This window comes from Oncorhynchus keta, chromosome 37, assembly GCF_023373465.1.
Source record: "Oncorhynchus keta strain PuntledgeMale-10-30-2019 chromosome 37, Oket_V2, whole genome shotgun sequence".
Lineage (NCBI taxonomy): Eukaryota > Metazoa > Chordata > Actinopteri > Salmoniformes > Salmonidae > Oncorhynchus > Oncorhynchus keta.
Window position 1 is genome coordinate 17,142,250 of NC_068457.1, and position 110,910 is coordinate 17,253,159.

Consider the following 110,910-nt stretch of genomic DNA (forward strand, 5'->3'; position numbering starts at 1 on the left):
TGTGGAAATGCTCTGCTGTATTCCGTGGCTGTATTCTGTGGAAATGCTCTGCTGTATTCCGTGGCTGTTTTCTGTGGAAATGCTCTGCTGTATTCCGTGGCTGTTTTCTGTGGAAATGCTCTGCTGTATTCCGTGGCTGTTTTCTGTGGAAATGCTCTGCTGTATTCCGTGGCTGTATTCTGTGGAAATGCTCTGCTGTATTCCGTGGCTGTATTCTGTGGACATGCTCTGCTGTATTCCGTGGCTGTATTCTATGGAAATGCTCTGCTGTATTCCGTGGCTGTATTCTGTGGAAATGCTCTGCTGTATTCCGTGGCTGTATTCTATGGAAATGCTCTGCTGTATTCCGTGGCTGTATTCTGTGGAAATGCTCTGCTGTATTCCGTGGCTGTTTTCTGTGGAAATGCTCTGCTGTATTCCGTGGCTGTTTTCTGTGGAATTGCTCTGCTGTATTCCGTGGCTGTTTTCTGTGGAATTGCTCTGCTGTATTCCGTGGCTGTTTTCTGTGGAATTGATCTGCTGTATTCCGTGGCTGTTTTCTGTGGAATTGCTCTGCTGTATTCCGTGGCTGTTTTCTGTGGAAATGCTCTGCTGTATTCCGTGGCTGTTTTCTGTGGAAATGCTCTGCTGTATTCCGTGGCTGTATTCTGTGGAAATGCTCTGCTGTATTCTGTGGCTGTATTCTATGGAAATGCTCTGCTGTATTCTGTGGAAATGCTCTGCTGTATTCCGTGGCTGTATTCTGTGGAAATGCTCTGCTGTATTCCGTGGCTGTATTCTGTGGACATGCTCTGCTGTATTCCGTGGCTGTATTTTATGGAAATGCTCTGCTGTATTCTGTGGAAATGCTCTGCTGTATTCCGTGGCTGTTTTCTGTGGACATGCTCTGCTGTATTCCGTGGCTGTATTCTGTGGACATGCTCTGCTGTATTCCGTGGCTGTTTTCTGTGGATCCTGTCCCAGTACGGCTGCTTGTTTCCTTTTCATGACCACCTCTCCCGTTCACCCTTGGATTCAGTGTCTCTAAATGAAGGCTTTGTATTCAGTCCACGTGAGTCTTCCACAGAGTGAAGAGGAGAATAAGTCTCTGTTTACTGTAAGCCTCTGCAGCACCTACAGATGAGAGGAATATACAGGCATTATGCTACAGTAAGTGACTGGTTTGACAGCCATATTTCACACAACAGAAAACTGTACCAGCAACAACTGTATGGCTGTGTCCCAAATGGCACCCCTATATAGTGAATAGGGTGAAGGGCTCAACTTACAGGGCCGCCCACTGGTCTCGGGAGGTTTTGGAAACCCTCCGAGCCAGTCAATCATCCATGTCAGTGGCCTGCTTGGGCCATTGAAAAGAAAATATGTAATGTCATTTTCAATCTAGGCTAATTGATGAAAAAAAATCCCTGAAGCGGTTAGCTCGTTATGTAGATTATTTAGCACACTGTGCCACACACTGCCTACGTTGAGCGGAATATCACCGGGCAGCGAGAGCATGCATCCTTCAAACAACTGATTGTGGAGCAGCTCACAGAAGAGCGGTAGGCACAGGAAAGCAATACAAAATACATTTCAAGTTATGATATCTAGCCTACCTGTCACGCCCTGACCCGAGTATTCTTTGTTTTTTTAATGTTTTGGTTAGGTCAGGGTGTGACATGGGTGATGTATGTGTTTTTGTACTGTCTACGGGTTTTGTAGGTTTATGGGGTTGTTTATCATCTAGGTGTCTATATACAGTGGGGCAAAAAAGTATTTAGTCAGCCACCAATTGTGCAAGTTCTCCCACTTAAAAAGATGAGAGGCCTGTAATTTTCATCATAGGTACACTTATAATAATAATAATATAATAATAATATATGCCATTTAGCAGACGCTTTTATCCAAAGCGACTTACAGTCATGTGTGCATACATTCTACGTATGGGTGGTCCCGGGGATCGAACCCACTACCCTGGCGTTACAAGCGCCATGCTCTACCAACTGAGCTACAGAAGGACCACCCAACTATGACCACCCAACTATGACAGACAAAATGAGAAAACAAAATCCATAAAATCACATTGTAGGATTTTTAATTAATTTATTTGCAAATTATGGTGGAAAATAAGTATAGTTCACCATAGTTTGCAAATAAATTCATTAAAAATCCGACAATGTGATTTTCTGGATTTTTTTTTCTTCTCATTTTGTCTGTCATAGTTGAAATGTACCTATGATGAAAATTACAGGCCTCTCATCTTTTTAAGTGGGAGAACTTGCACAATTGGTGGCTGACTAAATACTTTTTTGCCCCACTGTATGTCTATGGTTGCCTAGATTGGTTCTCAATTAGAGGCAGGTGTTTTATCGTTGAACCATATTTAGGAAGCCATCTTCTTTGGGTATTTCGTGGGTTATTGTCTATGTCTAGTTGCCTGTGTCTGCACGTGTGTAGTGTAGCTTCACGTTCGTTTTGTTGTTTTTGCAGTTTGTTTAGTGTCCGTCTTCATTAATAAACAGAAGATGTATTCATATCATGCTGCGCCTTAGTCTCATCCATTCGATGAACGTGACAGAATAACCCACCATAAAAGGACCAAGCAGCATGATTGGGAGGAACAGCGCTTAATGGAGAAATGGACCCGGGAGAAGGACGAATGGGTAACAACATGGGAGAAGATTGAGAGTTGGTCGATCGATCCAGGGAGAGTGCCAGAGCCTGCATGGGATTCTTTGGAACAGTGCGAGGAGGGATACAGGAGAATGGAGGAACAGCGAAGATATAAGGGTACACGGCTAGCACAGAAGCCCGAGAGGCAGCCCCAATCATTTTTTTGGGGAGGGCACACGAGGAGATTGGCTAAGTCAGGTAGGAGACCTGAGCCAACTCCTCGTGCTTACGGTGGGGAGCGTGTAACTGGTCAGGCACCGTGTTATGCAGAGATGCGCACGGTGTCTCCAGTGCGCATTTCTAGCCCGGTGCGCTATATTCCAGCTCCTCGCATTGGCCGGGCTAGAATAAGCATCCAGCCAGAACGGGTTGTGTCAGCTTTACACTCCAGACCTCCAGTACGCCTCCACATCCCAGTACGTCCTGTGCCTGCTCCCCGCACTCGCCCTGAGGTGCGTGTCCCCAGCCCGGTACCACCAGTGCCAGCACCACGCACCAGGCCTATAGTGCGCCTCGGCAGTCCAGTACGCCCTGTTCCTCCTCCCCGCACTCGCCCTGAGGTGCGTGTCCCCAGCCCGGTACCACCAGTGCCAGCACCACGCACCAGGCCTATAGTGCGCCTCGGCAGTCCAGTACGCCCTGTTCCTCCTCCCCGCAATCGCCCTGAGGTGCGTGTCCTTGGCCCAGTACCACCAGTGCCGGCACCACGCACCAGGCCTACAGTGTGCCTCGCCAGTCCAGAGCGTCCGGCAACAGTACCCAGCCCAGAGCGTCCGGCAACAGTACCCAGTCCAGAGCGTCCAGCTACAATACCCAGTCCAGAGCGTCCGGCAACAGTCTACAGAACGGAACTCCTACGACGGGCCGCAGACCGGAACCTCCTACGAAGGGTCGCAGACCAAAACCTCCTACGACGGGCCGCAGACCAAAACCTCCTACGACGGGCCGCAGACCGGAACCTCCTACGACGGGCCGCAGACCGGAACCTCCTACGACGGGCCGCAGACCGGAACCTCCTACGACGGGCCGCCAGAGCCGTCAGCCAGCCAGGAGCTGCCGATGCCGCCTGTCACGCCGGCGACGCTGGAATCTCCCTTCTGTCCGGAGCTGCCTGACGATTTGTATCAACCAGGTGGGCATTTGTTTAGCAAACTTTGCAATCACATGTACACCACAGGAGGCTGGTGAGCAGAGGACGGCTCATAATCATGGCCAGAATGGAGTGAATGAAATGGCATCAAACACATGAAAACCACGTATTTGAAATCATTCCACTCCAGCCATTACCACAAGCCCATCCTCCCCAATTAAGGTGGCACCAACCTCCAGTGATGCACACTATACATTGTACGGTAGGCTACAGAAACACCGCTAGCCAAACACAAAGGTCTCTTGCCAGGGTGCACAACTGAATTAAAGGGTAACTACACACTCCCCCAATAAAAGATCAAATAAAATAATTAATCCCAGACCTCAAAAGTGGTCTATTATTGTGGTTTAAGCATGGTTGTGTACTTGGAACATCCAATTTGGTTGTTTTTCTCCAAAGAAAAGTATGATTTTGAGAGTCAAAACAAAGGAAAAAACCTCCGAAACCCCAAAACCAAACCTGGAAAACTGAATGACAAATGAAGGATTTTACAACATCCTGATGACTGTTAAAAAAAATAATATTTTGCCAAGGTTTTATTTTTTCCCTCTAAACGATCAATGTAAATATGACATTGTCAAGTTAAAATGTAATTGGTTTGGTATAATAAGGTTATAATAAGCTCCGCCCGCATATGAAAAATAAAATCACCTGCTATTGAAATGATGCGTGCATCATCCGCTTTCCCTAAGATCTTGCCATTAACTTTCAGTTGGCTCTGACAAATGCCTGAATGTCAAGCCCTGGGGTGCCATTTAGGACTGAACCCATGTTTCTTTGGGATATTACCTTCAATGACTGACGTTTTAGTTCCTGATTTCACCTCACTCCTCTCCTTCACAGGGTCGGTGCTAGAGCCTGTATTTCTCGCAGTAGTCTGGAATGGAGGAGTCATTATTTTAATATAGACAGACATTTGACAGATTTGTTAAAATCATACACAGAAAATGAACATAAGTTACAAGGACATACCTCTTCCCATACGATGACAGTGTTTACTTGACTGACATCTCCCATGCTGAGCAATGCTGAGACCACGGTGTTTGTCTTCACATTGTTAACAGGCATCATTGAGAAATCTTAAATAACAAGCAGATAAAACTTCACAACATTTCCCTTTAAAAACAGGTGGAAGACAAACTATCAGTACAAGTAAACCATAGACAGTGATGAGTTGCTGGGCCCTCACTCACCAACTGGCTTAATTTGAAAGATCTTTCCATTGTGCAGAATGTGGGTTGGTCTTTTCGGTTCTTCTCGCCCCTCAACCTTCTCAACCATCACCTTCAGATCTTTATCCATCTGCTCCACCTTGATCTTCAGTTTCTCATTTTCATTTTGTAAAGCTGCAGAGACCTCTAGGAATAGTCTGCAGATTTTACGAACAGCCTCCTTTGTCAACTGGTGCATAATTGTGCCAAGCTGTTTCTGGAGAGAGATTGAAGTATATTAGAATGAGGCTAACAAAGTTACTCCCAACTTAAATTTTATTTTATTTTTTAAAACTTTTTTAACTTTGCGAGTTTCGTTAACCAGTTATACTTAACTGGCCCAGATACTAGACTTTAAATATGCCTGTATTGCAGGGCTGATTAACTACGACAAACATGTGTATGCACAAAGCGAGAACATAACATGTAATACATTTTTGATTTTGGGAGGGGGTAGCAGCTAACAACTGGATTTAATACTTTCTTGTGCACTGTTCGTCACTACAGACCCTGATTCGATCCTGGGCTGTATCACAACCGACAGTGGGGCGGCGTACAATTGGCCCAGCGTTGTCCGGGTTAGGGTTTGGCCGCGGTACGCGTCATTGTAAATAAGAATTTTTTTTCTTAACTGACTGGCGGAGTTAAATAAAAGGTTCATTTAAACATGTGTTATTTCATAGTTTTGATTTATTCACTATTATTCTACAATGTAGAAAATAGTCCAAATAAAACAAAAAACCCTGGAATGAGTAGGTGTGTCCAAACTTTTGACTGGTACTGTATGTTCATTACAACTAGGAGAGAATTCCTTCTAAAACGTAACGTTATGGCTCGGTTGATGGCTGACCCATTGGTCTGACCAGGTAATGCCAAGGGGTGTATTCATTAGTCGCAGACCGTAGCAACAAACGGTTTGCAATGGAAATGGCTTACTACCAATAGTCTTACGATGAAAACAGTTTCAATTGATCAACTTTGGGTAGGTAACTCCCCGTTTGGTTATATTTGCTTCGGTGTGGCTCCTAGAGTAAACGGTTTCCGTTCGCAACAGGCCAAATGTTTTGCTATGGTCTGCGGCCAATGAATACCTCCCTAGTGAGTATTTACTAGAGACCAAACAAACCAAATGGGAGCCAACAGAAGAAAATAGTACGAAATGGGACAAATTACATATTTAATCCCTGGATAGCTGACGATATGTCTTGGCCAATAAGAGTGTTTGAAGTGAATCAGGCAAAAAAGTTAAACAGCCACTTTGTCAACAGTGCCACGATGTGTGGAGATGGACATAGCCATCACCAATTCAAGGGATGTGGGAAGACATTTCATATGTAGTATCTAAATTATTGGTGTAGAAAATTGTATTTTTGGTCTATTTGACAGCTTGTGGTACTGTGCTACCACAGCAAGCACGTATGCAAATGTCTGGTTATGCTAGCTGGTTTACAAAACGATAAACCATTGTTGTTGATGTTATTAAGCATGAAGTCGTGATACATGTGTACAATTTAACTGCTGTTCTTATGGATTTTCTAATAGTCCTTTCACAACTGTTGAACAAATATTGTGCATTGACAATGACTGTAGTTTACATTAGCAGCCACCTAGTACTACATGACATATACAAAAAGGCCACCAGTAATGAGTGAACCAGCTCATAGGTTCATTGTAGTAAGGGACATTTATTAATCTTGACTATTGCAATTTCTTTGTACTGACCTAATGGGGGAGTAAATATACATCAGATTGAACTTAAATTAGCAAAAGTGAAAACATTATGGGATCATGCATTAAACTTCTCCAGCTTTACACTATAGTCATCAACACTGTTGCTTTGTCCTGTAGAGAGGTGAGCTACATGTTTTCATTTCAACAGCATGTTTTGGAAGATAAATACGTTTTCCCCCATTACAGACACTGTAATACATATATAATATTGAAAATATAAAAACAAGTATTTTTAAAAATAGAGTTCTTATGTTGCACTCCCCACTAAATAAATAGTTCAGTTCAATGAATGTATATTTGTCCTTGAAACATTACATTGAAATACAGTATCATAATGGCGGACGGTGACTTTAGAACAGCACCCACTATAGTATATTATTGGGCGGGACCAACCTGAATTTGTCCAATAAAAACTCGTTATGTTTCACTATATTGGATCACTCCAATATATTGGCATTGCTCCGCGGCGGAGGGATACATCCGAGGTGAGGATTTACAGATTTACTCCGGTGAACACCTGTATCACGGCTGGGGTCCGCCCCTATATATAGATCCCATGGCCGTGACACGTTCTCTTTAATTTTGTCGGCGGACGTCCGTATGTTTGAGGTACACACTTACAGAAGTTCGCTTGATAAGTGTAATATCTTGCGTGGAAGTATACTCACTGGCTGTTTGCAGCCTGGAGCAACCCCTCCTCTTAAGTGCTCCCCTCACTGCGAGCGGTTGATCTGTATCTTCCTCCGGTGGTATGTCGTGCTTGTGTTTCGTTAGCGTTACACTACGACTCACTGTGCATTAATATATTGGTGGTTCTTGCTGCCACAAACTGTAATTTACCTTACACAACTTGCTGACTGGCTTGTTCTATGCGTGTTGTGAATTGCTTTAACATGCTGCTCCCCGGGTTCTGTTAATTATCTTGCAGGGATTTTTCATGTTCATTCCCCTGCAGAGTGTGAGTATCATGGAAAACTACGTCGAGACATTAACTTTGGGGTTCCTTAATGGGCGTTTCTCCTTATGGTGCTGTTTTTACTCCTTGGATATTAAACCGGTAGGTAATATTGCAGTTACCTGGTCGCTGTTTTTTTTTGTCTGCCTGTTTTTCCCACAAGGGTCTTCTGTATTAGCAGAGGTACTGGGTAATTTATCCCTCATCGGGTTCTTATTCCTCCAAGCGGGTCATGACATAGCTCTCCCAGGGCTTCTGATCCCTGCTGTGGCCCTGTTGGCTTCGCTGAGCTTTTGGCTCCCCTTTGTGACGGGTGTGATCGTGGTTTCCTGGGGATCCGCATACCTTGTGTATGTACTGTACTGCCTGGGTTTGAGCCATGCAAAAAGGGTGGATGCCTGTTTTGTGTGGTGTTCTCAGAACGCCTGCACCTGGCGCGATTGGAGGCCATGCGTGAGTGGGTCGGCCAGGCTTGGGACCAGGCTCCCTCAGGAGTGGTGCGGCAGCGAGCTGTTAGTCCCTCTACTGGGCCCAGTACCCCCCCAGGAAGCGTGGCCAGAGCCACTGCAGAGGCAGAGCTGGGACCACGTTGAAAGGAGGGCGCATGCCCTGGGTCAGGAGGTTGATAGCTTCGATGGCGACAACAGCTGTTCTCTGTTGGCCAGTGATAGGATGTTCCTGGGGGACGAAACTGGCACTTTTCACTGGACAACAGCTGTTCCCTGTTGGCCAGTGATAGGCTGTTCCTGAGGGACGAAACTGGCACTGTTCACCACCGTGAGCGGTGCTACCAGGCTGACAGGCCATCAGAAGCCTCCAGCGGGGCTTCATCGCCCCCAGTGGCTCTAGAGGCTATGAGGAGCCTACTCACTTGGATAGCCACTGCACTGGACATCAACTGGCGGACAGTGATTTCTCTCCATCTGTCCCCATCTCTGCTGAGTTCCGCGAGGCCTTGCAGGAGAGCTGGGCCTCTGCCAGGGCGGAACCCACGACTGAAGGTGGGACCCCCCGCCGGGTCTGATGCGGACTTGAAAGCCACAAATGGGTCCCTCTGCTCTCTTGGCCGCCTTACCAACGTGGCCATGCTGCTGCAACCATACCTGCAGACTCTGTTATCCTGGCTGCAGGAGGGCACATAGGAGCTCCTCCGGGAAGTGATGGGAGGTGTCTCGCCTGCTTTCCCTGCTCCAGAGGGATGTGGCTGGCTGAAAGGGACGGGCCATGGTGCAGGTGGTTACCTCCCGGCGCCATCTCTGGCTGGCGGACATTTGCCACTCACCCCGTCACCCCAGGGCTGATGTTTGGCTGAGGGGTTGATGACATTCTAGAGCAGACCGATAAGGTTCGTAGGGACCGGGAGACCCTGAGACGGTTCATGCCGCCTCAGGCCCCGGGTCCAAGGCAGATGGACCATCGCCTGCACCCGAACGACAGTGGGGTCCTTCACCTGCCCCAACGCATCCTGCTAAGGGACGATAGCGGCACCGCATATGCAGTGAAGGAACAGCCTGTTTTCCCACACGGGTCTTCCCTGTTTTTTTCAGAGGTACTGGGTAAGAGGTACTGGGTAATTTATCCTTCACGGGTTCCTATTCCTTCAAGGGGGTCACGACATAAGTTCTCCTAGGGCGTCGGACCCCTGCTCCGCGGCCTCGTTGGCTTGGTTGAGCTTATGGCTTACCTTTTTTATTTTATTTTACCTTTATTTAACCAGACAAGTCAGTTAAGAACACATTCTTATTTTCAACGACGGCCTAGGAACAGTGGGTTAACTGCCTGTTCAGGGGCAGAACGACAGATTTGTACCTTGTCAGCTCAGGGGTTTGAACTCGCAACCTTCCGGTTACTAGTCCAACGCTCTAACCACTAGGCTACCCTGTGACAGGTATGGCGGTGACTGTTGACACCATCACAGGGACATGCCTGGGAGACCCAGGTGTTCGGGACGCCAGAGGAGAGGCGGGCCCCGGCAGGACCCCTGACACACCCTTCCCCGGCCTCGGCGCTTCTCCAGGTCTCAAAGGGCAAAGTGGGAGGAGGGTGTGGAGTCCCCCTGGGTGTTATCCACAATGCTAGAGGGGTACCAACTCCAATTCCACTTATTTTGTGGTTCCAAAAAGAGACAAAGGGTTTAGACTGATTTTGGACCTCCGTAACCTCAATGGGTACTTGAAGGTACTGAGGTTCCACATGCTGGACCCAGCCTCGTGTTGCAGGCCGTGTCCAGGGACTAGTGGTTTGTGGCGCTGGACTTGAGAGATGCGTACTTCCATGTTCCTGTTCACCCAGATCATTGGCAGTACCTGATAGAGGAATTCTAAATTCCTTTATGTTTTAATTGCCAAAACCAATTTCGCACTCGTTTCTAATTCATTAATGAGGTGTAAGTTCATTAATTATGCATGAAGTAGATCGAGACCAGTCTTAAAAGCCAGGCAAGAGCGTTTAATTCCAGAGAGTACTAAATGCTTACACACATTTCCACAGGTTATAAACTGAACATGACATCATCAGTTTCCCACCCTCTCTCCGATTCTCACAAGAGCCTATTGTTAGTGTTAGGTCTGGAAACTCTCCCAGACATTTCTTATCTGTCTGACAAGCCATATAGCATCACTCCCCTTTTGACTTCCCAAGACACAGACAATTAATTCGTTCTGCTTACATTTTCAGTAACAGCTTAACCAATAACTTTTACTTTTCATACCATAACATAATAGTATTAGAATAAAGGCTTCTAATCAATAATGTATACATAATTAATCATCTTAACTACAATTTCCTCTAACAGTACCTCCGATTCACTTTCGAAGGGATGGCTTACGAATTCATGGTTCTTCCCTTCGGCTTCTCCTTGGCACCCCGCACTTTCACAAAGTGCATGGACGCTGTCCTGGCACCTCTCACGTCCCGAGGATTGTTGATCCTCAATTACCAGGACGATTGGCTGATTTATGCCCCGACCAGGACCCAGGTCCTGTCAGACAGAGACATGCTCCTGACCAACGTCGGCAGGCTGAGCATTACTGTAAATGACAAGAAGAGTCATCTGACGCCTACCCAGAGGATGGCCTTCATTGGCATGGAACTGGACTCAGGCCTCATGAGCGCACGCCTGCCCACCAGAGGGGCTCAGGCGATCCATCTAGCCTTGACCACTTTTGGCAGAGGCGGGTGGTATCTGCCCTGACAACGCCTGTTGGGCTTGCTGACGGTGGCCTCGTTGCCGATTCCCCCTGGGACTGCTCCATCTCCAACCTCTTCAACGGTGGTTCAACTCCCACCGGCTGCACCCGAAGCGCCACCATCACCTGCTGGTGACCGCTCAGGTGGGGTGGAGATGCTGAGGATGTGCTGCCGGGAGCTGGTCAGCACAGACGCCTCCCAGATCGTCTGGGGGGTGTGAACAAAAGCAGGTCGGCCTAGCTGCTTTTGGCTACCCCCTTGGCGCGGAAGGCACATCAATACACTAGAGCTCTGAGCTGTACTGCTGGCCCTGCGGTCTTTCCTTCCACATCTGAAAGGAAGACATGTCCTGGTGAGAACGGACAACACCACAGTGGTGGCTTACATCAACCATCAGGGTGGACTGAGGTCCCACCGCTGCACGTACCTGACATACTGAGTGTGGCAGCGGATATGCTCTCGGGGGAGGGTCTGCCACCTTGGGACTGAAACCTACATCCCCAGGTGGTGCAGCACCTGTGGGACAAGTTCGGAAGGGTGCAGGTGGACCCGTTTTCCTCCCTGGACAATGGACACGGCCCCCTGTGGCACTCCATGTCTGTGCCACCAGGGCCTCTGTGCTTGGATGCTCTGGCTCACAATTGGCCAGGGCTGGAGCTTTATGCATTCCCCCTTTTCCCCTGATCCAGGCTGTGCTGGACAGGACCAGGATGGCAGAGCATCGTCTGCTTCTGGTGGCCCCATACTGGACCAGACAACCCTGGTTTAGCCTTCTTCTGTCCCAGTTGTTGGGACATCTTGGCAACTTCCCCTGAGACCGGACATGCTGTCTCAGGCCGGGGGAACTCTGTGGCATCCGAGGCTGCACCGCCTCAGTCTGTGTGCTTGGCCACTGAACGGCACCAATGATCCATGTTAGGACTACAGGAGGGTGTAATGAACACCATGCAGAGTGCAAGGGCGCCGGCTACAACTGTGGCATATGAATTGCGCTGGCGGTTGTTCTGCTCTTGGTGGACAGGTATTGTGGTTGTGCCCGAGTCATGTCCTCCAATACCTGTAGTCTTGCTTGGATGAGGGCCTGGCAGCCTGAACACTGAGCGGGTATTTGGCTGCTATATCTGCCTGCCATGTGGGGTGGATGGACAGGCCAGTGGGTCCAGCTCTTTGTCTGCTATGGTGAGAGCGTCCTGGGGGCCTGGCTATCAAAGCAGAGGCTCTCTCACTGGATCGTGGACACGACTACGACGGCATACTGCCTGGCCGGCATGCCAATGCTGGATTCTGTGGTCTTTAAACTGTCAGTGTCAGTCTCGGTCCCGCGCTGGGACTTCGCCACTGGCTGGCCAGGTCCCTCTAGCACGGACTAATCTGGTACCTGTTTTCCAATATAGTGAAACATAACGAAGGTCACCTATGTAACCACAGTTATGTGAGCTGTATGGATCACTCCAATCCTCTAAATGTTGTAAAGAACTTGTCACTGCCATGGGTCTATATATAGGGGCAGACCCCAGCCGTGACACAGGTGTACACCTCGGATCAATATGGGAGTGATCCATATAGCTTACATAACCGTGGTTACATAGGTAATCTTCGTTTTAGTCGCAAACCGTTCTCTGTTTGGAGAAATTGTAACCCCGGTTATAAGAATGATAGTAAATATTTAGCTATCTTAGTACACAATCGTCGCACGTCCTTTTTTGTTCAGCCTTAAAATAAACAAATAACCGTCTTCTACGGATAAACACGATACCATTTGTCCTCTGTAAAGTTGTTTATGCTTTAGCGTTTTGTAGGACAATGAATGCTCTCTGACGTGACCACGATAACAACACGTATGTCGTGAACAACATTATTAGCGTGAGCAACAATAGTGGAATCGGCGGTTCGCCTTAAATAAAAGTACTCCATTGAAACTGATGCAAACTGATAAAAATAGTGAAAAAATGCCACAATTGGACTAGATAATGCTTAACAAGGTTGGAATGTTGTCATATAAATTAATTGAAAGACTATTATTGATTCATTTTAATCAATTGAATTCGCACTGTGTATGTATTTGAATTCAGAATTGTGTACAGCCTAGCTAATGGATTGTATACCCATGAAATGGTATCAGCCTACTCTCAGTGACACCTACAGAAAATAACTATGTAAAGTTTACACAAATGTTAGCGTCGTGCAGGACTTTGACTGTGTGAAATCCCCTTCCCTGTCAGTCGATTGTGTGTATTGGACATTCATATTGTACTGCCTAGCTACCTATGGATTGTGCACCCATGACATGGTGTATCAACCTACGCAATGACACCTACAAGAGGACAACTATGTGGAGTTTACACATGATCATGATTGGCACTTGTGGTTTCTAGCTAACATTACACAAGTCAAAGCAGTGGAGCATGTAGTGAAGCAAAACTTTTGTGGTCTAAACCATTTACCTTGGTTCGACAGGGGAGTGGGTTTGCAAAATGCTCCCATAATATATATCTTTTTATACAGACTAGCTCAAACAATTAGTGAACATTTACAAATTATCCAATGGGTTATGATATGTTTTTGCACCTCCACTTTGTTTACCAGAAAATGAAGCCGGCACAAAATGTTTATTTGCTTCATGGCTCAGGCGGACAAATGGACACAAGGCTGTTTGGCTAATCTCAGTCATGAAGAATAAAAATTTTGCACCTGTTTCTAATCCAATGAGCTGCTCTAGCATTAGCCAGCCTAGCATGAGGATGAAAAAGGCAGTTTGAAATACCGCAAGTTCTTATTTAATCTTCTCGATTTGCCGTAATTTGTTGTGGGATTATTAGGAGTACAGCGACACCTTCCATGCCTGGATTGAGGAACGTTTTCAAACCATTTCACTCTAAGTTCACCGAGGTGCACTTTTCTTCTATCACAGCCATTAAAATCTTAACTGTTTCAAAGTCACCATTGGCCTCATCCCTGAGCAGTTTCGTTCCTCTCCTGCAACTGAGTTAGGAAGGACGCCTGTATCTTTGTAGTGACTGGGTGTATTGATACACCATCCATAGCATAATTCATAACTTCACCATGCTCGAAGGGAAGCAATGTCCATGCTTGGAAAGAAGCAATGTCTGCTTTCTTTTTTTTTTTTTTACCCATCCACCAATATGTGCCCTTCTTTGCGAGGAATTGGAAAACCTTAAAACCTTCCTGGTCTTTGTGGTTGAATCTGTGTTTGAAATTAACTACTTGACTGAAGGGCCTTACAATTGTCTGTATGTGTGGGGTACAGACATTATGTAGTCATTCAAAAATCATGTTAAACACTGTTATTCCACACAGAGTGAGTCCATGCAACTTATTACGCACATTTTTACTCTTGAACTTTTTTAGGTTTGCCATAACACAGGTTTAATAATTATTGACTCAAGACATTTCAGCTTTTCAGTTTTAATTAAATTGTAAACATTTCGAAAAGTATAATTCCACTTTGACATTATGGGGTATTCTGTGTAGACCAGTGACAACAAAATCTCAATGTAATCCATTTTAAATTCTGTCTGTAACACAACAAAATGTGGACAAAGTCAAGGGGAGTGAATACTTTCTGAAGGCTCCCAGTAGTTTATTGGGTAAACCACCAACGTCTCAGCATCCCTGTGCCTTCTTCAGGGTGATGTCATGAATGCATGAACCAGGTTATGTAGACAAACTGTGTAATTAGTGCAACCAATGACAATAGTGAGGGACGTGTCATAGTAATTACAGTGATGAGGATGAAAAAGTGAAACTGTTAAAGCAAAAAGTTTACAGCATGTTGAATATATTACGGTATTGTTTTCATTATCATGTTGCAACATGATTAGATATTTTACATAGTATTAACATCAACATTCATTATTTCATTTCATATACTTATTTCATTGTTTCCATTTGATCTTTGTTACATGTAATTCTTTGGTTCAAACGTAACATCTTGGGTGCACGCTGATAATCTCTGGAAAGAATATGTTCATTTGACAGACTTGTTTATAAAAAAGGACTTGTTCATAAGAAGGGCCTGAGAACAAAGTCAATATTCAGACGAGCTTCAATGCCATACAGCACTCCTTCCGTGGCCTCCAACTGCTCTTAAACGCGAGTAAAACCAAATGCATGCTTTTCAACCGATCGCTGCCTGCAACCGCATGCCCGACTAGCATCACCACCCTGGATGGTTCCGACCTTGAATATGTGGACATCTATAAGTACCTAGGTGTCTGGCTAGACTGCAAACTCTCCTTCCAGACTCACATCAAACATCTCCAATCGAAAATCAAATCAAGAGTCGGCTTTCTATTCCGCAACAAAGCCTCCTTCACTCACGCTGCCAAGCTTACCCTAGTAAAACAGACTATCCTACCGATCCTCGACTTCGGCGATGTCATCTACAAAATAGCTTCCAACACTCTACTCAGCAAACTGGATGCAGTCTATCACAGTGCCATCCGTTTTGTCACTAAAGCACCTTATACCACCCACCACTGCGACTTGTATGCTCTAGTCGGCTGGCCCTCACTACATATTCGTCGCCAGACCCACTGGCTCCAGGTCATCTACAAGTCCATGCTAGGTAAAGCTCCGCCTTATCTCAGTTCACTGGTCACGATGGCAACTCCCATCCGTAGCACGCGCTCCAGCAGGTGTATCTCACTGATCATCCCTAAAGCCAACACCTCATTTGGCCTCCTTTCGTTCCAGTACTCTGCTGCCTGTGACTGGAACGAATTGCAAAAATCGCTGAAGTTGGAGACTTTTATCTCCCTCACCAACTTCAAACATCAGCTATCCGAGCAGCTAACCGATCGCTGCAGCTGTACATAGTCTATAGGTAAATAGCCCACCCATTTTCATCTACCTCATTCCCATATTGTTTTTATACTGTTTTTTTTATTTATTTACTTTTCTGCTCTTTTGCACACCAATATCTCTACCTGTACATGATCATCTGATCATTTATCACTCCAGTGTTAATCTGCAAAATTGTATTATTCGCCTACCTCCTCATGCCTTTTGCACACATTGTATATAGACTGCCCATTTTTTCTACTGTGTTATTGACTTGTTAATTGTTTACTCCATGTGTAACTCTGTGTTGTCTGTTCACACTGCTATGCTTTATCTTGGCCAGGTCGCAGTTGTAAATGAGAACTTGTTCTCAACTAGCCTACCTGGTTAAATAAAGGTGAAAAAAATAAAATAAAACACCACTAGGGGTCAGTGTTTCTTTCCAATTCGGAAACTGGAGCTCATCTTTCTATGAGTTTCCATGTCGAAAATGTCTGTGTTTCCGAGTTGTCTTGAACACGACACAACTTCCGAGTTGTCTTGAACACATTATATAAACTCAGCAAAAAAAGAAACGTCCCTTTTTCAGGACCCTGTCTTTCAAAGAAAATTCGTAAAAACGTTCATCTCTAGAAGACAGAACGCGTCTCCTTCCTGAGCGGTGTGACGCTGCGGGGTCCCATGGTGTTTATACTTGCGTAGTATTGTTTGTACAGATTAACGTGGTATCTTCAGGTGTTTGGAAATTGCTCCCAATGACGAAACAGACTTGTGGAGGTCTACAATTGTTTTCTAAAGTCTTAGCTGATTTTTCTTGTGATTTTCCAACGATGTCAAGCAAAGAGGCATTGGGTTTGAAGGTAGGCCTTGAAATACATCCACAGGTACACCTCCAATTGACTCAAAGGATGTCAATTAGCCTATCAGAAGCTTCTAAAGCCATGACATAATTTTCTGGAATTTTCCAAGCTGTTTAAAGGCACAGTCAACGTAGTGTATGTGAACTTCTGATGTACTGGAATTGTGATACAGTGAATTATAAGTAAAATAATCTGTCTGAAACATTTGTTGGAAAAATTACTTGTGTAATGCACAAAGTAGATGTCCTAACCGACTTGCCAAAACTATAGTTTGTTAACAAGAAATGTGTGGAGTGGTTGAAAAATAAGTTTTAATGACTCAAACCTAAGTGCATGTAAACTTCTGACTTCAACTGTATTGAAAGGGAATTTGAGTCCATGAAAGAAGCTCTCTCCGCCAAACTCCAGAGTGTAACGTCAGTCTGCACCACAGCAGACATCTGGTCTGCCCATAACAGAAGCTTCTTCGGCATGACATGCCACTGGCTCGAGGAGGACACCTTGGAGAGGGAGTCGGCTGCTTTGGCTTGTGTGAGACTGAGAGGACGTCATACCTATGATGTGATTGCTGCCACGTTAAGTGAACTACATGCAGACTTCAACATTCGGATGATGGGGGGAGGTTTGATGATGTGGGTGCGATTCTTGAGGATGAACAAGAACTTAATTTTTTTTATCCCTTCACATCAACTTTGTGTGGCACACAGCCTCAACCTCCTCGCCACCAATGAGGTGGACAAAACTTCCACCACGGAAGTTGTACACAAGTGCAAAGTCAAAATGTTCCAGCATTTTGACAAGATGGAGCTCAGAGTCCCGTGCCATCTCCAAACTTGTAGCCCTAACAGATGACCAGCTGGGGCAAATCTGTGAAGACCTGGGTGTGAGCAGCAAACTACATCCGTGTGAGATTGCTTTTCTCAAGGAGTACAGTACAGTCCTACAGCTACTCAAATGAACTAGTAAGGAAGAATGTTTCACTTCTCTCATCAGTGGTGATGCTTCATTCAGGGCAGGTTTTGAGGCTGAATTAACTGTTTCGCTGCCAGACAAGGCTCTGCAGATAGACAGGTGTAGCGGGTGGTAAGGATTCACTCCATGGTGCTGAAAAGAAAGCTCTGCTGTTGGGACAGATTTATGTAGGCCTTAACAGTGTGGGCACCGTTTGTCACTTTTATAATGCAATTAATGTATTGTGTAGTGGCTTTGCTGGCATGCATCAAAAATATTTGCCCCACCAAGATTTACAAGCTTAAATCAACACTGTCTTTCATTTCCTTCTCTAAACCCTACAAACCCCGGCGTTGTCAGGTCAGTTTGCTTCGCAAGATTTCCCGGAAGTCTCGCGATTTTTCGCGCTGGTTTTAGAAAATGAATAGTCTGCATTCAAACGTAAAGTGAAACGTCTGCAAGCATTTTACGACACTTCGTTCTCAGTCAGTAGTTTAGCTTGCTGCGTTTTTCTTGTTCATTTTAAACTGCATCACGTTCTGGTGTGGAGAGAGGAATTACCAGCAGTGAATAGACGTGCAGCTGCACAACAACGGTCATGTGAGATTGTTTTATTTTAATTTTAATTTTCACTTAGAATCAAACCTAACCGAAAGCTTCCATTTGCAACCTGCAAAATCAGTCAAAAAATATTGTGTATAGAATAGAACAGCAGACTTTGCTGTAAAACTTGGTTGGTTTGCAGCCTCTGGTTTTACCCGCAACACTTCTGTTGGGATAAAAAACACCATTGAAAATGGCGGAACTTGAGGACGCAGGACTGCCCCAAACAATGCAGGAGACCCGAGATGAAGAGGAGCCGGGCAATTCAAAGGTAACATAATGACGCTGAGACACCGATTTGTCACTTCAAAAGTATGCCAAACAAAAGCCATCGATTGCGAAGTTAAACAAACCATACAACTCTTTGCACAATAACTACTTTTAACAATTTCCACTGACGATTTTACAAAAACACATGTACTCGAACAGTACTGATAAAGTTTGTTAACAGAATGACAGTATAATCTACATCAGTTTGAGTACGTTTTCTAAAATCTACTCTGAATTAAGATTCAAATATGTCAGATATGGCAGAAAGAATGCGGCGTCAGCTATGATATGAAGACTCAAGTTAATAAGCGAAATATATGTTTTTGTTTTGAGCCACAGTAAATGAATTGGATTACCACCCAGTAACATAATGATGGTAATATAATTACGGGTCCCTGATCTGTACTATACAGAAATCCATAATTATGAATGTTATTCTCTGAATGGTGATTTATTCTGAGTACACAAAGGTAGAAAAATGTAATATCCTCCTTTGCATGTTCGTGTATTCTACACACTGGCTATTATTCTGAGTTCAGTCCCCAAACAAGACCCAAGTTTGGTTTGTCTGGACCAGACCAAATCTGTACCGATCATAAACATCTATGTTAAACAAGTTTGGACATTAAAGTACAGCATGGTAGAGTATAGTTCAGGAGAGTACACAGTAAATTATACTGCACTTTACTGTACTAAATTCTACTGTACAGTACTCTATTGTACCGGACTATACTCTAACCTACTTTTATTTTGCTGTACTGTCCAAACTTATGAAACAGACATCTGATTAGTTTAGATTTGGACTGCCCAAATTTCAACTACTTTTCAAAATGCAGGGTCGGTTGGCGCTCAGAGGGCGAGGTTGCTGATTACAGTAAATGGAAAGAGAGGGGGCTCATGGGTAGGTGTCAGTCAGCGCAGGGGTAGTTAACATTAACTGGAGGGAGTGGGAGGGGTTGTCCAAATTTCACAATCCTGCTTTGACCACCACCTGACAAAGAGAAAGTAGGTCTACCTTTACTTGTTACTTCTGTGAACTAAGAAAATAGATTCAAGATATGTGGGTTTTTGGTAACAGAATTACTTCCATTTCCAGAAGGCAAATCATTTCTGCAAAACTACATTTAAATGTTGATATTAGTTGGCAGGTGTCTTTACACATGATTGTGTTTCTAATATATTTTAAGACTATTTCTGCTAGATGTTTTCTAAGACCCCATTTCCATCTGTTTGACCAGTGTTAGGTTCTGTAGAAACTTAAACAAACGACTAGAAAAAGCTCAAACCAAGTTTATTCAACCCACTTGGGTGCTTTAGCTGCACAAACAACATACAAGTCACACAAGCATATACTTATACCTTCCGACTAGGCAAGTAATCTCCTTACATGTCTAAGATAAACAACCCTTCTCTGTTAGCCAGAAACACAGTAGGTTCCTCTTACTGGTATTGTCATGGCTTGCCTCAGTCTATCATCCTCATGGGCGTGACAGTGTGTGTATGTGAGATAGGACTGTAATCAAATGGTATTTGTGGTGGGCCCCTATGGCCCCCCTCCCAGCAGTGTCTTCTCTCTTCAACTGTTGACCTTATCTCAAGTTGAGTTCCACATCCCTCATGGTCCTAGTTCCAAAGCATCTGGCCTGCCTTATCAGGAAATGAAACTAGACCGTTGCTCTTTGCCTCCTTGCTCAAGAAAATGAATATTCAGCAACAACATGTTTGAACAGAATATGAACTTTCTGCACTTCCCCTTGTCACCTCTTGTAACTTTCTATACACAGCGTTCCTATTCACCATTCATTGACTCTCAACATATACATTTCTAATACATGCAAAGTAATAACTTCTAGTATGGTAACATAAGTATATTTCAAGCTCGAATCCAACAGTCTCCTTTTTGAATAGAATATCAATACTGTTTAACATTTTATATAAACATTGACATTACTCATAAATTTACAGAAAATAAAACATTCTTATTCCCAAATGTAAAAAATAAATACAAATATTTTATTTTTACAGAGAGTGCACATTAATAAACGTTTCAGTAAAAGTGCCGCTTTTAGCCAGCCGGCTAATTTTCAACCGCAGTCCCTGGTAGAGGTCTACCGATTAATCGGAATGGCCTATTAATTAGGGCCGATTTAAAGTTTTCATAACATTCGGAAATCTGTATTTCTGGGCCTCGATTTCCGATTTAAAAAAATAATATATATATATTTTATTTAACATTTACATTTACATTTAAGTCATTTAGCAGACGCTCTTATCCAGAGCGACTTACAAATTAACTAGGCAAGTAAGTTAAAACATTCTTATTTTCAATGACGGCCTAGGAACGGTGGGTTAACTGCCTTCTTCAGGGGCAGAACGACAGATTTTCACCTTGTCAGCTCAGGGGATACAATCTTGCAACATTACAGTTAACTAAGTCCAACGCTCTACGGAAGCTATACTGTTACACTGGCAATACTAAAGTGCCTATAAGAACATCCAATAGTCAAAAGTATATGAAATACAAATGGTATAGAAAGAAATAGTCCTATAATTCCTATAATAACTACAACCTAAAAACGTCTTACCTGGGAATATTGTAGACTCGTTAAAAGGAACCACCAGCTTTCATATGTTCTCATGTTCTGAGCAAGGATCTTAAACGATAGCTTAGTTACATGGCACATATTGCACTTTTACTTTCTTCTCCAACACTTTGTTTTTGCAATATTTAAACCAAATTGAACGTGTTTCATTATTTATTTGAGGCTAAATTGATTTTGATGTATTATATTAAGTTAAAATAAGTGTTAATTCAGTATTGTTGTAATTGGCATTATTACAAATACATTTAAAAAATCGTCCGATTAATCGGTAGCGGCTTTTTTTTTTTTTGCCCTCCAATAATCGGTATCGGCGTTGAAAAATCATAATCGGTCGACCTCTATGCAGTACGCTGCAACTTTTTAAAGGATGAACCACTGTACCACCATGTGAAGAGAGACAAACACAGGTGCATACACACACACACACGATAACATGCGCGCTATACACGCACGTGCACATGGATTTCGTGTTTTAGAGTAGTGGCCTGAGGGGGCACACTTAATGTGTTGTGAAATCTGTTGTGAATGTAATGTTTTAAAAATGGTGTAACACTTATTTTCGCTGGACCCCATAATAAATACAAATGATCCTGGTGTGCGTGACGTTCAACTTATGCTCATAGTAGTCTCAATATTGTGCTGCAGTTAGCTGTCTTTCCTCTACTGTGAGCTCTCCCCTGTACCACTACACAAAGTGGAGTGGTATCGCTCCCCAGACACTTTATTACCTACAAACTTAATCTGAGCCATGCAGATCTCTGCCATTGTCACATTCAATTATTCTTTCCAAATAACATTAATGCCTTGGTTTTAGGGACTCCATAGAATGCACGGATATCGGTCCTGAGAGAATCTGCCACTATCACCCCGTAGGACTGACCCTTGACTCCGTCATCATATCTTTTACACTGATTTAATTTCTGTCTCTGTCACTAATTCAGCCCCTAAACAAATGTATAAGTATGCCTTCATCTGCTCATAGACCTCTTCCCCCTGACGCTTGACCGAGAGAATAGTTTGGTTCCCATATTCAGTCCTCGTGGTCTGCTGTTGTCTAAAACCTTCCCTGACCACTTCACTCCTTTAGTTGCAATACTGTAGGGGTTATACTGGTGAATATAACCTCCTCTTCGGTGATACCACTTTCCAAAATAAAATGTTATTGGTCATGCAATAACATCTGCTAACCATGTGAGTCTAGCGAAATGCTTGTGCTTCTAGTTCCTACAGTGGAGCAATATCAACAAGTAATCTAACAATTCCACAACAACTACCTAATACACACAAATGTAAGTGAAGGGATGGCATAAGAATATGTACATATACATTTATGGATGAGCATTGACTGAGCGGCATGGGCAAGATGCAATAGATGGTATAAAATACAGTATATACATATGAGATGAGTAATACAGATATGTCAACATCATTATTAAAGTGTCATTAATAAAGTGACTAGTGATCCATTTGTTAGAGTGGCCAATGATTTCAAATCTGTATGTAGGCAGCAACCTCTGTTAGTGATGGCTGTTTAACAGTCTGATGGCCTAGAGAGAAAAGCTGTTTTTCAGTCTCTCGGTCCCAGCTTTGATGCACCTGTACTGACCTCGCCTTCTGGATGGTAGCGGGGTGAAAAGCCAATAGCTCGGTTGGTTGTTGTCCGTGAATATCTTTTTGGCCTTCCTGTGACATCGGTTGCTGTAGGTGTCCTGGAGGGCAGGCAATGTGCCCCCCGGTGATGCTTTGTGCAGACCGCACCACCTACTGGAGAACCGTGTGGTTGTGGGCTGTGCAGTTGCCGTACCGGGCCGTGATACAGCCTAACTGGATGCTCTCATTTGTGCATCTGTAAATGTTTTAGGGGCCAAGTCAAATTTCTTCAGCCTCCTGAGGTTGAAGAGGTGCTGCTGCGCCGCCTTCACCACACTGTCTGTGTGGGTGGACCATTTCAGTTTGTCCGTAATGTGTATGCAGAGGAACTTAACTTTCCACCTTCTACCCTGCTGTCCCATCTGTGGATGGTGGGTGCTCCCTCTACTGTTTCCTGGAGTCCAAGGTCGCCTCCTTTGTTTTGTTGATGTTGAGTGAGAGGTTGTTTTCCTGACCCCATATTCCCGAGTGCCCTCACCACCTCCCTATAGGCTGTCTTGTCGTTGTTGGTGATCAAGCCTACTGCTGTTGTGTCATCTGCAAACTTGATGATTGATTTGGAGGCGTGCATGGCCACGCAGTCATGGGTGAACAGGGAGTATGGAAGGGGGCTGAGCACGCACCCGTGTGGGGCCCCAGTGTTGAGGTTCAGCGAAGTGGAGGTGATATGATCCTTGACTAGCCTCTCAAAGCACTTCGTGATGACAGAAGTGAGTGCTACGGGGCAATAGTAATTTAGTTCAGTTACCTTTGCCTTCTTGGGTACAGGAACAATGGTGGCCATTGTGAAGCATGTGGGGACAGCAGACTGGGATAGGGAGAAATGTAATATGTCTGTAAACACACCAGCCAGCTGGTCTCCGCGTGCTCTGAGGATGACGTCTGGGCCGGCAGCCTTGCGATGGTTAACACATTTTAATGTCTTACGTCGGCCATGGAGGAGAGCCCACAGTCCTTGGTAGCAGGCCGTGTTGGTGGCACTGTGTTATCCTCAAAGCGGGCAACATGCCGCGCCGCCATCGTCACGAAATTTCATCAGCCGGTGATTATCAAGCAAATAAATGTCACTTTCACGGTAATTGACCGTTTAATTAACGTAAACACATTTAGCATCTCCTGGCTTCCACATACAGACCGCTGGAACATCTACTTTTTAAAAAGTCTAATAAACCATGTAATGTAGCCTACACCTTCACAATAAATCCAGTATTTATTGTCTAAAGAAGCATGACATGAAGAAAATGTAGTGTGCTTCAGAAGAACAGAATAGCATACTCTGAGTTGTCCTTGTGTTAATTCCTGATGTAGCTATGCCAAATGGCTGTGGGCTACACTAGTGGGCTACACTAGTTCATTTAGTAGACAATATTTGATTAGAATTCCATGGCATTATTTTCTAGTTTGAAGAATGCTATTGAACAAAGCTGAAAACAACCTAAATATTTTCTCCAAACGATTTGAGGTAGTGCGCACATGTGGCTATTCTGTGTTGAGCAGTTAACAAAGAAATAGGTACTCCTATATGGTTAATTTAGAATTATTAATGTAACTTTAGTTGTTCTACAAATGTTGGGCTATATGTTTTGGTTTTTAATACATTATAAGGCTGCATGATGCGACTCTAATGATGATTTGAAAAAAGTTGAAAGACTCTGCTTTGTTTTTTTGCGCAGGCTGTTCACACTTTATAACCTATTCTGTGCGACAAATAAATATTCCAAACATAGTCTGGGACAGTTGTTGGATGCAATAGATCCCAAATTAATATAACCACCAGCATCAAACTTGTTTACGCAATGTGGCTGATGCAACAGATCAGAACGTTTAGCTTAAAATGTTGCTAAACTATTAGGCTAATTCTTCACATTATAAGTGCAACAATGTGCACACGGCAGTAGGCTATAAGCACAAATGTTCCATAAGCGGAAAACACCATTATAAAAAGTGACCGCAAATGCGATTATACATGTAATGCTTTAATTATAAAGGTGCATTTTTATGGCGCAAATGTTCTTCCCCAAACTTAAAACTCATGCGCTGCTTATGTATACCAGTTAGGCTCTATACCCATTGTAAAGCGGATTAATGTGCTTAAATTTAAGAAGTTATTTGGCCCCTTTAGTTGTGATACAAACCATATCAAAACATATAGTCCTATGGGCTACATGAGATATGACTATGATTTGAAAAGTCACCAAAAAAGGCTTCGTTTCTTATGCTAGGCATCATTCACAAGTGATTATATATCATTCACAAGTAATAGGCTAATATTGTCACCCATCAGACTATACTTGATTTAATCTTGTTTTTAATGTGGGTGAAATGAGTTTTGATTTAGAATGGACCATTATCTTACACCAGTCTGGAAACGGGCAGTGGGAAACAATACATGTCATCTGTGCACTTGAATGGAGGAAGCTTTTCCTGTGGTTCATTTTCATGCTAGCCACAAATCAAATCAAAATGTATTTGTCACATGCGCCGAATACAACAGGTGTCGACCATAGCGTGAAATGCTTACTTACTACAAGCCCTTAACCAACGATGCAGTTAAGAAAATACATAAAAAATAAAAGTTTTAAAAAGTAAGAGATAAGAAAAACAAATAATTAAAGAGCAGCATTATGTACAAAACAAGTTAGGAACAACGTGAAAAAAAACTAACAAAATAGCATGATTGGTTGAGGGCCGGTAAGACGGCAGCCCTACCCACCGGCGCCATCATCAATGCATCAAGGCTATACTCCTGTTGTAATATATATAGTAGGCCAAGTCTATATAAAGCTGATGGTCTCTACTAAAAAGAGGATCCCATCACTGTTTTCTCGCGCAATTGCATAGCCTATGAAGTGTTTGATTCGATTTTCGATTACATTTGCGTTGATATCAGAGTGAGTAGAAGGACAATAGAGTGCTGGGTACCAGGCAGTTAGCAAGTTTGGTCGACTACTAATGACCAGCAGCAGCATCAGAGCATGGAGAAGCCTAATTACCATGACTAAACGTTCCTGTGGAATTTGTCTGCCTTCATGACTCGTGACCACTCATGTCTGTAATACGGTCACCTCAACAGCCCTGGGTGGCACTACTAGTCTGAAAGTTATTAACTGACCCTCAGCTGATCGAGAACCCTGGCACATTATGTCCATTTAAGGCAAGAGAGAGAATGTAGTTTAATTCCTTAGACTCAGTGCTATTACTTTCCTTCCATACTCCTTTCTGTTCCAAGATTACATCTTGTTCTGAACAGACTATGTCCAATGTACTAGTCCTGCTATCAAGTTGTTCCACCCAGATTACTGTGCCATTTGTGACCTCTCTGGTCTCTGTGGCGTTAGTCCTGACTCTACCCCAATGTACTCTTGTGTCTTCATATTTGGCCACCCATTCTATGCGTCTTACATGTGGCATTGACCATTCCAGTCACTGACACAGACTAGGGTGGTGAAAGTAGCTCCATCACCCCACCCAACTGCTTGTTTACAGTGGGATCTACTCTTACTAAGGCTGCCGCCTTGGCGATTCTCTGGCTATTTTATCTGTATGACTCGTATGTGCTTCACCTGTCGCTACTGCTAATTTACTGGGTAATTGACACACGCTTCAAATAATTGTTCTATTTGCCCATTTTTGATCGGTGTTCCTGTCACCCCCCTTGTCACACACAGCATACCCTGTCGCCCTCTTCCCTTGTAACTAGAGCCTTCTGTGTAATTTGATCTGGGTTACATACATGCGTTTCTCCCTCCCAGGCAACGGCGTTAACGACGCAGGATTCAAAGCACTGATTTATGGCATTGTAGATTTTCCCCACTTAACATTAACTCTCATTTTGTCCATCTTGCACTAGTAATGTGCTGTTAACTGTGGTTGCTACAGCATGTGGAACATACAGATCTACTTGTTGACACATTGTGATCGATGCAGTGTTATGCAAAACCATTTCTGTCGCCTGTACTGACCCCAGACATGGCGGCATTCCTCTCGCTACAGAGTAACGGTTTACTCCAGTACATGGTCTCTCTTCTTTCCCTCTTGATTTTGCGTAACCACCGCACTACAATTCCCTTCCCGCTCATGTACCAAAATGGTAAAAGGTAATTTTAGGTTTGGTAACCCCAATGCTGGCGCTTGACACAGTTGCTGCTTTAACTCAAACTGTGAGAGAGAAATGACATATTTACCTGATTTGTTTGATATTAACAGTGAGATATTTCTGTCCTGTCAATGCTACACCTGTTGTATTCGACCAGAGTGAAGGCCGTTAGGCCGATACGTAAAGCTTATTAAAGAACAATGATGCTATCAAGAGCAGTGTGCGGGTTTCTTCTTTTTTTCTCATTTTATTCTACTGTTACCATGCACCTGCAAAAAGGAGAGCTCAGATGTGCGAGTGCCTTTTGTATTTAGAATATGACGGAATAAAATGTCTAACAAAATTGAAAAGGCCTAGGGTTTTCCTGAGTGTGCGATGAGTGTTTGGTCGTGCCAGAGAACTCATTTTCTCTACTGGATTGCGTGTAATGTGCTTTGTGCCCCCAGATATGTTAACTCCTGTTTTGCCAATTGGGCTTTCTGATGTGATGCTTTGTGACCCTGCTCTGCCAAATAGTTTACTATTGTTGTAAGGTCTTGCATATGAGTTTCTTTGTCTTTTGACAGCAACAACAAATCATCTATGTACTGTACCAGATGGAACCCTCAAATGTAATGTCCATTTTTATAGTTTACTCTGCTACTTGAGTCATCGCTCTCCGCTCTCACTCTCCACGCCACTTTCCACACAGACTTTATTTATTTATTTTATTTCACCTTTATTTAACCAGGTAGGCAAGTTGAGAACAAGTTCTCATTTACAATTGCGACCTGGCCAAGATAAAGCAAAGCAGTTCGACAGATGCAACGATACAGAGTTACACATGGAGTAAAACAAACATACAGTATAAACAAGTCTATATACAATGTGAGCAAATTAGGTGAGAAGGGAGGTAAAGGCAAAAAAGGCCATGGTGGCAAAGTAAATACAATATAGCAAGTAAAACACTGGAATGGTAGTTTTGCAATGGAAGAATGTGCAAAGTAGAAATAAAAATAATGGGGTGCAAAGGAGCAAAATAAATAAATAAATTAAATACAGTTGGGAAGGAGGTAGTTGTTTGGGCTAAATTATAGGTGGGCTATGTACAGGTGCAGTAATCTGTAAGATGCTCTGACAGTTGGTGCTTTAAAGCTAGTGAGGGAGATAAGTATTTCCAGTTTCAGAGATTTTTGTATTGTAGTTCGTTCCAGTCATTGGCAGCAGAGAACTGGAAGGAGAGGCGGCCAAAGAAAGAATTGGTTTTGGGGGTGACCAGAGAGATATACCTGCTGGAGCGTGTGCTACAGGTGGGAGATGCTATGGTGACCAGCGAGCTGAGATAAGGGGGGACTTTACCTAGCAGGGTCTTGTAGATGACATGGAGCCAGTGGGTTTGGCGACGAGTATGAAGCGAGGGCCAGCCAACGAGAGCGTACAGGTCGCAATGGTGGGTAGTATATGGGGCTTTGGTGACAAAACGGATTGCACTGTGATAGACTGCATCCAATTTGTTGAGTAGGGTATTGGAGGCTATTTTGTAAATGACATCGCCAAAGTCGAGGATTGGTAGGATGGTCATTTTTACAAGGGTATGTTTGGCAGCATGAGTGGATGCTTTGTTGCGAAATAGGAAGCCAATTCTAGATTTAACTTTGGATTGGAGATGTTTGATATGGGTCTGGAAGGAGAGTTTACAGTCTAACCAGACACCTAAGTATTTGTAGTTGTCCACGTATTCTAAGTCAGAGCCGTCCAGAGTAGTGATGTTGGACAGGCGGGTAGGTGCAGGTAGCGATCGGTTGAAGAGCATGCATTTAGTTTTACTTGTATTTAAGAGCAATTGGAGGCCACGGAAGGAGAGTTGTATGGCATTGAAGCTTGCCTGGAGGGTTGTTAACAGTGTCCAAAGAAGGGCCGGAAGTATACAGAAGACTTAGTCCCACCCACTGTCACTCAAGGAGTACATTTGTCGTTGCTAGACCACGAGCCATTTCCTTCAGTCTGCATGGCCAATGCAGCACATGCAACAATGTTGATGACAACAATGTTTCAAATTTTATTAGTCACATGCACCGAATACAACAGCGAAATGCTTACTTACGAGCCCCTAACCGACAGTGCAGTTTCAAAGAATAAGAGAAGTAATTTAAAGAGGAGCAGTAAAAAATAACTATATATACAGGGGGGAGCTGGTACAGAGTTAATGTACAGGGGCACCGGTTAGTTGAGGTAGTATGTACATGTAGGTAGAGTTAAAGTGACTATGCATAGATGACAACATAGAGTGCCACTGGTGTGGAGAGGGAAGGGGGCAATGTGAATAGTCTGGGTAGCCATTTGATTAGATGTTCAGTAGTCTTATGGCTTTGGGGTAGAAGCTGTTTAGAAGCCTCTTAGACCTAGACTTGGTGCTCCGGTACCGCTTACCGTATGGTAGCAGAGAGAACAGTCTATGACTAGGGTAGCTGGAGTCTTTGACAATTTTTAGGGTCTTCCTCTGACACCGCCTTGTATAGAGGTCCTGGATGGCAGGATGCTTGGCCCCAGTGATGTACTGGGCCGTTCGCATTGCCTTCTGTAGTGCCTTGCGGTCGGAGGCCGAGCAGTTGCCATATTAGGCGGTGATGCAACCAGTCAGGATGCTCTCGATGGTGCAGCTGTAGAATCTTTTGAGGATCTGAGAACCCATGCCAAATCTTTTCAGTCTCCTGAGGGGGAATAGGTTTTGTCGAGCCCACTTCACGACTGTCGTGTGTTTGGACCATGATAGCTTGTTGGTGATGTGGACACCAAGGAACTTAAAGCTCTCAACCTGCTCCACTGCAGCCCTGTCAATGAGAATGGGGGTGTGCTCGGTTCTCTTTTTCTTGTAGTCCACAATTATCTCCTTTGTCTTGATCACGTTGAGCGAGAGGTTGTTGTCCTGGCACCACACAGCCAGGTCTCTGACCACCTCCCTATAGGCTGTCTCGTTGTTGTCGATGACCACTGTTGTGTCATCGGCTAATTTAATGTTGGAGTCGTGCCTAGCCGTGCAGTCATGAGTGAACAGGGACTACAGGAGGAGGCAGCGTGGCAATGTTGCTACCTAGCCTTATCACCTGGGGGCGGCCCGTCAGGAAGTCCAGGATCCAGTTGCAGAGGGAGGTGTTTACTCCCAGGGTCCATAGCTTATTGATGAGGTTTGAGGGCACTATGGTGTTGCACCATTTGACACAATTTGATCTTAATATAAATCCACAATTGTTCTATAATTACAATATTAGTTTGTGTTTCTTACATCTGCAAACAGCTAGTTAGTATTTTCTTAGCAAGTTAAGCTAAATCGTGTTAGCCAATAATGCTAATCTCTAGTTGGCTAACTAACTGCTAGTCAGAGCAAATGTAGCTAGCTAATACAGCCTGATACCAGTGCTAGTGGAGGCCTAAATCAGCATGTTTGTGCAACCGTATCTTATAAATCAAAGGGGAATAGGGGAAGCATGAATATGTTGGCTATATGAATAAAGATTTAATGTAGCCAAATATAATAGGCTCCCCTAGGAAACACGGAACCTCACTTTTGTTCCTACACTGTCACAGTAACTCGTCCATGACATTTTCATTCGTTGTCATGTCAAACAACACTCTATTCAAAATGCCCACTATTATATTCTAACTATAGAATTATAATAAACATTCTATTTCCATGACTCCAAAAGTTCACCCAAGTGTTTTAATCTAATCGAAATTGCAACATTTGGTTAAAAATGAGGCCTAGTATTTTTACCCATATCGTGGCAGTGTGGAAATGATCTCAAAGGAGTGCAGGAAATGCAGAAATTGATGGAAATGCGGGAAATGATTTTAGGTTGAAGTTGAATTGAACGGTATAAGCCAATCAGAATGGAGAAAGACCCCTTAAAATAATTTAGAATATATGTGTTGCCAAACTAGGATCAGTCACTAATCATAAAGCAAATGTGGAACTTTTATTCATCAAAAACATAAAATACCATCATACCGTCCAAAATGTGAAAAATACCATGATATGATATTTTGGCCATATCGCCTAGCACTACGCTGTACCAGTCTGAGGGAATAGATGCCAATAGGTCTGCCAAATCCACTACTACTGCTATGATTTTCACTGCATGTTTGTTTATGCCGTGAACATTCACTTTAAAACGCCATTTTAGTCCTTTCTTTACTGGAAATTAAGTGCTGTTGCATCGGACTGGTCCTCGTACCGCAATTGTTTTTATCTAACTAGGCAAGTCAGTTAAGAACAAATTCTTATTTACTATGACGGCCTACCTATTTACAATGACTGCTATGCCTCCCTCTAGTAATATTGCCACTGATTTCTCAGCCTCCGGTTTAATAGGATATTGCTTTATCGTTTACAGTGGATGTACCTCCACCACAACAGGGTTGCAGCCTTCAATCAGACTGCAATCTAATGAGTCTTTTGCCTACAGGGTATGACCCTGAAACAACTATTGCTCTGCTTTCACCGTCTGTATTGCCCATGTTAATTTGTTACCTTTTGAGAATCCACTCCCCTGGCGTTTCGCAGAGATTATCCAACCCCAACATTGGTTCCACAACCATCGCCATGTAAAATTAGAATGGTATTATTACTGGTCCTATGATATAGGACAGGGATAATGGTTGTATAGCTTTCGATTCTGCCCGTTACTCCGCTGAATGTGATACTTTTTCCTGTCGCAAATGTAGCTAATTTCTCATCATAAGCCATTAGTGATATTTGAGCGCCGGGATCTACTCGGAAGCTGTGTTTGACGTAGCCTCTTCCTTCCACATAAAAACCGTTAACTTGCTGAACCACAATTGACTGCACAGAGGCTAGATATACAGTACCAGTGAAAGGTTTGGACCCACCTACTCATCCCAGGTTTTTTCTTACATTTTTACTATTTTCTACATTCTAGAATAATAGTGGTGTGAACTTTTGACTGGTACTTTATACAACAAAATATTCCCAACTGTTGTCAAGAATCCCTCAGTTTTGTCATTCGTTTGCTGGATCACTCATTCTACCCTGTTTCCTCCAGAAACGGATAGATTTGTGTCCCTCTTTTACTGGGTCTGGTGGTGCTTTCATAAAAATATGCATTTCGCTCACACTCAGTGGCTGGTGGTGATGCTGAATTTGGGGCTGCGCGGCAGCTGGGATAGGCTTATCCTCCACTGGGACTATTTGTCTCGTATAATACATAACTGGTGTCTCATGCGTTTGTACTGGACGCACATCTCTATGATTACCTGGATCATGCTGATCCACTATCCAGGACTACTATGTGCGGGCTCGTAATGTTCCCATCCGCCGCGTCTCGCAACCCATGTTGCTATTTTTCCTCTTCAGAGAGGGGTATAACGGTGATACACTAGATGTACCTGTTTCACTTTGTAGCCTGGGGGGCGGAGGAGTGGCAATGGCATATATACAACTATTCTGATACTATTGAAGCCAAACCGTTTTATTTGCTTTTGTCTATCCTCAAGGGCTCCCTCTAATTCCTGGTTTCCTTTTGACTCTTTTCTAACACATTAGCCAATTCCTGCTTCTGTTCATCTCATCTGTGCGCACGCCCTTCGGATACGCCTAGTTCTTTTTGTTTTTCTAAGTCATTTTATTGCTCCATTTTACCTGGCAGATTTGTATTTTTTAAACCTTTTTTCCATTTAGATCCTTTGCTGATAAAGTTCCGTGGTTAGGAAGCCGGTGTATTGTGGTCTGGGACGTTCTTTGATTTCAGTGTTCCACAATACGATGGCATCCATACACTCTTGGCTGGATTTAAACTGTCCATCGGCGGGATGTGTACCAATTTTCACCACTTGTTTGATTCTTGGTGCTGTTCTTATGCCTTTTTTTTCAGCGCTTAGAATGCTTTGGTAACATTCTACCTTTCCACCCCTCCCGGACGCCATATCAGGTATTATTGGCTCCGCACCACCCCCAACGGTTATGTTTCTGTACCCACGGTTATAAAACTCACCTTCTATTATTGACTTTCCCAAGGTACTGATACCCACTCCCCCGGAGAGTAGTAACAGTTTAGGCGCTTAATTATTTTGTCACTCGTCCTAACAGTTTTGGTGCTTGACAACACTGTTGTATGCACAGACTATTGTGGATGACTCACCATGGAGGGGGCCGCCCTCCAGAACTTACAGGCAACCTTTCACCATCCACATTCCCACTCACTGACAATGTTTCATGTTTAAGCACAGATATCTACTATTCTCCACCGAGTGCCTTTCTCCTTCTACATGGACTACTCTACAACTTACTGTACTAGTATACAAGAATGACAATTCATCCACACACACACCACGGTTTATGGCCACCACGCTTGGGGCTTTCACCCCCCTGGGACCTTCGTCCCACTTACGGATCTCTCAGGGAACCAACCCCACCTGGGACCTATCCTACACGGAATCTACACTTCACAGTGGGGCCACCCACGGATCTCGCAGGCACCCAACTCCACTCTGGACCTATCCTTGCAGAACCTACCCTACACTATATCTACTGTTCGTAACACAAGGGGACTACTGAAGAAACTCAGATTTCCTAGGTCCATATCCTATCATTTGTGTTCAACCTATGACTCTTCTCCCAGAGATATCAGAATGAGTGGTAACACTCATAGGAACTGTAGGAACTGTGCCTACCTTGTTTTTGGTGCCGGCTCCAGCTCAAATGATTCGGACTCTCCAGATCGACTGTAAATCGTGGTGAATCACTAACAACACCAACTGTTAGGTTCTGAACAAACAGAGTAGAAACTCAAACGGACACACTAGAAAAAGCTCAAACCAAGTTTATTCAACCCACTTGGGTGCTTTAGCTGCACAAACAACATACAAGTCACACAAGCATATACTTATACCTTCCGACTAGGCAAGTAATCTCCTTACATGTCTAAGATAAACAACCCTTCTCTGTTAGCCAGAAACACAGTAGGTTCCTCTTACTGGTATTGTCATGGCTTGCCTCAGTCTATCATCCCCATGGGCGTGACAGTGTGTGTATGTGAGATAGGACTGTAATCAAATGGTATTTGTGGTGGGCCCCTATGGCCCCCCTCCCAGCAGTGTCTTCTCTCTTCAACTGTTGACCTTATCTCAAGTTGAGTTCCACATCCCTCATGGTCCTAGTTCCAAAGCATCTGGCCTGCCTTATCAGGAAATGAAACTAGACCGTTGCTCTTTGCCTCCTTGCTCAAGAAAATGAATATTCAGCAACAACATGTTTGAACAGAATATGAACTTTCTGCACTTCCCCTTGTCACCTCTTGTAACTTTCTATACACAGCGTTCCTATTCACCATTCATTGACTCTCAACATATACATTTCTAATACATGCAAAGTAATAAATACATTTGAGTATGGTAATAAGGATATTTCAAGCTAGAATCCAACACCAAAAATGAAACCCTTTCCTTATTCCTATTTTTTTTAGGATGGAAAATGGTTGAACATTTGATATGCCTTAATTTCTCAAATATATAGGCTCTTAACTTTCATTTGACACTTCACATGCTAGTGCTCATGGGGCTTTTTACATGGAAATGCCCACGACTAATACTGTCAATTAACCTTTTCTAGCCTAGATCACAAGCCAATGCAATCAATATGCTATATCATGGTGATCTCTAAGCCTAATGACAAACAACAAATCATCATTATCATGTTGATACTGCTAGGTATTTCAAACGATTAGACCGAGCTACTACTGTAAAGATGTGAAGACCCTGAGTTATTTGTTTAGCTATTTATTGTATATGCTATCTAATTTGCATTTGAACCATAATGAAAGTAGACTATATTTTATGTATTACAAAATGTTGTTTGAGAGAACAGAGACGATAGGCCTATTAGTAATTATGCCATTTTAAATGTATTTCCAGGCAGAGGAGATGGACACCTCAGAAGACCTGCAAGATGACAACCTGATCAAGCGGGACCACTTCCACAGTTCTAATAATGAGCAGCAAGATGGACATTTGGCAGTTAGGAGGAATGTAATATTAGAACGAACTAAATTCAACCAAAGACAACAGGAAGTAGGAGAGACAGCTGATGATTTTATCTCTGCACTTCATTGTTTGTCAGAACATTGTGGTTATGGAGCTCTGCTCAGTGAGATGATAAGAGACAGACTAGTCATGGGATTACGTGACAGAAGACTGTCTGAGCAATTACAAATGGACCCAGAAATAACACTGGATAAAGCTGTCACACGCATTCGTCAAAATGAACTTGTGAAAAAGCAACAGGACCTGCCAGAGAATAACTTCAAAGCTGCCAGCAGTGCAGCAAATGTAGAGAGTGAGCTTTCACATAGCACACTGCAATGCTCAGCCAACACCCAGTGCCAATCTGAGAAAATAATGAATAACTCAGACAGACCACAACAATCCCAAACAACACAGGAGAATGGAGAGGAGCCCCAACATACAGGTGGCACTGATGATTGGATTGAGGGTTTCAGTCCTGGAGGAGAGAAGCCACACTACTGCTTTGACTGCGGTAAGAACTTTAGAAAAGTGAGGGATCTTATAAGACACCAGCGAACACATACTGGAGAGAAGCCTCACAACTGCCCTGATTGTGAACAAAGTTTTGCTCGGTTAGATCGTCTTAAGTCACACCAACTAACACATACAGGAATGAAGGCTCACCAATGCCCTGATTGTGACAAAAGTTATTCTCAATCGTATCATTTGAAAAGACATCACCTGCGAAAGCATATGAAAGAGAAATACTTCCACTGCAATCATTGTGAGGAACTTTTCTCCAAACCAGAAGATCTAAAAACACACATACATGTACATACTGGAGAAATGGCATACCTTCAGCAAGAAACTCATACAGGTAAGAAGCCTTACCACTGCTCCGAAATGAATCAGTGCTCCGACTGTGGGAAGAGCTTTCGACAAGTGGGGGATCTTAAAAGACACCAACGAACACATACTGGAGAGAAGCCTTACCACTGCCCTGATTGCGACAGAGGTTTCAGTCGATTAGATCGCCTTAAGTCACACCAGCTAACACATACAGGAGTGAAGGCTCACCAATGCCCTGATTGTGACAAAAGTTATTCTCAATCGTATCATTTGAAAAGACACCACCAGCGAAAGCATATGAAAGGGAAATACTTCCGCTGCAATCATTGTGAGGAACTTTTCTCCAAACCAGAAGATCTAAAAACACACATACATGTACATACTGGAGAAAATGCATACCTTCCACAAGACACCCATACAGGAAAGAAACCTTACCACTGTTCAAGGTGTGATAAAAGATTTCCTGACATGGCAAAACTAAGATCACACCTTCCAGTACACACTGGAGACCTGGCACTCCACTGTTCTGACTGTGGAAAGTGTTTCTTAAACAAGTCAAAGTTTGAAAGACATCAAAGAACACACACTGAAAGTGTACTATACCTTTGCACTGACTGTGGGGAGGGTTTTTCAAATATGCAACGGTTGGAAAGGCACCAGCGAATGCACACTGGAGAGAAACCATACCACTGCACCGATTGTGGGAAGAGTTTTGCACTTGAAAAAACATTTAAGTGTCACAAGCAAGCACACAAGTTCAAACTCTCTGGAGAAAGAGCAGCCTATCCTTGCTCAGAATGTGGAAATACTTTTTCTCGTTCATGTGACGTGATGACTCATGTGAGAAGGGTGCATAATAAAGAGAGACCTTTCCAGTGCTCCTGCTGTGGAAAAAGATTTTTCCAAAAGAACTCACTCACAATACACATGAGAATTCACACTGGAGAGAAACCATACCACTGCTCAGAATGTGGACAAAGCTTCTCCCAAATTAACGACAGAAAACGGCACCAGAAGAGGCAACACACTGGAGAGAAGACGACCTCTATTCTGCAGTCTGAAAGGCAAAGTCACAGAGGCACTCAATAAGAAAGGACTAACAACAGACACAAAAATGCAATATAGTAAAAGTATCACTGTCTTACTGCATAATTTTTTACATTTTTACTAATAGTAAACTTTATTTTATAAACCACATTTTTTTAAATATCTTATCACTATTTTAGTTTCCACCCTGCATAAATGAATATCAATTCTCGCCTGCACCTAAATCATTCCGCAAGGCCAAACAACCAAATGGGTAATTATTTGCCCAGTTAAACTACCCAAAATACTATTTCAAAGATTACAGCAACTGTAGTAAACATGGGCTATTAGAACCAAGGTGTAAATATCAGTGATGTGATCATCAGAGTATAAATCATGTATGGATGTATGGAATAATTTGGGAAATCCAATTAAAAATAAAAATGTCTCAGTATTCAAACTGGTGAACAGTTATTAATGTCCATGTTATTTAGGTTGGCATGTACTCTCCTCACCTCTGAAAGAGCGGTCAGAAGATAACCCTAGCTACTGACAGTGTATTTTTTTTTTTAAATTTGAAGCGTCTTGAATTCTAAAAGCCCGTTTCCACATTTCTTGCATGAGTATGGTCGGACTCCTGTGTGCACTTGCATGTTGGCTGCGACATGAATGGCTTGGCTGAATCTTCTCCCGCAGACATCACAGCTGAAAGGCTTTTCTCATGGACTTGCCTTTTGAGATAACTGATTAGTAGAACGTCTCACAATCACTGCACTTGTGTGGTTTTTCTCACCTGTTTTGATCAGCACATGTATTTTAAGAGTATGTTTTGTAATAAATCTCTTTCCACAACAGCTTTAAGCTTTGGTCTTCGTTCCAGTGTGAAATTTCTGGTTATATTCAAAAGTAGCTTTATGGAGAAGTTTTTACGCATGTGAAACAAATGTATACGTTTTCTCCTGTGAAGTTTTCCATCTATTTACAGAGAACTGATGGAGCTGAAGCCCTTCAAACACATCTCACTGCTGAGAGGGGTTTGGTTGGTCAGTTTTGGTTGTCTTGCTCCTTGAGTGGTTTAACCATTACCCGTGTGTGATAGCTTGTGTATTCTCAGTTGGTTATTGTAATAAATTCTTTACACATACAGTGGAGTCTAATAACTATATAAAATAAATAACTCAAATACTGCGCTATATTTCAGGGGTGGCAGGTAGCCTAATGGGTGAAATTATTTTATACTAATATAATTGCTCAGAGATTTTGTTTAACAAGTAATATTTTTTCTCAAAGGTAGCTGTCAATTTTTTACATCCCTAAACATACTTATAAATAAAGTATTAAAGTTTTGTATTTGGCCCCATATTCCTAGCACGCAATGACTACATCCAAGCTTGTGACTACAAACTTGTAGGATAGATTTGCAGTTCGTTTTATTTTTATTTAACTAGGCAAGTCTGTTAACAAATTATTATTTACAATGATGACCAACCAAAAGGCCTCCTGCGGGAACTGGGGCTGGGATAAAATTAAAATAAATATAGGACAAAACACACATCACGAGGCAACACTACATAAAGAGACCTAAGACAACAACATAGCAAGGCAACAGCAATGTTTTAATTGTTTCAGATTTTGTGTCCACTAGAATTGAATTGTCATTACATTATTTACTATCATGGATGACAAAGGTAAAACCGGCCATGTTGCGGACACGATCTTGCTTCCGGACTAGCTAAACACCACCTTCGACCGCTTTGAGGATAACACAGTGCCACTGATACAGCCCACTACCAAGGACTATGGGCTCTCCTTCTCCATGGCAAACACGAGTAAGACATTTAAGTGTGTTAAACCTCGCAAGGCTGCCGGCCCAGACGGCATCCCTAGCCGCATCCTCGGAGCATGTGCAAACCAGCTGGCTGGAGTGTTTGCGAACGTATTCAATCTTCCTATCCCAGTCTGCTGTTCCCCATTGTTCCTGTACCCAAGAAAGCAAAGGTAACTGAACTAAATGACTCTCATTTCTGTCATCATGAAGTGCTTTTTCATTGACACTGACCCAACTCCAGCCATTTTAATAATGGGAATTGATGGGAATTATGTAAATATATCACTAGCCACTTTAAACAATGCTACCTTATATAATGTTACTTACCCTACATTATTCATCTCATATGCATATGTATATACTGTACTCTACATCATCGACTGCATCCTTATGTAACACATGTATCACTAGCCACTTTAACTATGCCACTTTGTTTACTTTGTCTACACACTCATCTCATATGTATATACTGTACTCGATACCATCTACTGTATGCTGCTCTGTACCATCACTCATTCATATATCCTTATGTACATATTCCTTATCCCCTTACACTGTGTATAAGACAGTAGTTTTGGAATTGTTAGTTAGATTACTTGTTGGTTATCACTGCATTGTCGGAACTAGAAGCACAAGCATTTCGCTACACTCGCATTTAACATCTGCTAACCATGTGTATGTGACAAATAAAATTTGATTTTTGATTTGAGGCTAGTTAAGGATCATATCACCGGTGCAACTGGGTCCTGGACTTCCTGATGGGCCGCCCCCAGGTGGTGAAGGTAGGAAACACCAACTTTGCTGATCCTCAACACATGGGCCACACAAGGGTGTGTGCTCAGCCCCCCCTGTACTCCCTGTTCACCCATAACTGCGTGACCACGCACGCTTCCAACTCAACTTGATGATTTTCAGACAACACAACAATAGTAGGCCTGATTACCAACATTGACGAGACGGCCTACAGGGAGGAGGTGAGGGCCCTGGCGGAGTGGTGCCTCTCACTCAACGTCAACAAAACAAAGGAGCTGATCGTGGACTTCAGGAAACAACAGATGGAGCACGCCCCTATCCACATCGATGGGACCGCAGTGGAGAAGGTGGAAAGCTTGAAGTTCCTCGGTGTACACATCACTGACGATCTAAAATTATCCACACAGACAGTGTGGTGAAGGCGCAGCAGCACCTCTTCAACCTCAGGAGGCTGAAGAAAGTTGGCTTGGCCCCTAAAACTCTCAAACATTTACAGATCCACAATCGAGAGCATCCATCGAGAGCATCCTAGACTTGGAATCAATGGCCACTTTAATAATGGAACACTAGTCACTTTAATGTTTAAAATACTGCTTTACTCATATGTACACTACCATTCAAAAGCTTGGGGTCACTTAGAAATGTCCTTGTTTTTTAAAGAAAAGCACATTTTTGTCCATTTAAAATAACATAAAATTGATCAGAAATACAGTGTAGACACAGTTAATGTTGTAAATGACTATTGTAGCTGGAAATTGCTTTTTTTTTTTTTTTTAATTAATGGAATATCTACATAGGCATAGAGGCCCATTATCAGCAACAATCACTCCTGTGTTCCAATGGCATGTTGTGTTAGCTAAGGATCATATCACCGGTGCAACTGGGTCCTGGACTTCCTGATGGGCCGCCCCCAGGTGGTGAAGGTAGGAAACAAGTTGATCATTTTAAAGGGCTAATTGATCATTATAAAACCCTTTTGCAATTATGTTAGCACAGCTGAAAACTGTTGTGCTGATTTTAAAGATCTCGTACAACACTGTGTACTGTACTACTCCCTTCATAGAACAGCGCAAACTGTCTCTAACCAGAATAGAAAGAGGAGTGGGAGGCCCCGGTGCACAACTGAGCAAGAGGACAAGTACATTAGAGTGTCTAGTTTGAGAAACAGACGCCTCACAAGTCAACGGGCAGCTTCATTAAATAGTACCCGCAAAACACCAGTCTCAACGTCAACAGTGAAGAGGCGACTCCAGGATGCTGGCCTTCTAGGCAGAGTTGCAAATAAAAAGCTGTATCTCAGACTGGCCAATAAAATATTTAAGATGGGCAAAAGAACACAGAAACTAGACAGGAATTCTGCCTAGAAGGCCAGCATCCCGGAGTCGCCTCTTCACTGTCGCAACCTCATTATGGGTACAGGGAATTTTTCGCGTATCATGTAGTAGCCTAAACCTATCGATGTTACGTTGAACTGGGTGAATGGAATATGAATGACTGTCATCCAATATGCTGTAATAGAAATGAGGCCATGCTCCTCATTTTATCATCATCTTAAACGGCACTGACAGCCACTGGCACAGACGTCAGTTCAATGTCTAGTTTTGATTTACATTTGATTGAGTTGTCAACGAATGTGAATTCAATGTGAAATCAACAAAACATTTCACCATGTCATTGATTTAGGTTAAAAGTTGGGTGAAAAATGACAATGCCCTTACGTTGATTTACTTTTTTCAAATGTAGCTTCACTCACCGTGGAAATCTGTCATCACATTTTTGGGGTTGAAATGATGTGGAAACAAAGTTGATTCAACCAGTTTGTGCCCAGTGGGAAGTATAGCAGGTAGCAGGTACCTTGATAAGAAACCCTGTCCACAAGTGAGGCAGTTTCAGGGTTGATGGCTGACCCATTCTATTTTTATGGGTGGCTGACCCAGGTAAAAACCAGGGAGTAGCCTGATGTAGGTTCCTTGGGAAAGTCAGACCCACACAGGCGTTAAACAGGTGTCCCATGGCGCTTTTCATAACAGTAGGTGTGTTAACCCCGGTGTCCTGGCTAAATTCATAATCTGGCCCTCATACCATCATGGCCACCTAAGCATCCCCAGCTTCTAATTCCCCCCTTCTCTCCCCTGTAACTATTCCCTGTTTTTTTTTTATTTAACTTTTATTTAGACAGGTGGGTTCATCATTGAGACCAGGATCTCATTCTCAAGGGAGCCATGTGAACCTGAACACACAACTCAGTACAACATAAAGCAAAATAACAACAACATCAACTCAATAAGATTAATCAAAACAAACACAATGTGCACATTACCTCACTCAAAATGGATCTAAACTCTCCAATGGTGACAAGCGAGTCCAGCTTCAAGGTGGCCTGGAGGCTATTCCACGAGCTGGGAGCATAAAACCTAAAAGTATTTAGCCCAGCTCAGTGGAGACCCACGGGACCTCCAGAACCAGCCAGTCCAGACACCTGGTCTGAGCATTTCTGGACCTACAATTAATATGTGAGCTGAGGTGGTGGGGGAGTCTCTGAAGAACAGCTTCATGTACAAAAATGTAACCAATGCTGGGCCCTTCTGGTAGTCAGAGACTTCCAGCCAACAGAACTATACAAAATGCAGTGATGTGTATGAAAATCGTCCTCCAGTGATAAAACCCAGTGTTGAGTCATAGACTAAAGGTTTTAAAACAGAGGCTGCCACATTCATGTAGAATATATCACCATCAAGTACTGGGAGAAGTGTTGCTTGAACAATCTTCCTTCTTTCCAAAGAGAGGTAGGATGTATTACTATAAAAATAATTAATATTGGTTTATCTACTTTTTTTCAATGTGTGTTTTTGAAAGAGAGCTTATCGTCAATCAAAATTCCATGTACTTATAATGGGGAACTTGCTCAATGTGGACTCCCTTTTTAAATGAACCAGATTTGACCTTTCAGACACGTCACATGATTTGTATCTGATTTCAAACCACCTACAAAGGTGGCTTGAAATAGCCGATTCGAATTGGATATGCGAACAAGGCTTGAGTGGTTTGCGGAATGCTAGCTGCATCCACATACATTAATTTGTAAAAGTCTAACGAATGATCAAATAAGCCTCAGGTAATTCAACACTCTTAGTCCTCCATACAAAAAAAGGTTTATTTCGCGGACATATTTTGGAAGGAGTAAATCCTCTCGCTTTGCCTCTTCCTCTCTGTCCATGCTCCGCATTCAGACGTAAAGTGAAAAGTATGTATGATAGATACTTCGATGTGCATGTGATTTGCATCCGGTCATGTAAAATTGTAATTATAGTGGCAATGACTGCAGAAAATAGTCCGCTAGATTCGTTATCGGTGAGTAGTTTAGCTAGCTAACCAGTTAAATGTGTTTTATAAATCTCAAAACACTGCGTCTGGTTTCGAATAGCGATTCATACAGTGTTATAGATGTGCAGTAGCAACAAGGATCGTGTGAGATGAACTTTAAAGAACATTATTTCACTTTGAATCAAATCTAAGTGAAAGACAAGCAGACTAAACGGATGTGTATACAATAGCACAGCAGACTTCGTTGGTTTTCAGCTTCTGGTTTCACCCGCATCCCTTTCGTTTGGTATACAAAACACAGAGAAAATGGCGGAATTTGAGGACTAAGCACTGCCAAAACAATGCAGGAGAATCGAGATGAAGAGGAGCCCCAAGATACTGATGACTAAGCCAATCAAGATGCAAGACAACGCAAGTTTTGAGGAAAAGCTCATTGAAGAGGTAAGAAGGTACAAAAATAAGACGACTACTAGGAACGTCGAATGTTCAGGCTGCTGCACACCGGTAGAAGTGGGGAGCCGACTCAAATGATCGATTATTCGGCTCCAATGTCTGCGTGTAAAACATCAAACTCTCGCATCTTTCACAGCAAATACATAAAGAGCGGGGCATAGGTCGGAATGTTGGCCAGTCAACTGTGTGTCAGCAATCAACAGATGTAGGCTATAGGCTATCGCAATACTGTATTTCACAATTTCTTCGCTTGCAATGTCTCGCGCAAGTTCACCAACGTAGAGGCTATTAATGAGTATGCTGAGCTATTCTACACGCTACAGACCGAAGACAAACGCACACTAGAGAGAGGATCCGTGCAGGCAGTTACAGTCAGAACCGTGCATATAGGCTATATCTTGGTAATATGTATCTAGCAATGCCTCGTAAATTCACCGAAAGTATATTAAAGTATACATAATGAGTTACGGCTAAGCTATTCTTCATAGTGCGAGTTAATTGAAGTTGAACATTGCCAAATGCATCAGTTTAATTTGGTCTAAATGTGCAATAAAAAGTATTGTATAAAGCTTATGTAATGAAACCCTGGCTGGTGGTTGATGCCCTAGGTCAACCCTGGAGAATCTAGAAGTCTTTGCTAGGTAAAGCTCAGCCTTATCTCAGCTCACTGGTCACTATAGCATCACCCACCCTTAGCATGTGTTCCAGCAGGTGTATCTCACTGTTCACCCCCAAAGCCAATTCTTCCTTTGGCCGCCTTTCCTTCCAGTTCTCTGCTGCCATTGACTGGAACGAACTGCAAAAATTGCAGACTTATATTTCCCTCACAAACTTTAAGCATCAGCTATCTGAGCAGCTTATTGATCGCTGCAGCTGTACACAGCCCATCTGTAAATGGCCCATCCAATCTACCTACCTCATCCCCATGTTGTTTTTATTTACTTTTTTGCACACCGGTATTTCTACTTGCACATCTATCACCCCAGTGTTAATTTGCTCAATTGTAATTACTTTGCTACTATGGCCTATTTACTGCCTTACGCCATTTGCACACGCTGTATATTGACTTTCCATTGTGTTATTGACTGTACGTTTGTTTATTCCATGTGTAACTGTTGTTGTTTGTGTCGCACTGCTTTGCTTTATCTTTGCACGGTCGCAGTTGTAAATGAGAACCTGTTCTCAACTGGCCTACCTGGTTAAATAAAGGTCAAATAAAATAAAAGGTGAAGAAGCCAGATGTGGAGGTCCTAGGCTGGCGTGGTTCCACATGGTCTGCGGTTGTTAGATATTACTGCACTGTCGGAACTAGAAGCACGAGCATTTTGCGACACTCGCAATAACATCTGCTAACCATGTGTATGTGACCATTAACATCTGCTAACCATGTGTATGTGACCATTAACATCTGCTAACCATGTGTATGTGACCAATAACATCTGGTAACCATGTGTATGTGACCAATAACATCTGGTAACCATGTGTATGTGACCATTAACATCTGGTAACCATGTGTATGTGACCATTAACATCTGGTAACCATGTGTATGTGACCATTAACATCTGGTAACCATGTGTATGTGACCAATAACATTTGATTTGATGCCGGTTGGACGGACTGCTACATTTTCTAAAATGACGGAGGTGGCTTATTGTCGAAAAATGAACATTGAATTCTCTAAACAGCTCTGGTGGACATTCCTGCAGTCATTTTCTCTCTCTGTGGATCTAACCTTAAGAAGTTCTGGAAACTGGTTAAAGACCTGAAGAATAAACCCTCCTCCTCACATCTGCCCATGTCCCTTAATGTTGATGATGTGGTTGTTACTGACAAGAAGCACATGGCTGAGCTCTTTAATCACCACTTCATTAAGTCAGGATTCCTGTTTGACTCAGTTTCTCCCTGCAGGCAGTCACTGAGTCAGGTGCTAAAAGAGCTCCTTAAACTTGACCACAGAAAAACATCTGGGTCAGATGCTTTAAGGTTGCTGCCCCTATCATCGCCAAGCCTAACTCCGACCTTTTTAACCTGTCTCTCCTTTCTAGGGAGGTTCCCATTGCTTGGAATACAGCCACGGTTTGTCCTTTATTTAAAGGGGAGATCAAGCTGATCCTAACTGTTATAAGCCTATTTATATTTTGCCCTGTTTATCAAAAGTGTTGGAAAAACTTGTCAATAATCAACTGACTGGCTTTCTTGATGTCTATAGTATTCTCTCTGGTCTGCAATCTGGTTTCCACTCAGGTTATGAATGTGTCACTGCAACCTTAAAGGTTCTCAATGATGTCACCATTGCCCTTGATTCTAAGCAATGTTGTGCTGCTATTTTTATTGACTTGGCCATAGCTTTTGACACGGTAAACCATTCCATTCTTGTGGGCCGGCTAAGGAGTATTGGTGTCTCTGAGTGGTCTTTGGCCCTTTTTGCTAACTACTTATCTCAGAGTACAGTGTATAAAGTCAGAACATCTGTCTCAACCACTGCTAGTCACCAAGGGAGTACCCCAAATATTCTCAATTTACATCAACAACATCGTTCAGGCAGTAGGAAGCTCTCCCATCAATTTATATGCAGATGATAGTCTTATACTCAGCTGGCCCGTCCCCAGATTTTGTGTTAAATGCTCTACAACAAAGCTTTTTTAGTGTCCAACAAGCTTTCTCTACCCTTAACCTTGTTCTGAACACCTCCAAAACAAAGGTAATGTGGTTTGGTAAGAAGAATGCCCCTCTCCCCACAGGTGAGGGTTTAGAGCTTGAGATAGTCACTGGAATGAGCTGCAACAAACACTCAAACCGGACAATTTTATCTCTTCATTCAAAGACTCAAACATGGACACTCTTACTGACAGTTGTGGCTGCTTTGCGTGATATATTGCTCTCTCTACCTTCTTGCCCTTTGCTGTTGTCTGTGCCCAATAATGTTTGTACCATGTTTTGTGCTGCTACCATGTTGTTGCTACCATGCTGTTGCTACCATGCTGTTGTCATGTGTTGCTGCCTTGCTATGTTTTCTTATGTGTCTCTTTATGTAATGTTGTGTTGTCTCTTTTTTTCATGATGTGAGTTTTGTCCTAATATATATATATTTAAAAAATATTTTTACTTTTAATCCCAGCCCATGTCCCTGCAGGAGGCCTTTTGTTAGGTCATCATTGTAAATAATAATTTGTTCTTAGCTGACTTGCCAAGTTAAATAAAACATGTAAATAATGACAATTGCACGCTCCCTCAATTTGAGACATCTGTGGAATTGTGTTGTGCTACAAAACTGCACATTTTAGTGGCCTTTTATTGTCCCCAGCACAAGGTAGACATGTGTAATAATCATGCTGTTTAATCAGCTTCTTGATATGCCACACCTGTCAGGTGGAGAGATTATCTAGGCAAAGGATAAAATTCTCACTAACAGGGATGTAAACATTTGATTTCAGCTCATGAAACCAACACTACATGTTGCGTTTATATTTGTGTTCAGTGTAATTATTAAATTAGATGTGCTAGATTAGGGTTGGAGTGAACCTACAGGATGGTAGCTCTCTACAAACTGGGTTGGAGAGCCCCGTCCTAGGCAACAGATCGCAAAGCAGCATCCCCGCTCAACTTTCTGGAAATGGCAAGTTCACTTTCTCATCCATAAACACGGTCAAGTGTGAATACGGTTCAGCAGCTCAAATCAGCAGAATGTATGGCATTGTTATTAGGAAGGACGACATCTACCATGGATGGATCACTAAAAATGTATTTATGATCACACTTCATCAATAAAAATTGTATAGGGAGACCTATAGATTTGGCAGCCAAGCACGAGTTATCAGTGAGACATGACATTGAAATATTTTCACGCCTACGATGAAAACCTCCAGGCTTCTGTCATAAGTCAATTAAATTTGAAAAAAAAAAGAATTAGAAGGGGCAGTTTGGAAAAACGAATCCTTTGTGAATCATCCTCTGAAATAATACACATGCTTGGATAATTACAAAACCAACATCTCTAATAACTGTCCAAATAGGGCTATAACACGGCGCGCTGGTTTGAGTGTGTCAAGAACTGCAACACTGCTGGGTTTTTCACACTCAACAGTTTCCTGTGTTTATCAAGAATTACTCCCCATCCAAAGGGACATCCAGCCAATGACAGGCCAGTGGTCGAAAACGAGTAATTGATGAGAGGACAAAGGAGGCTGACACGGATTATGCAGAGCAACCGACAGGCTACAGTTAGTCAACTGGCAATCCAGTACAACATTGCCCAAAGACCCATCAAAGAATGCACAACTCGTTGTACGTTGACACGAATGGGGTATGGTAGCCGACAACCTTAGTTCCACTTCTTTCAGTAAAAAACATTGGGACCCTTGATAAAAAAAATAGGGCTGAGTTTGAATGCCACAGGATATCTGAACATCATTGCCAATCAGGTGCCATGGCAGCATTGTATCCATCTGCGACTAGATTTTTTTTACTGCGGAATAATGCCACAAGGCTAGGATTGTCCAGGAATGGTTCCACCAACATGAGTGAATTCAGCTTACTGCAGTGGCCTGCCCAGTCATCAGATCTCAATCCAATTGAGCATCTGTGGGATGAGATGGAACGAGCTATTCAGAGTAGAGATCCACTACCAGCCAACTTGACACAACTGTCGGGAAAGCATTGGAGTCAACACAGGCCAGTATCGCTGTAGAAAGCTTTCGACAACTTGTAGAGTCCATGCCCCAATGAATTGAGGCTGTTCTGAGGGCAAAAGGCCGTGCAACTCAATATTAGGAAGGTGTTCCTAATGTTTTGTACCCTCAGTGTGTCTGTATACGATGGTGTAAAGACAATGGAAAGTATATAAATAGATAAGGTGTTTACAGCAGTAGTTATAGAAGATGAGCCTTGGCTTGAATACGCATGCTATTGATTACAGTAGAACAAGCTAATCAGTACCAGTTTAGAGTGGCCACTTGGTAAATGTTGTGTGCCGTTTTATAACGTATTAATTTATCAAAATATTAGCAACCAAGAGGGTGCCCAATGTCAAAACTCTTGGTTGCATCGAAGCTAGCAAAATATAAGTAATCTGAACACAAGTTCAAGAGGAATACCTATGTGAGAATGCTGTTCATCGACTACAGCTCGGCATTCAACACCATAGTACCCTCCAAGCTCGAGACCCTGGGTCTCGACCCCGCCCTGTGCAACTGGGTACTGGACTTCCTGACGGGCCGCCCCCAGGTGGTGAGGGTAGGCAACAACATCTCCTCCCCGCTGATCCTATAATAATAATAATAATAATATATGCCATTTAGCAGACGCTTTTATCCAAAGCGACTTACAGTCATGTGTGCATACATTCTACGTATGGGTGGTCCCGGGGATCGAACCCACTACCCTGGCGTTACAAGCGCCATGCTCTACCAACTGAGCTACAGAAGGATCCTCAACACGGGGGCCCCACAAGGGTGCGTTCTGAGCCCTCTCCTGTACTCCCTGTTCACCCACGACTGCGTGGCCACGCACGCCTCCAACTCAATCATCAAGTTTGCGGACGACACAACAGTGGTAGGCTTGATTACCAACAACGACGAGACTGCCTACAGGGAGGAGGTGAGGGCCCTCGGAGTGTGGTGTCAGGAAAATAATCTCACACTCAACGTCAACAACTGAAAGGAGATGATTGTGGACTTCAGGAAACAGCAGAGGGAACACCCCCCTATCCACATCGATGGAACAGTAGTGGAGAGGGTAGCAAGTTAAGTTCCTCGGCATACACATCACAGACAAACTGAATTGGTCCACTCACACTGACAGCGTCGTGAAGAAGGCGCAGCAGCGCCTCTTCAACCTCAGGAGGCTGAAGAAATTCGGCTTGTCACCAAAAGCACTCACAAACTTCTACAGATGCACAATCGAGAGCATCCTGGCGGGCTGTATCACCGCCTGGTACGGCAACTGCTCCGCCCTCAACCGTAAGGCTCTCCAGAGGGTAGTGAGGTCTGCACAACGCATCACCGGGGGCAAACTACCTGCCCTCCAGGACACCTACACCACCTGATGTTACAGGAAGGCCATAAAGATCATCAAGGACATCAACCACCCGAACCACTGCCTGTTCACCCCGCTATCATCCAGAAGGCGAGGTCAGTACAGGTGCATCAAAGCTGGGACCGAGAGACTGAAAAACAGCTTCTATCTCAAGGCCGTCAGACTGTTAAACAGCCAACACTAACATTGAGTTCTTTGTCTCTGTACTGACGCTTAGCTTGTTTGATAGCCTTGCGGAGGGAATAGCTGCACTGTTTGTATTCGGTCATGTTACCAGACACCTTGCCCTGATTAAAAGCAGTGGTTCGCGCTTTCAGTTTCACGCGAATGCTGCCATCAATCCACGGTTTCTGGTTAGGGAATGTTTTAATCGTTGCTATGGGAACGACATCTTCAACGCACGTTCTAATGAACTCGCACACCGAATCAGCGTATTCGTCAATGTTGTTATCTGACGCAATACGAAACATATCCCAGTCCACGTGATGGAAGCAGTCTTGGAGTGTGGAGTCAGCTTGGTCGGACCAGCGTTGGACAGACCTCAGCGTGGGAGCCTCTAGTTTTAGTTTCTGTCTGTAGGCAGGGATCAGCAAAATGGAGTCGTGGTCAGCTTTTCCGAAAGGGGGGCGGGGCAGGGCCTTATATGCGTCGCGGAAGTTAGAGTAACAATGATCCAAGGTTTTTCCACCCCTGGTTGCGCAATCGATATGCTGATAAAATTTAGGGAGTCTTGTTTTCAGATTAGCCTTGTTAAAATCCCCAGCTACAATGAATGCAGCCTCCGGATAAATTGTTTCCAGTTTGCAAAGAGTTAAATAAAGTTTGTTCAGAGCCATCGATGTGTCTGCTTGGGGGGGATATATACGGCTGTGATTATAATCGAAGAGAATTCTCTTGGTAGATAATGCGGTCTACATTTGATTGTGAGGAATTCTAAATCAGGTGAACAGAAGGATTTGAGTTCCTGTATGTTTCTTTCATCACACCATGTCTCGTTAGCCATAAGGCATACGCCCCCGCCCCTCTTCTTACCAGAAAGGTGTTTGTTTCTGTCGGCGCGATGCGTGGAGAAACCCGTTGGCTGCACCGCTTTGGATAGCGTCTCTCCAGTGAGCCATGTTTCCGTGAAGCACAGAACGTTACAGTCTCTGATGTCCCTCTGGAATGCTACCCTTGCTCGGATTTCATCAACCTTGTTGTCTAGAGACTGGACTAATTGGCAAGAAGAATGCTAGGGAGTGGTTCACGGTGTGCCCGTCTCCGGAGTCTGACCAGAAGACCGCCGCGTTTCCCTCTTTTTCTGAGTCGTTTTTTTGGGTCGCTGCATGGGATCCATTCCGTTGTCCTGTTTGTAAGGCAGAACACAGGATCCGCGTCGCGAAAAACATATTCTTGGTCGTACTGATGGTGAGTTGACACTGATCTTATATTCAGTAGTTCTTCTCGACTGTATGTAATGAAACCTAAGATGACCTGGGGTACTAATGTAAGAAATAACACGTAAAAAAAACAAAAAACTGCATAGTTTCCTAGGAACGCGAAGCGAGGCAGCCATCTCTGTCAGCGCCGGACTTATACTGTCAATGAACTTTCTCTAACCTAGATCACGAGCCTATGGTGATCTCTAGGCCTAATGACAAACAAATCATCATTATCATGTTGACACTGTTAGGTATTTCAAACGATTAGACCGAGCTACTAATGTAAAATAGCATAAGTTATTTGTTTAGCTATTTATTGTATATGCTATCTATTCTAATTTGGACTTTAACTGTATCAAAGTAGGCTATATTATAACAAAATGAATGTTGTTTTAGAGAACAGAGACGATAGGCCTATTAGTAATTATGCCATTTTAAATGTATTTCCAGGCAGAGGAGATGGACACCTCAGAAGACCTGCAAGATGACAACCTGATCAAGCGGGACCACTTCCACAGTTCTAATAATGAGCAGCAAGATGGACATTTGGTAGTTAGGAGGAATGTAATATTAGAACGAACAAAATTCAACCAAAGACAACAGGAAGTAGGAGAGACAGCTGATGATTTTATCTCTGCACTTCATTGTTTGTCAGAACATTGTGGTTATGGAGCTCTGCTCAGTGAGATGATAAGAGACAGACTTGTCATGGGATTACATGACAGAAGATTGTCCGAGCAATTACAATTTGACCCAGAACTAACACTGGATAAAGCTGTCACACGCATTCGTCAAACTGAACTTGTGAAAAAGCCACAGGACCTGCCAGAGTATACCTTCAAAGCTACCAGCAATGCAGCAAATGTAGAGAGTGTGCTTTCACATAGCAAACAGCAATTCCCAGCCAATGTCCAGTGCCAATCAGAGAAGAATCAAAACTCAGAAAGAACACAACAACCTCAAACAACGCAGGAGAAAGAAGAGGAGCCCGTAGATACTGATGACTCTGATGATTGGATCGATGGTTTTAGTCCTGGAGGAGAGAAGCCACACTACTGCTTTGACTGCGGTAAGAGCTTTAGAAAAGTGAGGGATCTTATAAGACACCAGAGATCACATACTGGAGAGAAGCATCACCACTGCCCGGTTTGCGACAGACGTTTTGCTCAATTAGATAAGCTTAAATTACACAAAAAAATGCATATGAAAGAGAAACATGTCACACAGACGGAAGAAACTAAACTGAAGGTAGACCGTGTGCACACACAGCAAAGAACCACCAGCAGAGGCAGGCAGAAGACTAAAATGCGTGCAGAAACACCAAGAAAAATAGTCCAGTCACAGCCAGGAAAAGAATTGTCTTGCAAAAGTTCAATTAGAAAGAATCAATACTCAGAAAAACTGCAACAAACCCAAACAATGCAGGAGAATGAAGAGGATCCTGAAGATACTTCTGATGACTGGACCGAGAGTTTCAGTACTGTAGAGAAGCCATACATCTGCTCCGACTGTGGTAAGAGCTTCAAACAAGCGAATCGTCTTATAAGACATCAGCGAACACATACAGGAGAGAAGCCTTACAACTGCCCTGACTGTGACAAAAGTTTTGCTCGATTAGATAATCTTAAATTACACCAAAAAACACACATGAAGGAGGAACGTAATTTCCACTGCTCTGACTGTGTGAAAAGCTTTGTCCGACTGAAGCAGCTTGAAAAACATCAGCTAACACACAAGAAAAGTTTTGAAAGACACAGGATACATTTAAGCAAAAGAAAACAATTTCTCTGCACAATTTGCGGGAAGGAGTGTCGCAACATGAAAATACACATGCGAATACACACTGGCGAGACACCGTATCACTGCACTGAGTGTGGGAAGAGTTTTCCATATACAAAATCATACCAAAGACATATACTAACACATAATACCTCTGGAGAAAGAGCAACCTATCCTTGTTTGGAATGTGGAAAGTGTTTTACTCGCAGAGATGGCATGTTGAGACACGTGAGGAGGATTCATACTGGAGAGAGAAATCATCAGTGCAAAGACTGTGGAAAGCGATTCTTTCGAAAAGAGACACTGAAGAGACACATGCTAGTTCACACTGGAGAGAAACCATACCAATGCTCTGTCTGTGGGCAACGCTTCTCCCAAGATGGAGACAGAAAACGCCATGAGAAGAGGCACTACTCTGGTGTCTCAAATTTCCTCGATTTATAATGCAGAAGTGGTGGAGGTACAGTAGCCTAGTGGTTAAGAGCATTGGGCCAGTAACCGAAAAGGTTGCTGGTTCAAATCCCCAAACTTACTAGGTGAAGAATCTGTCGGTGCCCTTGAGTAAGGCACTTAATCCTAATGGTTCCTGTAAGTCGCCTTGAATAAGATGTCATGTAAATTGTGTTTGGCATTGCAGGAAGTGGGAACCTACCTAATCACTGTGATTTGATAATCTAATAATCTGTTAACTACAATGTTGGTGGCCTGGAATTGGCACCACAGACTGTTGAAGACACTCAGACGGACTGTGTATTACTGTCTTCATAGCAGTATTTATTTTTTCAAAATCAAGGGTTGTAACCAGTTCAGGGAACCGGACTTAAAACATGGAAAATAACTACATTATTTGAGTAACACTAACTGAAAACGAAAGAGATCTATACTGTTCCGGAACAGAACCATTATTTTAAAAGCATGGGAACCAGTTAATAACATTATTTAAAGTTTTCCAGTCCCACAAAAATCGCAAACAAAGCCCATATGCAAAGCCCTCTGTCACTCAAACTTATTCCAGCGCCTGCCTGCCAGTTGGAAGTCTTTGCCAGTGAGTGCGTGTGTGTTTTGGAGACCTGCCCCTCCCCTCTGAAGCATAGGTTACTGTAGACTACTGATGACGTAACAAGTGTAATTAAAAAAAAAATAGGCAGAGCTATTTAATACAATTATGGATTGATTTATACAATTGGTCAGAACAGTGGAGAAAAAAAGTAATGTTCAGAACGAAATGATTGGACCCATGTTTTTAAATATATATGTGTATGTGTGTATGTGTGTGTTCAAATAGCAATTAAAACAATCTGTTCAAGGACATAACGTTAAGTCTGATATAATATTAGCAATTTTGGTGCCACGATTACCATTTTCCCATTCACTATAATGATGGATCTTGTTTTCTGGAAACAGCCTGCAGTAATGCCGTCGGCCTTGAACTTCGTGAGCAGGGTGCAATTGCGGCCTGCAATTCGGGGCGTTCGAACCCCTCTTTATACTTCTATTTGTAAGTTTTTAAGTTACGAGAGGCAGGGGCGCTCCAGTACATTAGATGGCATTAATGCACAAAAGCGTTGGATGCCAGCCGCGGATAAACCCCACAGAAGAAGGGAGGGGGCGACAAAGATAGTCAGGGGACGACCGGTGGACAGTGTCCTTCGCCTCCACCTGTACTGTTAACGATGGTCCCAATCACATTTCTGTTGAGTTCTGTTAACGACGGCGAGGGCAGGCGGGAGCGAAGGACACTGTCTACCGGTGTCGCTAGCTAGTAAGCAGGACTCCGGTATACAGCAGGCCGCTCGCAAGCTAGCTGAGATGCGAGGCGACCGGGGCACTGTACTTCACCCCAGCCTGTTGGGCACAGTTTTCCTGCAATTCTGTTAACGGCAGTGAAGGCAGGCGGGACCCAAGGACACTTTTGGGCTTTCTATACTCTGCATTCAGACAGTGAAAACGTCTGTAAGCACTTTACAACGGTTAAACATGCATGTGATTTGCATATCCAATGTTTATTTGACCTTGGTCACCACCATACAGTTGCGCACACACACCATATAAGTATTTTTGTGCACAAAGGATGGACTTGTGGTTCTGAAAGGTAAGAACAAATAATGTGGTAACCTATGCAATAGGAATATCTACACAGGAAAGAATGGCATAGCATCTATATATTCACATAACAGCATACATACATAAACATCTCGCAGAGAGCGAGATAGCTAATTACTTTACAGGCGAGATTGATGGCGAGCTCTGATCTGTGACTGGTGCCACAGAGTAATCAATTTTACTGCGCATGCGGGAGCGCTGACGACAGTCTGAAAGTTCTAGAATCTCTGGCCATGACTTAACACGAGCGTGACATTTGAAAACGCAGCGCTAAAGTGCGCATACAGACTAGAAATTAACCGACTCTAAACAATAACATCTAATGCAAAACACATGAAATACAAGCACTTATAAACGACATGGAGTATCTGAAATGTACATAAACTGCAGCAGTACTATACAGCTACAAATGTAACAATGTAAATTACACAGGAGGTTGGTGGCACCTTAATTGGGGAGGACAGACTTTTTGTAATGGCTGGAGTGTAATCAGTGGAATGGTATAAAATAAATCAAACACACGAGCTGTGTTCGAATACCCATACTAACATACTTAATGAATATATACTACATACTATATACTATTAGTTCATTTTAGTATACTGTAAACGAACGGTATGGTTTCAGTTGAGCGTACTAGAACTTCGTCTGTCTACCGGACGTTGATGCAGTTGCTATGCAACCTCTTGCTAGCTTGTTAGCATAACAAATGACTAGCTAACATTTTAAGAATCAGAGTAGATAGCTAGAATGAACAATGTCCATCGACACGCACAACGACTATAGTACTTAGCAAAGAATAATGTCAATAATCAAGTCAATAAACGTTGGGTAGTTGGTTAATATACTGCCAGGCAAGTTCGATGTATTAGTAGCCAACTAACGTTAGGTAGCTAGCTAACATACCGGTACATACTGCTGTAATGCTATGGCGTTCGTAAGGATAGCGTAGCAAACAAATTGTCAGGCAACATAATGTGTAATCATTACTTTATTACATTGCTCAACATTTTCTTAAAATTGTTCATAATTAGATAAAGCAATGAATTTGTATTTTGGTGTATTTAGTACGACATCCGGGAACTTTTGGCATACTAACTATGACCAATAAGCATACTATATCCTCAATTCACATCACAAAGAGTATGGTTAGTGCAGTTAGTATGAGTATTCGAACACAGCTACGGTTTCCATGTGTGTGATGCCATTCCATTATCTCCTTTGCAGACATTATTAAGAGCCGTCCTCCCCTCAGCAGCCTCCACCGAATTAGGCCTCAGGTAATTGCTTTCAGTCAATCACCATAACATAGCATTAACCCTCTCTAGACAATAAACCCCACAACTCACTTATTGGATGCACAAACAATCTTCCTCAAACACACTGATAACCCTACCGGCATCCAAACGTGCGTCTTCGTCTGCCGACAACAATTCGGATGACCATCCTACCCATGCTAGATTATGGAGACGTAATTTATAGATCGGCAGGTAAGGGTGCTCTCGAGCGGCTAGATGTTCTTTACCATTCGGCCATCAGATTTGCCACCAATAGGACACATCACTGCACTCTATACTCTTCTGTAAACTGCTCATCTCTATATACCTGTTGCAAGACCCACTGGTTGATGCTTATTTATAAAACACTCTTAGGCCTCACTCCCCCCTATCTGATATACCTACTGCAGCTCCTCCACATACAACACATGTTCTGCCAGTCACATTCTGTTAAAGGTCCCCAAAGCACACACATCCCTGGGTCGCTCCTCTTTTCAGTTCTCTGCAGCTAGCGACTGGAACGAACTGCAACAAACACTCAAACTGGACACTTTCATCTCAATCTCTTCATTCAAAGACTCAATCATGGACAGTTACTGATAATTGTGGCTGCTTTGAGTGATGTATTGTTGTCTCTACCTTGCCCTTTGTTGGGCACAGACAACAGCACAATGTTTGTACCCTGTTTTGTGCTGCTACCATGTTGTGTTGTTGTCATGTTGTGTTCCTACCGTCATGTGTTGCTGCATTGCTATGTTGTCATCAAAGGTCTCTTTATGTAGTGTTGTCTCTTCTAGGGTTGCACATTTTGGGGAGTATTCAGAGGTGGAAACTTTCTGTGGGAATTAAGGGGAATATATGCAAATTAATATCATTTAAATGTAGATGTTTTTTTGCATTGGATATATTTACCATATCGAGACAAACATAAACCTTTTACCTTATAAGTAGACATAATTGCAAATGATTAAATCATTCCAATAGAAATAAAAACAACTATTTAGTTATGAATTTAACTTTAATTAAATGAGTTGAATCTTCACATGGGATGATTTCACTGAACAACAAAAGGGAATATTGAATTATCCCCAATGATCCATCGCATCTCCCAAAAATGTTTTCAACATACATCTTCTGTAAAATGATAGTCTAGAAACTAAAGCTTTGGTTGTCTTCCTCTCAGGCTTCCATGTCTTCTCCCTGGACCTCCTCAATGTCCACCTCTTGAACATCAGACTCTGAGGCCTCATCTTCACTGTCACTTTCCAACCTTTTTGAGGATGTCAGGCTCAAAAAGCTTCAAATTTGCCCGGATGGCCACCAATTTTTCAACCCTTGTATTGGTCAGCCTGTTGGGTGCTTTGATGTGTGTGTTGTGTCTCATTAGTGTGCAAGATCTTGAGAATCCGCTCTGTGATTGAGGAATGCACTGTACCTGCAGAGGGTTGCAATTCCATTGAATTGTGGATTGTTTAACCAAAATATGCCACAAGAACTAGAATTAGCTTATGTATATCCCACACAAAAAGGTTCACTGTTGTAAGCAATTTTTTTTTATGAATTTAAGCAAGATTCCCCAAATTCCCGGATTTAACTTCCCATTGGAAAATTACCGGAAAGTTTCCGACCCTTTGCGACTCTACTCTCTTCTCATGATTAACAAACTATAGTTTTGTCCTATATTTTAATTTATTTATATTTTTAATCCCAACCCCCATCCTCACAGGAGGCCTTTTGCCTTTTGGGTAAGCCGTCATTGTAAATAAGAATTTGTTCTTAACTGACTTGGCCGACATGCTAATTTTCTAATCGATTAAACATTTTATCTTAATACAATTTTATGTTCCCAAAACTAAAATGTTACGTTTTGTAGACTTTACCCTTTGCCAAAGTAAAAAAAAAAACAACCTTTGTTTAGGAGTGCAAAGGCAAATTGAGTTATTGCACACGCACACTTCCGAGTAGACGTTCCCTAACAGAAATATGCACATGAATGCTAGAACGCGCAAATAGGATTGTGCTTGGTTTTGCCCATCTCCATGCCTGTTCTGCCCAATATGACTAATTTGTTCTGTTTGAAACGACGGACTGTCATCTATCTTGGTTTAGTTATAAACATCTTTGGCCACTCTGTCCTGGAGTGGGAGGGGTCAGAGTCCAAATGTGCATTCGGGCACTCTGATTGGTGGTAACCAGGAAGCCAAGAGAAATCACACTAACCGGACTGTGGGGAAAGTCACAGGCATGGGCTTTTTAAAAATGTTCTTTCACTTCCATCAAATCTAACAAAAAGCTTTTAATTGCTCCCAGCAAAAGCTGACAAACTTTTGTGTATAGAAGAGCACTGCAGACTTCTTTTGGTTTGCAGGCTCTGGTTTTACCCGCACTCCTTCTGTTGGGATACAAAACACACAGAGAAAATGGCAGAATTTGAGGGGGAAGGACTGCCCCCAAAAATGCAGGAGAACCAAGGTGAAGAGGAGCTCAAAGAAGATATAGATGAATCCTAAGCCAAGCAGGATGCAAGATGTTGCAAGTTTAGAAGAAAAGCTAAATGAAGGTTCACAAATGTGTACAACACCTCATTGAAAGACTACAAAGACTTCACCATGACCAACAATAGATGAAAGGAGATTCTACTCTTAAGAGTTTGGGCTAACACATTTGCTGGATGAAATAGAACAATTTGAGAGATACGTTAGACTGAGAAAGAAAATGAAGGGGAAGGGTGGGGATGTATTAGAAATACAAATACTCACCACACTGTCCTGGCTGTCTGGCTTCATAAAATACAAGAGTCTAACTGTCCAAAGGTAAAGATCACTTCTACTGTAAATAAACCTTCTCTAGCCTAGATCACTACCCAGTGGGCAAAATCTGGTGGAAAATACTTATATATATATGACTATTTTTATGATTTAAAAAAAATATATATTTTTTTTTATTTCACCTTTATTTATCCAGGTAGGCTAGTTGAGAACAAGTTCTCATTTACAACTGCGACCATCGTGACCAGTGAACTGAGATAAGGAGGAGCTTTACCTAGCATGGACTTGTAGATGACCTGGAGCCAGTGGGGGTGGCGATGAATATGTAGCGAGGGCCAGCCGACTAGAGCATACAGGTCGCAGCGGTGGGTAGTATATGGGGCTTTAGTAACAAAACGGATGGCACTGTGAGAAACTGCATCCAGTTTGCTGAGTAGAGTATTGGAAGCTATTTTGTAGATGACATCGCCGAAGTCGAGGATCGGTAGGATAGTCAGTTTTACTAGGGTAAGTTTGGCGGCGTGAGTGAAGGAGGCTTTGTTGCAGAATAGAAAGCCGACTCTAGATTTGATTTTAGATTGGAGATGTTTGATATGAGTCTGGAAGGAGAGTTTACAGTCTAGCCAGACACCTAGGTATGTATAGTTGTCCACATATTCTAGGTCGGAACCATCCAGGGTGGTGATGCTAGTCGGGCGTGCGGGTGCAGGCAGCGAACGGTTGAAAAGCATGCATTTGGTTTTACTAGCGTTTAAGAGCAGTTGGAGGCCACGGAAGGAGTGTTGTATGGCATTGAAGCTCGTTTGGAGGTTAGATAGCACAGTGTCCAAGGAAGGGCCAGAAGTATACAGAATGGTGTCGTTTGCGTAAAGGTGGATCAGGGAATCGCCTGCAGCAAGAGCAACATCAATTGATATATACAGAGAAAAGAGTCGTCCCGAGAATTGAACCCTGTGGCACCCCCATAGACTGCCAGAGGACCGGACAACATGCCCTCAGATTTGACACACTGAACTCTGTCTGCAAAGTAGTTGGTGAACCAGGCGAGGCAGTCATTAGAAAAAACGAGGCTATTGAGTCTGCCGATAAGAATACGGTGATTGACAGAGTCGAACGCCTTGGCCAGGTCGATGAAGACGGCTGCACAGTACTGTCTTTTATCGATGGCAGTGATATCTTTTAGTACCTTGAGTGCGGGTGAGGTGCACCCGTGACTGGCTCGGAAACCTGATTGCACAGCGGAGAAGGTACGGTGGGATTCGAGATGGTTAGTGATCTGTTTGTTGACTTGGCTTTCGAAGACCTTAGATAGGCAGGCCAGGATTGATATAAGTCTGTAACAGTTTGGGTCCAGGGTGTCTCCCCCTTTGAAGAGGGGGATGACTGTGGCAGCTTTCCAATCCTTGGGGATCTCAGTCGATATGAAAGAGAGGTTGAACAGGCTGGTAATAGGGGTTGCGACAATGGCGGCGGATAGTTTCAGAAATAGAGGGTACAGATTGTCAAGCCCAGCTGATTTGTACGGGTCCAGGTTTTGCAGCTCTTTCAGAACATCTGCTATCTGGATTTGGGTAAATGAGAAGCGGGGGAGGCTTGGGCGAGTAGCTGTGGCCGAGGTTGGAGTAGCCAGGAGGAAGGCATGGCCAGCCATTGAGAAATGCTTGTTGAAGTTTTTGATTATCATGGATTTATCGGTGGTGACCGTGTTACCTAGCATCAGTGCAGTGGGCAGCTGGGAGGAGGTGCTCTTGTTCTCCATGGACTTTAGTGTCCCAGAACTTTTTGGAGTTAGAGCTACAGGATGCAAATTTCTGCTTGAAAAAGCTGGCCTTTGCGTTCCTGACTGACTGCGTGTATTGGTTCCTGACTTCCCTGAACAGTTTCATATCGCGGGGACTATTCGATGCTATTGCAGTCCGCCACAGGATTATTTGTGTTGGTCGAGGGCAGTCAGGTCTGGAGTGAACCAAGGGCTATATCTGTTCTTAGTTCTGCATTTTTTGAACGGAGCATGCTTATCTAAGATGGTGAGGAAGTTACTTTTAAAGAAGGACCAGGCATCCTCAACTGACGGGATGAGGTCAATATCCTTCCAGGTAACCCGGGCCAGGTCGATTAGAAAGGCCTGCTCGCAGAAGTGTTTTAGGGAGCGTTTGACAGTGATGAGGGGTGGTCGTTTGACTGCGGACCCGTAGCGGATACAGGCAGTGATCGCTGAGATCCACATTGAAGACAGGGGAGGTGTATTTGGAGGGCCAGTTGGTCAGGATAACGTCTATGAGGGTGGCCTTGTTTACAGATTTAGGGTTGTACCTGGTGGGTTCCTTGATGATTTGTGTGAGATTGAGGGCATCTAGCTTAGATTGTAGGACGTCCGGGTGTTAAGCATGTCCCAGTAAGGGTCACCTAACAGTACAAGCTCTGAAGATAGATGGGAGGCAATCAATTCACTTATGGTGTCCAGGGCACAGCTGAAGGTGGTCTATAACATGCGGCAACGGTGAGAGACTTGTTTCTGGAAAGGTGGATTTTTAGAAGTAGAGGCTCGAATTGTTTGGGCATAGACCTGGATATTAAGACAGAACTTCTAATGTTAACATGCATGAAACCAAGGCTTTTACGGTTACAGAAGTCAACAAATGAGAACGCCTGGGGAATGGGAGTGGAGCTATGTGCTGCAGGGCCTGGATTAACCTCTACATCACCAGAGGAACAGAGGAGGAGTAGGATAAGGGTACTGCTAAAGGCTATAAGAACTGGTCACCTAGTGCGTTCGGAACAGAGAGTAAAAGGAGCAGGTTTCTGGGTGAGGAAGAATAGATTCAAGGCATAATGTACTGTACAGACAAGGGTATGGTAGGATGTGAATACAGTGGAGGTGAACCTAGGCATTGTGTGACGATGAGACAGGTTTTTTATCATTTAGACCATGTGAGGTCACCGCATGTGTGGGAGGTGAAACAAAATGGCTAGCTGAGGCATATTGAGCAGGGCTGGAGGAGTGAAATAAGACTATCACTAACCAAAACAGAAGTGGACAAGACATATTGACTTTAGGGAGAGGCATGCGTAGCCGAGTGATCATAGGGACCCGTGGGTAGCTAGGTGAGCTGGAGACACAGCGAATCAGACGGGCCGGGGTTAGCAGAAGGGCCTTAGGGGGGCGTCGCGATGGAAGAAGTCTGTTGCAGCCCCCTCGGACGGTTACGTCGGCAGACCAGTCGTGTTGGATCGGCAGGGCTCACTGTAGGCAGTAAAAGGGTCCAGGCCAATTGGCAAAATAGGTATTGTAGCCCAAGAAATTGGCTGATGGGCCTCATCAGCTAACAGTCCGATATGCTCTAGACAGCTAGCGGGCCGCGGCTAATAATATTGTACTGTAGTATTGTATAATGAATGTTTATGTTGGGGTCAATGGAGGGATAACAACTAGGTGTATGGGATGTTACTCAGTGAGGAAGGGACCTTACATTCGGTTAGAACATGTTATTGTTGAATCTCATGGATCCTTGGGAGAGAGGAAAGGGCTAACCACCTGGTTTCAGTCACTGATAAGGCAGCAGTGAATTAGGGAGGAGTGAGGAATTCAGGCTGAGGTCAGGTCAGATGAAGTGAGAAAGAACATTCACCACTTAAGTTCCTGCATAGCAACAGAGATGTATTGGCTGTCTAGAGGTGCAAGGAGTGGACACCTTCTAAAAGGAGGGTATAAATATATGACCTGACTGCAGTTCGGGGTTGTAATTGACTTCAGTGGGAAAATGATCACCTTCGATGACCACTGGCACACTGGAGAAGTGTGCTCTTTACGGATAAATCTCAGTTTCAACTTTACCGGGCAGATGGCGTCATGTGGGCGGGCGATTTGCTGAGGTCAACTTTGTGAACAGAGTGCCCCATGGTGGCGGTAGGGTTATGGTATGAGCAGGCATAAGGCTCGAACAACAAACACAATTACATTTTATCGATGTCAATTTGAATGCACAGAGATACCGTGCCAAGATCCTGAGGCCCATTGACGTGCCATTCATCCGCCACCATCACCTCATGTTTCAGCATGATAATGCACGGCCCCATGGGATACTCTGGATCGACATGCATGACAGCATGTTCCAGTTCCCGACCACATCCAGCAACTTCGCACAGCCATTGAAGAGGAGTGGGACAACATTCCACAGGCCACAATCAACAGCCTGATCAACTTTATGCGAAGGAGATGTGTCACACCCAGTGGCGATTTTAGCATGTAAATCTTGGTGGGGCAAACAAAACAAAAAATGTGAGATGCCTGCCAGCAAAGCCACGACACTACACAACACTAAACAATATATGAATTGCACTATAACGGTGACAAACGGTGCCCACAAACTGTTAGAGCCTACATAAAGCTGTCCCAACATAAAGCTGCCCTACATAAAGCTGCCCTACAGCAGAGTCCCAACACCAGTCCCAACACCTTACCACTGCTGCACCTGGCTATCAGCAAATCCTTGTCTGGCAGAGAAACAGTTCATTCAGCCTAATTGACTGCCTTTATAAAAACATAGGTGATATGGCTGACTTGCTTGAACAAATGTGGTTTCTACTGACAATTGAGATGTACAAACTATGGCATAAGGGGATGACAAGCGGATAAGAGGCAATCCGTAATTTCGATTAAGACATTAATGAGAAAGCTAGGACGGATTTGGTCACTATAACTATTTGTTCGGCACTTTTGAAATGTACAGCAACAGAATTCAGATCATGGGCCATTCTTACAGTGTATACCAAGTCAGAACTGTAGGATAAATAAAGGGGCTATATAAGCAGACAATGAAAGCTCTTACAATATTCAATGATTACATTTCTCAAAAACAGGTTATAGGTTACATGTGCACCACCAAGTCAGAACAGTAGGTGAATTTAAGAGGTGAAAATAGACCAAATTATTAGGGTGAGGCACATGGGCCACTAACAGCTTACTACACAAAATAAACGTAGTATTACTTTCTAATCTACAGTACACATATCTCCCTGGCATATTACATAATTTATGCAGCAGCATACAATACATTTTTGGGCTCACCTTGTTGTGCTGTGCTCACTTGGACAGGAAGGTGGTGCAGCTGTCCATCGTGGGAGAATGTTGTCATCAAACTTTGTCATCAAAGTCTGCTATTCTCTGGATTCATGGTGCTTTCAAGACAACTGTAAACCCAAAAGAAAGAAAAAAGGTTGAATCATAATGACGTCAGTGATCTTCAGGTTGTAGCTCTAGAAAGAGGTCCGAATTCCAGATTTACAATTCCAAGTTGGATGAGAGTTTTTACCCAGTCGTAGCTCGTTTTCTCTGATTTCCCAGTTGTCTTCAACTCACTAAAGTCAGATTTTGCAGTTGTTTTAAGCGTGGCACAAATCCTGCTTAATTGACAGCATGGCCAATATTGAATGTTTATAATTTTAAACTAGGAAAAGAGACCCTTAATCTTGTCCAATGGCCGATGAGCACCGATACGTTTTATCTATAATTTCTCTATATTATTTATCTTCATATGACAAGGATTAAAAAGGATTTGCCAGTAGATTGTCAACTTGATTTATGATGATGACTGCTAGCTAAGATTTTGTCCAATCAGTCCAATCAAAGCTACTGTAGATATAACGTGACTTTACGTCATTTTATCTGTGGCCAGTGACCTTGAGGCTCCTTGGATGGGCACTTCTAATGTAACTCTATGGCAGCACCCAAGGGGCTTGAATTTTTGAGCTCTCCCCTTAGACTTGGCGGTGACGCAGTGTATCCATGAGTGACAGAACACTAAGACAATCACAGCGCAACGCTCTGTATTTTCTGCTAGCTTGCCCCACCACCACAGAAAACACTGAGCTAGCCTGAAACACCTGCACTTTGGAGCTGCCTTACTCAAGAAAACAAAAAAGAGACCATGTTTGTACAAGGCTTTATTAACTAAATTATACATTTTTTCACATTGTTTGCAAACTGATATGTGACACATATTAATGTCAAAATAAAATGCAAAAACAGGCAACCCCCCCACCCCCCCAAAAATATATATATTTTTTTTGCAAAAATGTGGGGCACAAAACAGGGTCGCCACTGGTCACACCAGATACGGACTAGTTTTCTGATCCACGTCCCTACTTTTTTAAAAAGGTATCTGTAACCAACAGTCATGTGAAATCCATAGATTAGGGCCTAATCAATTGACTGATTTCCTTATATAACTGTAACTCAGTAAAATCTTTGAAATTGTTGCATGTTGCGTTAATATTTTTGTTCAGTATACAATCAAGCCGTTAAAACCCGTATATAACCCAACTCTTGTTTTGCATTGTTAATGTTGATGATAATCTAATTTCTCTTCTCAGTGGATTAATAATCTGGAGACAAGCGGCAGGTACGGCTCATGGTTTTACAACGTCCAGGAGCTAAATGCATTATTACCTCCAACTTCTCCCAATTCACATTTCTAATTGACCACCCTGACATATCAAGCTTGAACGGGCCCTGCGTTTCAACTGATAGCCCTGCTAGGGTATTATAGCCTACATTGGCTATCTGAACTTTTCAAGTGGGTCAAACTCCTTGCTGTGGCCACTCAGGTTTGGCTGTCCTCGGCATAACCAAGTGTTCACATATCGTTCTGGGTTCCACTGCGGAAGAGTCGAGAGTGGGCCCATGGAGTTTTATAAACATCAAGGCAGACACAAGTTGAATTACATTTTTTCAACATTCTGATTGGCGAAAGTGGTCAAGCATATTTCTTTTGTTTGTCATTTTATAGCCCCGCTCCTCCGCGCTCAGGCACCACGACACCCCTGCACTATGTTTCCTTACCTTAAGTGTCCACAGCAGCACAGGCAATAATATAAATACATCATTTGAAGAACATACTCGGTTGGGGTAGATGTTCACATTGAAATTAGACTAACTAATTATGGTATTGGGTATGCGATGAAGTTTCGAAATTTAACATACTATAAAACGTAATCTTTTCGCATACTCAAAATGCTTACTATTTAAAACGCAAGTAAGGTATTCGGACCAGTATTTCAAGATGATGGCCGACGGGATACTGCAAACTGGTGGAGCAACTAAATTATCTTTATAACTTATTCTGTGTGCGATATTAAAACAATCGGTTCAAGGACATAACGTTGCATCTTGTGTAATAGAAGCGATTGTTGGTACCAAGTTTATATTTTATTTTTTATTTTTTTAATGTGCACGAATATTGAACATTTCCCCATTCACTATAATGGGGATCCTGAGAGGATTCCTGTGAGTGGGCAGAGACTAATAGAGAGTGATTGAAATAATATGTGCTTCAGTAAGGTAGGTTTATTGGCATTCATACAGTAGCTATGGTTGTCAATTGTACTACAAAAATGTATCTAAAGTCCCAGAAAAGAGAGGTTGTGGTGGCAGCGGCAGATACATACTTGGGATTGCGAGGTTTTACTGCAGAACAGTTGCAGGGGGTGTTGAGTGGTCATGTTCTGTCCTCCCAGGCCGTTGGTAGGGTAATACAACAACAACAAACATATTTTTTACTCTCCCCAAATTGTATAGGACCATATCACAAATAATTTAATGTAGGTAGGCCGTGAATGGCCTCAAACTCCAGTACAGTAGGCGGCGGTGTATGCATCTTAAATTGGATGCGATACACCAACACAATCCAGAAGAAGTGGCAGTTTGACGTTTCAACATGCATGTGATTTGTATATCCGATCTTGTCTTCTCGATTCGTTTTCAATCGGTAGTTTAGCTTTCTGTATGTGTGTCTTGTTCTTTCGAAACCTCATCACGCTGCGTCTGGTGTGGAGAGAGGACTACCTAACCAGCCAGTGGGATAGATATGCAGTAGCAACAACAAGGATCGTGTGAAATGATGGGCTTTTTATTTTTGTTTCACTACGAATCAAATCTAACCAAAAGCTTAAATTGTTACAAGAAAAAATAGACAGCGGTTGTGTATAGAATAGCACAGCAGACTTAGTTTTCAGCTTGTGGTTTTACCCACACCCCCTCTGATCAGATACAAAACGCACATCAGGGAAAATGGCGGACTTTGAGAAGGACGAAGGACTGCCCCAAACAATGCAGGAAAACCAAGATGACGAGGAGCCTCAATATACTGATGACGCTAAGCCAAGCAAGACGCAAGACGACGCAAGTTTGGAGGAAAGGGTAATTGAAGAGGTCAGAAGGTACAACAATTTGTACAACACCTCATTGAAAGACTATAAAGACTTTACCATGACCAACAACAGCTGGAAGGAGATAGCCAAAACTCTGAGAGTAGAAGAACAGATTTGCAGGACGAAATGGAAGAACTTGAGAGACCGATATGTTCGACTGAGGAGAAAAATGAAGGGGAAGAGTGGGGATGCAGCGTCAGAAATACAACCACAAATACTCACCACGCTGTCCTGGCTGTCTGGCTTCATTAAACACAAGGAGACGAAGGTAAAGACTATTACTTTCAATTAACCTTTTCTTGCCTATATCACTAGCCTATGGTGATCTATAGGCCTAATGACAAACAAATCATCATTATCATGTTGATACTGTTAGGTATTTAAAACGATTAGACCGAGCTACTACTGTACACATGTAAGTAATTTGTTTAGCTAATTATTGAATGCTATCTATTCTAATTTGGACTAAAACGTATCGAAAAGTAGACTTATATTATTACAAAACAAATGTTTTAGAAAACAGAGACGGTAGGCCCACTAGTAATTATGCTATTTTAAATGTATTTCCAGGTAGAGGAGATGGACACCTCAGAAGACCTGCAAGATGACAACCTGATCGAGCGGGACCACTTCCACAGTTCTAATAATGAGCAGCAAGATGGACATTTTGTAGTTCGGAGTAAAATACGAGCTAGAGCTCCCGGAAAGAGAACACCATCACATAGCAAAACAGTACAGGAGAAGGAAGAGGAGCCCCTAGATACTGATGACTCTGATGATTGGATTGAGGGTTTCAGTCCTGGAGGAGAGAAGCCACACTATTGCTTTGACTGCGGTAAGAACTTTAGAAAAGTGAGGGATCTTATAAGACACCAGAGATCACATACTGGAGAGAAGCATCACCACTGCCCTGTTTGTGACAAAAGTTTTGCTCAATTGGATAAGCTTAAATTACACGCAAAAAGACATATGAAAGAGGAACATGTCACACGGCTCGAACAGGCTGGACTGAATGTAGACCGTGTGAACACACCGCAGAGAACAGCCAGCAGAGGCAGGCAGAAGAGTCAAATTCGAGCTAGTGCACCAGGGGGGGAAATGGTCCAGTCACAGCCAGGCAAAGACTCGCCTTGCAAAAGTTCTGTTAGAAAGAATCAACATGTAGAAAAAGGACAACAACCCCAAACATCACAGGAGAATGAAGAGGATCCTGAAGGTACTTCTGATAACTGGACCGAGAGTTTCAGTACTGTAGAGAAGCCCTACATCTGCTCCGACTGTGGTAAGAGCTTCAAACAAGAGAATCGTCTTATAAGACATCAGAGAACACATACAGGAGAGAAGCCTTACGACTGCCCTGACTGTGACAAAAGTTTTGCTCGATTAGATAATCTTAAATTACACCAAAAAACACACATGAAGGAGGAACGTAATTTCCGCTGCTCTGACTGTGTGAAAAGCTTTGTCCTATTGGAACAGCTTGAAAAACATCAGCTAACACACAAGAAAAGTTACAGCTGTTCAAAGTGTGAGGAGAGGTTTTCAGACCTGGTTGACTGGAAAGCACACTTTTTAGTACACAGAGAGATCCTCCACTGTCCTGACTGTGACAAGCAGTTCTTGTACAGGGGACTTTTTGAAAGACACAGGAGAACACATTTGAGAAAAATAGAAACATTTCTCTGCACAATATGTGGGAAGGAGTATCGCAACATCAAAATACACATGCGAGTACACACTGGAGAGACACCGTATCACTGCACTGAGTGCGGGAAGAGTTTTCCATACATAAAATCGTACCAAAGACACATACTAACACATACCTCTGGAGAAAGAGCAACCTATCCTTGTTTGGAATGCGGAAAGACATTTACTCGCAAAGATGGCATGGTGATGCATGTGAGGAGGGTTCATACTGGAGAGAGAAATCATCAGTGCAGATACTGTGGAAAAAGATTCTTTCGAAAAGAGAAACTTAAGGTACACATGCTAGTTCACACTGGAGAGAAACCATACCAATGCTCGGTCTGTGGGCAACGCTTCTCCCAAGATGGTGACAGAAAACACCACGAGAAGAGGCACTACTCTGGTGTCTCAGATTTCCTCGATCTATAATGCAGAAGTGGGGTTGCAGGAAGTGGGAACCTACCTAATCATTGACAATTTAATAATCTGTTAGCTAAAATGTTAACAGATTATTAGGATTTACAAAACCCTATTGTTTTTCCTTCTGACCTCTTCAATTACCTTTTCCTCCAAACTTGCGTCATCTTGTGTAAGATTTACAAAACCCTATTGTAATGGGAATTTTAATGTTTGTGCTTTTCTTATAACTAATTTCTGTGTTCTATTCATGTGCTGTTCTATAAACCAATTTCTGTGTTCAACCAATTTCAAGTGGTTGACTCCTATCAGTAACTGCAATTTGGCAGTATACCCAGACATTGTTTTGAGAACAAACAAAATATATCTCATTTTCAAGGTCTCAGTTTAGAGAGAAGCCTCGTGAGGTGTTAGTCTGTCACATGTTATGAACCAGTATTGGTCGGTCACATGAATGAAACAAAACAGTAATGATTAATTAATTATGCTAAATCATGCAAATATAACTTGTCTGTGTAGAGCCATATATAAGACAACTGCTGGGACTGCCCAAAAAGAGCTCCTGATTAACATGTGTACTATGGTGCATTGAGTTAGTTGGAACCTCTCCAGTGCGCTGACAAATGAACAATGATTAATTTAAGATTGACTTTGAGTGTTCTTGTGTAAGAATTTCCACAAATAATTAGTTCCACCTGAAATTTACCCTGAAAATATTACTATTATATATTTTCCCATTAAGCTTTTCAGCAATTAACAATGTGTGCAGTAATTTAGATTGGAGTCTGTGCCTCGCTAGCAGTAATAGATATGTGCATGCAGGCAGCCTGCTTGCTGGAGTGCATTGGTCAACTTTCCATACAGCAGTTGGGACAGAGTGCAGGTAGTCTGCACAACAATACAGCTGGAAAACAAAGACAGTTTTTTTTGTGTACATTTTGAGAAACTAAGAAAAGATTTGACTGCTGTGGTATTTCCTGTTCTCCTGCAATCTTGTTTTACATTTGTAAGTAAAGCAGTGGCATGTTTGGGAGAAGAACATCAAGGAAATGTGTTCTAAACAGATATCAAAATGGATTATGGTCATTGTAGTTATTTACCACGTTTGAGTTAAACTAGGTTGAATATTGTTTTAATAAAAACTCTGCCTCCCAACTCTGTGGCAGGGTAGCCTAGTGGTTAGAGTATTGGACTAGTACCTGAATGGTTGAAGGTTCAAATCCCTGAGCTGACAAGGTACAAATATGTAATTCTGCCCCTGAACAAGGCAGTTAACCCACTGTTCCTAGGCATCATTGAAAATAAGAATTTGTTCTTAACTGACTTGCCTAGTTAAATAAAGGTACAAAAATAAAAAATAAAATAAAAAAATGGATCCTGACTTGATTTCTGACTTGAATGATTAGAGAAACAGTGCGTTAGGCTCACATACACAAAACAAACGAAATGCAATTCAAGTAATTAAAGCCTCGTCGGTTAATTAGTTTTTTAATAACAAAACGAAATGTTGGTTAATCGCTCAGCACTAGTAGATTCTGACTTAAATATTTTACTGTGAGTTATTGTTCTGTTGTGTCCGGCATGCCCACATTATGCCAATCGTAAATGTATTTTACATGCTGACAGTAATTGTCATGGTGTGTTGCGGGCCCTCTGGAAAGTCCTAAAATATGCCCCTGCCGTAGTGGTGGAAAAGGATGCAAAGTATGAGCAAGTTGCTCTTTTTTGAAGACATCTCTATAGGTGGTTACACGGTTTACGTGCGTGCATGTTCGTGTGCGTTCATGTTCGTGGGTGGAGTCATTTTGGGGGGCAGCGGACACTTGCGTTACGCCCACAGAGGAAGTCCGCCTTGTGTAGTGTATATCCATTAGGTGGCTTGAGGAGCCAAATTAGTTTACCAAGCAAAATGGGACGAAGCACTATTTTCTTTACTCTAGCTAGCGTCGAAATTGAACTTCCGGATCCGGTGTTAGATGCCCTTTTTTTTTATACAACGGGTGGTTCTAATCCAAAATGCTGATTGGTTAAAACCGCATTCCAGGCAGTGTCTATTCCACAAAATGATTATCTTCACTGCAGATCTGACCCATCACATGATTCTTCAAGAGGACCACTACACTCCAGATCGCATTCTGTGCTCAGAGGTCCTTGATGACGATCTACCCCATCACACCACTCATATTAATCATTAATCAAATAAAACAAATACAAATATATTGTATTCCAGTATTTCTATGCATGTAATGTCTGTGGGTGAATTATGAAACAATTACTGTATGCAGTAGGCAGGGTAGCCTAGTGGTTAGAGCGTTGGTCTAGTAACCGGAAGGTTGCAAGTTCAAACCCCCGAGCTGACAAGGTACAAATCTGTCGTTCTGCCCCTGAACAGGCAGTTAACCCACTGTTCCTAGGCTGTCATTGAAAATAAGAATTTGTTCTTAACTGACTTGCCTAGTTAAATAAAGGTTAAAAAATGAAGTAGATTTGTTTTTGCCATTGCTTTATCTATTTTAAATGTAAGAATATGTTTCAGATTATGGTGTCTATGGAAACAAATATACATTTAATGAACAATGTTTTCAATATCCAACTTTATCCTCTGCAGTACTTTTTACAGTACACTCTTAGAAAAAAAGGTGTCCTCTTGAACCTAAAGGGGTTATTTGGCTGTCCTCATAGGATAAACCTTTGAAGAACACTTTTTGGTTCCAGGTAGAACACGTTCCACAGAAGGTTCTATATTTAACACAAAAGGGTTGTATGTGGAACCAAAAAGGCTTCACCCTGGAACCAAAAAGGGGTCTCTCAATGGGGACAGCCAAAGAACCCTTTTGGAACCCTTTTTTCTAAGAATGCTGATAATCAGCTGTAGTTAGGTGGTCATTACCAGGTTATAATGAGGTCTTAACTATGACCAGTAGGCTGCATAATGTAGCACATAATATAGTGGTCAGAATGATGACCAGCTGGTAAGATAGGTCACTATTATCACCAACTGGTGGTCGTAAAAAAAACGTACTTTTCAACCAGTTTGCGACCAGAATAAAACTTCATAAAAATACGTCTTTTCAACCAGGTTTACCAACTGGGGTCGTTCTCCCCAGTTGTCTTTTCTCCACACTTTTTGGGGTTGCCACTAGTTACCACAGCCACTAAGTCAAAAGTCTCGAGTAAAAAAATCAGATCTAATTTTTTAAAACATTTTTAAAAAACGGTTAAGGTTGGGTTTAAAATCAGATTTGAAAAATATAAATGTTTTAAATAGGCAGGGTTTAGACATTTCTACTTTGTGGCTGTGGTAACTAGTGATGACCCACTTATTGGCCCTTTGGACTTTCCATACTCGGCATTGAGAAGTAAAGTGAAACGTCTGCCTGCATTTTACGACATTTCGCCGTGCATGTGATTTGCATATCGGATCATGTAAAATGCCAACTCTAAAGTGCCAATGATTGCAGAAAATAGTCAGCCAGAGTCGTTATCAATCGGTAGTTTATGTTGCTGTGTTTGTCTTGTTCTTTCTAAACCTGACCACACTGCGTCTGGTGTGGAGAGAGGAATAGCATACCGTAGAAAGTAGAATAGATATGCAGTAGCAACAACAAGCCTTGGCTCGTGTGAGATGATGGGATTTTTATTTTCTTTGAATCAAATCTAACCAAAAGCTTCAATTGCTACCTGCAGAAGCAGACAAAAATGTTGTTTATAGAATAGCACACCAGACTTCGTTGGTTTGCAGCCTCTGGTTTTACCCACACCCTTTCTGTTCGGATATATAACACATCAGAGAAAATGGCGGAACTTGAGAAGGAAGGACTGACCCAAACAATGCAGGAGAACCAAGATGAAGATGAACCCCATTATACTGATGACGCTAAGACATGCAAGATGCAAGACGACGCAAGTTTCGAGGAAAAGCTCATTGAAGAGGTCAGAAGGTACAACAATTTGTACAACACCTCATTGAAAGACTATAAAGACTTCACAATAACCAGCAACAGCTGGAAGGAGATAGCCCAAACTCTGAGAGTAGAAGAACAGATTTGCAGGACGAAATGGAAGAAATTGAGAGACCGATATGTCAGACTGAGGAGGAAAATGAAGGGGAAGAGTGGGGATGCAGCATCAGGAATACAACCACAAATACTCACCACGCTGTCCTGGCTGTCTGGCTTCATTAAACACAAGGAGACGAAGTCAGACTATCCACAGGTAAAGATACTACTTCTACTGTCAATAAACCTTCTCTAACCCAGATCACTACCCAGTGGGCAAAACCTGGTTTTGACAAACAGACGTGACTGTTTGAATGTGGTTTTTTTTGTTACACCTTTTTTACTGATCAGGGTATGACGTATTTTACTGACCACCATAGGACCAGTTGGTCATAATTCTGGCCACTATATTATGTACTGGTCATAGTTAAGACCATCAACCTGGTAATGACCACTTGACTACAGTTTATTACATACTGTAAAAAGTATTTCAGTGGAGTAAGTTGGATAGTGAAAGTTGGATTGTTCATTATATTTCTATTTGTTTCCATAGGCACCAATGAAAGTTTAATTCTGCAACATATTCTTACATTTAAAACAGATCAATAAATGGAAATATTTTTTTGCATATCTGCATACAGTAATTGTTTCATAATTCTGCTACAGACCAATATCTATCCTACCCTGCCTTCCAAGGTCTTAGAAAGCCAAGTTAACAAACAGATTACCAACCATTTAGAATCCCACCGTACCTTCTCCGCTATGCAATCTGGTTCCAGAGCTGGTCATGGGTGCACCTCAGCCACGCTCAAGGTCCTAAATGATATCATAACCGCCATCGATAAGAGACATTACTGTGCAGCCGTATTCATTGACCTGGCCAAGGCTTGGTTTCTCAAATGATTGCCTCGCCTGGTTCACCAACTACTTCTCTGATAGAGCTCAGTGTGTCAAATCGGAGGGCCTGTTATCCGGACCTCTGGCAGTCTCTATCGGGGTGCCACAGGTTTCAATTCTCGGGCCGACTCTCTTTTCTGTATTCATCAATGATGTCCGTCTCACTGCTGGTGAGTCTCTGATTCACCTCTACGCAGACTAGAAGTCGACCGATTAATCGGAATGGCCGATTAATTAGGGCTGATTTCAAGTTTTCATAACAATTGGAAATCTGTATTTTTGGACGCCGATTTTTATGATTAAAAAAAAAATATATATATATATTTTTACACCTTTATTTAACTAGACAAGTCAGACACATTCTTATTTTCAATGACGGCCTAGGAACGGTGGGTTGACTGCCTTGTTCAGGGGAAGAACTACAGATTTTTACCTTGTCAGCTCAGGGATTCAATCTTGCAACCTTACGGTTAACTAGTCCAACGCTCTAACCACCTGCCACTCATTGCACTCCACGAGGAGCCTGCCTGTTACGCGAATGCAGTAGAAGCCAAGGTAAGTTGCTAGCTAGCATTAAACCTATCTTGTAAAAAAACAATCAATCAATCATAATCACTAGTTAACTGCACATGGTTGATGATATTGCAGGTTTATCTAGCGTGTCCTGCATATAATCGATACAACGCTGGGGGATGATTTAGCAAAAGCGCATTTGCGAAAAAAGCACAATCGTTGCATGACTGTACCTAACCATAAACACCAATGCCTTTCTTAAAATCAATACACAGAAGTATATATTTTTAAACCTGCACATTTAGCTAAAAGAAATCCAGGTTAGCAAGCAATATTAACCAGGTGAAATTGTGTCACTTCTCTTGTGATCATTGCACGCAGAGTCGGGGTATATGCAACAGTTTGGGCCGCCTGGCTCATTGCGAACTAATTTGCAAGAATCTTATGTATTTATGACATACCATTGAAGATTGTTCAATGTAACAGCAATATTTAGACTGATGGATGCCACCCGTTAGATAAAATATGGAACGGTTCCGTATTTCACTGAAATAATAAACGTTTTGTTTTCGAAATGATAGTTTCCGTAATCGACCATATTACTGACCAAAGGCTCATATTTCTGTGAGTTATAATTAACTCTATGATTTGATATTTAATAGAGCAGTCTGACTGAGCGATGGTAGGCAGCAGCAGGCTCGTAAGCATTCATTCAAACAGCACTTTCGTGCGTTTTGCCAGCAGCTCTTCGCAAGCACAGCGCTGTTTATGACTTCAAGCCTATCAGCCTAATGGCTGGTGTAACCGATGTGAAATGGCTAGCTAGTTAACGGGGTGCGCGCTAATAGCGTTTCAAACGTCACTCGTTCTGAGACTTGGAGTAGTTATTCCCCTTGCTCTGCAAGGGCTGTGGCTTTTGTGGAGCGATGGGTAATGCTGCTTCGAGGGTGGCTGTTGTCGATGTGTTCCTGGTTCGAGCCCAGGTAGGGGTGAGGAGAGGGACGGAAGCTATACTGTTACACTGGCAATACTAAAGTGCCTATAAGAACATCCAATAGTCAAAGGTATATGAAATACAAAAGGTATAGAGAGAAATAGTCCTATAAATGCTATATTAACTACAACTTAAAACCTCTTACCTTGGAATATTGAAGTCTCATGTTAAAAGGAACCACCAGCTTTCATATGTTCTCATGTTCTGAGCAAGGAACTCAAACGTTAGCTTTTTTACATGGCACATATTGCACTTTTACTTCTCCAACACTTTGCTTTTGCATTATTTAAACCAAATTGAACATGTTTCATTATTTATTTGAGGCTAAATTTATTTTTATTGATGTATTTATTATTATGTTCATTCAGTGTTGTTGTAATTGTCATTATTACGAATACATTTTTTTAAATCGGGTAATCGATTAATCGGTATCGGCTTTTTTGGTCCTCCAATAATCGTTATCGGCGTTGAAAAATCATAGTCGGTCGACCTCTAACGCAGACGACACCATTCTGTATACTTCTGGCCCTGCTTTGGACACTGTGTTAACAAACTTCCAGACAAGCTTCAATGCCATACCACTCTCCTTCTGTGACCTCCAACTGCTCTTAAATGCAAGTAAAACTAAATGCATGCTCTTCAACCGATCACTGCCCGCACCTGCCCGCCCATCCAGCATCACTACTCTGGACGGTTCTGACTTAGAATATGAAGATAACTACAAATACCTAGGTGTCTAGTTAAAAGGTAAACTCTCCTTCCCAAATTATATTAAACATCTCCAATCCAAAATTAAATACAGAATCTGCTTCCTGTTCCACAACAAAGCATCCTTCACTTATGCTGCCAAATATACCCTCGTAAAACTGACCATCCTACCGATCCTCGACTTCGGCGATGTCGTTTATAAAATAGCCTCCAACACTCAACATACTACGCACCGCTGCGACCTGTATGCTCTCGTTGGCTGGCTGATGTTCTGAAAGTGCTGCAAAATCTGGACCGCTACAAATCAGCCGGGCTAGACAATCTGGACCCCCTCTTTTTCTAAAATTATCTGCTGAAATTGTTGCAACCCCTATTACTAGCCTGTTCAACCTCTCTTTCGTGTCGTCTGAGATTCCCAAAGATTGGAAAGCAGCTGCGGTCATCCCCCTCTTCAAAGGGGGGGACACTCTTGACTCAAACTGCTACAGACCTATATCTATCCTACCCTGCCTTTCTAATGTCTTCGAAAGCCAAGTCAACAAACAGATTACCGACCATTTTGATTCCCACCGCACCATCTCCGCTATGCAATCTGGTTTCAGAGCAGGTCATGGGTGTACCTCAGCCACGCTCAAGGTCCTAAACGATATCTTAACCGCCATCGATAAGAAATAATACTGTGCAGCCGTATTCATTGACCTGGCCAAGGCTTTCGACAATCACCACATCCTCATCGGCAGACTCTATAGCCTTGGTTTCTCAAATGATTGCCTCGCCTGGTTCACCAACTACTTCCCTGATAGAGTTCAGTGTGTCAAATCGGAGGGCCTCTTGTCCAGGTCTTCTTGCAGTCTCTATGGGGGTCCCACGGGGTTCAATTTTTGGGCCTACTCTCTTCTCTGTATACATCAATGATGTCGCTCTTGCTGCTGGTGAGTCTCTGATCCACCTCTACAAAGACGATACTATTCTGTATAATTCTGGCCCTTCTTTGGACACTGTGTTAACAACCCTCCAGACGAGCTTCAATGCCATACAACTCTCCTTCCGTGGCCTCCAACTGCTCTTACATACAAGTAAAACTAAATGCATGCTCTTCAACCGATCGCTACCTGCCCGCCCGTCCAGCATCACTACTCTGGACGGTTCTGACAACTACAAATCGCATCTCGCATCTCTGCATGTCTGGCAGACATATCAGTGTGGATGACGGATCACCACCTCAAGCTGAACCTCGGCAAGACGGAGCTGCTCTTCCTCCCGGGGAAGGACTGCCCGTTCCATGATCTCGCCATCACGGTTGACAACTCCATTGTGTCCTCCTCCCAGAGCACTAAGAACCTTGGCGTGATCCTGGACAACACCCTGTCGTTCTCAACTAACATCAAGGCGGTGGCCCGTTCCTGTAGGTTCATGCTCTACAACATCCGCAGAGTACGACCCTGCCTCACACAGGAAGCGGCGCAGGTCCTAATCCAGGCACTTGTCATCTCCCGTCTGGATTACTGCAACTCGCTGTTGGCTGGGCTCCTGCCTGTGCCATTAAACCCCTACAACTCATCCAGAACGCCGCAGCCCGTCTGGTGTTCAACCTTCCCAAGTTCTCTCACGTCACCCCGCTCCTCCGCTCTCTCCACTGGCTTCCAGTTGAAGCTCGCATCCGCTACAAGACCATGGTGCTTGCCTACGGAGCTGTGAGGGGAACGGCACCTCAGTACCTCCAGGCTCTGATCAGGCCCTACACCCAAACAAGGGCACTGCGTTCATCCACCTCTGGCTTGCTCACCTCCCTACCACTGAGGAAGTACAGTTCCCGCTCAGCCCAGTCAAAACTGTTCGCTGCTCTGGTCCCCCAATGGTGGAACAAACTCCCTCACGACGCCAGGACAGCGGAGTCAATCACCACCTTCCGGAGACACCTGAAACCCCACCTCTTTAAGGAATACCTAGGATAGGATAAGTAATCCTTCTCACCCCCCTTTAAGATTTAGATGCACTATTGTAAAGTGACTGTTCTACTGGATGGCATAAGGTGAATGCACCAATTTGTAAGTCGCTCTGGATAAGAGCGTCTGCTAAATGACTTAAATGTAATGTACAAATACCTATATGGTTTTGTAAATCCTGGTGGATTGAAGTAGGATATTGAAATAAAAGACCTAGGCCTATTAATCAGTAAAACTTTTGATTAAGTGAAGCTTTTAGAGAGCAGTTTAGTGCTTTTACAGTTTAAGTTGGAAGTTTACATACACCTTAGCCAAATTCATTTTTTCCTGACATTTAATCCTAGTAAGAATTCTCTGTCTTAGGTCAGTTAGGGTCACCACTTTTATTTTAAGAATGTGAAATGTCAGAATAATAGAGAATTATTTATTTAAGCTTTTATTTCTGTCATCACATTCCCAGTCAGAAGTTCTCATACACTCAATTAGTATTTGGTAGCATTGCCTTTAAATTGTTTAACTTGGGTCAAACATTTTGGGTAGCCTTCCACAAGCTTCCCACAATAAGTTGGGTGAATTGTGGCCCATTCCTCCTGGCAGAGCTGGTGTAACTCAGTCAGGATTGTAGGCCTCCTTGCTCGCACATGCTTTTTCAGTTCTGCCCACAAATGTTCTATAGGATTGAGGGCAGGGCTTTGAGATGGCCACTCCAATACCTTGACTTTGTCCTTTTTTTTGCCACAACTTTGGAAGTATGCTTGGGGTCACTGTCCACTGACCCATTTGCGACCAAGCTTTAACTTCCTGACTGATGTCTTGATGTCGCTTCAATATATCCACATAATTGTCCTCCCTCATGATGTGATCTATTTTGTGAAGTGCAAAAGTACCTCCTGCAGAAAAACACGCTGACAACATGATGCTGCCACCCTCCTGCTTCACAGTTGGGATGGTGTTCTTCAGCTTGCAAGCCTCCCCTTTCCCCCCCAACCATACCGATGGTCATTAAGGCCAAACAGTCCTATTTTTGTTTCATCAGACCAGAGAACATTTCTCCAAAAAGTACCGTCTTTGTCCCCATGTGCAGTTGCAAACCGTACTCTGGCTTTTTTTATGGCGGTTTTGGAGCAGTGTCTTCTTCCTTGCTGAGCAGCCTTTCAGGTTATGTCGATATAGGACTTGTTTTTACTGTGGATATATATACTTTTGTACCTGTTTCCTCCAGCATCTTCACAAGGTCCTTCGCTGTTGTTCTGGGATTGATTTGCACTTTTCACAGCAAAGTACGTTCATCTCTAGGAAACAGAATGTATCTCCTTCCTGAGCGGTATGACTGCTGCGTGGTCCCATGGTGATTATACTTGCGTACTATTGTTTGTACAGATGCACGTGATACATTCAGGCGTTTGGAAATTGCTCTCAAGGATGAACCAGACTTGTGGAGGTCTACAATTTTTTTCTGAGGTCATGGGTGGTTTCTTTTGATTTTCCCATGATGTCAAGCAAAGAGGCACTGAGTTTGAAGGTAGGCCTTGAAATGCATCCACATCAAATGATGTCAATTATCATATCAGAAGCTTCTAAAGCCATGACATCATTTTCTAGAATTTTCCAAGCTGTTTAAAGGCACAGTCAACTTAGAGTATGCAAACTTCTGACCCACTGGAATTGTGATACAGTGAAATAATTTGTCTGTAAACAATTGTTGGAAAAATTACTTGTCATGCACAAAGTAGATGTCCTAACCGACTTGCGAAAACTATAGTTTTAACTTCTTACCGGCAGGTGGAATGGTAGCGTCCACCTGGCCAACATCCTGTGAAATTACAGAGCGCGATATTCAAATTATAGAAACATTCATGAAAATACAAGTGTCATACATCAAAATAAAGCTTAACTTCTTGTTAATCCAGCTGCTGTGTCAAATTTCAAAAAGGCTTTACGGCGAAAGCACACCATGCAATTGTCTGAGGACAGCACCCCGCATACAAAAGCATGAAAAACATATTTCAACCAGGCAAGTGCGCCACGAAAGTCAGAAGTAGCGATATAATAAATGCCTTACATTTGAAGATCTTCTTCTGTTGGCACTCCAAAGCTAAATCGCAAATGGTCCTTTTGTTCGGTAATGTCCTTCTTTATATCCCCAAAATCTCAGTTTAGCTGGCGCCTCTTCAGTCAATAATCCACCGGATTCCCTCCTTCAAAATGCATACAAAATGAATCCCAAACGATACCAATAAACTTCTCCATAACAAGTCAAACAACGTTTATAATCAAACCTCGGGTACCCTAATACGTAAATAAACTATACAAGTTAAGACGGAGAATCGTTATTGTGTTTACCGGAGATAAACATCAAAGAACGCGCTCTCATCCACGCACATAAACACTACAGCCAAAATGGGAGCCACTTAGAAAAAATAGCTAGAATTTGTAGTTTTTCCTAAAGACTGTTGACATCTAGTGGAAGCCCTAGGAACTGCAATATGGGAGGATTTCGCCTCATGATAAACATGACAGCCATTAGAAACAGTGTTATTATTCGACCATGCTGGTCATTTATGAACATTTTAACATCTTGGCCATGTTCTGTTATAATCTCCACCCGGCACAGCCAGAAGAGGACTGGCCACCCCACATAGCCTGGTTCCTCTCTAGGTTTCTTCCTAGGTTTTGGCCTTTCTAGGGAGTTTTTCCTAGCCACCGTGCTTCTACACCTGCATTGCTTGCTGTTTGGGGTTTTAGGCTGGGTTTCTGTACAGCACTTTGAGATATCAGCTGATGTACGAAGGGCTATATAAATAAAATTTGATTGATTGATTGATTGGTAGGCTGACATTTTTTGGGGGGATGGTTTGTCCTCTGGGTTTTGCCTGCCATATCAGTTCTGTTATACTCAGACATTATTTTAACAGTTTTAGAAACTTTTGTGTTTTCTATCCAATACTACCATGCATATGCATATCCTAGCTTCTGGGCCAGTGTAACAGGCAGTTTGTCATCCAAACTTTGGGCACGTTTGTCATCCAAACTTCAAAATACTGCCCCCTACCCCAGAGAGGTTAACAAGACATTTGTGGAGTGGTTGAAAAACAAGTTTTAATAACTCCAAACTAAGTGTATGTAAACTTCCGACTTTCGATTTTATAAATAAAATCCAGTCTTACTTTGTCAAATACAGTGTAGACATAGTTCATGTTGTAAATGACTATTGTAGCTGGAAACTGCAGATTTCTTAAATGGAATATCGACATAGGCGTACAGAGGCCCATTATCAGCAACCATCACTCCTGTGTTCCAATGGCATGTTTTGTTAGCTAATCCAAGTTTAGAATTTTAAAAGGCTAATTGATCATTAGAAAATCCTTTTGCAATAATGTTAGCACAGCTGAAAACTGTTGTTCTGATTTTAAAGAAGCAATAAAACTGGCCTTCTTTAGACTAGTTGAGTATTTGGAGCATCAGCATTTCTGGGTTTGATTACAGGCTCAAAATGGCTAGAAACAAAACTTTCTTCTGAAACTCGTCAGTCTATTCTTGTTCCGAGAAATGAAGGTTATTCCATGCGAGAAATTCCCAAGGAACTGAAGATCTCATACAACGCTGTGTACTACTCCCTTCACAGAACAGCGCAAACTGTCTCTAACCAGAATAGAAAGAGGAGTGGGAGGCCACGGTGCACAACTGAGCAAGAGGACAAGTACATTAGAGTGTCTAGTTTGAGACAGACGCCTCACAAGTCCTCAACTGGCAGCTTCATTAAGTAGTACCCACAAAACACCCGTCTCAACAGTGAAGAGGCGACTCCAGGATGCTGACCTTCTAGGCAGAGTTCCTCTGTCCAGTGTTTGTGAGGTAGCTGGATCTTTCCACGATGGAGTATGTTGTTCCTCCATAGCATAAAGCTATTGATACTTGTAGATTTCCTTCAGGATCTCCTTTATTATCCAGGTTGGCTCTGAACTGCAACCAGTTGTTTACCAATGTTTTTAATGATGCGCCTTTCCCACGAAGACCGTGCTTTTGCTGTTTTGTTTGTAATTAACAGGCTGCTCTGAACTCTCGTGTCAACAAAGGCTTTGGTTTTCTATAGTATGTAAAGTTGGCTAGCTAGTTGATAAGCAGCTCATTCTATTCAGCACCTACTGGACTGCTGCATCAGAGAGTCAGACGATGATAACTCTTAATTCAAACACACTGTTCTTTCTAAACAAGTCTGCTCTGGGCTTCAGATACTGACCACGAATAGGAGATTTGATGTGTAATGTAATAAGCAGTAAGTATTCAGTGGTGTCTGTGCACTTAGCTAGCTACCATCCCATAGCATACATTGCACTTGAAGTGTGACTGGCTCATCCGTGGATGTACGGAGACAATTTCCTATTTTCCTTCCCCTTTTGTTGTCACTCCTATATATGCCACTCCTGTTGGTCCCCCAAGTGGGGGTTCATGCCGTCTGATTGGGTTAAAGTCCAGTTGTTGGCCACTGACAAGTATTGCGCTTCTACGAGTAGAAACGATAGGTTTGTCGCTACCGGGATGGCACCCAGCAGGTACTGCTTTTGTTCTTGCAAGAGAAGGCCTCCCTCAGTGATAAATATATATGGCAGTGAGATTCTGTGTGTTTCATGCTTTAGACAACTGGTAAGTAGATCAATCAAGATTTCAACCCAAATAGGAAGTCTTTTTTTATGACGTCGAAAAGATGTCATAAAAAATACATCCTGACCAGATTTCAAACAGAATTTTTATTTTATTTTATCATGTCATATGCCCACTGGGTAGGCTATGCTATGGGGATCTATAGACCTAATGAAAAACACTACATTATCATCTTGATACTGCTAGGTATTTCAAGTGATTAGAACTAGCTACTACTGTAAAAATGTGAAGACCCTAAGTTATTTTTTTAGCTACTTATTGAATGCTCTCTATTCTGATTTGGACTTTAACTGTATCGAAAAGTAGACTATTATATATTACAAAATTAATGTTTTAGAGAACAGAGACGATAGACCTACTAGTAATTATGCCATTTTAAAATGTTTTTCCAGGAAGAGGAGATGGACACCTCAGAAGACCTGCAAGATGACAACCTGATCAAGGGGGAACACTTCCACAGTTCTAATAATGAACAGCAAGATGGACATTTGGCAGTTAGGAGGAATGTAATATTAGAACGAACTAAATTCAACCAAAGACAACAAGAAGCAGGAGAGACAGCTGATGATTTTATCACTGCACTTCATTGTTTGTCAGAACATTGCGGTTATGGAGCTCTGCTCAGTGAGATGATAAGAGACAGACTAGTCGCAGGCTTACTTGACAGAACACTGTCCAAGCAATTACAAATGGACCCAGAACTAACACTGGATAAAGCTGTCACACGCATTCGTCAAAATGAAATTGTGGAAAAGCAACAGTACCTGCAGGAGAATAACTTAAAAACTGCCAGCAGAAGAGAAAATGAAGGCTGTGTGCTTTCATATAGAAAGCATCAATGCCCAGCCAATGTCCAGTGCCAATCAGAGAAGAAGAATGAAAACTCAGAAAGGCTACAACAACCCCAAACAACACAGGAGAAGGAAGAGGAGCCCCTAGATACTGATGACACTGATGGCTTCAGTCCTGGAGAAGAAAAGCCCCACTACTGCGCCTACTGCAGTAGGAGCTTTCAAAAAGTGAGGGATCTTATAAGACACCGACAAACGCATACTGGAGAGAAGCCTCACCACTGCCCTGATTGTGACAGAAGGTTTGCTCGATTAGATAAGCTTAAATTACACCAGCAAACACATACTGGAGAGAAGCCTCACCACTGCCCTGATTGCGGCAGAAGTTTTGCTCGATTAGATAAGCTAAAGATCCACAAAGAAATACACATAGGAGTGAAGTCTCACCACTGCCCTGATTGCAACAGAGGTTTTGCTCGTTTAGATAAGCTTAAGTCACACCAAAAAAAACATGCAAAAGACAAACAGATTTGTCACTCTTCTGACTGTGTGAAAAGTTTTGTCCTATTGGAGAAGCTTGAAAAACACCAGCTGGAGAATACCTTCAAAGCTTCCAGCAGTGCATCTAATGTAGACTGGGTGCTCACACAGCAGAAAACATTAAGCAAAGTCAGAGGGAGTAAAAGGCAGCAGAGTAAAGTACGAGCTAGAGCTCCAGGAAAGAGAACACCAACACATAGCAAAACAGTACAGGAGAAGGAAGAGGAGCCCCTAGATACTGATGACTCTGATGATTGGATTGAGGGTTTCAGTCCTGGAGGAGAGAAGCCACACTACTGCTTTGACTGCGGTAAGAACTTTAGAAAAGTGAGGGATCTTATAAGACACCAGCGAACACATACGGGAGAGAAACCTCACCACTGCCCTGTTTGTGACAGAACTTTCGCTAGATTAGATAAACTTAAATTACACCAAGAAATACATACAGGAGTGAAGCCTCACCACTGCCCTGATTGTGAGAAACGTTTTGCTCGATTAGATAATCTTAAATTACACCAAAAAATACATATTAAAGGGGAACATAATGTCACACTAAACCATCAAACTGAAATGAATGTAGACTGTGTGCACACACATCAGAGAACAGCCAGCAGAGGCAGGCAGAAGAGTAAAATGCGAGCTAGTGCACCAGGGAAAAGAATGGGCCAGTCACATCCAGGCAAAGACTCCCCTTACAAAAGTTCAGTTCGAAAGAATCAACACTCAGAAAAACTGCAACAACCCCAAACAACGCAGGAGAATGAAGAGGACCCTGAAGGTACTTCTGATGACTGGACCGAGAGTTTCAGTACTGTAGAGAAGCCATACATCTGCTCCGACTGTGGTAAGAGTTTCAGACTAGAGAATCGTCTTATAAGACATCAGCGAACACATACAGGAGAGAAGCCTTACGACTGCCCTGACTGTGACAAAAGTTTTGCGCGATTAGATCATGTTAAGTCACACCAAAAAACACACATGAAGGAGGAACGTAATTTCCGCTGCTCTGACTGTGTGAAAAGCTTTGTCCGATTGGAACAGCTTGAAAAACATCAGCTAACACACAAGAAAAGTTACAGCTGTTCAAAGTGTGAGGAGAGGTTTTCAGACCTGGTTGATTGGAAAGCACACTTTTTAGTACACCGAGAGATCCTCCACTGTCCTGACTGTGACAAGCAGTTCTTGTACAAGGGACTTTTTGAAAGACACAGGAGAACACATTTGAGAAAAAGAGAGAAATTTCTGTGCACAATATGTGGGAAGGAGATTCACAACTTTAAAATACACATGCGAGTACACACTGGAGAGAAACCATATCACTGCACTGAGTGTGGGAAGAGTTTTGCATATACAAAATCGTACAAAACGCATATATTAACACATACCTCTGGAGAAAGAGCAACCTATCCCTGTTTGGAATGTGGAAAGACATTTACTCGCATAGATGGCATGGTGAGACACGTGAGGAGGGTTCATACTGGAGAGAGAAATCATCAGTGCGGAGACTGTGGAAAACGATTCTTTCGAAAAGAGTCACTGAAGAGACACAGTCTAGTTCACACTGGAGAGAAACCATACCAATGCTCTGTCTGTGGGCAACGCTTCTCTCAAGATGGCGACAGAAAACGGCACGAGAAGAGGCACTACTCTGGTGTCTCAGATTTCCTCGATCTATAATGCAGAAGTGGTGTTTGGCATTGCAGGAACCCACCCAATGTGATTTCTAATTTCTATTGCCACCACAGACTGTAGAAAAGACACAGACAGACTGTTGCTGATGCACAACAAGTCTGAGTATTACTGTTTTCATAGCAGTATTTAATTTTTTTAAAATTTTAAATGTGTTTTAAAATTGTTTCAAAAAGGCATAGTATACTATCAATAGCGTTCATTGTTAAATGATGGGCCTTCCCCATAAGTGGTTTGCAGTCAGCTATATTGTATTAAAGATGCACAATGCAGATATCGCTCCACAATTTCCCTGGTTGCTAAAATTCGAATAGATCGCCTAATTTCAGTTTGTGACATAACAAGCAAGGATAGCGTACAATGGTACCATCTATACCGGTTGTGAAATATATTTTCCAGAACCAAAAATATTGTGTCCAAAACCGAAAGTGGAAGAGGCAACTTCCGAACGGGAAGTGTAGAAATGGCGCACCTAGAACATATCTATCGCTTCTTAGACTTGATTTCGATGAGAATTACAGATCTATAACACACATTTATGTGAATTTGGTCGGGTCGCCTAAGAAGTTACATATTACAGCTTTAATGTTGATATTCTGATTATCAGGTGGGCCTATGAAAGGTTCCCAACTACAACCTTCAGAGAGTGTATACGTTTGCCTGAAATGCGCTCTTAAGCTGCAGAGGTCAAACAAATTCTCCAGCTGGCTGCCACCTGTGAGGTATCAGCGACCCAGAGTTAGGGCAGGGCGGGCATCAACAGATCAGATGCACCACTGAACGCTACAGACAAAACCCAATACCTTGCCTGGCTACCCATTTACATCGATCCAGCCAACTGACGTTTCTTCTCCACTATGAGTCTGGATTTGCCTTAGATTTCTAGAATACAAACACCATTCTGACCGTTCTGATTGGTCCCAGAAATCGATGGGTTGGCCCAGCGCCAGCCTCCATGACGATGTTATCACTTTTGATACTTTGCATTGATAAGATTTGTTAGACTATCTAATCGCTGATGAGTTTGTTTTGTACAATGCTCCTCATTTTGAAGTCGCACAAACGACTTCTAGGATGGCAACGCCTTCAGAAAGTATTCATACCCCTTGACTTATGCCACAGTCTGTTGTGTTACAGCCTGAATTCTAAATAGATTTTTTTCTACACACATTACCCCATAATGACAGTGTGAAAATGTTTTTTGAAATGTTAGCAAATGTATAGAAAATGAAATACAGAATTGACAGCCCTTTCATATGACGATCCAAATTGAGTTCCTGTGGATCCAATTTCCTTCGATCATCCTTGACACGTCACTACAACTTCATTGGAGTTCACCTGTGGCTTTATATAGACAGGTGTGTTTCTTTCGAAAGGTCCCACAGTTGTCAGAGCAGAAACTTATACCCTGAAGTCCAAGGAACTGTCCATAGATCTCAGAGAGAATTGTGATGATGCATATATCCAGGAAAGGGTATCGTATAAAACCATTTCTAGAGTGTTGAAAGTTTCCAAGAGCACAGTGGTCTCCCTCATTGGGAAATGGAAAAACTGTGGAACTACCCAGACTGCCGAGAGCAGGCCGTCCGACTAAACTGAGCTACCGGGTAAAAAAGGACCTTGGTCAGGGAGGTGACCAAGAATCCAATGACCATTCTGAAAGAACTAGAGTTCCTTGACTGAGGTGAAAACCCTGTCAGAAGGATGACAGTCTCTACAGCACTTCACCAATCTGGGATTTACGGGAGTGTGACCAGACAGAAGCCACTCCTTGAGAAAAAGGCACATGACAGCACCCCTGGAGTTACAGAAAAGTATGAACGACTGAAAGAATAAGGCAAAAGATTCTGTGGTATGATAAGATCACTTTTACTCTTTGGCCTGAATGCAAAGCGCTATGTCTGGAGAAAACCAGGCACATACCATCTCTTTTGTGAAGCATGATAATGGCAGCATCCTGCTATGTGGATGCTTTTCAGTGGCAGGGACTGGGAGACTGGTAAGGATGGCGGGAACAATGAATGGAGACAAATACAGGCAGATCCTTGATGAGAACCTGCTTCAGAGTGTAAACGACCTTAGACTGGGGCAAAGATTTACGTTCCAACAGGACAATGACCCCAAGCATACAGCCAAAGCAATGCTGGAATGGCTTCAGAACAAGAATGTGAAAGTCCTTGAGTGGCCCAGACTTGAATCCCATTGAAAATCTGTGGAAAGACTTAAGATTGCTGTTCACCACCACTCCCCATCTAATTTAACAGATGTGCCACGCTGATACAGACATACGACTAAAATACGGAATCGCTGCCAAAGGTGCTTCTACAAAGCATTGCCTCAGGGGTGTGAATTATGTAAATTAGAGATTTAATTTTCAATACATTTTTAAAAACATGTTATCCCTTTTGGGTAGATGGGTGTGATTAAGTTTAAAAAAATATTTTTGAATTCAGGCTGTAATACAATGTGGTCAAATGGTATCAATACTTTCTAAAGCCAATGTATGTAGTGATGAATAGAGCAGCAGAATTAGGTTCAGGGTGTCGTCAGGCAACCCAATACCTTCATTAGTTAGGCTTTTAAACATCACTCGATGGGGAAGAGGTTCACATTTAAGAGGTTTCTGCTTTTAATCATATTCTTATTTGTATATTGTTATTCCCACTATGTAATACAATCTGCATTGCAAACTAGAATTTTGAATAAATGATAAGTAGGATGTGTTTACACAGGCTGTCCAATTCTGGGGTACATTCAGTTATTTCAAAAGGTTGCTACGTTGTGTGACAGTTTGTACTGAATGACACGTTTTCCCAAAACAGTACACACCGTTCTTCAGCCATTCATTACAGTACTGTTTGTTTAATTAAACCACAGATTATCAGTTATATTGTCAAGATACTCAAGTGCCCTCTCTAACAATGAAAATAAATGTCTTCAAAAGTAGAAGGTATTCGAGAGGAGGCAAGATCAGGTGGGGGATCGTTCTAGCCAATGAGAGGACAGATCGGGTGGCAGCGTAGCCTAGTGATTAGAGCATTGGACTAGTACCCAAAAGGTTGCAAGATTGAATCCCTGAGCTGACAAGGTACAAATGTCATTCTGCCCTGTGTAAACCCAGCCTTTTAGTAGTAAATCTGTAGTCATTCTCCAGCCATTACTGTATTCTTATAGATGGCACGGTGTATAAGAGTATAATCCAAATGTCTTACCAGTAAAACAGAGAAAGGAAACACCAACATGCGTAAGAGGGATCACTAAATGACTAGTGTTGTTGGGTTCCTTGATTTTTATTACAAAATATTGATTTCCCACAATTAAGAGTACATATTTAGCCAAAACAAAGAATGGAAACAGCCGGCGGTTGGCTGGATGACTAAGTGTTTACTCCAGAACAGACCACAGCGGAGAACAGGAGTTAACTACAGCAGGGGTGGCCAATCTGACCCTAGGCTTTGTTCCAGTCAAGCAGTCTGATTCAACAAGCCCATTAATCATCATTAGACCGACTAGATGAAATTGGTGTGTTGCTAGAACAAAACCCTGCACCCACAGACCTTTTGTGGATAAGATTGGCCACCCTGAACTACAACATTCTAGTCATATGCCTGCTGCCTTTCAAGGCACTGTTACAATCAATTTGAGTGATCACGGAACTCCCAGTGCCATCTGTCGCTGATACGTCCCCACCAGTCCTCACCCACACATCCCTTAACTCCACATCACGCTCACAAGGATGCAACATTCTGAATGTTGCAGGTAAATTGTAGAGAAATGAATCCCTATTTTACTACATGACAGAACTAATGTCTGTTTCACATTAAATAAAATGTCGCTCCAGTCCTCTTTGTATTGTCATTAGGAGATTGAATCGGATTGATTGGCCAAAACCATCTTTCCCTGAGTTTGACACAGGCCATGGACAACTGAAGTCTAAAGCACAGAAACAGAAGGCATAGAACAGGACAAAAACTAATCTCACAATGAGATGAGCTGCTATTTATCAGTGTGGTTTAACTCCTAAGCTCAAACCTCTACCCACAGACAGTTGTTTAAGAAGGTGTCCTAATCAGTGCAAACACGGATGGATCAAAAATATTAGGGGGGGGACTGTTGGAAATGTCAGATTTTTTACAGACCCACACACAAACACACACCCCTATCATCTACTAACAGTCACCCCATATCATCCCCACCCATCACCCCTTCCCTGTCCCATATCCTTGCCACTCACAACAGAGAAAATACTAATAAAAGATTGAATGGTTATTGGTTTGTAATCGGTCTGTCAATGCTGTTCCAAAGGAGAACAGCCACATCTTCCATCCACTGGTCTCACAACTCTATACGTGTACCATCTGGGAGAGACAGAGAGCGGGATTAGTCAACTGTATAGGTTTGCCAATCAGTGTTATATTATGTATGTACCTGGCTTGTCCTTCTGTGTGGTATGGTTCTCTGCTCCTCTCTCCTGGACTCTGTTCTGCAGGCGTTTGATCTCCTGGTCGTAGTCGCTCCACTCTGCTACGATACGAACAGCTGCCTGCAACTTGGGCTCCTTGGTCTGGGGGTTGTTACACTGGAGGAAGGGTTAAACATTTTAGCTTCACCGTCCAAATAAACACAGTGGAGTGTAAAAACACAGACATGACTAGAATCTGCACACACACTTCGTACCAGATCGATAGTCTTGGCCTTTTTCTTAGAGTTGTCGTCACACCAAGTCTCACACCAGAGCCACTCCTGAGGCAGAGACTTGATAGGCACCTGGTGGATCATATTATTAGGCAGATCCTGGAGACAGAGAATAGGACAATATTAGAAATATAAATACAGAGTTGGAGGATATTTAACTTCACAAAGGTTGTTTGGGAATATCAAAAATCTGAATGTTATACACCCATATTCACTTTTAATAGACACACACACACCTGGTCGAGGTTGGACAGGCTGTTGGGGTCTTGACTCAGGCCTTGGTATTGTCCTCTCAGTCTGTCTCCTGCTGCTATCTTACGGAACTTCTTCAGATCTACCACATACAGAGCACTGGAGAGACAGAGGGTTACACACACGTCGGTATGTACACACACACACACACACATCCTTTTACCACACACAATCAGTTACCTGATGTGATATTTGCGTCCAGCGAGGTGACTCGCCCAGTAGCCCGACTTCCAGAAGCGGAAGCCGTCCATCTCTCTTCGGCTCTCACAGAACGGTGTGTAGCCATACGGCGCTCCTTCAAGGTCAAGGTCACGGAGCTCCTTCAGGTCGGTACGCACTATCTGTAGGAGGAGAGAGGAAAGAGTACTTCTCAGCTTTACGCAAATCAGAGACATGGACATTGAGTGTGTGTGTGTGTGTGTGTGTGTGTGTACCTGATCTGCATCCACGAATAAGAACTTGTCGACGGACAGAGGGAACAGGACATCCAGGAAGAGGATCTTGTAACCCCAGATAATCCTCTGTTTCTCGGTCTGCTGGTGTAACCACCGCGGCCACTTATACTGGACGAGTTCATACTGGAAACCATACTGCTCTGCCATGTACGGGATAAACTCCTGTGGGAATAACATTTATTCTGGAGTAAACTCAATGAAAACTCAATATTGGAAACCCTATTCATACCGCCACACTCAAAGTAAACTCCTAGAGGAGAGGAGTATATATTTATATTTTATACTTAACTACCTTAAATGCTGGGGACAGGTAGTTTTTGAGGAACCAGAACTTGACTGGTGTTTTGGTGTTCTTTAGAACAGACAACATCATGATCCTAAAAGAGAGAACAAATTGTGGGATTACAACAGACAAACACTTGGAAAAACCACACACACGTACCTGAGGAAACGTTCGTAGAGGTGTCCAGAAGCCACAGAGAAGATGTTGATGACATCATCCTTCTCCTGTTTACTCTCCTCCGTCTTCACACCTCCTGTAAACCCTCTGGGGAGAGAAAGACAGGGAGAGAATAAACACCATCAGATTCAGCAGAGATCAAATAGGTATGAAACAGTAGATGTAAAGGGTGGAGCTGGATGCTTAGAGAGAGACACCTGGTGAGTGACTCCCAGAAGCCCGAGTCGTTCTCCTGGGTTCCATCACTCAACAGCTCCTCACTGAACTTCTCTGGCCTCTTCTGGACCTGATCAACACACGACCAATACATTACTTAGCAATGGACTTATTGATCAACTTGAATTCGACCTAAGCTTTATTGGGACCTGGCAAGCAACCAACAATATGAAAGCTGTACTCTACAGCTGGGGTCAGAGCAGTACCTTGACTTTGATGATCCGGCTCTTGAAGTTGTTCAGCACCACGATGAGGTCATCAGCGTCGGCTGGAGAGTCTGTTCCATCATGACTGGAAGAGAGGATGTGAGGTCAGAGAGAGGAACAACAGGGTGTGCATTGTGCAGGCTTTCGTTCCAACCCAGCACTAACACGCCTGGTTCCACTAGTCATGTGCTAAACTGAAGACGGTTGGATATGTCGAGATGTGATCTTCCGTACCTGTAGATCTTGTAGATTTCGTCAGACCGTCCTTTCCTCAGCTTCAGGATCCAGGCTCCTGGGTTAGCCTTCAACTGGAAATAACCCTGAGGACGACAACACAACGCCCTCGTTCAACCACAACAACGGAGAATAGAAAGGTGTCTGCCTATCAACAGAGGTTAGGGTTAGAGGTCAGGGGTGACTCACCAGGTTGGCCATGACGATGGTGTCGACGATGACAGGGTCGGAGGGGGTTCCCAGGGTGAACTGGAGTCCTCTGGGGGGCTGACCTGTACTCACGTCAAAACAGTGACCCTCCAGCAGCAGATGTTCCAACTCGTATTCTGCTGCTACTATACTGTCCACCTAGACAGGGAGAATAGAGAACCATTATGAAACCTTTAAAAAAAAAATACCAGAATACTCCGTCCACAGTCACTACACTCTCCAGCTGAAGAGGTGAAGGACAACATTAGCCAAGGCAACCGTGCTATAAATAACACAATCCTAAAATCAAAACAGCACAGTTAACACACCTCTTCCAGGTAGATATTGTCCAGGTCATATCTAGTGCGTATAGACTCCACCATCCAGCTCTCAGGGGTGTTGAGGTTGAGTGTGAAGAGGGGAGTTTGAGGCATGTCCAGGAACTTAGCCAGGGGACCAGGGGAGAAACTACCGTCAGTCTGGAACAACACCTCAGGCTCCAACACATACCGGTAGAAACTGGGAGAAGAGAGGAGGGTTTAGAGAAACACAGGAAAAACCCTCAGGTACTACCAGGGACCTCTAAGGGTAAGGAAAGTAAGACAACAGAAACGAAGTCCCAGCAGTTAAAACAGGATGACCTGCATGTAGCTGGGGTCTGCTCACCTTTTGAGAGGCAGGTCTGAGAGTTTGGACTGGCAGTTCATAAACACGCGCAGGTTCACATTGACCAGCTTCTTCAACACCTGGTAGAGAGAGAAACACGGAGAGACAGATGGCTGTGAGACAGGAGTTCTGTCACTCCAAATACTCTTATGTGACAATTATTTGAAGCAGTACGAACCAATAGGAGCGGAGCTAGTTTCTGGGCGTCCCTGGTTACTGGGTCTATCACGGCAACCATGTCAAAGTAGACGTCTCCCTCTGTGGGACGGATCTTTACAGCACTGTGGACCAATCATAGACCAGACAGAGGTAAGCAGAAAGTATATAGGCAATGAATAAAAACATGAAGTGAAATGTTTGATTAGTTCCAGTACCTGTATTGGTCATCAGCAAAGGCATGTTCTATCCTGGCCTCTCCTTTGGGCTGAGAGGAGAGCAGAGAGTCAATCTTCATCACCAGGTCACTGGCCCTGTCCTCCTCCACCCCAAACTGCTGGACCTTGCTTTTGATTCGCTCTCCCGAGGTCTTCAAAATGATACTCTCCAATAGGAGGAAGTCATCTTGGTTAAAGACCTCCCCATCCTCTAGCGGACCGATGATCTGTCGGCAGAGAGAGAGAAATGCCATTGTGACACTTCAATCACAGTAGGAAGCGTGCTAGTGTGTGTGTGTGTGTGTGTGTGTGTGTGTGTGTGTGTGTGTGTGTGTGTTGCCCACTCACCCGTCCGTTGCTGATGACTGCTCTCTGTCCTTTCCCCAGCTTGAGAACGTCTCGGCAGTAGACAGCGTGAGACAGCAGGAAGTCAAACTTAGGACCTTCAAACGCACTCTTAAACAAGGCAACGTCCATACCCTGGAGAGATGGAGAAAGAAATGATTGTTTTTAGTGTAGGACAGTATAGTAAAGGGTGAGACAGAACGGTGTATAACGTGTGTGTATGCGAGTGTGTGTAAACTCTTTACCCCGACAGTGAACTGTGTGACATCGGCCCCAGTCTCCAGTGCCTTAGCGGTCTCTTCTTTAGCCAGCTTGGTGATGTAGTTTTTAGCGTTGTTAGCTGTCTGGGTCTGCATGGCGGCCCATATCGCCCTGGCAACATGACTGTTGTCCTCGGATGGGCTGTCGCTAGGGTTGTTGATCAGGCCCAATCGCACGTTGTTACTGGTTTTCTGTTGAAGGCAGATTTAGGAGAATCTGTCAGATGGTAGTTTTTTTGTGTGTGGATTTTTTGGGTCGTGTTACAGTGACATCATGTGTGCTCGTATCAGTGTGACATCATCATACCATGTGTCTGATGGCATCGTATAGTAGCTGGCGCCCGGAAGGTTGGTCAAAATCTCCCACAACCCAGAACGTGACTGGACGGATGTAGCCATCATCTAGAGAGAGAGAGAGAGAGAGTTGAAGAGGAGGAGATTAGAGTAAAAGGGTCACAGACCTTGATCCTGAAACGTACGAGGTTTGATGTTGCAGTGCCATCTGAATTCTTAGTGTATGAGCAAGACTGACTCTCTCTCTCTCAAAGGCAGTTGGCAGAAACAAACACATCCAAGCATGTCATCACACATGCAAGATGGTGAGATAATGTTGCTGAGAAGTGAGATATGGTGAATTCACAGAACTATGGCTCGTAATACTGTCTGTTGAGAGAGAAAGAGAGGAAGTGCAGGAAACGAAATAAGGGTTACCATGGTGGTCTTTGGGGGCCATCCCTGACGAACAAAAACACAGAGGAGAAAGAACAGAATAGACAGACAAGAGATTTAGGGCTGAAATGTTTAGCTCAATAAGATGAAGCTCTGCATGTGTAGCTGTGTGTGTGTGTGTGTGTGTGCATATATATATATATATATATATCTCTTACCCTTCTTGGTCATGTAGTTCATGCTGTTAGCCACAGCAGTGCTCTTCTCTCTGCTGTCCAGGAACAGAAAGCGAGCGTACTGATCTATGAAATGGTTATCTGTGAGGAAAGAGAGAGGTGGTTAAGATGGTTCCGTCTGTGTGTATATGTGTGTGTGTGTGTGTGTGTGTGTGTGTGTGTGTGTGTGTGTGTGTGTGTGTGTGTGTGTGTATATGTGTGTGTGTGTGTGTGTGTAAAACTCACTAGTATTAGATAGGTCCAGGTACGTCCTGGCAGTCGACAGGATTCGAGGGTTGATACGAGGGACAACGTTGGGTTGGGTCATGATGAAATCCACCACATCTTGATCAGTGGCCAGCTCACCCTAGGAAGACACAACAAGAGAAGGTCAGTGTCTGTCTGTCTGTCTGTCTGTCTGTCTGTCTGTCCGTCCAACTCACCATGTAGACAGCCCGTTGGTAGAAGCTGGTAGTATCCAGTATTTTGTTCATGGTGACAGTTTCTAGCTCCTCTGGGTCTAGCTGTTCTCGCTGGTACGGCATTCCGTTGTACATCACCACTGGCAACGGACCTACACCCGTCTGCATGTAGTAGCCACGCCCTTCCTGGAGGAGGTAGATAGGAAGACGGTACATGAAAAACATATACCGTTATGTCAAGAAACATAACGGCACATAAAGGCAGAACCATACCTTCCGGTTGTCGTCGTAAGTGGAGTCTGGTCCAAGAATGCTGCCGACCTCCACATAGGGAAACTTCTTCTCCAACACCTTGACGACATCACCCACACTTAGCTTCCCACCGCTAGGCACACGGTTAAACATCTAGAGAGGAGATTCAAATAGAGCATTTCCATCTGATTGGTCAGGCTGATGTTACAGATTGCTGGGATTGGTCAAAAGACTCATCAATGATTCTCATTGGTCAGACCGACTCACCGAGATGATGGTGTCGAAGGCGGCGGGAGCGTCCAGCTCTTCTGTGATGTAGTTAAAGGCTCGGAGCAGAGCCACACCTGCATCCTCCATACCGTCGATCTCATCAACATCAGACACCACAAACACCAGTCCAATCCTACAACACACACAGCAGGGTTATTAGGGATGGACCTCACGATACTCTCACGACACCTAGGTGCCGATACGCTATGTGTTGCGATTCTCACGTTTCTACATGTGTTGCGATTCTCACGTTTCTACATGTGTTGTGATTCTCACGTTTCTACATGTATTGTGATTCACACGTTTCTACATGTGTTGTGATTCTCACGTTTCTACATGCATTGTGATTCTCACGTTTCTACATGCATTGTGATTCTCACGTTTCTACATGTGTTGTGATTCTCACGTTTCTACATGTATTGTGATTCTCACGTTTCTACATGTGTTGTGATTCTCACGTTTCTACATGTATTGTGATTCTCACGTTTCTACATGTGTTGTGATTCTCACGTTTCTACATGTATTGTGATTCTCACGTTTCTACATGTGTTGTGATTCTCACATTTCTACATGTATTGCGATTCTCACGTTTCTACATGTGTTGTGATTCGATACTGTGATTTTATTGTGATTCTCACGTTTCTACATGTATTGTGATTCTCACGTTTCTACATGTGTTGCGATTCTCACGTTTTCACACGTTTCTACATGCATGTGTTTCTACATGTATTGCGATTCTCACGTTTCTACATGTGTTGTGATTCGATACTGTGATTTTATTGTGATTCTCACGTTTCTACATGTATTGTGATTCTCACGTTTCTACATGTATTGTGATTCTCACGTTTCTACATGTGTTGCGATTCTCACGTTTCTACATGTATTGCGATTCTCACGTTTCTACATGTATTGTGATTCTCACGTTTCTATATGTATTGCGATTCTCACGTTTCTACATGTATTGCGATTCTCACGTTTCTACATGTATTGTGATTCGATACTGTGATTTTATTGTGATTCGATGTTCCAGACATATTGCTCAATGTCTGCTGCAGGGAGACGAGAGACAAGAGTCATGAGAAAACAAAATAAAAGTCATGGAAATAAAAGTGGCAAAAACAAAATTGTCTCCCAATGTAAAAAGATTGAGAACGAGCTATGAAGGAAAAATACAGGAGTTATAATATTGTGATATTGTCAAAAAGATGCAATACGTCAAAGATTATACCCCGATATGTCACTTTTTTAATCCACCAGAAACACACACCCCCTACCTGAGTGGGATGTTATTGCTGTAGAACATCTCAGCAACATTCAACAGCTCAGCAGAACTCTCATGGGTCGGGTCCAGAATCACCACCTAAAACACAAGACATCATTGCTTTTTGCTGTCAGTTCCAAAAATGTTTGGTGTCGCGGTCTGACACACGTATCATCTACTCACGAGGTTGTGAAAGTTCTTCCGGATCTGTCGTATGACTCCGGGGAAGGTTGGTCTGAGGAGCTCCTGGACGCTGTAGGGCCATGAGCCGTACCTGCTGTCTGTCTCCAGGTTATTAATCCACTGAGGAGAGAGAGATTAGAGTATCATCAAAATTATCAATGCAAAAAACAAGAGTTGGGTTATATATGTTTTTTTAACGGCTTGATTGTATACTGAACAAAAATATTAACGCAACATGCAACAATTTCACTGGGTTACAGTTCATATAAGGAAATCAGTCAATTGCAATTAATTCATTAGGCTCGTATCTATGAATTTCACATGACTGGGCAGGAGGCCAGCTATGGGTGAGCCTGGGAGGGCATAGGGGGAGCCTGGCCCAGCCAATCAGAATGAGTTCTTCCACACAAAAGGGCTTTTTTTACAGACAGAAATACTTGTCAGTTTCACTGCACATTTTAGTGGCCTATTGTCTCCAGCACAAGGTGCACCTGTGTAATGATCATGCTGTTTAATCCGCTTCTTGACATGCCACACCTGTCAGGTGGATAGATTATCTTGGCAAAGGAAAAATGCTCACTAACAGGGATGTAAACAGATTGGTGCACAACATTTGAGAGAAATAAACTTTGTGGGTATGGAACATTTCTGGGATCTTTTATTTCATCTCATGAAACAGGACACCAACACTTTACATGTAGCATTCATATTTTTGTTCAGTATATATACGGATTACATAGTTGGATGGTCAGGGTTAAATAAAGGGGTAGGTGTGTCTTACGTTGACAGCAGGATTGCGGATGTCCACAGCGTAGTCCGAGTCAGAAGGCTGTACGTTGAGTTTGAGGATGTCGTGGATGAAGGGAGTCTCGATAAGGAGAGAACGCAGACCTTCCATCACCCTGGCCTCACTACGGAGAACCTCAAACACACTGGAAACACACACACACACACACAGTCAATGTGTGTCCCTGAAGATGTATGTATGTATGTATGTATGTATGTATGTATGTATGTATGTATGTATGTACCTGAAGATGTCCTGTGTGTCCAGGTCTATGTGTAGTCCGTTGATGAAGAGAGCAGAGTCTCCAGGCTGCAATCCCAGAGTTCCCTTAAAGAACTGGAGAGAGAGAAGAAGAGCGGTATGGTCATTACATGTTAATGGGTAGTAGAGTGAGACACAGAAGGAGAGCTATGGATGACTGAGCTCTTACCTTCTGGTTCTCTTCCATCTCTTTACGTATCTCAGAGCTGACCACTGTTTTAGTGATGGACCTGAGAAGGGGAGAGAAACCACCAGAATCACACACTACACAGGGATATCAAAAAATATGTTTGTGTTCCGTGTGTGTGTGTGTACCTAGCCTTGGTAGGGAAGTTCTGACTGAGGTCTCTCATGACGTTCAGGGCATCTGAAGATGGAGCAGCCAGGATCCGAGCTGCAGTCTGGAAACTCAGATCTGACACACGAAGAGATACAAAATTAAATATAGTGGGGGGAAAAGGAGATGATTACTGTAGTTACAGTTGTCTTGATGCAGGAGAAGAGAGGCAAAGAAAAAATAAAGTCCCGCCCACCTTGCATCTGCCAGACTTTAAGGGGAGCCATCTCATTGGTGCTCTCCACCAGGTGTTTCCTTAGCTCCTTCAGCTGCTCCTTCAACTCAGGGTACAGAGTCCTGGAGAGGGAGAGGAGAGGTACGGAGAGGAAAATGAGAGGGAAGAAGAGAGGGAAAGAAGTTTCTCCACCCATAACACTCCAAAGCAGAGTGGGTTTGTGGAATAGCATTTCATTTTGGTAGGTTGGTTACTTCAGTTTTCCAAAGAGGAATCCCTGGACCTCATCCACTGGGTCATTCTCCCCCATCAGTGTAGCATTCACTTCCGCTCCCTGGACCTGTGTATCGTCCTTAGCCTTGTATTCCTGGTTCTTGATGGCCAGCTCCACTCCATAACCAGACAAATACACTCTACGACTGCTGGGAGACTGGCAACGAGAGAAAGAGGAAAAGATGAACACGAAATGCTGTCGGAATTATGTTTCCCATCATGTGTATTGCGGTGTTTTTCTTACAGCCAGGTAGTGACGAAGCACATAGGTGGCCAATCCCTTGTTGGCTTTGGACAGCATCAGCTGATGGAACATTGTGAAATCCGAACTTCCAATCTCGGCATACAGGATAACAACCGGAATGTCGGGATTTGATCCCGGGAACCTGTGATCGCTTTTGAATAGGTAGGGCTTAGGCCTGGGATAAAGAGGGATGAGATCAGGACTATTTAATGAATTATTATCACTTCAACAGAGGTCTTTATCAATCAAAGTGGATATTCACAGTTTGTGTGTGGGTGTCTCCCAGTGTGTTTGTACCGTTCTGCTGCAGTCTCCATCAGTGCAGTCAGTTTCTCCGTGTCACATGACTTCTCTCCGTGGACATTGAAGAAGGCTGAGCAGCCGGAGGGCGGGGGCTCGTTGGACGCTATCTACAGGAGAGAGAGGCGAGAAACAGTGATGACACACACAGAGAGGGAGAGAGTAGTCATCTAGTAGTATTGTAGTAATATTACTTGTTGGAAGGAGTGTACAGTAGCAGAGTAGGCCCTGAGAGAGAGGGCGAACTTGAGCATGTTGAGTTGGACTGTGCTGAGCAGAGCACTGGCTCTCTTCACGATCAGGTCATAATACGCCTGGTCTGTATCTGTAACAGAACAACACTTTAATACATCTTCCAGAGACCAAGTGCTACATAAATCAACATTATCAGTGAAATAAAACATTAAGGCTACCATCATGTTCCCCTTTGATGTTCTGATTTGCTTCGACGAAATCCCAGAACATCTCCTGACTCTCTTCTGCCAGGAACTCACTGAGAAAAAGAGGGGGTGGGGGGTGAAGAGAAAGAGGGTATGAAGAGAAAGAAAGGATGTTTTTTTATCTTGTGTATGTGTTGAGCATATGTTACCTGGCCTCCAGCAGCAGAGGGGTAGAGGCCCACTTGGTGGTGAGACTGGTGGTGACACCCTTGGAGTCAGCTCCTCCAGATACCACTGGTAGCAAGGACAGGGACAGGAGCAGGGCACAGTGCTGCCACATCCTGGGGCCTGGAGAGGAGAGTTTAGTTTGGGGAGAGGAGGAAAGGAGAGAAGGATGAGGGAGAGTTTAGTTTGGGGAGAGGAGGAAAGGAGAGAAGGATGGTTTAGTTTGGAGAGAGGAGGAAAGGAGAGAAGGATGGTTTAGTTTGGAGAGAGGAGGAAAGGAGAGAAGGATGAGGGAGAGTTTAGTTTGGGGAGAGGAGGAAAGGAGAGAAGGATGAGGGAGAGTTTAGTTTGGGGAGAGGAGGAAAGGAGAGAAGGATGAGGGAGAGTTTAGTTTGGGGAGAGGAGGAAAGGAGAGAAGGATGAGGGAGAGTTTGGTTTGGGGAGAGGAGGAAAGGAGAGAAGGATGAGGGAGAGTTTAGTTTGGGGAGAGGAGGAAAGGAGAGAAGGATGGTTTAGTTTGGAGAGAGGAGGAAAGGAGACAAGGATGGTTTAGTTTGGAGAGAGGAGGAAAGGAGAGAAGGATGAGGGAGTTTAGTTTGGGGAAAGGAGAGAAGGACGAGGGAGAGTTTAGTTTGGGGAGAGGAGGAAAGGAGAGAAGGATGGTTTAGTTTGGAGAGAGGAGGAAAGGAGAGAAGGATGGTTTAGTTTGGAGAGAGGAGGAAAGGAGAGAAGGATGAGGGAGTTTAGTTTGGGGAGAGGAGGAAAGGAGAGAAGGATGAGGGAGAGAAGTAGGAGGAAAGAGAACAGGGTCAATGGAGATCTGTATTGTATCAGTGCTGAGACTGAAAGACTGGCAACCATGCAAGTAATGATGTTGCCTTCCCTGTTTTATGTGTTTGAGATAGTATAGCTGTATATTTTCTATTATAAATTGGGTGGTTCAAGCCCTGAATGCTGATTGGCTGACAGTCGTAGTATATTTAAGCAATAAGGACTGAGGAGGTGTGGTATATGGCCATATATCACAAACCCCCCGAGGTGCCTTATTACTATTATAAAACGGGTTACCAACGTAATTAGAGCAGTAAAGATAAATGTTTTGTCATACCCGTAGTATACGGTCTGATATACCATGGCTGTCAGACAATTAGCATTCAGGGCTCGAACAGAACCACCCAGTTTGTACACACGACACAGTCCTTAGCCGTGGTATATTGGTCATATATCACAAACGGGCCTTATTGGTATTATAAACTGGCTACCAACGTAATGAGAGCAGAAATGTCATACCCATGGTATACGGTTTGATATACCATGTCGGCATTCAGTGCTAAAACCACACAGTTTATAATGACCATATAACACAACCCCTCGGGCGTTATTGCTTAATTCTAATCAGCCCAAAATTAGCACACTTGTCGTGATTGTAAACACTGCACCACTAATTCTAACCAATTAGAGCGCTCAGCGTGGCTGTTCGAGGGAGAAATATCCAATGAGCATCTTGACAGGACTTCCGGATTGTTTCAATAAAATCCGATATGGTCAGCTAGCTGGTAACTTAAACCCGAATGGTTAGCTATGATTTAGCTATTTAAATTACGTGTCAGAAGTTGACACCCTACGTGTTGGTCTTGCTATGTTTGATGTTTAAGTTAACTTGCTGTCGCTTGCTAGCTATTCGTTAGAATAACTGCAGCCTTCATTGGTTAGCTTGCTTGCACACAGGATAACCTAGCTAGTTAGTTCGCGTCAGAATACGTGCAAACTTACAAACAATTTGTGGTGCAACCTCTGACCAATAGTAGCTAGTGGTGACACCTTACAGAATGTTTTGCTAACATTAAATGAATGTAAACGTACATACCGAAACCGGCTTGGTAACTTCCCGCATCTGCCATGATCAGAGGGGAGTGGGTGGGGTCCTGGCAACTTCAGTGTAGGAAGATTGCTTTTTTTGCCTGTTATAAATCTAAGAAAAAGTATTGTCTGTAAGTTTACGTTTCATTTTATTGGATATATGACTACCCCTTGTTGTATGTAATGGAATTATGTTTTATCACTTAAATTAATCAAAGCAGTACAAAATAAAATATTTGCTACATTTATCCACGCTTCAAGTTGGCAACTTAGGCGCCATGTTGGCTCAAAAGGGCCAAGATTTCCCGTAGTTTCATCAGCTTATAGAGGTTTCAATGCATTTTGTGGCACTGCAATACTGTTCAATGTATCAACAGAGAAGTTAGAAATAGTTCCTTCTCCGCATCTAATGTACCAACACCAAGTCAACTCAACACTCCACATATTCAGATAACTTCCAATGAATTGCTAGACTTTTATTTTATCATCAGAATCGTTGATTTGTGATTGAATGCCCTTATAGGGAAGGCCATCATTGTAAATAATAATTTGTTCTTAACTGACTTTCCTAGTTAAATAAATAAAACTAAAGCAATATTATTCCCATGTTCCTATACACCACCTTCTCTCTGGACCATAATTAACTGCATCAGGTGGGTTACTGCAGGGCTGGAATGAAACCCTGCACACCCAGTAGCTCTCCAGAACTGCCACCTGCACTTGTGGAATGTTTGCTCACGAGTATAATTCATTGGTGGATCCTTCCTGATGACCTTGTTGGAATTATGTGGAATCATTCCTTAACCTTAACGTAAGTTGACTACTTCAAAATGGTGAAAGTAATCAAATTAAACCCATTTTTATTCTTCACATGGACCGAATACAACAGGTGTAGACTTTACCATGAAATGCTTTGTTTTCAAGTCCTTCAGTTAAAAAGTTAAAAATAAAGACAAATTATCAAAAAACTAAATATTAACACATACAAATAACAATAATGAGACTATATACAAGGAGTACCACTACTGCAGGGGTATGAGATAGTTGAGGTGATTGATGTAATATGTACATGTAGGTAGGGGTGAAAGTGACAAGGCAATCAGGAAAGATAATAAACAGAGCAGCAGAAGCATATGTGAAGAGTGTGAAAGTTTGGTTGTGTGCGTGGCGTCAATATGCATGTGTGTTTGGATGTTTTGTGTGTGTGTGAGCGTATGTAGTTTTGTGTGTGTTTGAGTGTCAGTGTAGTATGTGTGAGTGTGTGGGTAGAGTCCAGTGAGTGTGCATAGAGTCAGCGCAAATAAAAAGGGGGTCAATGTAGATTGTCAGGGTAGTCATTTGATTAACTGGTTCAGCAGTCTTATGGCTTGGAGGTAGAAGCTGTTCAGGAGCCTTCTGGTCCCAGACTTTGCAACCACACACACACACGCACGCACGCACGCACGCACGCACGCACGCACGCACGCACGCACACACACACACACACACACACACACACACACACACACACACACACACACCATGCTAAAACAGGCTTTTGGGCTCTACAGTGCATCTCTATGGTGGACACATCAGCATCACCTTCATTTGCCAAGTATGTTTTCACATATCAGAATTTGACTGCTAGCAATAGAAAAAAAATATACAGACATAATATAGACAAAGACATGTACATAATCTACAGGTTATTGCGACTGCACCAGGCCACCAGCTGTAGGAAGGGTAGGTAACCGGACTGCAGTCTGCACCCCGTCTGCTTTAGAAATGACAGAGGAGAGAGGGTCAGTTCCTGAGGGACTGTACTAGCTCAATGGTTTCATTTAATATTAATACAACAAAGAGCTGGTCCATTAATTATCCTGTCAGACCTGACCTTCACACACACCAATACACAAACCACACATGCCCTCCTCCCCCACAAACACACAAATGCACAAATGCACGCGCACACACACTCCCCACAGGGGCCGTTTGTCTGTCAGAAAGGTGATGTCACCAGATGAATTATGGGAGGTGGCTGTCATCTTTGGGGTCAAATACAACATGGCGTCCCCGGGGTGGGAGGTCGGCGTTCTCCCTGGCTGCTGTCGCACCTCGCATGACTGCCATTTCATAGGTTACACACAGGACCAGCCCTGTGCAAACAACCCCAATTAAACTCACTCACATTAATATTAACACACTCTACTGTGTGTCTGTGAGTCTTTGGTTTCATGTGAGTCCTTGCTAATTAAAGTCTCCATGTCAGTATAATGGGGGTGAGGAGTGGTCCCCAACATGAAGCTAATTCCCCACTAGTGAAGCGGGGAACACTATCATTAACATGAACCTGTAGAGAGGAGTAGGAGGCAGTTGTATATGGTATTAATACTGACTAGTCCCAGTTATTGATGATATATTGGCATATCATTTTAATATTATTCAACATATTAAATCACATATAAGAGAAGCACGTTACGGCCCATCTCTTACGGCCCATCTCTTACGGCCCATCTCTTAATGCCCATCTCTTACGGCCCATCTCTTACGGCCCATCTCTTACGGCCCATCTCTTACGGCCCATCTCTTACGGCCCATCTCTTACGGCCCATCTCTTAATGCCCATCTCTTACGGCCCATCTCTTACGGCCCATCTCTTACGGCCCATCTCTTAATGCCCATCTCTTACGGCCCATCTCTTAATGCCCATCTCTTACGGCCCATCTCTTAATGCCCATCTCTTACGGCCCATCTCTTAATGCCCATCTCTTACGGCCCATCTCTTAATGCCCATCTCTTACGGCCCATCTCTTAATGCCCATCTCTTACGGCCCATCTCTTACGGCCCATCTCTTACGGCCCATCTCTTAATGCCCATCTCTTACGGCCCATCTCTTACGGCCCATCTCTTAATGCCCATCTCTTACGGCCCATCTCTTAATGCCCATCTCTTACGGCCCATCTCTTACGGCCCATCTCTTAATGCCCATCTCTTACGGCCCATCTCTTACGGCCCATCTCTTAATGCCCATCTCTTACGGCCCATCTCTTACGGCCCATCTCTTACGGCCCATCTCTTAATGCCCATCTCTTACGGCCCATCTCTTACGGCCCATCTCTTAATGCCCATCTCTTACGGCCCATCTCTTACGGCCCATCTCTTACGGCCCATCTCTTACGGCCCATCTCTTACGGCCCATCTCTTACTGCCCATCTCTTACGGCCCATCTCTTACGGCCCATCTCTTACGGCCCATCTCTTACGGCCCATCTCTTACGGCTCATCTCTTGTAATCCATATAGCTTCCAATGACTCAGCCGAACCCACATCTGCTTTCCCGTTAGGTGTGTGTGTGTCCATAAATGTCTGATTAATGGTAATTCAACCGAGGGTTCAAGAGGGCAAGCCATGGGTCATGGCCAGATAGACTGGACAGTATACATCTCTGGGTGTCAGTGGGGCTCTACTGTATATTTATTTGACGTTAACGAGCAATACAGACACAGCCTCTGGGCTATGTTCTTTATAAGGACCCTCTATAAACTCACTGTCACAGGGGTACGATTTAGCCTCGACCTCGTAGGATGGCTGGGGCCCTGATGAGATGGTAAGGCCCGGTACGAACCGTCTTTCACTGTCCTATAGAAGAATCCACACGTGATAGATAGGAGAGTTGCTCCTAAGCCGTTATCTCTTTTATTCCAGTCTGCTGCATCTCTTGTATTATCTCTTTTATTCCAGTCTTCTGCATCTCTTGTATTATCTCTTGTATTATCTCTTGTATTATCTCTTGTATTCCAGTCCGCTGCATCTCTTGTATTATCTCTTGTATTATCTCTTGTATTCCAGTCCGCTGCATCTTACCCATTACTGCTGGTTTTACTTGTCTGCTCTTGGAATGACAGCGAGCCAGGGTCTGTGTGTACTGACACAAAGGGCCAATCAGATCATAGACATGGAGTTTAGTATAGTCCACCATGTACTCTCTATCCAGGGAAATATTGTCCAGCCCTGTGTTGTCAGAGGTCTGTGCACTTTTGGGGCTACAATGGAAATAAGTCTCTGACTTCCCCTTTATTGTTTTTCAAATGTACGTATTCTTGTGTTTTTTTAAACTGGCAAATAAAATCAATCAATCAAAGATCACTAGGTTGCTATATTGGGATCCTGAGTGGCACAGTGGTCTAAGGCACTGGATCTCAGTGCAAGAGGTGTTACTATAGTACCTGGTTCGAATCCAGGCTTTATCTAAGCCGTTATCTCTTTTATTCAGTCTGCTGCATCTCTTGTATTATCTCTTTTATTCCAGTCTTCTGCATCTCTTGTATTATCTCTTGTATTATCTCTTGTATTATCTCTTGTATTCCAGGCTGCATCTCTTGTATTATCTCTTGTATTATCTCTTGTATTCCACTGCATCTTACCCATTACTGCTGGTTTTACTTGTCTGCTCTTGAATGATCCATCTGGCTGTGATTACTGTTTTATACTGGCTGTGTAGTCCCATAGGGTGGCGCACAATTGGCCCAGTGTTGTCTGTGTTAGGCCGTCATTGTAAATAAGATTTTTTTCTTAACTGACTTGCCTAGTTAAATAAAGGTTAAATAAAAAATGTTTAAAAAAAATAAATAATCATGAGGCTGCCCTGGCTCCCTCTCCTGTCCTTATAACTGCTCTTCCCTGGTTCCCTCTCCTGTCCTCTTCCCTGGTTCCCTCTCCTGTCCTTATAACTGGTTCCCTCTCCTGTCCTCTTCCCTGGTTCCCTCTCCTGTCCTTATAATTGGTTCCCTCTCCTGTCCTTATAACTGGTTCCCTCTCCTGTCCTTATAACTGGTTCCCTCTCCTGTCCTTATAACTGGTTCCCTCTCCTGTCCTTATAACTGGTTCCCTCTCCTGTCCTTATAACTGCTCTTCCCTGGTTCCCTCTCCTGTCCCTATAACTGCCCTTCCCTGGTTCCCTCTCCTGTCCTTATAACTGGTTCCCTCTCCTGTCCTTATAACTGCTCTTCCCTGGTTCCCTCTCCTGTCCTTATAACTGCTCTTCCCTGGTTCCCTCTCCTGTCCCTATAACTGCTCTTCCCTGGTTCCCTCTCCTGTCCTTATAACTGCTCTTCCCTGGTTCCCTCTCCTGTCCTTATAACTGCTCTTCCCTGGTTCCCTCTCCTGTCCTTATAACTGCTCTTCCCTGGTTCCCTCTCCTGTCCCTATAACTGCTCTTCCCTGGTTCCCTCTCCTGTCCTTATAACTGCTCTTCCCTGGTTCCCTCTCCTGTCCTTATAACTGCTCTTCCCTGGTTCCCTCTCCTGTCCTTATAACTGCTATTCCCTGGTTCCCTCTCCTGTCCTCTTCCCTGGTTCCCTCTCCTGTCCTCTTCCCTGGTTCCCTCTCCTGTCCTTATAACTGCTCTTCCCTGGTTCCCTCTCCTGTCCCTATAACTGCTCTTCCCTGGTTCCCTCTCCTGTCCTCTTCCCTGGTTCCCTCTCCTGTCCTTATAACTGGTTCCCTCTCCTGTCCTTATAACTGGTTCTCTCTCCTGTCCTTATAACTGGTTCCCTCTCCTGTCCTTATAACTGGTTCCCTCTCCTGTCCTTATAACTGGTTCCCTCTCCTGTCCTTATAACTGGTTCCCTCTCCTGTCCTTATAACTGGTTCCCTCTCCTGTCCTTATAACTGGTTCCCTCTCCTGTCCTTATAACTGGTTCCCTCTCCTGTCCTTATAACTGGTTCCCTCTCCTGTCCTTATAACTGGTTCCCTCTCCTGTCCTTATAACTGGTTCCCTCTCCTGTCCTTATAACTGGTTCCCTCTCCTGTCCTTATAACTGGTTCCCTCTCCTGTCTTTATAACTGGTTCCCTCTCCTGTCCTTATAACTGGTTCCCTCTCCTGTCCTTATAACTGGTTCCCTCTCCTGTCTTTATAACTGGTTCCCTCTCCTGTCCTTATAACTGGTTCCCTCTCCTGTCCTTATAACTGGTTCCCTCTCCTGTCCTTATAACTGGTTCCCTCTCCTGTCCTTATAACTGGTTCCCTCTCCTGTCCTTATAACTGGTTCCCTCTCCTGTCCTTATAACTGGTTCCCTCTCCTGTCCTTATAACTGGTTCCCTCTCCTGTCCTTATAACTGGTTCCCTCTCCTGTCCTTGCTCCATGAAGGGCATCAAGTGTTGCCATTTACACCTCACCTCTAACGATCTGACTCTACTTGATCCCTTACCCACTCTTCCTCCTCCTCTCCTCAATCCACCCACTCTGCCTCATCCTGGCTCCCTCTACCCCACCCACTCTGCCTCATCCTGGCTCCCTCTACCCCACCCACTCTTCCTCCTCCTCTCCTCAATCCACCAAGGACATGAAGTGTAATTTACTCCCCTCCACTCAAGCCACAGGCTCGTCCGGCTGGCCTTGGATGGAGGTGTGTGTTCACGTGTGTGTCGATTGAATTAGACAGTAGATCAGTGTTGACAGGACCAAGGCTGTCATTAAGAGGGAACCGGATGGTGTCTGAGGTCACGGTTCTGCAGTTTTACTGTGTGTGTGTGAGAGAATGGGAAAAAGAACTAGAGAGAGAAAGTACAACATATACAGTATATGAGTGAACCAATGTTGGAAATAACACAAAAACAAGGGGCAGTTTTTCAAAAATGGAATATTTTAATGAGTGGTTTTGATGATCCGTTATTGCAATCATAAGATCATTTCCTGAATGACGCTGATAGTGGGACACCATCGGCAGAACATTCAACAAACGAGTTGAGACACACAGGAAGTAAACGTTTGTGATGGGACATATTTAAGACACGAGTGTAAGCGATAAGATTGTAAAGAAAGTTTATAGCAGTATGGCCTGGTATAATTTGAGTTTGAGGGACTCCAAAAGCGTTACCATCGCTGAGTAGTGCTGTAGTTGACATAATGGTGTGTGTGTGTGTGTGTGTGTGTGTTATTTTGGACATGGGAGTGGGAGTGACACAGAGGCAGATATCAAGGTGACCTACAGTTAAGGGAAACATCTACCTCAAGCATTCGTCTCTGTGTGAGTGTGTCTCTCCCTCCATGTTAAGAATACATGAAAAGGGTTCCCCTTCAAGCCTCTAATGGCAAGAGATTGGTCATATAGCAAGTCAATCACACAGCAAAGCTACTGCAATTCTCTCTATCTCACACACAATCACACAGGATATTTACAAACGCATACACACTATTTACACTATTTACATGTGCATGTGCACACAGAGAGACACACACAGAAACAACGTGGAAAAGTAGTCAAAAGAGTGGTGTGAGCCTGAAATATCAGGTAGGTCTAATAGTCATCATGCCTGTCCTGAGAGGCACTAACTACCAATCAGAAGTAGGGTTGGGCTCAGTTCCATTTACACTGCATCAGATCAGCTCTAACATTCATCACATCCATGGCCACGTCTCAAACCACACCCTATTCCTTATAGGGCCACATAGGGCTCTGATAAAAAGTAGTGCACTATATAGGGAATTGGGGCACCAGAAGTAGCACACTACATAAGGAATAATAGGGTGTTGGAATGGAAGTAGTGCCCCACAAAGGGCATAGGATGTCATTTGGATGGATTGCTACCCAGTTGTCTACACACATATATGCATAACGTCCCCATCATTTTTAAATAATGGCTATGGTCCATGGTACGTCCGTTCATCTATCGGTTACATTTCCTTTAAAAAACATACAAATAAAATAATCACTTGTTTCTTTAGGCAGTAACATTGGTCTCAGTGTCATCACAATGCTGCTTTTAAAAAAGCACATAAAAACGATATAATAATAAACATAGTAGTTCTAAAATGAGAATTGCGTCATTAAGACACATGTTCATTTATTTAACTAGGCAAGTCAGTTAAGAACAAATTGTTATTTTCAATGACGGCCTAGGAACAGTGGGTTAGCTGCCTTGTTCAGGGGCAGAACGACAGAATTTGACCTTGTCAGCTCAGGGATTCGATCTTGCAACCAATTGGTTACTAGTCCCAACACACTCTAACCATTAATCTACCTGCCGCCCCAATTTTCATGTCTGAAATGGTGGCTGATTTCCAAGCAAAAAGCTTTTTATTCATGGTCCAACTCTTGCTTTACGTAGACGTTTTACTGTAAATGTTACATTTTCATTTTCTTGGTTCATCTCAGCCAAAGGAAAACTTTCTGTCCAATAGTTCAAAGCTCTGCTCTCTGATTGGAGCTATACATCCAGGAAGTAAAGAGGTCCTTTTCAAGGGATTTCTGGGAGTTTCACCACTATTGTTTTTTTCACCGCGCACTTTACCAGAGAGAGAGGAGGCAAGGGAGAGCGAGAGAGAGGGGACGATGAAAGTCGGTTATCAGCGACATTCAATCCATTCCTCTACTTCAGTCTCCATAACTACCCTATACACTTTCACCCCTGACCTCTAACCTCCGATGAGTGTGTGTGCGTTACCAACGCTTAATTATCTGGTTCATATAGTCTTCCGTCGGTAACCTCCCTCCCACCTCCCCATCCTCTGGGTCCTCCACTTCTCCCTCTCCTGGTCCAGGGGTTAGTTTGGATCTAGAAGGCCACAGGCCCACTCCCAGGCCCTGACCCTCGACCCCTAGCCCCTGACCGTTGTGGTTCTGGTTGTGGGTCCTGAGTCGTTGCAGCCGCCGTTCCTGCTGCCTGGTGTACTGGTATCTCTGCTGGAACAGGTCTCTGGCGTAATCATACAACTCCATGTCCAGCTCATTCAGCTCCTCGATGCGCTGCACCTGGAGTACAGAGAGGGAGGGAGGGTGTCAGCTGACAGTCCTGATGCAAACATCTGTGGGTGGTGGGGAATTGTCTGTTCAACTTGGTTCAACAATTTAACAACCAAGTACAGCCAATATACAGTGCCCGCCCAATTTTTCAGTTTTTGATTTGTTAAAAAAGTTTGAAATATCCAATAAATGTCGTTCCACTTCATGATTGTGTCCCACTTGTTGTTGATTCTTCACAAAAAAATACAGTTTTATATCTTTATGTTTGAAGCCTGAAATGTGGCAAAAGGTCGCAAAGTTCAAGGGGGCCGAATACTTTCGCAAGGCACAGTAT

The 110,910-nt window shown here is 43.2% G+C and overlaps 5 protein-coding genes across 11 annotated transcripts in view; 3 read left to right on the forward strand and 2 right to left on the reverse strand.

Moving 5' to 3' along the window:
- The first annotated feature begins 16,347 nt into the window (after positions 1 to 16,347).
- LOC118375680 (zinc finger protein 260-like) lies at positions 16,348 to 37,448 on the forward strand. Of its 3 annotated transcripts, XM_035762271.2 has the most exons (3): positions 17,964 to 18,102; positions 18,248 to 18,376; positions 34,630 to 37,448. In XM_035762271.2, the coding sequence occupies exons 2-3, from the start codon at positions 18,299 to 18,301 to the stop codon at positions 36,655 to 36,657; spliced, it is 2,106 nt and encodes a 701-aa protein (XP_035618164.2). In that variant the 5' UTR covers positions 17,964 to 18,102; positions 18,248 to 18,298; the 3' UTR covers positions 36,658 to 37,448. The 3 variants fall into 3 exon arrangements, with proteins under 3 accessions (XP_035618163.2, XP_035618164.2, XP_052355316.1); XM_035762270.2 differs by lacking the exons at positions 17,964 to 18,102; positions 18,248 to 18,376 and adding an exon at positions 16,348 to 16,551; XM_052499356.1 differs by having other exon boundaries at positions 17,964 to 18,376.
- A 4,856-nt stretch (positions 37,449 to 42,304) lies between these two features.
- On the forward strand, positions 42,305 to 88,124 carry LOC118375674 (zinc finger protein 585A-like). 3 transcript variants are annotated; one of them, XM_035762283.2, is made up of 2 exons: positions 42,305 to 42,940; positions 50,858 to 56,535. In XM_035762283.2, the coding sequence occupies exons 1-2, from the start codon at positions 42,857 to 42,859 to the stop codon at positions 52,628 to 52,630; spliced, it is 1,857 nt and encodes a 618-aa protein (XP_035618176.2). In that variant the 5' UTR covers positions 42,305 to 42,856; the 3' UTR covers positions 52,631 to 56,535. The 3 variants fall into 3 exon arrangements, with proteins under 3 accessions (XP_035618176.2, XP_035618156.1, XP_035618154.1); XM_035762263.2 differs by lacking the exons at positions 42,305 to 42,940; positions 50,858 to 56,535 and adding exons at positions 72,013 to 72,860; positions 73,197 to 73,398; XM_035762261.2 differs by lacking the exons at positions 42,305 to 42,940; positions 50,858 to 56,535 and adding exons at positions 72,016 to 72,860; positions 82,756 to 88,124.
- On the forward strand, positions 65,897 to 70,020 carry LOC118375688 (zinc finger protein 791-like). The gene is made up of 2 exons (XM_035762282.2): positions 65,897 to 66,810; positions 67,113 to 70,020. Exons 1-2 carry the CDS (start codon positions 66,403 to 66,405, stop codon positions 68,655 to 68,657), a joined length of 1,953 nt encoding a protein of 650 aa, XP_035618175.1. The 5' UTR covers positions 65,897 to 66,402; the 3' UTR covers positions 68,658 to 70,020.
- Positions 88,125 to 88,229: 105 nt separating the features above from the next.
- Positions 88,230 to 101,977, reverse strand: LOC118375678 (UDP-glucose:glycoprotein glucosyltransferase 1-like). Of its 3 annotated transcripts, none has more exons than XM_052499350.1 (39): positions 101,857 to 101,977; positions 99,974 to 100,112; positions 99,798 to 99,877; positions 99,579 to 99,709; positions 99,382 to 99,494; positions 99,085 to 99,259; positions 98,822 to 98,997; positions 98,589 to 98,689; positions 98,371 to 98,470; positions 98,225 to 98,285; positions 98,039 to 98,130; positions 97,789 to 97,939; positions 97,008 to 97,127; positions 96,838 to 96,923; positions 95,561 to 95,696; positions 95,315 to 95,446; positions 95,063 to 95,227; positions 94,866 to 94,986; positions 94,623 to 94,721; positions 94,447 to 94,470; positions 94,043 to 94,137; positions 93,721 to 93,927; positions 93,479 to 93,610; positions 93,131 to 93,357; positions 92,935 to 93,037; positions 92,757 to 92,836; positions 92,420 to 92,609; positions 92,091 to 92,249; positions 91,902 to 91,987; positions 91,668 to 91,752; positions 91,443 to 91,531; positions 91,228 to 91,332; positions 91,078 to 91,162; positions 90,765 to 90,947; positions 90,511 to 90,671; positions 90,315 to 90,429; positions 90,061 to 90,177; positions 89,812 to 89,962; positions 88,230 to 89,741 (listed from the first exon to the last, which is right to left on the reverse strand). In XM_052499350.1, exons 1-39 carry the CDS (start codon positions 101,888 to 101,890, stop codon positions 89,719 to 89,721), a joined length of 4,629 nt encoding a protein of 1,542 aa, XP_052355310.1. In that variant the 5' UTR covers positions 101,891 to 101,977; the 3' UTR covers positions 88,230 to 89,718. The 3 variants fall into 3 exon arrangements, with proteins under 3 accessions (XP_052355310.1, XP_052355312.1, XP_052355311.1); XM_052499352.1 differs by lacking the exon at positions 101,857 to 101,977 and adding an exon at positions 101,763 to 101,781; XM_052499351.1 differs by lacking the exon at positions 94,447 to 94,470.
- A 6,479-nt stretch (positions 101,978 to 108,456) lies between these two features.
- Positions 108,457 to 110,910, reverse strand: part of LOC127916693 (heparan-sulfate 6-O-sulfotransferase 1-A-like) — a 41,561-nt gene continuing 39,107 nt past the window's right edge. Inside the window, exon 4 of the mRNA XM_052499360.1 lies at positions 108,457 to 110,585. Coding sequence (XP_052355320.1) covers positions 110,274 to 110,585 — 312 coding nt within the window. The 3' untranslated portion in view covers positions 108,457 to 110,273. The remainder of the gene's footprint in view (positions 110,586 to 110,910) is intronic.

What these genes read in the sequence shown, in the direction of transcription:
- LOC118375680 (XM_035762270.2), top strand. Translation starts at nt 16,447, where the DNA reads ATGACGAAACAGACTTGTGGAGGTCTACAATTGTTTTCTAAAGTCTTA. An exon ending in AAGAGGCATTGGGTTTGAAG is followed by an intron (nt 16,552 to 34,629) that starts GTAGGCCTTGAA and finishes ATGTATTTCCAG; the next exon opens with GCAGAGGAGATGGACACCTC.
- LOC118375688 (XM_035762282.2), top strand. Translation starts at nt 66,403, where the DNA reads ATGGCGGACTTTGAGAAGGACGAAGGACTGCCCCAAACAATGCAGGAA. An exon ending in TTAAACACAAGGAGACGAAG is followed by an intron (nt 66,811 to 67,112) that starts GTAAAGACTATT and finishes ATGTATTTCCAG; the next exon opens with GTAGAGGAGATGGACACCTC.
- LOC118375674 (XM_035762261.2), top strand. Translation starts at nt 72,441, where the DNA reads ATGGCGGAACTTGAGAAGGAAGGACTGACCCAAACAATGCAGGAGAAC. An exon ending in CGAAGTCAGACTATCCACAG is followed by an intron (nt 72,861 to 82,755) that starts GTAAAGATACTA and finishes ATGTTTTTCCAG; the next exon opens with GAAGAGGAGATGGACACCTC.
- LOC118375678 (XM_052499350.1), bottom strand. Translation starts at nt 101,890, where the DNA reads ATGGCAGATGCGGGAAGTTACCAAGCCGGTTTCG. An exon ending in AAGTTACCAAGCCGGTTTCG is followed by an intron (nt 100,113 to 101,856) that starts GTATGTACGTTT and finishes TCTCCTCTCCAG; the next exon opens with GCCCCAGGATGTGGCAGCAC. An exon ending in ACCTGTCCCCAGCATTTAAG is followed by an intron (nt 90,948 to 91,077) that starts GTAGTTAAGTAT and finishes TTATTCCCACAG; the next exon opens with GAGTTTATCCCGTACATGGC.